Consider the following 141,787-nt stretch of genomic DNA (forward strand, 5'->3'; position numbering starts at 1 on the left):
ACCCTAACCCTAACCCTAACCCTAACCCTAACCCTAACCCTAACCCTAACCCTAACCCTAACCCTAACCCTAACCCTAACCCTAACCCTAACCCTAACCCTAACCCTAACCCTAACCCTAACCCTAACCCTAACCCTAACCCTAACCCTAACCCTAACCCTAACCCTAACCCTAACCCTAACCCTAACCCTAACCCTAACCCTAACCCTAACCCTAACCCTAACCCTAACCCTAACCCTAACCCTAACCCTAACCCTAACCCTAACCCTAACCCTAACCCTAACCCTAACCCTAACCCTAACCCTAACCCTAACCCTAACCCTAACCCTAACCCTAACCCTAACCCTAACCCTAACCCTAACCCTAACCCTAACCCTAACCCTTTTCTTTTCCTTCTGATGAACATGGTGCCAGAATACAGAAAATTAAGAACCAGACAAACAATAATACAAACGCTGACCACAGCCATGGTGAGGAAAAACAATGATCATTTGAAGCATCATATAAAATAAATAAATGATTATTACAGCCAAACCCAGAGATTACCGACTTTGCGTTGAGTCATTTGAACTGGGCCTAACTCAACGTCCAGGGTCGGCCCACCAAACTTGGGAATTACGATGCATTTACGTTCAGTGTCTGTAGCACGAGAAGGAATCTTGCTGTTGATGGAGTGTTTGATCGGCTTGGAAAAGGTACACAGAGATTTACCCAAGATGGGTAACCAAGAAGGATTAATTAGAGTGATTCCTTTGATCCAGATTCGCATTTCGGTCCGATGAAGTTCTTGAAAGACGATAAACTCAGGTTCTGGATGGACGCTAGAATCAAACAGAACTGAACTTGGGTGGATGAAGACGTCTTCTTCGATTCCAATGGCCCAATAGGCAACCAGATTTTTATTGTGACTGTTTACATTCGGCTTTCCGGAGCTGGACTGACGAGATTTCACTTTGCTGGCTTTGATCGCGATTTGATCGATGAACGCTGATGTGATTGATTGTCTTAAAACTTTCAATTGGGTTTCGGATGGTGGCATCAATTTAGGTGAGAATTCGACTTTCAGCCCAGTTTCTATTGTCGCAGCTTGAATGATCCTAGTGATCTGAGCTCTCAGTTTATGTATCTCTTCCATAGCTTTAGGGCGGACAAAGTTTTCGTGGCAGAACTTTGAAGGGTTATTACCCTGGCCAAATTAGTAAGCTCCAACGACCGCTAGAATTTTAAACAGATCGCTAACACCACTACCCAAGCTCGCAAACTGTTGCTGGGCTTTGAAGAACTGCCGCCTTTTTTGCCTGCGAATCTCTCGGTCCTTGCAATCGGCGTTCTTGAGTAGTTTGGTTTCATTGATGGCTTGCTCATCAAGGCAATTGGTTGGATTATCTTCATCGATTGCGCTTTCGTGGATGAATGGGTCGCCAACCGATAGGATTGACACCATTGCAATCACATAAGCCAGACAGTCATACTGGAAGCCGGAAACCAGCATCCTAGCAAATCGGGGGCTCAGAGGGTATTTCGCCATCGCTCGCCCCAGATCCGTAATTGTTCCCTCACCTCTGGGATCTCTGGGATCACCTTTGATGGGTGAGGCAAGATTTCTCAGAAGGGCTCGGAGGAAGATCCAATACCGGAAACACCCTCAATTCACCAGTTTTCAGAGGCGACCTCAGTTTCCCATTTTTGGGGGGAGGGGATGGATTTTTGCGAGGAAATTAAGGTATGTAGTGAGATGTGATTATCTCCCTAATTACAAGGTTAGTTAACCAAATGTATATATTTTGATCTGATGACTCCATTGGGTCCCAGGACTCAATCACAGCTGTCACAGGTGTGAACAGTGAAACAAACGTGTATTTTTCCATCTGATAACATCACTGGGTCCCGGGACTCAATCACAACTGTGAACACTACAAATAGCCACTTGGTTAACCAAACGTGTATATTTCAATTCATCAGTGTCTAACGCCTCTGGATCTTCCTCCCATTCTTGACCCTCGTCAACGTTGGCAGCCTAACTCGTGTTTGTCTCTACGCAGATGGATCATTTCTGCTTCCCCAGAAGAAAAGCCGTCCACTTGGGTAACCGACTCATGTGGATTATCTCCACGAACAGTGCTATCAAGATCTCCTGCTGATGGGAATGGAAGACATGAATCGGTTACCCAAGTGGACAGCTTTTCTTCTGGGTAAGCAGAAACGATCCATCTGGGTAGAGACAAACAAGTGGATTATCTCGACAAACAGTGCTATCAAGATCTCCTGCTGATGGGAATGCCTGTGCACAGGGAAGTGTGAAAGACTTGGACTGAAGGGCCGCCTTTCGAGCCTTCCTCTCCTCGACCGTTTTCTTTCCGAACTTTTGTTCCAACTTTCGACACAGTTTTGTGATTTTGAGCTGACCAGTTAAGAAGATTAGAATGCCGCCAGGCGGCAGGCGAGTGTGAATCTTGGCTGTTTTGGTAAATGCTTCCGTGACGTAGTCTATCGGGGTTCTTCGCATGAAATGAACGGCAACTGGGAACTGAAGTGCCACGATTTCCATCACGGGAGGTGGCTTGGGAAAAAGGCTTTTATTCAAGGTAAAGTCTGAAACCCTCAGGGTAGCTGACATGATGATCAATCGCAAAGGTCGACAGCAGATGCTGGTTTTTGTATTCGGGTTGGAGGTCTTCTCAGCCGAGTGGTGATCAGAGGTCTTGCTGGATATATTTTCCATCCATGTCTTAAGTCTTAATCGCACAATACGACTCAGTACATACACCGATCAACGTAGAATGGCACCATCTGTCATGAACTTGATTTTAGTGGTCAAGCTGGTTGTGGTATCGTAACGAGTTTGATGGGAAACAACACCCTTGCCCGCAAGTCCCATTTCCTTCTCCACTCGACAAGCCACACTGACAGCAGCTACTCTGCGAGGTTGAGTGACTCCAATCGGACCCGGATTGTCACCATCACTCTAGTCAGTAGTGTTGTCATTTTGTTTTTTCTATGTACATTTTCTTAACTTCTTTTTTTCAATCTAATGTGTTGGGTCTCGGGACCCAACGTCTGCATTGGGTCTCGGGACTCAATGTGTACATAGTCAGTAGTTCAGTCATTACGTTTTTTCTAAGTACATTTTCTTAACTTCTTTTTTTCAATCTAATGTGTTGGGTCTTGGGACCCAATGTCTGCATTGGGTCTCGGGAATCAATGTATAGTCAGTCAGTAAAAGTCAGTATGTAGTTCAGTCAATAAATACATTTTTTCTATGTACATTTTCTCAACTTCTGTATTTCAATCTTATGTGTTGGGTCTTGGGACCCAATGTCTGCATTGGGTCTCGGGACTCAATGTATACATAGTCAGTAGTTCAGTCATTCCGTTTTTTCTATGTACATTTTCTTAACTTCTTTTTTTCAATCTAATGTGTTGGGTCTCGTGACCCAATGTATATATAGTCAGTCAGTAAAAGTCAATAGTTAAGTCATTACGTTTTTATATAAGTTTTCTTACCTTTTTTTTCCATGTAATGTATTGGGTCTCGGGACCCAATGTCTCTGCGGTCTCGGGACCCAATGTCTCTGCATTGGGTCTTGGGACCCAATGTCCCTGCATTGGGTCTCGGGACCCAATGTCTCTGCATTGGGTCTCGGGACCCAATGTCTCTGCATTGGGTCTCGGGACCCAATGTCTTTGCATTGGGTCTTGGGACCCAATGTCTCTGCATTGGGTCTCGGGACCCAATGTCTTTGCATTGGGTCTCGGGACCCAATAGCGTTCCCAATTCGATTTCACCAGAAACTTCTTATTGTCCCACCAGGAGAGTCGCGCAGGCTGCGCTACCATCGGCCGGTCAAGACCGGCCATACCATGGATACCCACGTCCGACCGGACATTGGAGTCAATCACAATCCTCACTTTGATGACCAGTCAATACTGGTCATTGGCTAGAGTACACTTTCCAGGATGACCGGTCAACGTGAATACTATTTACAGAAATACACTCTCCGTTCAAAATGGAGAACACCCTACATCCGACTAGGGTCATTGGGTAGAGGATATTCTCCAAAGAATGACCGGGATTGGAGAACATCCTCCATCCGATGACCAGTCATCAATTGGAGAACACCCTCCGATCAACGATGTCCATCGGTCATCAATTGGAGGACACCCTCCGATCAACAATGATCGTCCGTCCGTCATGGACAGTCATGGATTGGAGAACCCCCTTGAATCGATGACTGGTCATCAATCCAACAACACTCTTCATCCAATGGCCGATCATCAGAAGGAGAACACTCTCCATCCTATGGCCGGTCATTGATTGGAGGGCAATCGAAAACCGGTCATCGATTGGAGAATGGCCTCCATTGGAGGACAAATCAGTTCATACTCCATCCGATCATGTTTTTTGGATGGAGTGCGGTTACTCCACTTGATGAGTTTGGATGGAGGAGTTCAACATTCCATTCCATGACCAATAATGATCAAGCAGTCATTGGGTGATTCGAGAAGACACTCCGATTGATGACAGGTGTTCTTGACCGGTCATCAATGAGGAGAGTGTAATCGATGATGATCGGAGTGAAGAGCAAATTCCAATTGATGACCTGTCATCAAACCGGGGGCAAAGAGTGGAGGGTGGATCAGAAATGAGGTATGTACAGTACTGCTGATCTCCGATTGATCCATGTCCGGTGACCGGTCAAGGCCGGCCATCGGAAGGGGTGCAATCAGAAGCGGGGAGTCATATGTATCTAAATTTTATGGTGGTCGATTGATGACCAGAAAGATTTATGGAGGATGGTTGTGGTTTCTGGAGGTGATTTTAGTTTGCAGGTGAAGATGGTGAGGTGATTAGGCAGGTAAAAAGCGAGGGCTTGGGTGTTTTTCTTTTGAGTCCTAGGCAGATGAGATCCTCAATCTAGTGTACTAGTTCAGTCATTACATTTTTTGTATGTACATTTTCTTAACTTCTTTTTTCCCATGTGATGTGTTCAGACATTGGTGGCATGCGGTATAGGTGTGCGCGGGGTGCGAGCTGGTGCAAGCTGTGGTCCAAGAGGCAAGTATCGGGTTGGAGCAGACTCGCCACAAGCGGAGGAGTTGAGGCGATCAGGAGGTGTTTGGCGAGTCGGATAGCAAGTCCGTTGGACCCTGAAAACTCGCCCGACTCACTAAATTGGGGTAGCAAGTCCGTTGGAGATGCTCTTAACAATGAGAAGTGAGTCACCTAGATAATATCCCTGGACTTAATGTATGCCGGATCAAGCAAGACCCAGCGGGTATACATAATGTCCATGGATTAATTGCTTGAATTAATCAGCATTTGAGGTTGGGCACTATAGTCCTTGCATCCTACTGGCTTTTAAAGTCTCTTTAGCCTAACTGTTAGATTGCTGCTCATTGGATCTGTCTACGCGCGGGCGAGCGGTGGGTTCAAATCCCCGTCTGCTCCAAGTGATTCTTGTAGTCCATTCGCCCCTCCTCCCAACAAGCCTGCCAGCATAATGTCCAGGGACATAATATTCTGGCACCCTTGCCTGTACAACTTGTCAAATTCAAAATTTTCTACCTACTATTTGTATATCTGACCAAAAGTGAAGGTGTGGGACTCATATGTAACCCTAACCCTTGGCCCACACTTGTCTAGGAGTGTGCCAAAGCACACTCCGTTCTAGGAGTGTGCCCACACTCCGTCCTAGGAGTGTGCCAAAGCACACTCCCTTCTTGGAGTGTGCCAAAGCATACTCCCTCCTAGGAGTGTGCCAAAGCATACTCCCTCCTAGGAGTGTGCCAAAGCACACTCCTACAAACAGAGTTGCAGTGCCCTCCCTGCAATCAAAATACATTATTACAGTGCAATTTATAGTCAAGTGCTATGGCCTCCTGAATATGTTTGATTTAGGGGATGTTTTGAGAATAAACTGCATCACAAATTAACTGTCTAGAACAAGTACAGATTGGACCTGGAGGAATGAAGGATGCATTGGCTAATCTAAAACTTACATATCTGATGAATTGAACAATTAAGTTTAAAGAGAATGATTTGAGATTTAAAGGGCTAATAAAAATGCCCCTAACACCAGCAAGGATGAGGCAATCTAACTGGATAAATTGGACTCAACTCAGGGGAATATCAATATTCTCAGTATTTTTTGTCAATATCTGTACTGCATTAATCATGTGAATAATTTTTTCTCTTAAATGTTGGGATTCTCTCATTAGTTGATGAGGTGAAAGATTGGATAACAAGATTTGACCACTTTGTTGCTTGGTCTGGAGTTGGTTTGACTAGCATACGGATTATCTCAATAAACCAAACTTGTGCCAGAACCTTTGGTTTCTTGGCTGTGAGAAGTGAGCTCAAAATCTTTGGATGAATTAGATCATTTAGATCTACATAAAATAAATTTCAATCTGAATATGAATATAAGATCAAATTTTTAATCAGTACTTACAAAACTCAATATTAAATATATTAAATAGGTACCTTTATCAAGGACTTCAGTACTCCAGGTCTGTATTCCTTTTCTTTTGTCAAAGCAAACACCATCCAGAGAGGCTTGAAGTTCAGGAACTTCAGGAGATTCTTCGAGATATTGTATAATCTCATTAAGACCAATCACTGCATCCATTAGCTCTTCCTTAGTAAAAGTATGAGTTTTTTCATGCTGCTGCATGATTTCACAAAGAATTTCTGGAGCATCCAACAACAGAATCCCATGTTCAACCTCCATGAGTGAATAAAGTTTAAGTTGGTCTTCTTGGCCTGGAGTTTTCAAATGGAAAGCTAACTTCTTTATTTTCTGGCAAACTGGAGTTGATCTCAGTCTATTCAGATCATATCCACCACCACTGAAATGAATGGTAGCACATAGTAGTTAGTAATTTATAATAGAAGAATCAGGAAAAAGAGAGAAAGCTTACCATTGCATTAGTTGTACCAACAGTGTAAGTGATACAACGCATGTATTGTTTATTGGCTGCATTGGGTGTTTATTGCATTGTATCACTCGGTCGATGTGATGCGGATTTATAGATAGGCTTGCATCACTGAATCCGTTGCAATACAGGTTCTCCAAAATGTATGTATTGTGCAAGACAATAAAATGTGATGAAATTCTGATAATTATTTACCTGCATCGGATGTATCGGAAGGGCGGATGCAATACAGAGCAATGCAAGTAGTATTGCATTGTAATAGCTGATATACAATGCAATACAACTTGCATTGCTTGGTATTGCATTGTATATCAGCTGATACAATGTGATATGTATGCCCTAACCTATCTATACCCGCAAATTAAGTACCAGCCGGAACCCTAACCCCGTTATGAACCATCATCAAAAACAAATCATGCGCAGCCAACCTTGCTAGTCTTTTCCTCACGCATTTAAATCATATTATTTGTGAGGAAGAGACTAGTAAGCAAATCAACAAACTCACAATCCTCATCCTCAAGACACCAAAGATATTCAAACTAACTCAAACCCTTCCTCATCCCATTCCAACACTCTTTTCCTTTTTCCCTTTTCCATCATCCAGACATTAAACTCTCTTGCGCGCGTCCCTCAATCATCACCAAAATAAAAAACCAAATTAAATCAAAACAATCCCTGCGTCGTCGCAGGTATGCGTCCATTACTTTATCATCAATGTACATATCCATGATCTAATCCTCTCATCTTTCCGTTGTTTTCTTTACATTTTTTTTCTTATTCAGGTGTGTAGTGCTGGAGTCTTAAGTTTCTGTGTCAAAGTTGTCATTTATTCAGATTCATATTTCATCATCTCAGGTTTGCTTTTTCTATTATTTATCACAATCATCATTGTCTTTCATGTTTTTCTTATTTGCCTTCACAATAAAAATCACGCGTTTACATCATATCATTTTTGAGGAAGAGACTAACATTAAACTCTCTTGCGCGCGTCCCTCAATTGTCACCAAAATAAAAAACCAAATCAAATCAAAACAATCCCTGTGTTGTCACAGGTGTGTAGTGCTGGAGTCTTAAGTTGCCGTGTCAAAGTTGACATTTATTCAGATTCATATTTCATAATCTCAGGTGTGTAGTGCTGGAGTCTTAAGTTGCCGTGTCAAAGTCTTCATTTATTCAGATTCATATTTCATCATATCAGGCAACACTGGGTCGCTACGCTATTTCAGTGCTACGCGTTAGCGTAGCGGCAAAAAGCGCCCATCTATTTTGCATAGCGTTAGCGCGCTGTTAGCGCCGCTACGTCGCTGCGCTAATTTTCAGCGGCGCTAACAGCACGCCAATTCTTTGTTAGCGTTAGCGAGCCGCCATAGTTGCTACGCTACGCTGCGCTGCGCTACAGCGCTTTTAGCGGAAAAAAAGCCCTTTTTTCCCAGCGTAGCGCGCGCTCTTTTGCGCCCTGCATGTGTAGCGTTAGCGCAATTGCGCGCATCTGCGCTAACGCTACGCTATCAGCTAAAATAGCTGCGCACCGCGGGCGCGTAGCGTTAGCGCATATGCGTGCAATTGCGCTAACGCTACGCTAAAAAATAGCGCATTTGCGCTGCGCTACGCTACGCTAACCGCTATGGTTAGCGTAGCGACCCAGTGTTGTATCAGGTCATCATTGCAGTTTGTGTTCTTCCAAAATTTACAATAGTTTATTATATTAAGACTTGTAGCTCTTGATGTCTAGATCATGTGTAGATCTAGCAAAATTGATTTACTTTTTGAGACATGTAGCTTCTCAAGTGTTGAGACGCGTAGTTCTTTTCTAAAGTTTTATTGTAGCTGTCACAAGTGTGACAGTTTATTCTAGTTTAAGTAGTACTCTGATGTCATGGTAATAAATCCATTGAGTCAGAGCATTATTTCTTGTTGACCACCTCAAGATTCATCAAGATAATCAAGTCCCAAGAGCCCCTTTTTCAAAATTTCTTCTCCATCCTCTTCTCAATCCAACAACGGGTCTTTAAATCTAACAAAAAGGACACCACCCTCTCAATGACTGCAACAGACCTGTCACCAAGACGGCATCAAGAGGCATGTGCCCTCTCAATGGCCATCTATTGCGGTCATTGTGAAGAGTTAATCCTCTCAATGACCAATCTCTTCCGGTCATCGAGAGGATGGATTCCTTTTGATGCCTTCTCCAGTCATCGAGAGGGTGAGAGCATCACCACCTCAATGACCAGTCTGCACCGGTCATTGAGAGGATTGATTCCTCTTGGTGGCCGGTGTGGAACCTCTCAACTGGGTGAGATGAGCTTGGAGGAGATAAGTATGTTGGGATACTTGGGTGTTGGTAAGACTGCCCTCCTGGAATAACTCTGGGAGAAAGGGTTCACTAAGAATAAAATAATTTTTTGGCTGACTTCTATTCTAGTGAGAACTATTACTGGAGTCTTACTAGGACAAACCTGCAAGAGAGGGGAGTAAGGGTTTTGAGAAGGGAGAATGGTTGAGGATTCAAGGAAGTATCAGGTTCTCTGTCAATTATTCACTAAGGTAATCTGTTCTGGTTTCAATGATGGTTATCTGTCTCTGATGATATTTCTCAAGGATAAAGGTGATGAATGCTAGTATGTATCATTTACTATTCTAATGCAAGCATGAGAAGAAAGGAATTAACAACAACTGATTAGTGTAATCTTTATAAATGATCTAGTACATTGGGGTAAATAATAATCAAGGGAAATAGTGGGGCAAATGCTTTCCCTGTACAACTGGTTGGGGTTTGTGTCTGGGGTTATTCTGTACTGGGGAAAGGACATTCAGTTGGGGTATTTCCACTACTACAACTGGCTGGGGTTTCACTAGAATATTCTTCAGGCTAAACTATGTACTCTTCAGTTGGGGTGACTAGACTGGATGATGTGATAGTACTAATTATGCCAGATGCTGATGGGGTTATTTATCTAGAGTGATTTTAGCCTTCTTGATTATGTATTTATCTGTACTATGTATAAAGATGCTCTTACATAATAAATAAGAGGGAATATCTTGTTTAAATGATTGGTCTGTGACTGTTTTTGTGATATGTAGCCATGTAACAGATAATAAGGAAAAGAGCAAAATGAGAGAAATAGTATAGCTAGGCATATGTAATAAAGATGGGACCCTGGATAACTTGACCTGTATATTCTGATTATGCTATAATAATGAGGGATTTTCTACTTATATGGGCTTGAAATACTATGTATGGGTTTGAGTGATCTCACCACACTGGTCAGTTCCCGTGATCAAGAGGGTGGTGTCCTCTCAATGCCTGGTCTTTAGTGGTCATCAAGATACATCCTCTTGATGACCGCTACAGATCAGTCATTGAGAGGACACCACCCTCTTGTCACTTGATGACCGCTACAGACCAGTCATCAAGAGGAAATCACCCTCTCAATGACCAGAACTGAACGGTCACCAAGAGAGTACATGCCTCTTGATGCCTTCTTGGTGACCGGTCTGTTCCGCTCATTGAGAGGGTGGTTTTCTCTTGATGAACTGTCTATACCGGTCATTGAGAGGATTGAAACCTATCAATACCCTCTGGATGACCAGTATTTCCATTCATCAAGAGGTGGTGTCCTCTGGATGGCTGGTGTTTCTCAGCCCGGCCACCTGTGGGCACCTCCCGTGTGCAGCAATTTTATTGAGGGGAGCCGGTGGCGCGCACAGAGGGGGGCCTGACGTCAAGTGACATCAAGCCAACCAAAATTCCCATGTGCAACAAGTTTCCCCCCGTGCGCAAAGTGAATCCGTTATTTTATATATTATGACAACACCGCAAGAGCTATGCTTTGCTACAAAAAGCGGCGCTTTTGTGTAGCGAAGCGGGGGTACCGCTTTTTCAAATGACAATTAGCAATAGCGCGAGCGGAAAGCCGCTACTTAAAGCGGTAGCGAAGCGCCAGTACCACTACTTTAAATATGATTAGCGCGTAGCACAGCAAAAAATTTTCCGCTTTTGCTAACACTGCAAGAAAAACTCTAGAAACTGCTTGCAGTTGAGATGCAAGAGCTCAAGGCAAGCCGTGCCTCATGCAAGAATCAAGCACTGGGTGATCCCATGCACATTGTCTAATTTATGCAAGAGTGAGTCTAAGGTACAAAAAACTAAGTACAACAGCTGATACCTGTGCAAATCCCCCTTTCATGTGCACATACCCCTTTCATGTGCATATATCCCTTTTGTATGCATTCACCCCTTTCATAATGTGTACATAGCCCTTTATGTGCACATACGCCTTTCATGTGTGTATATCCCTTTCATGTGCATGTATCCCATTCACAATGTGTACATACCCCTTTCATCATGTGTTAATGACCCTTTCATGTTTACATGTCCCCTTTGAGTTTTTTAGGTCCCTTTTAGTACCCCTTTTATCATTCAGGTTTACATACCCCTTTGATGTTTACATATCCCTTTCATGTGCAAATACCCCTTACTGCACATACCCCTTTCATGCATAATTACCCCTTTCATGCATACATACCCCTTTCATCATGTGTACATATCCCTTTTATGTGTTAATACACCTCCTCACATTCCCCTTTCATGTGTACATATTTCTTTCATCTGTACATATCCCTTTCATGTGTACATACACTTTTTATGTTATTCTGGCTGGATTAAATGGTGCATGGAGTGTTTAATAAAAGAAAATGAAAGGGTGCTCAGGGGATGCTCATTTGCCTCAGCCAACTGCATGAGCACTCCAGCATGTTCAAAATTAAGATGCTGAACAAGGTACAAACTCAAGGTGCACCAGCACAGAATTTGGGTGCTTGACTCCAGCTTGAGCTGAAGCTTGATTGAAGCTTGCTGCATCTCAACTGCAAGCAGTTTCTAGAGTTTTTCTTGCATTGTAAAGTTGAGCGTAGCGGCAAAATTGGCGCTTTTTGGCGCTATTAGCGCCTTGTAGCGCCAAAAGCGTAGCGAATCGGGCAGCTTTTCTTGAAAAAGCGTAGCGTGCCAGTCCGCCTTTCTGTGGAAACTGCCTTAGATGAAAATTTATCATCAATCCTCCATCAATTATGATGCTGGGGATTGATATTGGAATGTTGCTACAGTAGCGCAGCAAAATTGTTCAAGTAGTGTTTTTTCCCCTACTGTAGCAATAAGCGTAGCGGAATTACGCTATTCACCGCTGAAAATAGCTCACTATTTTTGCGGATCTTTTCTGCTTGAAAAAAAAAGCAAAAAGCGTAGCGCCCAGTCTGCTACTAAAAGCGCAGCAAAGTGGGACCCAAATTGCTACGCTTTTGCTACGCTTACCGCTTTGTGTGTAGCGTAGCTCTTGCGGTGTTGATTATGATGAAACTAGGCTGAGGGCAGCAGGCACGGAGTTGGATGGTGTTCAAGGATTGTGGAAGGATGCGAGAGGAATCCTTCCACGTCTGCTGCCTTGGATGGTCTACATACAATTACCTGTGACATGAGAGTGAAATGTGAAAAAATAGATGACATGTGAGAAGCAGAGAAAGGAAAACAAAACCTGAGTTCCTAACTCAAAATATTATACATATGTGTTAATATGTATTTTATTATTTATATATTAGGGGGGTTCACAATTGAATTTTACTAAACTTTGGAGCCAAATTTAAGGCCTTGATGAAAAAAATTGTAAAATTTTGGGAAATGGCACAGCAGCAGGTGATACTGATCAATCAGTGCAATTTATCAAATTTTTAAAAAAATGTTCATAAACACCTTAACATGTGTCCCAAAGTTTTGTAAATTTCAATTGTGTATCCCCCTATTATGTTACGCTGGCTTGCGCTGCGTAGCTAGCTGACAATTACCCTTAAATTTTTGTAGGTAAAACCATGAACCCAAGTTGAGTGATTCCTTGGATGCCTATTAATACCGTGTTTTCATCTGGATGTGCCTTCATTGAGCAAGCCTCTCAGTCATTGTATACTGATAGAGTGTAACCTTTCACAGGTCTTACCATGTGATCCTTGGCCCATTTTTGCCACCTTACAGTGTACACTATCAAACAGCTAGTACACGGTGCAGTAGACAAAAAAAGAAAAAACCACATAGGTATATTTACTTCTGGAAGGCCTCAAAGTACAACCAAACAGACCTTATAATCAGATTTTAAGGCCAAATTTACCCCCCTTCATCACCAGAAGCACAACTGGAGCCCCACTACACTTGAAGTTAGCCCCTTTGGACAACCTGTATGTCAGAGTCCTCAAGAGGACTCTTCACTGAGAAGACAAGGGGCAGGCAAGGTTTCTAGAATCCACTAATCATGTGTTTATTGCTAGCTCAGGAGAGAGGAATCAGCTCTCTCTGTACATGTTGAGCTATGTTGTATCTCACTTTTCTTTTGTTTTTCTATGCTTTACACATGTCACTTCTGTTTCATCTCACCTGTCACATGTATGTAGATTACCTGGGACCAGAGGCTGTGGAAGGACTCTCTTCATCCTTCCACAACCGCTCACACTCGCCTCGCATCGTGCTCCGCTGGTCTCAGGTATGGTTTTTTCTCTGCTTCTCTCTTTTCTCTTTTTCCTTTTCTTTTTCTCTGTTGTTTTCTCTCTCTATGATCTGAAATAAATCCTTCCACAACCGCTCACACTCGCCTTGCATTGTGCTCCGCTGGTCTCAGACTGGTTCATCTCATCAGGTTATGAGCCCGCGCTAGGCTCCAGCTCCGCGATCGACCAAGCACGTTAAATATTGGTCTCAATTGAGTGACATTTCTAACAAGTGGACTACTAAAAAGGATCAAAACAATCTTGTTGCCTCGGTCTTCGATATGTCCGACAACAAACAACTCTCAACCTTGGGCAAAGCCCCCGCATCCTCAGTCGGTGCAACGGTGAACATCAATCCTGACTCTTGGGCTGCTCTGTCTCAGAAATCAGCCACTGCTCGTCTTCCCATTCTCACGGAACCCGGCCCGGATTCAAACTTCCCGGACTGGGATCTTGTGATGACTTCCTACTTTGATGCCGTCAACATGGACTATGTCATTGAAAAACCAATGCCCGCGCAACCACCAGCCTCATGGGTCGCAGACAACAAGACTATCTGTGATATTCTTACACAAACTATCATAGCAAAACTGGGTCGCTACGCTATTTCAGCGCTACGCGTTAGCGTAGCGGCAAAAAGCGCCCATCTATTTTGCATAGCGTGAGCGCGCTGTTAGCGCCGCTACGCTGCGCTAATTTTCAGCGGCGCTAACAGCACGCCAATTCTTTGTTAGCGTTAGCGCGCCGCTACAGTCGCTACGCTACGCTGCGCTGCGCTACAGCGCTTTTAGCGGAAAAAAAGCCCTTTTTTTCCCGCTAAAGGCGCTGTAGCGCAGCGTAGCGCAGCGTAGCGCGCGCTCTTTTGCGCCCTGCATGCGTAGCGTTAGCGCAATTGCGCGCATCTGCGCTAATGCTACGCTATCAGTTAAAATAGCTGCGCACCGCGTGCGCGTAGCGTTAGCGCATATGCGTGCAATTGCGCTAACGCTACGCTAAAAAATAGCGCACTCGCGCTGCGCTACGCTACGCTAACCGCTATGGTTAGCGTAGCGACCCAGTGTTGATCATAGGCTCGAACTTGCTAATTGTCCGACCCTACAAGAAGAACGCCTATGGCATGTGGCAGGCGCTCGTTTGATCTCATCTAGACTCCTCCACAGGTGGCAGAGTCTTTTGGCTTTGCAAACTCCTTCTCACAAAAATGGAAGGCGATGACCTTCTATCGCACCTCAACATCATGGCAAAGGCTTACGATCGTCTCAATGCTCTCATCACTCCGGATAAGCCTCTCACTCCGTCCGATGTGCACACCGCGGCGCTCCTCAGTTTGATTCCGGACGACTGGATGGCGTGCGTCTCCCATCTGATGAATCAAGACGGGGTGAAGTCCGAGTCAATCGTCCTGGCTCTGAAAACATACAAGACGACAGTCCCAAACCAAGGGTGTTCCCTCAGCCTCTTCGGCAAAAGCCGGACCTTGTCCCAACAAACAACCCCGCGACCGCTCAAGAAAGCCCCTTCATTGCAACTTCTGCAACGCGGATGGCCACGACCTCAATTGTTGCCACAACACCCGTAAGATTCTGGCCAAGCATAAGGCTAACCAAAAGCCTTGCGCCTCCCAACAGGATGATGGCGTGAAGAAAGGTTCCCAAAGTCAACCAGCAGCACGTGCCGGCCGAACTTCCGCAGCCACCCTCAGCCAATCCTCTCACGCATATAAGGAAGATGACAAATTGGATTACTCTGGCTCTCAGATTGACGTTGTTGCCGGGAATGCGGTAGCCACTCTATTGGCCTCTTTGGGTGCTTTCACTGCCGGCGATGCCAACTTAGACTCAGGCTGTTCGATGTCAATGACACCGGATCTCAACACAGTTGAAAATCCCAAGCCAGATCACACCCCTGTTTGCCTTGCCAATCACTCCGTGGTCAAAGCCACCCACAAAGGCGTTGCCAGACTTACGATCAATGGCGGAGTCAAGGTAAAAACTCTAGTGGTCCCCTCGCTTCACAAACCACTCCTATCTATTGCCAACATGTGCAACGCGGGCGTGACCGCGGTGTTCACTAAGCAATGGTGGGCTGATACACTAACTGTATTGTTAGTGTAGTGTATTGTTATTTTTTTCCACTGTACTACACAAATAATACTGTTATCCTTGATTTTCTGTCACTAACAATACATCTTTTTGATGTTATTTGTTTTAGCTGTTATTGTATTGTTAGTGTAGCTAAAATATGTCAGGTTAACAATAACCAAATCCTATTTTTATGATTGTTATCTGTTGTTATTCCTGATAACAAATGCAATAACTGTGAGTTTATCTCTGCAATGAATGATAAAATTACTTTCAGTGTATTGATATTTCTGGTAGTAGCTTTGGTTTTGAGTTGCAAAAAAAATAAATCTAGGACATAATGTTTTGAGAATCATTTCCTAGAGGCTAAAAACCATGAAATAACAGATACTGTAGTGCAGAATATTGTTATGCTAACTCTGATACATTAACTTTCAATGAGATTTTGGTTATCCAAAAGAAATACACTACCTGTTAGTGTATTTTGAGTGTATCCTGGATAACAATACCCAAGATCTTCAATGAAAAACTTTGGATACACTAACTGTTAGTGTATTGGGCTATAACTGGGGATAAAAATACCCCATTTGTCTTGCCAAATAACCACGGATACACTAATGGATATTGGCCCGTAGCGTAGCGTAGCGTAGTGGCCCATTGTTGCACTAAGTCATCCTGCAATCTCTACCGCTCCGACTCAACTCAAATCACCAGGATCCTTTCAGGCCGCGGGTACAGACGTGGGAATCTGTACTATTTGTCGGCCGAGCCTGTGAGCTCCAATTCCACTATCACTCACCCCTCTTATCCTGTTGACAACTCTCTCCTGGCGTACCATTATCGTTTCTCACACGTCGGCTTGAAACCTCTGAAAGCTCTTCTGAAGATCAACAATATTTGTCCGTCAATAATGAACGAAATCAATGTCCAGCAGTGTCCGGTCTGTGTTCAATCCAAGATGCCCCGCAAGGCGTTCAAATCTTGTTCTCCACACCCACCTGTGGCACTATAATTCTTCGGCTTTTAGCCAAAGAAAATGTGCATTTTTCTTTGGCTAAAAGCCGAAGGAGCGCTGGAGCTGGCCGGGCTGGCAGAGCTGAGTTCATAGGAACCTAGCCACAAAACCTGGGCAGCGCAACCAATGGTTGTTAGCCTAGTGGTTTGCAGCGCAGCTGCAAACCTCCTTACAGCAAGGTTGCCGGTTCAATTCCCACTGCCCCCATGCCCCATTTGGGGGTTAGGGGGCAGGTTAGGGGGCGGGTTTTTGGGGGTCGGGTTTTAGGGGTTAGGGGTTAGGGCAGTTTTTTTAAAAAAAAACGTGGCAAGGTGTATAGTACATTGTATTGGTATGTATCAGATACGTATTGGTATGTACCGGATACGTATCGGTATGTATCGGATACGTATCGATATGTATTTTTAGTACACTGTACAGGTATGTATTGTATATGTATTGGATACGTACTGGTATGTATTGGATACGTATCGCTATGTATTTGTATTGGATACAGTAATGTATCCAATACATACCAATACCAGCTCATCCAGCACCAGCCAGCGCGCCAGCTCCAGCGCTAGCCAGCGCCAGCCAGAGCGCCAGCTCCAGTGGAGCTGGCCCGGCCAGCTCTGCTGTCCTTCGGCTTTTAGCCGAAGAAAAATGCATTATTTTCTTCGGCTAATAGCCGAAGAAAAAAAGGGACAAAACTCTCCACACCGGTCCTCCACCCCCGGCGAGCTAATCCACTCGGACGTTGGGTTGTACGAAGTTGTGTCCCGGGAGGGCTACAAGTATTTCATTACCTTTATCAATGATTGTTCCAAGTTTCTTCAAGTTTTCCCGTTCTTGTGTTTTAAAATGTTTTTTGCCTTCTTTGAGAGATCCGGTGCCTACAAAATAATGGCGCTCCGCAGTGATAATGGGGGGGAGTACATCTTGAATCAGTTCTCCTCATATTTATCCTCCGCAGGTATCAAACACGATCCCGGTCCTCCTCATTTGCCGGAACTGAACAGAGTTGCCGAAAGAGCGAACAGGACGATCAGCAACCTGGTGAGATGCTCACTGCTTCAGGCAAATCTCCCCAAGTCTTTCTGGGCCAACGCCTTAAGACACTCAATGTTTCCCCACAACTCAATTCCATGCCATACTCCCCGTGGCTTTGTATCTCCATGCTCAATAGTCAACGATCACAAGGTAGACTTGAAAAGAATCCATCCTTTCAGATGCCTCGTGTGGTACAAAGTTCCGGAGGCCAACCGCAAGAAACTCGATGTCAAAGGGAGGTCCTCAATTCTGCTTTCCTGCCTATCTGATGGGAACAGGTACCGGCTCTGGGACCTGGAAGGCGGCACGGTAATTAAATCTCAGGATGTCATCTTTGTAAATTCTCGCTTCCCCTACGGTGCAAAACTGAGCACCCCATCCTCTCTGGTCACAGTGGAGATGTCCTGGCCCCATCTCGAATGGGCCTCTCCGCCCGACTTCTCCAAAAAACCAGTATCTCCCACTCTGGAAGCTCCCCTATCCCCCCCTCTTCCTCCCCTACCTAGCCTGGGAAGCACGACGGATCAACACCCACGACACAGTTGTCCATCCACGCCAGACCTTCCCCCTCTAAATATATCGCTTCAACCTCGTTTTGACCGCCGTCTAACGGCCTCTATTCACGCGCCAGGTAACGCTCCCCGTTCCCCGGTAGTCATCTCATCCAATTCAGATTCCTCTTGCCATTCCCCAGAATCCTCACCAACACCTGTATCGCCTATTGATCCCGACCAGAGCAATCTGTCAATTATTTCGCTTCCCCCGCTATGCTCCGGTCTTCCCTCCCTTCCCCAGTCTTCTTCTCCTCACTCGTCCTCTCCTCCCCGCAGTCCAGAGCCGCAACCCCAAAGTCAGACCAGCCTGCCCCCGCCTGCGGTTCCACCACCTGCCCCCTCTCCTCCTCGTTGCCGCTCAGCGAGGGAACAAAAAGCCCCGGACCGTTACGGCCATTGGTCCAAGGCTGTGGCTACCAATCCGGATATCAAAACGCCTAAGACATGGCGTCAGCTCCTGAAGTCTCCGAACAAAGCTTGTTGGCTGAAAGCGGCAGACGAGGAATTTGCCTTGCTACTAGGGATGAATACCTGGAAACTTGTGCCTCGTCCGGAAAAGAGGAGGATCATAAAATCAAAATGGGTTTTTAAAGTAAAGTGTTGTCCCAACAAAACCATCCAGAAGCTGAAGGCCCGTCTTGTGGCCATGGGCTACTCCCAGGTACAGGGCCTCAACTACAACAAGGTCTTTTCCCCCACTCTACGGCTGATCTTTTCTCTCCTTGCCAGTCGAGGGTGGAAAGGTCGGCAAGTCGATTTCAAAACCGCATTCCTCAACGGTCACCTTGACAAGCCAATCTATATGGAACAGCTGCCGGGATTCAAAGATCCTCAGCATCCTGACTGGGTGTGTGAAGTAAACAGGTTGCTCTACGGCCTGAAACAATTGCTGCGCCAATGGAATCTGGAACTCCACAAAGCCCTCCTCGATCTCGGGCTCAAGAACTCAAGCTACGATCCAACACTGTACTTCAAACTCAACAAAGGAAAACTTCTTGGTGCTCTGACCACGCACGTTGATGATCTCGCCATTGTGGGTGAACCCTCTTTTGTTGATTCAATTATTTCATCTGTAGGCAAGCGATTCAAAATCTGGGCAGATGAAGAACTAAATCACTTCCTTTCTCTTAAGATCACCAGGGACATACCGGGACGGTACGTCTTCCTGAATCAAGGCCACTACATCTCGGAGATCTGCAACCGATTCCTTGCCTCCCAACACGTTCCAGTCGCCACTCCCACCGATGTCCACTTCAAGTCACTAAACCACCGCAGCCCAGAAGATCCTGAGTCTCCAGGGCCGTATCCGCAACTGATAGGCGCTCTGCTATGGGTGTCTCAATGCACGAGACCAGACATCTTGTTTGCTGTCAACAGACTATCCCAGTTTCTTCGTGACCCCTCCGCAGCTCACTGGTTTGCAGCGGTACGGATCCTGAACTATCTAGTGTCAACGAGAGACTTGAAGTTACGTCTTGGTGGCGACTCAACATGCTCGGGGTACTCTGACTTGGACTGGGCAGAAGATAGGGATGACCGCCGGTCCACTTTGGCGTACACCTATCGCATCGGCAATGGTGCGATATTGTGGAAATCAAGGAAACAAGCCACTGTGTCACTCTTGAGCACAGAGGCGGAATACAAGGCGCTTTCCGGTTCGTGCAAGGAGGCGCTTTGGATTCAACATCTACTTTACGTCCTGACACCCCAATCCCAATTCACGTCAACAAAGAAGGGGCTGAGGCCCTTGCCAAAAACCCTGAACATCATGCCCAAACCAAGCATATACACGCCCGTTACCACTTCATAAGGGAGTGTGTGCGCGATGATGAAGTTTCTCTCCTCCATGTCTTGACAAGGGACATGTTAGCGGATATGCTAACTAAACCTCTTCCCCGCGTGGCGCTTGTTGAGGGGAACTTGGGTGACATGAAGACTAAGTGAGAGATGACAAGATGTCAAGGACATAGTCCAGGAGCATTGAGTCAATGTATAATAATCATTCAGTGAAGTGAAAGAGAAAACAACTGAGACAGGGACTGGACTACATAAGATGGTACATGATATGGGCCAGCTTGTGGGTGTATGGAGTAGAAGCATACAACTCTATAAGAATATGATACACTATCTTAACAGCGCTCGAAAGGCATAGGAACCTCTTCGGTCTTGTTTTCTAGTCCTCTTCTCTAATCTCTTGTCTGAAATCCCTTCCCTTCCTTCTTTCCTTATTTCTCTCTTCACTTTTCTTTCTTCCTTAATTCTTGTTCTCATTTCTTTTCCATGTGTGCAGCAAGGGGGGGTGTTGAGCTATGTTGTATCTCACTCTTCTTTTGTTTTTCTATGCTTTACACATGTCACTTCTGTTTCATCTCACCTGTCACATTTATGTAGATTACCTGGGACCAGAGGCTGTGGAAGGACTCTCCTCATCCTTCCACAACCGCTCACACTTGCCTTTCATTGTGCTGCACTGGTCTCAGGTATGGTTTTTTCTCTGCTTCTCTCTTTTCTCTTTTTCCTTTTCTTTTTCTCTGTTGTTTTCTCTCTCTATGATCTGAAATAAATCCTTCCACAACCGCTCACACTCGCCTCGCATCGTTGTGGAACTTCTACGCAAGGCGTCATCTGAGCTTGGAAGGGAAATAGCAAAAACTAGGTAAGTTTAGGCTAAAGGTGCTTGAAGGGCTGCCTTCCTTTAATAAACTCTGGGAGAAATTTACACTAAGAATTTTAGTGTGGCTAAATCAGAAGAAATATTCTTAAGTATTTCTACTACAGACCCTAAGAACCAGGACTCTGTGCGTGGGATGAGAGGTGTTATAGTTTGACGTAAGTGACTTTTTAGAAGGGTCAATTTATACTTGTTATGCTATCAAGTTCTCAATTTATGATTTCAATTTATATTATAATTATTACTATTATGATCTTACTATTTAGATGGGTGATGGAAGCAGAAGTAATTTCTTAATATTACTATTTATGCTGGCATGGGGAAGAAATGGAACAAGAAGGGGCAGAAGAGGGCTCCTTATATAGTAAATAAACTAGTCTGAGAGTGGATTTTACAAGTGTGAAATAGTATACTACTTTGGGATGCTGTACAGTTGTAGTGTGAAATAATAATTTATATTGGGATGCTGTACATGATATTTGTGAAATAGTATACTACTTTGAGTTGTGATCACTTGGCTTGTTCCTCTTTGGGGTGAAAACATGATCTAAGATTAGATTTTCTAACATGTGATAATGGAATCTTTCAGAAGTGTTCCCTTCAGTCCTAGAGTAGATTTGTACTATGTAATGTGTGTGATTTGTATGTGAAACTAGTATTCTACCATGTACTTGAATATGTAATTAAATAGTCTAGTACTGGTTTTCTAGGTGATAATTTAACTAACAATTCTATGTGATCTGTAGATTGTATTTTACTTTGTACTAGAAAGGTTTTGTTTATACTTTATATTATACTATTATATTAATTTTTCCCTATTTTTGATGTGTTTGTAAGTGGATTAGTCTTACCACATTGTGCTCCGCTGGTCTCAGCCTGGTTCATCTCATCAGTACATACAATGGATGGGATGAATAGGAAAAGTGAAATAAGGCTTACCTGGCTCAGGAGAGAGGAATCAGCTCTCTCTGCTGAGCTAGATGGGAAGCGGGGAATTTGGAGCTAAATAGTTGTCCATGTGGCTGATTTAATCAGGTTGTGACTAGTTTGTGAAGCCCAGTGTCTGGGGCTGTTATGAGCTGCAGCGCGGGCTCTGCAGCGCAGACTCACATGTACATAGACTACATGTACATGTCACGGACCATACTCAAGGTTTGAGAGGTTGGAGTAGGGATGGCACTTCGCACCCGGGTACCAAGATGGGTGCGGGTACCCGGACAGAATTTCAGTAAAATCAGTCACCCACACCCGCACCCGCGCAGCAGGTACCCGGGTGCAAGTGGCAGGTACCCGGGTGCAAGTGGTGGGTACCCGGGTGCAAGTGGCCAGTACTGGGGTGCAATTGGTAGAGATGGTTGATTTGAATCCGGATACCCACTCATGTTTGGGTATCTGAGGAGGTTTTTTCCCAATTCCTGGCATCCGCATCCGCTGGCGGATGCCTCCGTGTGTGAGTGGATACCCGCCACTCAAGAGGCAACCCTAGGGGTGGCGCCTGTCCTGTCCGTTTGCATGGGACGCCGTGTTTTGTCCTGTCTGTTTGCACGCTGTGGTGAGATCAATTAACCAGCAAGAAAATACAAAAGACGTAGATTTTAATATTAAAGTACAGTATAAACTACATACAAAACATATACAGTACAAATAACCTCCATATTAAATTTCACATGTCTTTCACAATTATTTTCACACCCAGAAAACTGGTAACATTTCTTTACATAAGTACCAGGCATGTAACACATCTCATAGTAGCATCCAAGAATCACCTCTAAGAAACAGCTCATAGATGTATTTTCCATATAAGAGTAGATATACAGTAGATACACAGTAGATCTTGGAATATTTTCCACTCTCAGAGTAAAATCACATCTGATACACTCTTCTGTGAAAAGAAATTCCTACTTAGATAGTAAAATACCAAGCTCTTTTGTATTTCACACAGCTGTACACATCACATAGTAGAAGAATTTTTCAGCTACATATTTCTAGTCTCAGACAAGTTTATTTACTATAAAAGGAGGTCTCTTCTGCCCTTTCCTGTTTTCTTTTCCTCATGTTTGCACTTGATAGTAATATTGTAGATTACTAGCACTCATCACTTGATATAAATAGTTGAATTATAATATTTTGAAATATTGATTGAATTATATAACTTGCCCCTTTGACACAGATAAATTTCATACATATAACAATTCTCTTTACAACACTTACATATAACAATTCTCTTCACAACACTTACATATAACAATCCTCTTTACATCACTTACATATAACATTACTCTTTACATCACCTACATATAACATTCCTCCTCTTCATCCCTTACATATAACAATCCTCTTTACATCACTTACATATAAAATTCCTCATTACATCCCTTACATATAACATTCCTCATCTCTTGCGCACTGAACACAGGTAATTAGGGTTCAGAGTCAGATAGAATTAAGAATAGTTCTAAAGATTGCGCCACACTATAAATTCTTAGTGTACATTCTCCCAGAAGCTTATTCAAGGAAGGCAGCCCTTCAAGCACCCATGTAGCCTGTCATTATCCGTGACTCCTAGATTTCCCTTCCAAGCTCAGATCACGCCCTGCGTAGAAGTTCCACAACACAAACAGACAGGACGCTGTGTTTTGTCCTGTCTGTTTGCATGCAAACGGACAGGACACCGTGTTTTGTCCTGTCTGTTTGCACGCAAGTGGACAGGACGCCGTGTTTTTTCCTTTCTGTTTGCACGCAAACGGACAGGACACCTTGTTTTTTCCTGTCTGTTTGCGTGCAAACAGACAGGATGCCGTGTTTTGTCCTGTCTGTAATTTGCGTGCAAACGGACAGGACACCGTGTTTTGTCCTGTCCGTTCACATACAAACGGACAGGACCCCGTGTTTTGTCCTGTCTGTTTGCATGCAAACAGACAGGACGCTGTGTTTTGTCCTGTCCGTTTGCACGCAAGCGGACAGGACACCATGTTTTGTCCTGTCCGTTTGCACGCAAACGGACAGGACACCGTGTTTTGTCGTGTCCGTAATTTGCGTGCAAACAGACAGGACGCCGTGTTTTGTCCTGTCCGTAATTTGCGTGCAAACGGACAGGACACCATGTTTTGTCCTGTCCGTTTGCGTGCAAACGCGGACAAGACAGCCCCAAGAAGTTATGAGCCCGCCTCCCGCGAGCTCACAAGAACAGTCACAGAGAAATCACGGATCCACCTCCAGCAGAATTCTTAGACCTCGACCGGCTGTGCCCTCCTAGCTCAGTAGGGATGTACTGACTACTCCCTCTGAACTAGGTGAGCACTCTCCTTCTTCTCTTGTTGTCCTTCACATTATCATCAATTGTATATAGTAGGGATGTACTGACTACTCCCTCTGAGCTAGAAATTCAAGCAACTGTGGTTCTAGAACTCCCTCCAAGGCAGAGCCTTGTCCCGTACCACTGCCCCGTCCGTCTGTCCCGTTTTCCCAGCCAGTGAAGAGCCCTCTATCTTGGGCTCTTACAAAAGTACCAAACAGACAGGACAAAACATCAGCGTCCTGTCCGTTTGCGTGCAAACGGACAGGACGGAGACCAGGACAAAAAATCAGCTCCACGCAAATGGACAGGACAAAAAATTGGTGTCCTGTCCATTTGCGTGCAGGACAAAACATTGGTGTCCTGTCCGTTTGCGTGTGAACGGACAGGACGCCAATGTTTTGTGCTGTCTGTCAAGTTTTCATTCAAAGAAAAAGGTGCGACAAAGAGAGGGACAATCACAGGGGAGCTTGGATTGGACCAAGGAGCTTTAAAATGTGGGTCAAGGGTTGAAATGCTCTGACTTGATACTGAATTTCAAATCAAGAGAGCGGAAACAAGTAGTCACAACTAGAGAGCCCCCTTGCAAGATCCAAAGGGGGCCTAAGTGACAAAAACAAACAAAATAAGCATCTCAAAGAGATGGAAACACAGTAACATATGTAGAACAGTTCTAAACATATGGAAGGACAAGACATTACATAACTGTAATGGAATACATCAAATATTATTGATGGAATGAGGAGAGACATCACACAATGTGATGGAAATAATGAGAAAAAGAAGGGGGGTTTAACATCACTAAAAGTGATGGAAAAAGAGAAGAGATTGTGAGCGGAGAAGATGAGCCAGAATTCTGACACTGTCCATTTGAGATCAATGGGGGTGACAATATTGATGAGGAGCTCAATGGGGCGGTGGATTTGCAAGCTCACGGATCCATATGCATGTGTAACCCTTCACATGCATATTGCTTGGTCAGATAGGCGGGTACACGCATGGGTACCCGGGTATTGAATTTTTGGCTAGCCTTGACACCCGCACCCGCACCCGGTATCCGCTGGCAGGTACCCGCGCCAGCCACGGGTACCCGCCGACGGATACCGGGTACCCGCAGCCATCCCTAGGTTGGAGAACCAAGCCTCTTCCTCATCCTGCAATTGACCATCTTGGATCCAGAACCCCCAGAACCCCAGACTCCATCTTCCTCTCCCCAGAACAGACCATAACAGGGGCTTCACACTGTAGGACCCAGTCAACCCCCTGTCACATGCCTCAAGTCATTCTGCTACTTTGCCACTATGAGCAAAAAATATTGCACTACATGCTGCATTATTTTGCCACTGACAGCAGAAAATAGTGCCACTTTTGCTGAGCTAAAACATAGCAAAAGCCAAAAAAAACTGTGGTGCCACGCGCAGCTCTCATTTACAGTAGCGGTGCTGGTGCTTTGCTGCCACTATCAATCAATTTTTTCCAATATTTCTAACGCTAATCCCTGTGAGGAGTAGCAGGGTCCGGCTTTGCTACGGAAAAGCACTGCTTTTTGTAGCAAAGCGTAGCTCTTGCGTGCAGGTAGCTTCACAAACGTCATCATTTTTGTCAGAGGTTTCACCATTGCAATACCAATTAAGGATCTGTTGAGCCTCTTCAGCCAGAGCATTTTCTTCCTTTTAACATTTTTCTAAGAGAGGAGTCTTGAATAGACCAAGATTATCCTTGTTGTTGCTTTCAATCAGTACAATAAGGTTGGGTTGTCTTTGTCAGCAATGTCGAGGATAACGGGTGGTTTTCAATGCTGCAAGAAGGTTTTCAGCAGCTTTTTCCATTGGCTTGAGGAGGATTTTCTCCGAAGTAAGCCCTCTGCTCGTCGTCTTTTGATCCGAGCTCTTCATGTTGTTGATCATAGGCGCCATCTTGGAGGCTAATTGAGGTCGGACTTCAACACTGGTCACCCCCCAGCCCCCGGGGCATCGGGGGTGTCTTCGTGAATTTCTCGAGCGCACACCCCGGCCAGGGGGCTCACACCAAAGTGCACTGTTGTTGTACATATCTGGCAAAGGGCTCAAGTGTCGCCGGCGGAGACTTTTAGTCCAAAACCACCACCAAAACCTACGATCGATCAGTCAGTTTAGTATTGATATTTTAAATATTTATGTACTGCTACTGGCCTGGCTGACTGTTTCTCTCCGTCCAGTGTGGAACGAGGCCGAACAGGTTATACTCCCTTCAGCCCGCCGATGATAATGATAGCCTTGATACTAACCCCAGTGCTCTGACCCCAGCACCACCACCACCTGCCCCTCGAGAACTATCCACTCGAGTCGCAACAGCCGCCCAGCAAAAAACCAAACACAAACACAACCTCAGCAACACCCTCCCCATCACTGCCCATCCTCACACCCACACTCGAACTGCCCCCAGCTGCAAGCGAGCCGCCGAAAGACCAGTCATCACTGCTGCAGATCAACCCCATCCATCACCACCACCACCATCAGCAGCAGCTCGGGCTGCAACTGAAACCCAACGAACCCAACAAGAACGAATCAGCACAGCCAAACAGCAACAAGCACCCAACAACCCCCGACCTACCCGTTCCCTCGAGTAGTGATAACAACTTCTTTGCCCGGACCCCCAAACCATCTGAAGCTAACGACAAGAGCATCTCATTGGCGCAAGCAGTCGCCCAATTCACTCAGACCAATGATAAGCCGAACCACTCACCCGCCAAGAGCTCTCCCAGCTCATCAACCCACTCTCAATCTGCACTTCATCCCCTACTCAAACAACAACAACAGCAGCAGCAGCAGCAGCAGCAACAACAACAACAACCGGCACAGCAACCAGCACAGCAACAGCCGCAGCACGCTCAGGTACCCTTTGCCACCAGTGCCTCCAAGATCGAGCAGAACACTACTGGTCTAGCATCTGAATCTCCCTCTGCACCAAACACTAGCTTTGAGGGGGTCAAGTTCAAGACGCGTTCGGTTGGTACCCTCTGATCCCTTCCTTAAACCGAACCATTCCGCTGACCCTTCTTCGCCACGGACGACGCTTTGACCCCAGGGCGGGCGACCTAAGGATCCAGTATGGGTTTACTTCCACACCAATGGGAACGGCACTGACGAACGGGCCACCTGCAAGTACTGTGGCTGGCACGTCGAGCGTCCCAAAGCGTTTCGGATGCGCGATCATATCGCCCAATGTGCCCAAGTCGATCCCGCGCGTCGAGCGGAGATGAGCCAGCTGATCGCCTTTAAGGAGGCCGCGGCGGCCGCCAAACAGGAGGAGAAAGCTCACCTTGCCACCGGCTCTTCTGCCAACGCAGACATCTTGAACTCGGCTTCTAAGAAACGTAAAATGGAGACGCCCGTTCACACGTGAGCTTGATCCTTCTCCCTTTTATCCTCTCACGGCCAACTTACCCTGTTCTCATCTGTTTCCTGATTAGGAAACCGGCTCTCTCCTTCGGGAAATCTCCGATCACCTCACATGGTATGTGTTCTCGCCACCCACCTGCCTATCTCATCCAAGATAATAAGAACTGATTGATCGAATTTGTATGTTGACCTAGTTCTGGATGCCACGTCTGGGAAGCCCGGTGACGACATGGGCATCCGGCTCGACCGATTGACAGCAAACGGGTTTGTGTTGATTGCGAACGGTACAACGGATCCCGATGGACGCTGCAATACGCTATTACCGGCCAACAGTCGGCCGGAGATCGGAATCTATAAGGTGACATTCTTCAGCAACGAGTGTATGTCCCCACATCCTTCCAGCTCATCTGACTTCCAGAGCTCTCATATCATTATGCTAATCTTGGCAACGGGCTGTTCATAGTTTATCAGAAGAGAGGCATCGTCTCTTTCTATCCGTTTGTCGAAATCACTTTCGAAATCAAAGACCCGACTGAACATTACCACATCCCTCTCTTACTCAGTCCCTATGCATTCTCGACTTACAGAGGATCTTGAATTTGAAACATTACCCACCTTCGAAAAGAACCATTTAATGCAAAGCTCGCAACTAGCTCATTGTTTTCTTTCTAAATAAAATGTTGATGCTAATTCTCTGGGTATCTTCATGTTCTCTTCCCGATTTGATTTTGCCTTTCTGTGATCTGTAGTGACAAATGATTAATCAATCAATTTATTTTTGACTGTTTCTCTTTTTGGATGTACCTTTTGCTTATATCAAAGTAAATACAAATTATTTAGTGTTTCCCGAATAGCTTGTGCACATTTTTGAAACACTGGGTACATAAATATTCTTTGCCCATTATCCTCCGTAGTGGTTGATGTGCTAAGATAGCATGTTTAGCTTTTCGTTTTTATTTGTGGCTGTTGCTGCAGCCATTGACGCATCTATTACACGACTTACTTAGCAGCACTAAAGGTGTAGCGTAGCACTACCCGCTACAACTCTGGGCGGTCAGCGGTAGCGGCAGCGGTCTGGCGCTAGGTATAGCAGGGAGGGTGCTTCGGCGCCCTCCTGACACACAAGTCCCATAGCAAGTGCCTAGGTGAAACGGACAAGGAATCATAGTTTTGAATATCCCTCCCACCAGAGCCCAAACTCTTGGCTCACCAAAAAGAGGCCCTGCAGCCAAGAGCTGCCAGAGACTTGTTTTGCAAGATCGCGCACCCGCGACAGCAAGGGTCCTTGTTGACAGTTTTGCGATGTCGTAGCGCTATTTTGCAGAATTAGTGCATTTCTTGCCCTGAGCCAATGTAAAAATACCCCTGGAAGAAAAGTGGTATGAATGTTGTAGCTGTAGCAGTTACGGGGAACTGCGACGGCCGAGAGAGCATAGTGGTGATTGGAATACTGCAATACACATACAAGCTAATAATAAAAAATAACAAAAAAATAATAATGACTTTCTGACAAGTGAAAGTGATCCCACACTCAGGGAAAAACCAAGTTGGAAACGATTGATCTTGATCCGACGACGCAGAGTTAGTGAGAGCTCAATCGACCTTTCGCGTCGAATTAGGACGAGCCGTGTTGGAGAAGGGACTGTCTTCAGTGCGGGCAGGGAAGTTGGAGCTGAGGTCGTTGCGTTGGCCGTTTTCGCTAACAATCCCAGCCATCTCGGCCAAACGATAGATGGCGTTGAGTAGGGGGGACGGAAGTCCCGGTGCAACGTCGTCATTGACCTCGACTCGTAATGAAGGGAATCCAGTCGAAGGGATGTTGGAGTTGCGATAGAAGGTGGGAGTTGTTGGAAGTAATACCGGGGTTGGGGTAGACATAAAGTCTGAGGTGCTAGTCGAAGAGAGCAGCGCTGTGTCTTCGTCAATCTCTTCCCAGTCTTCATCTTCGGGACCGCTATCGGTGCGCTGCGACTTTCGTGGGGGTCCTAGTGAAGAGCCGGTCAAGAACATTGAGCAAAAGGCTTTTGACGGAAGGAGATGTGGTTAAGGATTGCTTACTTCTTCCGGAAGCTAAACAGTGCAGCGGTCGGGGTTCGTAGACAGGCAGTTGAGAGTCGGCTGGCCCTTGATTAAGCATACACGATTTGCATTGCATGCAATCTTTCTGATGCTGGGCGCGTAGCGAGCGAGAAGGAAACTTGGATGAGTGCGTGGTAGTTTTTTCAAGCAGGTGACTAGGGAGCAGAAGTACATCGGCCAATCGTCCCTCGGCTCTTCTGACCTTCAGAAGTCTGCGCTTCCACAGCGTACCGGTGGATCCACGAGACTTGATGGGCGATGAGGCGGTAGACCAGGTAGATGGTAGTTGCGATTCGTTGTCGGACGACTTGGCTCGCCAGTGTCGGATGGCAGCACGAGCGGCGTAGAAGAAGACAAAAGCGATTCCACCATAAAGCCAAAATATACCGAATTTGCCGAGCCAAAGGACTGGCCCGGCACCGTCGGTGTGCCAGCTAGAGCCATAGTAATGTGTGAAGTAGGGGCCGGGGCTTGGTTGAGGAGCAGCCAGGTTTTTGCCGTACAGTTTCGGGGGAAGTATGCGAACTGGACCAAACGCAGGCATTCCAGGAGTGAGGCCAAATGATGGTGACCGCCTAAACAGGTTCAACAGAGCTGACAGAGCCATTGGACCAGTAGAGAACATAACAGTGGCATCTGAACAAAAAAAAAAAAGACGGAACAAGGTTAGATTTCAACCCCTGATTTCACCGAAGTGATGAGTGAGTTGAATGACTTACAGTTCAACCGATAATCGTGATCAAATTGCCCGAGACGATGGATGATAAAGTCCATGAATGGGTGACCTTTAGCACTGAACATCAAGTCGTTCGATATACCGACGGGGACTGTCTGGGGTAAGATGAGGTCGAAGCGTAGAAGGCTGTCCATGGGACGGATGCAGCCAATGTCGAGATCCATGTAAACACCTCCGTCTGGGTTGATTATAGATCAGTAACAGAGTGCGACCGGCGGTGTGATTGGTTGGATAAAAACTTACAGTGATGTAGAATGAAGTATCGTACCGCATCGGCACGTTGGATAGGATAGCGGTACCCATCGTAAATGGGCAGGAACCAGGGATATTCTCGCTCGATGAGTTCGCGCCCTGATTTGTCGGTCCACAACATGTACTCCCAGGATTCGTGGGCAGACACGCAGCTCTCGCGGACGGGGATCCAGCGGTCTGGGATTTGGTCGGTCTTCCAGGTCTGATGGATAATCTTGGGTACTCGGGACGGCCTCAGAGGTTCGACTTCGAGTTCGGAGGGCAGGATGACATCGGAAGGGTAGATTCCCATGTAGAAATTTACAGTTGAAAGGACAACGACCTGTAGGTGGGTGAGTGAGCAGGTCAGTAACTCGATGATAGTAGTTGAATGGGGTGGGGAAAGAGCGGTGAGGATACTAACGGTGCCTATGATGACAAGAACGAGGAGAACAAGCAGATAGTCAACCCAGGATCGCTGCTTGGGAGAGGGAGTGGCTGGAATGGGGCTTCGGGGTTGTGGTTGAGGTGATGAACGAGCCAAGAAGGAGTAGGCGGATGGTTTGCGAGCTGAGGCGGGCTTCTCGGAGAGGAGTTGATTGCATGTTGGGGCTAGACGATCGGGTAAGGCCGAGGGAGGTGGACGGTCCATTGGAAAGTACGGGGGCTTGGCAGAGCAGGTGTTGGAGGATGCAAGGTGGAGGGTGGGTGAACGACGGCGGATTGAAGGACGAAAGAGGGTAAGAAGATAGGATGGGGGAGGAAGGGGTGAAGCAGCAGTAGGCGAGGTTGGAGAGGAATACTGGGGGGGTGATGACGAAGGCGAAGGATGATGGTGATTGTTGGTCAGATTTGAATGAGGGACTGCAGAAGAAAGAAGAGGATCGAAGGGCGGAAGGAGAGAAGAATGAGAGTTAGTGGAAGATGGGTTCGGTTGAGTGGAGGTGGTGATAGGCTGGAGTGAGGCAAATGGGGGGGCTAGCGGAGAGGGGGGAGGGCTGGGAGCAGTTCCAGACTGGGGAGTCTGAGCCGAGAAGAGGTCCGAGTGGTGGTGGTGGTGTCCAGTCCGAGACGAGAGGATGTCGGGACGGGCCGCTTGGGGAGGAGGCTCGGACTGAGAGTGGTTCTGGTGGTGGACGGTTAGAGAATCATCTGGTTCGATCTGGGGCTCGGCAGGTTCTGGCGCGAGAGGCTGTTTTTGAGATGATTGAGGAGGAGGCTCAGGAGGGGGGGCGTGAGGCTGGTGATGATAACGGGCTGCTGGGGAGTGCTGGTCGGTGGATGGGTGCTGGGGATGATGAGGGGGAGGATGATTGGCGGTGGTGCTGTTGCTAGCGGGCATCTGCGGCTGGCGTGGAGGGCGGGGGCTGGCCAGTTTTGAGGGTGCCGAGGGTTTACCTGGTGGACAGCGTAAGGCCGGATGAGGATGGCTCGGATGGTTTTTGTTCGGAAGCTGGCCAGAGCGAGCGAGGCGAGGGCCGAGTCGGCTGTGGGAGTGTGGCTGGAGCTGTGGGGCGGGCGGGGTGGAGGGATATTGGTTATTGGTTATATTGGGGGCTGGCTGGCCGGTGCAAGCCACTGACTACCCTACCTCTGGCACCAACAACGGAGCTTTCTGCGAGGGGCTCGCTGGGACAGATGGGATATGGGGTGGGAGATGGCTGGGAAGGGAACGGATCTGAAACAGACGACTAGACTTGGCTCGCTCAAACACCTCGACGCTCCTGGCCGAGCAGGGGGAGGCCGGGCCATCTGCAATCCACTCCAAGTTTTGCTCTTAAAGGGATCCCCCACGGCCGGCTGGGGGGAATACAACCAATCTCAAAGGGTTCTCGGCACGGCAATACATTAACACGTACTTGCCCTCGGGCGCTGGATCTGGCAATCGAGCTGTACGCCACGCCCCAAGATCTTGCTGGCCATCGAGTCGCAAGACACCGTGCAAACGCATTCGTCATCCGAGCCATCCAACAAAATCCGCAAATAGAAAAACTGCCTTCAGAAGACGCACACCAGTCATCGCCACTCATCGCCCGGGATGAGCTCTGCTCATCCACGTCTCGCGGCACCCCCGACTCCATCCAGACTGCAGCGAACTTAGAAAATCGGCAGCTCATCGACAGCTTTCAGCCCTTCCGCTTGGCATCTTGGCATCACAGTCCACAGCATCAACCAAGTCTGGACCATCCGATATGTATCCATCTTGTAAATAAATCCATATCACCTACATACCTGCGAATCCATAAACACCTACACCGGCTAAGCGCATAAATACATAAAAATCAATGTACATATGCACATACATACATAATTCTTCCGAGCGGCCTCAAGCAGCCGATGACGAACGGAAGGATAGGCCATGGCTGCAAACAAACTTTCTTGAGTGGTACAGTCAAACCTGTGAAACCGCATAATTGTATAAGGGCTTAACCTCCCAAACCACATACTGATTTGGGTCCACCAAAATCTAATTTTGGCCTTTAGCTAACCCTTGTAACCACATAATCTGCCAAACCACATAGCAAATTCTGTCCACCAAGGGGTATGCGGTTTCAAGGGTTTGACTGTATTTGAAACCACTCAAGAAAGTTTTCAATATAATTCAGGGCCCAATTATAAACACTTATTGGAATTTTATTGAAAAAAAATCCAAATTCATTCAATTTTTTTTTTGTCTTATTTTTTTTTATGTACAGATTCCAAAATAGCCCAAATGACCTCGAGGAGGTCATTTGGGGTCAAAAAATTTCAAATTTTTGTTATCAAAACAACTTACAGGCATACAGTACATGTATGCAAGACTGTACCGCACTAATCCAACGGTAGAACTTTAGTTGTACCATTGGTCAGCAATACACAGCCGCAGGCAGTTGAGATTTGGCAACAGCCCCGCCGCCGGATGCATTTCCAACCAGGATCCATCCCGCCATACCTACCCAATCCAATCTCAGGGATCCCAAAAATAACACAACAGCGATGAACGCTTCAAACGGCCCACCCTTTGGCCACCAACCAGCTTCCCCAGGGTTACTACCCGCCGACAAACCTTGGGGGTCTCAATCAACTCATACCCAGCCTCGCGACCAACTTGGCCGCGAGTCTCCCTAACCCGCAGGCCCCACTTCCTGCCCTAGCAACACCAGCAACTGTGCCAGCTGCGCTCGGCGCCGGTGAGGAACTCTGGCCGGTGCTAGGCCGGCAGCAGTTTGGGGAGGGGAATGGAAAAAGAAATGAGTAGCTTTGCGTATGCCCTCCGGGATGATTGGCCGAAAAGGAGCGCTGAGAGTCGTGTAAGCGTGGGGGGGGGTTGATTTTACGACGGCTGGAGATGCGCGTCGGCGGGTTTTGTTTTGAGGGGAAGCCGGGGATACTGCCGGCGGGGTTGTGATCTAAACCAGAGAAGTGGAGGAGATCGGCGTTGAGGGAATAAGCTCAGAAGACGTGTGAAAATGCGGGCAAAAAGGCGCCAAGACAATAACTTAAACTTTGATGGAGGGCTGAAAATTACGGTTCAGAGTAGGTCCATGCCGCTCCAAAGCCGGAGTTCGAACTGAACTCAAACCCTGGAGCTTGTGACATCTAACAGACAGCTCATCACAACCTAGCGCGCACGCGCGCGCTACAACAAACAAAACAGCAGACACAAAACAAAACAAAAGGAAACAAGACAAAAACCAACCCTCCTCATCCAAACCCTATCCAACGCGCGCAGAATGAAAGAGGAAAATAACAAAACATGATGAAAGTGAAATAGACAGGGAACAAAGACATAAAAACAGAAACAAAAAGAAAGAAGGAAAAGAAAACCTGAAATGTCTTGAGGATGCGCGCCATGCCGCGCCATTGAATCTTGAGGAAGCCTTGAGGGCCGGAAAATTGAAGTCTTGATGTCTTGAATCCTGACGTCCTCTGGCGCGCGCCATGCGCGGCAAAAAGCTTGATCCTACGCGTGTACCAGATTGTCCACCACACCGGACCCAAGAAGGCAGGCGCGTGAAGGCGGTCCGGCCTGCGCGTACATAGATTTGTTCTGGGATTTGCTGGAGTCGCTGCCATTGCCACATGGCAGGTATCCGGTCGTCATTCCAAGGCTCCTAGCGATTGGGCCTCTTGAAGGCGGTCCGGCCAGCGTGTACGTAGATTTCTTCTGGGATTTGCTGGAGTCTCTGCCATTGCCACATGGCATACATATGAATAGGAGTGGCGTAGAGGGGAGGAGGGATCATTTGCAGCAATTTGGTCGGGTGAGGCCGTGCGGTTGTGGTTATGGCACTGGTTTGGCGGGGGGGGGCGGAACAGGCGGTGTCAGCCAGGAATTTGGAATCCTTGCTGTGTGGCCGCAGGTTTATAATTGTACATAATTATTGAGGCTTTATTGAAACATTTTTGGGCCTGTATTTGCCACAAAAAGTTAAGAGTTTTTTTTTTGAATCAAGTTTGGAATAATTTACAATAAAACTTTGATAACTGTTTATAATTGGGCCCTCAGACTGGACGTCGGGTCCCGTTCGCGGCGGAAACTGAGTTGAGATGTTTTCCAAGACTTCTATCAAATAGTTCACATTTGCTAAACATTTGGTTTCTATTCCTCAAAAAGTTTCCCACAACTTTTTTGTTGAGGAAAAAGGTTTTTGCAAACCACAAAAACTTTTTTGACTCAATTGAAAAAGTTTTCCAGAACAACAGAAGTTCTAGAAAACTTTTCTGACTCAATTGGAAATTTTTCAGGCTCAATTGAAAAGTTGGTTCAGAATTGCGGAAGTTTCAGGAAACTTTTTGTAAACCAGCAAACTGAACTGCAAAAGTTTTCCAAAACCATTTGGAAACCACCTTAAATGTTCACTGTATGTATCACAAAACATTTCATACCCGATGAAATCGTTCACCTGCGGATTGTTTGGGGGCAGGGATTGGGGGTAACCATTGGATCACTTCAAGGATAATTAAATTTCCCAAAAAAAATACTCAAAGTTTGAGGTTGGGAAAATCATTGAAAAAAAATCACTCCGTACTGAAAAAAAATGCAAACTGAGCGTGCTCAGCCAAAAAAATAAAAATGTGTCAGACTGAGTAAAAAATAATGGGGCACATTTTTGGGATGATTTGTTGGACGGGCCTGCACAAGGCCCGCATGGGCCACTAACAGGCCCGTTGGGCCCATTGAAAAAGTAGTATTTGTTTGGAATTCCCATGCTCTGCTAAAATGTGAAATGGGTCAAACTGAATAAAAAACATGGGGGTACATTTTTGGGGAGATTTTTTGGACAGGCCTGAATGAGGCCCACATGGCCCCCACAAAGCCCACTGGGCCCATTGAAAGAGTAGCCTTGGTTAAGAAAGCATATGCTCAGCTAAGAAATAAAATGTGTCAGACTGAGTAAAAACCCTAGGGGCACATTGTTGGGGAGGCTTTTTGGACGGGCCTGCATCAGGCCCGTACGGGCCAACAGGGTTCCAAGGAAAAGGAAAGGGCCTGGACATACATTCTGTGAGTGCACAAATTTCATACAGATGTCAGAAGCCCTTCAATATCTTCTGTTGATTAGTGGTCAATTGGTGCTGTTCTGAAACATCATATGGGCATTCTTAACCAAGACTACTTCTGGGTTGGCCGAACTAGCTTTGGGTGGGCCCTGACGGGCCTGATGCAGGTCTGTCAATAAGCCCTCCCCAAAAGTGTGGCCCCATGTTTTTTACTCAGGTTGACACATTTTTGCTTCTTAGCTGAGCATAGGCATTCTTGACCAAGGCTACTCTTTCAATGGGCCCAGTGGGCTTTGTGAGGGCCATGTGGGCCTCATTCAGGCCCGTCCAAAAAAATTCCCCAAAAATGTACCCCCATTTTTTTTATTCAGTTTGACCCATTTCACATTTTAGCAGAGCATTGGAATTCCAAACAAATACTACTTTTTCAATGGGCCCAACGGGCCTGTTAGGGGCCCATGCGGGCCTTGTGCAGGCCCGTCCAAAAAATCATTCCAAAAATGTGCCCCATTGTTTTTTACTCAGTCTGACACATTTTTATTTTTTTTGGCTGAGCACGCTCAGTTTGCATTTTTTTTCAGTACGGAGTGATTTTTTTTCAATGATTTTCCCAACCTCAAACTTTGAGTATTTTTTTTGGGAAATTTAATTATCCTTGAAGTGGATTGCCATGGTATTCAAACATGCATAACACTAAAACCTAACTATAACAACAACATAACTAGAATGATATCCTAAGGGAGGGAGGGAGGATAACAGCACCAAGGGAGTGGTTTGAGGAAATTGGACGGAGGGGGCGAGGGAGCAGGATATCAGCTTCCAATCAAGAAATACTTGCTTACCCGGCCTACCACCCCGTGCCATTATCCAGCAGCCAACTTGATCCAGTTCTTGCCGATCAGCGCCACCTGGGATAGTGCAGCCCCTGCCACCGCCGAGACCAAGGTCAACAACCCTTGCAAAGCGTTCAACCGGCTCATCAAGCACTGACTGACCAGCAAATTCAAGTCTGATCTTAACAACTACGAGTACACCGGCTCCCCCCATCAATCACTCCTCCCAAATTGACCAGGGTCCTAAGATCAAGAAGAAGGATGAACAAGCTGCACTCTTGAGGATCTGAGTCTTAGTTAGAGCGCTGCTTACTTGGAAGCAACTGCCACAGTTGTTGGCTTGGTTCAAGCGGCCTGGAAGTAATTAATAGTTTGTTGGAATTGTTGGTAGGCAATAGCCCGAGTGAGCTGCCCGCTGGAAAGTTGGGATTGGAAGCCACCTATCAACCAGCTGGAGCTGACCAACAAGGAGCTTGAGCTTTGCTGGCTTGATTAGAAGCTGCTGCCGCCGGACCCAAACCCGCTCAAGCCACCAGCGCTATATAAGCTGTTGGCATTGGCGCTGCTTGAGCTGCCACCACCTTGGAAGTTACCAAGACCGAGACCACCGCCAAAACTGGGATCAACAGCAGCTGCGTAAGTGAGACCGCCACCCAGACCGTGACTGTAGCGGAGGAAACAAGTGTTATTCAAGGGCGAGCACACTGGCAGTGGTCTTCAAGTACTCACTCGGCAGGGGTGGCAATGACAGCTGCAAGGAACAGGAGAAAGAAGAACCAATTTCCTCTAACATTTGTTCCCAACCAAAACTCTCTCGGGACATCGGCGCCATCAGAGCTAGAGTGTTCTCTACCACACCAAAACAGAGCCAGAATCTTGGGTAGAAGAGAAGAGATGTTGAATGGACTGAACTTTGTCCAGATGTCGGGAGAGTTCGGAGTTGCAGATCTGGAATTTAGATGTCCGAACATCCTCAGCCTCAAAGAGAACTTCAGGCAAGCTGAGGTTCTTCAATTGTGCCTGATTAGCGCTCGCAACTTCATGCTTTCTTGAATACCTGCCAAAAAAAAAGGGGAGAGGAATCACATGGGGGGCTCAAGTTCACAGGGCAGAAGTGCTTGACTTGGGATGAAGGGGGAAGCGGCCGGTGTGGATGGTTGACTCGGTGCAAAGGGAGGAACGGCGGGTGGAGCAATGTGTCAAGGGGGGAAGAGGGCACTTGAATTTTCCAGACTCCGGTTGGCATTGGGCTCATGGGAATCCAGCACATCCAGGCTTTTCCCAGAAGAAAGGTTTTGACACAGGGTAGAAACTTTTCTTGAGGAAGAGAAAGATTCTGAAACCACCCAATGTGGTTTCAGAAACTTTCTTGTTCTCAAGAAAGGTTTCCCCAACTTCTTGGGGTGGCCAAACCAATATGAAACTTTTTGTGCAATAAAGTTCTGCAAGAGGTTCTGCAGAAACCACATTGAAATGTTTTGGCACCAAAAGTTCTGCCCAGAAGTTTCTGGAACCTAAAAACTTTCAGGAAATGTTTCAGGGAGGGCAGAAACTTTCTCAAAACCATCTGGAAACTCAAAACTTCTTTGACAACCATTTGAAAACTATGAAACTTCTCCGGAACTGCATTGGAACCGTGAAACTTTTCAGAAAAACTTTTCTAGAAACCAAACTCAAACTCAAAAACCTTTCAAATACCACTTTGAAACCCAAAACTTTTCACATTGATCACAAGAAACTTTTCTTGCAGCCGTGGTGTAGGCCAGAAATGACGTACATGTGGATTGACAGTGATCAGTTATGGATGGACAAGGACAAAACTTGCAGATCCATTCAACATTCAAATCTTCAAATACATACCCAACAAACATCACAAGACTCATAACTTGAAGCAAACCAAAACAAGGCACACATCTCACATGACCCCAACATCAAAAAATAAATATCTATGTATTGTACATGTTTTGAAGAATCCTTGGGCGTATTTGCAGGATTTTCCTGTATTTTCCCCCAAGGTTTGAGGCTGTTCAGGTCTCTTTTCATTCTGATTTTTACCCCTTAAAGGCCATGATGGCATCATCAATGATCATCTGGGCCCCAGCAGCAATGATTCCCGTGCACCCGGGCCACAGCATAGCAGCGTCTATCTCCCCACCCACCACCATCATATGTCGTGATTCGGGATCAAGCTGTTTTGCAGGGAAAACCCACCACCGGGATATCTCTTGGATAGCAAGCTCTTGTTCATTTGTCAAATTGGCCCAGAACCAGCTCAACTCAAAGTGAGTTGAGATTTCTATCCTTTCTGATGGATGCTATTTTTTCTTTCTTTTTTTTCTGCATGTAGGCGCAGGTCATCCACTGCAAGATAACGTTCAAGCTTTTCTTTTGTGTAGAGGCTGTAAAATGAAGATTTATCTGGTGAGAGTCAAACTCACAACCTCAGCTATGCTGAGACACATACTAGAGTGCTGCCTTTACCAACTAGGCTACAGATGCTTGTGGCTGCCAGCTGGGTGGTTGGTTGGTAGTGCTCATGGATCAATCCAACAGCCTGCCATACTGTGGTGATACATCATGGTAGCAGACTAACAAAAACTCAACATTTTGTAAGCCAGGTAGCAAAGAGGCCTACAACATGATTCAACTTGGCAACAAGTGTTTCGAGGTCTTGATTGCAGCGGGCTCAATGAGCCATCAAGAGTTCTGGAAAATTGTTGCAGCTGAATGCAACAAGATCTACGAGGGCAACATGGCAGATTCTTTAAGCCTAATCTTGCTGCTCATGTTTGTTGGAACTGTATTATCATAAGATGATTTTAGTTCCACGACTCCCGCAGCACTGATTTGGACTGCGGAAATGGTTTGCGTTTGCTTACCATTATTTGCAGCTGAGGTTCTCAGCACCTTTCTCAATTTATGAGACTGGCACCACTCCTCTGAGCTGGAATTCTCACAGTTCAGAGTCTGTTCTGCAGATTTTTTGTATTTGGGGGTGGTCTTCAGACCCATCAATATGTTCCAGTCAATGTCTGATTCAGAAAATCCCAAGGCGACCGGGTTAAGAATGAGCTCTCCGGCACCCAGGTGCAAGAGGTACCTGGGTACCGCACCACGTTTTTCAGAAAAATGGGCACCCGGCCCCGCCTGGCAGGTGCCAGAGGTGTACCAGCAGTACTTTGCCTATTTTTTGCGTGTCAGATCAATCCCTAAATGGACAGGCCGGCCGCGCCTTGTTGTCCTGTCCGTTTGGGTGCAAACAGACAGGACAACAATGGCAGACAAGGCTGAAGCTGGCTGGTGCGGGAGTCCGGGATTTGGCCAGAGCCCCTATGGGGTGTGGGGCAGGAGCCCCGGCCCAACCCCTGCCTGTCCACTCCCACACTGCCAGCATATTTGGCTGGGATGAAGTCATCCCAGTTTAACTTGGATGCCCTCAACCAATTTAAAATGGGTTGCTCTTGACCAATGAAATATAAATCCAAGGGGGGTACCTTGGATTTATATTTTATCAGTTGAGATCAACCAAGTTTAAATTGGTTGATTTAATCCCAGTTTAACTGGGATAACCTTAACCCAGCTAATTATGCTGGCAGTGGGCCATGTGGAGGTGGGGCGGTACTTGGGAGGGTACCCGGGTGCCGCACCGCTTTTTTCCAAAAAACAGGCACCCAGCACCGCATCCGGCACCCTCCGGCGTGTGCAAGCCAGGTGCGGGGGGTACCCCCCAACTGGTGCCAGGTACCTGCCCCGGGTGCGCCGGCAGATTCTCTAATTAGGCTCAAGGAAAATCCTGGCCCACAATCTCTTATTGAGATAATCTCAGTCAGCGCCAAAGGTAAGCAACTGTAGAGGCCTGATAAGATGATTAGATAGTCACTAACGTGCTATCCGCTTCTTTTAGACAAACCGTCAAGAGCAATCAGACCGATCCAACCAATACCACTCAAAGATTTGGAGAAACTATAGGTAAGAGATTTGAGTTCACATTGACGCAAAGCAAACACAAAAGAAAATTACTGAAGCTGCGATGCTCTGTAAACAGACAACATAGCATCACTACTGAGTCGCTTTGCCAAAGCGTTGTGAGGGAATCCTTAGATCAAAGGACCACACCAAGTAAGGAGCCAATGTCCTCTGAGGAAAGAGATCAGAGGGAACTTAAACTTATTGAATAATAATGTTCTCTTGATCAAGACCAAGTCAATCACAGAACTTGACTTCTTTCTTTCTTAATCACTTCCCTTGACTCTCAGCAGAGAGAGGCCGTACTCCTGCTCTTAGGTAATTCATTCTCCGCTTAAAAGAAGATTTATTTATCCTTTATTCTATCAAGACATCAAGAGTTGTAATTACAAGCAGAAAGTCTAACAATGAAATTATCTTAGTTCTTTGGAGTTTTTTTTGAACGACAACAAAAAATTCATCAGATGGATGAGCTGTGTTGTGGACCTTGGGATGGACCACACCTCCGCGGCTTTGGAGATCTTGATGCAGAATCCAGCCACAAAGCAAAAAAATGGAAAGTTGCTGCTGCTTTCCAAAACCACATGCTAACACAGCGAACTGCAATCCAGGCAAGCAGATCAAGCTCACAAGGATCAAATGACGTCCCTCCGGTCCAAGATCTTTTCCCTGGCGATTTTCAAGCCTGAAATGTGGTAATGAACCAAATCTACGCTAACCACCCGCCCAATAAAAAGTACAAGGATCAAATGCCGGTCTACATCAATCCAAAGGATCCTACTCATTACATTCCATTGAACGGCGGGGTGGTCTCCAATTGGTCTCAAGCCATACACCACCCAAAAAAAGAAGGCAATGAGTGCACATTGTCATGCTGAAATATATATATAACAACATTTGTAAACAGAGCAAATCCTTCTGAAACTTTTGTTGTATATTTTTCTTATATATTCTCAACTTTGAACCTAAAAAGATCATATATGCTTTTTTATACCTTCTACCTTGAAGGATCCCAAAGGTGTGCAGTTTCTAATAAGATATGTGATTATTTATGGACTTAAATTAAAAACTCACTTGAATTAGGATTCTGGCTCCCAGGAGGTTGCTTACACCACCTTGGCCAATCTAAAATTTTGAATGTGGGTCTTGCAGCTTCTTGTGTCTCAGAAATGCAATCCCCCTCTTGGAAGGGAAGTTGGAATAGAGTTCTAACTCTCTTTTTCTCTTTTCTTTTTTCTTTTGGGTCATGCTAAATGCACACCAAAGTTTTCCTACGTGCGCGCCAAAAAGCCGTACACAGGTGTGTATGCCATTGGGTTTTGGCGTGCAGGGAAAAGTATGCCAAGACACCCCGGCAAGCTGGTAAAATTCCAGCTTGCCAAGAGAAATTTATATCTCTATGTGAGATGAATTTGTACCAGCTCTCTGGGAGGAATACATACCTCCCGGCGAGGTGAATTTGTAAACCAGCTCACCAAGGGTATTCTTCCCGGCGAGCTGGCCAAAGCCCAGCTCGCCAAGAGCAATGTATTCTTCTTGGTAAGATGGTACAAATCCATCTTGCCGAGCGTTTTGTATTCCTCTCGGCGAGCCAGTCAAATTCCATCTCTCCAAGAGGTATGTATTCCTCTTGGCGAGCTGGTCGAAGTCCATCTTGCCGAGAGGTATGTATTCCTCTCGGCGAGCTGGGGTTTGGGGAATTGGTGTCCCCAGTCCCGTACGCGAATTATGCAGGCGTACGGGACTGAGGACCGGGTTTCTTGGCGTATGTGTCCCTGCCCGCCAAACATGATGGCGTACACACTTGTCTACGCTCTTTATGGCGTGCGCGTAGTAAAAACTTGAATGTGAGTGCAACATCCGATGAACAGAGGTTGTACTTCCAACCAATGGGTGTACAACCTCCATTTGATGGGGGTACAACCTCTATCTGGAGTTTGCACTTCATCAGCAAGGCCAAATCAAGGCTGAGTGAATTTGGACAATCATCCAAAGTCGCTTTTAGCATAGAGGTGCACCTAGGCTAGAACTCGCGGGGTACCCGGCCGTTTTAGGGTTGTCCCGTGACCCGAACCCAGCGGGAATGGACATGATACAGCAATGTCAGAAAAGCTTGCAGCCAGCTTTTGGACCGCTGATTTCAGCCTCAAAGCCTGTATGGCTCCTGTACATCAGGAATGCCATCAGAAGAAAAAACCCAGTTTCTTTGTTTTCCACTTTGGGGCCTTGAGGGCCCCACCATTGGATTCCTGGAGTGATTTTACTTCAATCCGGCCCTTCGCCGCCCCTGGCTCCTTTGCCCCTTTCCTGGCCCGGCACCCATGTCAAGCGAAACCAGCTGCCCAAACGGGTTTTGTCTGCCTGTACAGTGAAGCTGTACAGGCCTGTGGCTGAAATGCAGAAGTCATTTCAGCCACAAAATTTGGCAAGCTTTTCTGACATTGCTGTATACCTGTGAAGCCCTGGTACATGTTCCAGGGTTACAGTGCGCCCGGAAGTGTACCCAAGGCGTCCGGTGTGGTGATTTATATAGGCAAGCGTGGTAGAATGTCCACGCGGGGATAGCGCGGGCGGGAATGCACAAAGCGGCCCAGGCCGAGTGCATTCCGGTGACATAAGCACTGAGGATGAGGTCAGGAAAGCACGCTAAGAAAGCTTATGGAAATTCACGCTTGGACTGGAATGCACGGATTGCGGATTGCGGATTGCGGATTGCGGATCACGGATTTTGGATCAGGTATTCGGATTGGAGCGGAAAAGACAGGGCTGGACTGCGGCGGGGCTACAAACGTGGACTGGTAGCAGCGGCGCGTCAGCGGGTGAGCCATGACAGCCAAAGCGGGTTCCACCAGCGGGTGGAACCGGGGTGGAGGCGGCGGCAAGAGACCAACTGACGGGGGCTAGACAGAGGACGGTGGGAGGTCAAGCGTCGGAGAGGAGCGGAGTCTGGGAAAGTGACAAGCGGTATAGCGGGCGGAGCTGGAGGACTAGTGCGGGAAAGTGTCAGACGTGCGGGATTGGGTGGGAGCGGCAATGTGCGCAGAGAGAAGGAGGGGGGAAGGGGCTGGAGGATTTTCTCTTTCTTTGGGGAATGGAATTTATCCTATTATTGGGACGGAATTACTCATCATTTTACTTACAACTACGGACGTACTAGAGTTATTAGGAGATTATCTGGGATCTTATCTTTACTTTGAGAGTTACTTCCAGATTTTGTGCTTACGAATTGCGGAGCTTTATTCACTTGCGGATTATTACGCTATAGGTCAGGCTCAGTAGAGGAGCGCTGAAGGCTAGTGGAAAGTAGCAGTGTGGAGCTGAGTTACCGACAATCACACAGCCCGGACACTAATATTCTTGAAGGAGGCGGTCAGCGGACATTTCCACCGACTAACCAGCTTTCATTCTCACACCGGCACCCCATAACCTCCTGGACTCTCCTGGACTAGAGATGGCAAAGGGGTACTTGTTGCCGGGTACCCGGTACCCGTTGGCTGGTACCCGTTTGGCCCTACAGGTACCCGCCGGCGGGTGCCGGGTGAGGGTGCGGGTGTCCAGAATTCTGGTTGGAAGGACGGCAGGTACCTGGACGGGTACCCGCCGGTCAGCCGGTCATCAAAGAGGATACCTCTCAATGAGCGGCTGAACCAGTCATCGAAGCGGATAAAAGCTCTTGATGACCGTTCAGCCGGTCATCGAAGAGCCTACAACCTCTTGATGACTGGCTGACCGGTCATCGAAAGGGATACAACCTCTCGATGGCCGGCTGACTGGTCATTGAAAGGGATACAACCTCTTGATGGCCGGCTGACCGGTCATCGAAGAGGACAAAAGCTCTTGATGACCGTTCAGCCAATCATTGAAGAGCCTACAACCCCTCGATGACCGGTTGGCCGGTCATTGAGGAGGCTACACTCTCGATGACTGATTGGCTGGTCATTGAGGAGGCTACACTCTTGATGACCGGCTGACCGGTCATTGAAGAGGCTACACTCTGGATGACCGGCTGACCGGTCATCAAAAGGGATACAACGCCTCAATGACCGGCTGACGGGTCATCAAAAGGGATACAACCCCTCAATGACCGGCTGACCGGTCATCGAAAGGGATACAACCTCTCAAGGACCGGCTGACCGGTCATCGAAAGGGATACAACCTCTCGATGACTGGCTGACCGGTCATCGAAAAGGATAAAGGCTCTCAATGACCGATCAGCCAGCCATTGAGGAGGATAAAACCTCTCAATGACCGGTCAGCCGGTCATCGAAGGCGCTACAACCTCTCGATGACCGGTCAGCCGGCCATCAAAGGTGATACCCGGGTACCTGTGCCTGGCACCCGGGTACCTCCCCCTCTGCACCCGGGTACCTCCCATGGCGGGTGCCGGGTGCGGGTGCGGGTGTGAGGAATTTGTGAAAAAACAGGGAGGTACCCGCACCCGCCACAGGTACCCGGGTGCCATATGCCATCTCTATCCTGGACCGGACAGGGTAATACCTGCTGGGATCAGGTAGGGGCTACAGCGCTGCAACCTCCACCCAAAGGATCTTACTTGGATGATTTTCCAAAGTCACCTGGCCTGTTTCAGCCATTTTTTACACAAAAGCATTTATTTAATTTCAAAGAGGAAATGAATTTATGATAGAAAAACAACAACTAAGCAGTAAAACTGATTTGAAAAATCACATTATCAAAATTTTTATTTTCAATACAAGGACAATTAAAGAGTATTATATATATATATATATATATGAAGTATGTTATCAAATCTTTTATGGTACCTCCATTTGGATAAAATACAACAACTAAATGGGGATTTCAGAATGATAAACCCTGAAGATAGGTTCCTACATATGGGGCTAATGCACTTTCCAAGGATTTTAAACCAATGACAGGGTACTCCAGGGCATGAGTTTTAAACCACACCAAAAAATATTTTCATCATAATAATCAGTTAAAACTTCTTCTTGATTTTTTTATTACATGGTTTCAACTTCTGTGACAACTGAATTAAGCTCTTGTAAGAGGGTTAAAATTCTGTAAAAAACTTCTGGAACAACAAGGTTAATAATCTGTAATAACTAGGTTAGCCATGTGAAATGCCTTGGTATTAACAATGTATTGAACATGGCAATGTGTGCACATTGCCTTCCTTTTGGGGGTGGTGATAGTGAGTGGATTTAAATGATTTCATTTATTGATGCTTAGCTGATGATTGCATTGCTTCTAGATCACAAAAACCAAGGGGGTCAGCTTTTGCGCACCTCCGGCCGACATCAAGTTTCAGAAATTGTCATCAGCCAAAAAACAAAAGCTCAACACCGTCAATTTTGATGATGTCCATCACCATTGCAGCCCATCTGCTGATTCTGCTGCTTCCATCATTGAACCCAACAAGCAGCTACTTCACGAGTATGTTGAATTTGTCAAGATACGTCCAAATAAGCAAGAACAGGTCCTTGCAGTGCTCAATGAGAAGGATATCACCCATCCAAACATGTTTCTCTTAAAAAAAAACACGGCTGAAAAGATGTCTCAATGGGGTTTGAGTAATGGCATCATTGCTCAGCTTTGGGACAACGTCTTAAAATTCAAACACCATCTAGCTTCTCAATAGTTGGTCCTCAGGATGCCAAGTTTCTTTAACTTTTCCTCTGTAGCATAATGATTATCCCCCTTTTTTTCCTGACTCTCCAAGTCTAAGCACTTTATCCCAGCCTTGCTTTAAGCTTATCCAATACCTAGTCCTATAGTCTTGATTCTGATTCCATGTTGATTTGCAGCAGTTAATTCTTATGTTCTGCTTGACATAGCCCTTGGCCTTACACTGCAAGAAAAACTCTAGAAATTGCTTGCAGTTGAGATGCAGGAGCTCAGAGCAAACTGTGCCTCATGCAAGAATCAAGCACTGGTTGTTGCATAATTTATGAAAGAGTGATCTAAGGTACAAAAAACTGAGTACAGGCTCCAAAATACTGAGTTGATAACTGTGCAAATTCACCTTTCATGTGAAAATTCCCCTTTCAAAATTTGTACATAGTCTTTTCATCATGTGTTCATGACCCTTTCATGTTTACATGTCCCCTTTGAGTTTTTGACATCCCTTTCAATACTCCTTTCATCATTCAGGTTTATATACCCCTTTCATCATGTGTACATATCCCTTTTATGTGTTAATACACCTTCTCACATTCACCTTTCATCCTGCATATTCTTTTCATATGTACATATCCCTTTCTTGTGTACATACCCTTTTTATGTTATTCTGGCTGGATTCAATGGCACATGGAGTGTTGACTAAAATCAATTAAAAGGGTGCTCATTTGCCTCAGCCTACTGCATGAGCACTACAAACTGTTCAGCATTGATATGCTGAACAAGGTACAGTTGCAGTAGTCATCTGTTGGTACCAACCCACGGGCAAAAGTTGACATCCAGACGCGGGGCAAGCCTTAGAGTGTAAAATAGGCCCAAAACTCACATTGACCACATTTTTGGGGTCTTTGAAGGTTGTAGATTCTAAATCTATATGGGCTTGCTGATTGCTCCAGCCAAAAAAAAGTTTCATTTTTTTTGATCTCTGCAATTGGGACCTGGGCATATATACATACTATAAGGCCATATACCGCAGTTCTGAGAAAGCTCCTCTGGACCTGCAATTTTGCCCCGCAAACTCAACTTCAGCCACCTTTATTGCCTCCTGTATGGCCGTTGCCATACAGGAACATTCATTTGGTGCAAAAGCTATCTTTGTGATAGCTAGCTTTGAGCTTTTGAGAGTGGCGCCGTTGGACTCCTTGTCAAATTTTGAGTCCAGCGGTGTAAAGCTCAAAAGTGTTCCTGAGAACCTTTTGCTGAGTGCGTAAAGGGATGAATGAGGTTACCTCTGCCTTTCCTGGGTCACTCAACACTAAAACAAGCCCCCCAATCTACAATTGGAAGGTTTATGTAGTGATAGTGGAGGTGTATCAAAAGATAGCCTACTTTGAGCAGGTGTCTTAAGGGTATGGTGATGTAGCTGATGTGTAAGTGTTGTAATGAGGTTGTAATTTGTATGTAAGGGTGTAAAACCACAATATAGAGTGGGCTAATACTGAATATAGAGTGGACTAATACTGTAGAGTGAGCAAGTATTGTACTGTTATGGGGTAAGCTGAGTGCAAGTAGTTTGCTGAGAGAAATTACAACTGGGGGGGAGGAGAGCCTCCTTAAACAGAAAAGAGTGAGACATTTAAGCTCCAAGGGAAAAAGACAATGAGGGGTTTTAGCTGCCCTGAAAGCTACAATGAGGTATTTTGGCTGGTGGTTGACAGGTCACATGAGGTCATGATGTCATATGAGGGAATTTAGCTAGTGAGAAATAGGAGGTGAGATGTTTTAGTTAGCTGGCCTGGCCTGTCAAATGGTGTCATCTGCAAGCTGCATGAGGGGTTTTTGCTATCTTGACACCTGCATGATGTCATCTGTCAACTGTCAGACTGCAGCCCCTATTACACTAGTCTGCATGCACCTGCATAAGACTGCATTAGACTGCATAAGCCTGCATCAAGTGTGCATAACACTGCATGACACTGCACGACATGTGCATAGCACAATGTAATGAGTGCAGCTGATGAGGTAAAGTGTATGTAAAGGTTTAGACAAGCTGTCAGGGTGGTCCATGTAATGGATTACATGTCCTGGGTAAGTGTGGTTCATTTAACGGATTACATGACCTGAGTATGGTGTTTGTATGTGTGAAACTGACTGATGGTGTCTTGAAAGGGTTGTATCTTCTGATCCAGAGGGGTGTAAAGTGTGTTTTCCATGGTTTCCTGTGTAGTTTTGGCCGTAGAATCCAGTGGTGTTGCCATATTGGTTGATTTGAGAGTGTACATAGGAGAAAAAAAAAAGGAAATTTTGAAATGGACTAGATGGGTAACCATAAAGCATACCACAGCGGTCCTCTGCTCCCCTGTGCCGGTCAGCATGACTGGGCACTAGGCTGCCCAGTCAGGTCCCGCAGCCCTGTATAACCCGGGCAGTCCAGAATACAGGGGGGATGTGGCTGAAGTTGAAGTCGAGCTCAGGGGGCAGAATTCCCGGTACGGAAACGCAAGCTTTCTCAGAACTGCTTTATATGGACTTGAATTTATTTTATGGGCTTATGGAGCTTTCTAAATCCATAATCTCACATTTAATTCACACATCCGTGGACATAACATAGCTTCAAGCCTCAAAGCTGCTTAATGGGTCTTGATAAAAATGAAAAGATAAGATAGTTTTTGCCCCAAAAAAATAAACCTGCAGGCAATGAGGTTGAGCTGATCTTGACTTTCTCACATTTTTCTCACCCATGACGGACATCCAGCTGACCCCAACCACCAGTCTCCCCGCGGGGCCCCTATGTTTGTTTGAAAAATTGCAGGCCCCCCAATTGGGACCAGCCAAAAGTTTGACCCAACGGATGACTACTGCAACTGTACACACTCAAGGTGCACCAGCACGGAATTTGGGTGCTTGACTCCAGCTTGAGCTGAGGCTTGATTCAAGATTGCTGCATCTCAACTGAAAGCAGTTTCTAGAGTTCTTCTTGCCGTGCTTGTTTCTGTATCCAATCCTCTAGGTACATTTCATCATTCTCCTTTTATCTTTCTCTTTCTATCTTCCCATCCTGAAATGCCAACCTCTAGTTTTGACTCTTAATCTATCAAGTGTCTTAGCTCTTATTTAGGGAGCTCTTGAGTCTTATATGTGGGCTTTAGGGTGCACATGACTGCTTCTAGCATGCTGCTATTACTTTTATTGTAATTTTTTTATTTATACACATACTTCATGCACTGCAAAAAACCTTTGGCAGATTTTGTGTGAAATTTCCTGATTTTTTAAAGCCTTATTCTCACTCAAAGTGGTCAAAATGTTCCAAAGGAGATTAATATATGTATATCAAATGTCAATAAATTGTTTGAATTTTTGGGGATGGGGGAACATGAATTCCAGGTCCCAAATGAATGTACTGGTTTTGTTTCTAATTAATGGGTTTTTGCAACATACAAGGAAGCTTCAAAAAATTCACAAATGACAGTAAAAGGCCTTTCTAGGGGGGTTCACAATACAATAAAAATAAAACTTTAGAGTCAATTTTAAGGCCTTTACAGACAATTTTTTAAAAAATGAAGAACACCCTCTGATTGCCAGGGGACACCTAATCCTGTAAATCCTGCCATATTTTTAAAAAGTTGTTGATAAAGGCCTTAAAATTGACTCTAAAGTTTTATTTTTATCCTATTGTGAACCCCCCTATTGATTCCTAGAAAATAAATCTTGAAAAATTTTCTTACTTCACCTGTAGTGCACAAAGTTTTAGGAACTGCGTGCACTAAAAAGTGCGCAAAGATTATTGTGAGCCTGTGTCTTTTATGTGACAACAGGACACAAAGAAAAGGAGGGGGAATAGTTTGGATTTCTTGGGATAAAGAAATACAAACAGAAAGAGAGGAAGAGAAGATCAGGCCTAGACTTTAAGTCTTTATTAATTGATCTGGGCTATTCTCAACCTGGAAAAGTTGGATGCCAGCTGTGCAAGGCCAAGAAAGAGTGCAACAGCCTCCACTCACAACAAGGAAACGTTGGTGGGATTCAGAAGTAGGGTTACTACTCTGCTCTGGTTTTGTAGGTCTTAACCAGAGATAACCTTTTGATCTTTTAAGATTGAAAAAGTTGAAGAAAAGAAGAAACAATCAAGAGCAACAGAGTTTCACTCTGGATAAGCAAGGTTCAGTGAAAAGAGTCTACTTACTGTCAATATCCTAGGCGCCTGTGACGGTAGGTATACTGGGAGCGTGGTGGTCTCTTTGGTGGTGATTCTGGGTTATCTGAGGTGTGTTTCTGGTGTGCTGAAGTCTGTGAATCCTCCTCAGGCAGGGGGGATCCTGACTTCGAAAATTTTCACAGTTTGCTTATGTAATTACATATGTACATGTGGTTTGGTGCGCCTGGTAGCGCTGACACGTCACAACTGCGCATGCGCGCCACAACTCAGTAACTCAGGGAAGGAGTAGAGTTACAAAGAATTGGTGAGTTGTAACTAGGGTTAAAATTGCATGAGGAAACAGAATGTGAAGTCAAAACATGAATATCTATTAAGATGAAAAAGATATTAAGTAATTCATATGTAAAAAGTAGAAAAGGCAGACTTTAGGTCAGCTGTGATGACTCTAAGGCTGACAATTATTTTGCAGTGCATGAAATACATCCGTTTATTTATTAGGTTTGTCAAGATGGCTTGTGATTAGTTGCCAGCTTACAATTGATATGGGTTCAGCAAAGCTCCCAGACAATAAAATCAACATGGATCTCAGAGGTTATATATATAAGTTGTGCACTTGCAGCTACATGTTATTTTCTAAAATTCTAACATTCCCAGTAAAAAATGGAGGACTTGATATGTTGGGTCTGCTGCACTCTGCAACCCCCAGAGCCATATATATTCTATCTAAAACAAGACTTCCATGTGCTGACAAGCTACAAGTCCCATGTAAATCTGGTTCTTGGAGGGCTTCAGAGCCAATGTGAAGTCCACAAGCTACGTCCTTTGACAAAATATCAATACTCATTTATATGTATTCAAATAGATTTCAACCATCATCAAAACATCTGACATCATCCCAAAAGACATGTGCACTTTTTTATATTAATGAAAATGTTTCTTGCAGAAGAAATTCCGCCATGGTAAGATCAAATCCGGGCAAGTGGGCACATCATCTATAATCTCCATAACATGATGTGTTTTTTTTTTGAAAAAAAATCCAGGGAGCTGGCTGTGGTAATGTGTTTCATTGATCTGTCTATAACAGGCCAATGCAGCTCAGCTTTCACTTTGGCAACCTGCCAAGGCCATCAGCCTTAATGATATCTATCCTGTCAATAGTTTTCCCCATGGCGCAAAAATGGACAGGGGACTTGGGCGACTTCGTTAAGTAGTCAACAGACGCAATATACTATTTATCGGCATCTCAAAAGAACTTCACTAAAGAATATTTTGCTTTTTTGGAGATTTACAGATGCCGGGAGTCTAGTACCCCATCTACTGTTGGAAAGCAACTCGGGCTTTAATACTCCCAAGACCATGAGATGAGGATTTCGACAGCCTTCTCAAAAAACAAACCGGCTAAAAAACAAAAACGTGTTGCAGTGGCATACTCCTCCCGGAGCATTGATCCCAACCCGCGACTCGAGCTTAACTAAAGCCTCTCCGAGGAGGCGCCGGGGAGGGTGCTCGCACCCCGCGAGCACGGCAGGGACTTGTGTACAGTTCGCCCGCGACTTGACCCCTAGTTGATGATTCGCAGAACGCTTGATCTGAGCCAGACCAGCCGTCCACTGCTGTAGGCTGGTCGGTTCAACCATCGGTGTTCCCCCAAATCATGCTGGCTCCTTCATATAAAGAAGCCTATTGGTGTTGTTTACAACCCCTTCCTTTGATTTGAGGATACAATCAACTCGCAGTTCAACCTTTCTCAAACCACACTCTCAATTGACCATTAAAGTTACCAGTTGACGCGCATTCCCATCGTACCGAGGTGCAAGAAGGGGATCTTAAAACACATCATTCGCCGTTTTTTGTTTTGTTTTGTTTTTGAAATCGTAGTATACAGTATATAGTTTTTACCCCGACCAAGTTACCATGTCAAGGCCAAGTCTTTTGGCTGGAAGGGCATCCTCGCGGACCCCTACAGTTATCTCGGTATCCAGAGGATGGACAGCCGCCGAATTTCAGCTCGTAGGTGTCGTATTCGGAATCACTCTTGGGTTTGGTTACTTTGTCGTATGCCACGCAGCGAGCCAAGCACGAAAGGTGAACACGGTTACAGTGTTAATTTGGTTGGGTGTGCGTCGCAAAACACTGTCTACTATCATTTTATCTGAAAGTCGCATATATTCTAATCTCATGTGGCTTTGCCTCACTCAACGCTCTCGCAGATTTCCGCAAATTTAACTTCCGCCTGCATTACGTTCCTCTTTGCGAGTGGAGTAATTGATGCATCGATTCCATATTATCTATGCGTAATACATCTTTGTGCGTGGTCAATGAATTCTGTCTCAGGTCTACAAAGTGTTCATGATGATCTAACTTTTCTTTCTTCTTTTTTTAGGGGCCATCCAGGTTTGTTTTTATGTGTCTTCTGAGTCTAGTAACCAATGTAAATTTAAATGGATCAAAGAACGATGCTGACTGTTTGGCGATGATATGACAAATCAGCTGAATTGCGTGTTCCAAATCATGGCAAGTTTTGATTTTGGAAAAAGAAGGAGACGCGAATCCGTGAAATCCTCATATTAAACTAATTATTTTCCCTCTGTTACTTAGGTGAGCCGGATAATACTGATATGGTCGAGCCCTTTCCATTGTAAATGTTTGCGATGGGGAATCTGGATTTGGGCGTTCCTCCTGACCGGTGCCGCGGTGGGTACACTGTGCTTGCAATGTGAATCATACTGGTTCTCCAGGCTTATAATCCAGCCTTGATCTTTAGTTTTCTACCTGGATTCCGGCTCGTCTTCAGGTATCTGAACAGATCATAAAGTTGAACGCGATCTGTTATCCGATTGTGTGAGTTGTTGAAGCTCGCTTGTTGTTCCATGGACAGTGAAATGTTTCCTCGACACTGAATCCCCGCTCTTGTGATACCAACAGGAGAGTTGTTTGTTTGTTGACAAATGCTTGTCTCAATATCACATTTATATATTCAGTCAAAAATTCCTTAGTCGCTAATGGGTTAACGAAATAGTTTAGTCATTGGCTCAATACACTTGGGTCTCGTTCTTGAGTTTGGCTGACATTTGCACTCCCTTCAGCAACAGATTATTGAGGTTTAACGCAAAGATCATGGCATTGTCGTTATTCCTGGTATGCACCAATCTTAAGCTCCATCTTTGGAATTCAAATGCTGATCATTTTCGATGGACCCCCCCCCCCCCAACAGGATTTAGTCCCAATATTGCTCTTGTGAGTATATATCGAAACTCGCCGAATATATGAAAAACCGCTAACCCCATTTTCACTATGACCCCCCGAAATAACTGTAGGATTTTTCACAGCAGGTCAGTAAAATTTCAAATGATATCATCCTGAATGGACTGCAGACGCACTTATAGCTAGTATTTTCCTCCAATTTTTCAGTCTTCTATATATATCATTTTTCCCCCTGTCGACAATGATCAAGCTGCAAATAGTGGGTGATTTTTTTTTTCCTATTCAGCGCCTGGCCAACCCCTGTATTCAAGCTGATTTGATTCACTCTTATCACGCATAGGAACTTGTGACCAATGACTTGATTGTAGAAGTCATCAAGTCCGAAAATCAGTTGAGAATAATCAGAGAAAGTCATGCGAGATTGATTCCAGGATATCATACACTTGACGGAATAGAAAGTACGATCAGTACCCCCCGTAGTAAGCTACTTGAATCTATAATGATCAGTAAATTTGACTTAATATTAACGTCTATTATTATTAAAGCATGCATGTTCGGTGACGAGGAAGGAATGAAAAGTTCTAAGCACAAACGGCTTACCGTCCCCAACCATCCGGATATGTGGAAGCTCCCATCAATCAGCCCAAACCTAGCCTCACCGCCCTCACTTAAGATTGGCGAGAGTGCGCCGGCCGGACTGTCGATTCAGCTGGATGATATGTTTGATTCTTCGACTTATTTTGGGATGTTTATGCCATATGCATCTCCGATTGACTCGGAATCGGAAGATTGGGTGCACAGTCGAATGTCTTCTGGATACTCTTGTGAAACTGATCTAACTGTAGACTCACATATAGCATTAAGGCTTCTAAAATAGGAGGACATCTCGACAAAAATATAGTTATAGTGATTCTTGATTAAATGTGTTTTTTTATATGTAACAATACTGTAGCTAATTCATTTGAGTGGGAATCCCAGCCATCCTGTGAGTTATATGTACACCGCAAGCACCTGCTGGCAAGAGCCATGGGCGAAGTGCATGGGAGGGTAATGTTTATCAGCTCTGTTTTGAGGCTTGGGGAGGTCTGGCGGTGGACGAACCATTTTACGTTGACTGTCCGTCGCCCAGAGTGTATGTATGCGTCGATGCGGGGTAAAGTTGAGTACATAATGCATGTATGTGTTGGCCGAGTCCGTTGGATGTCTATGTACAGCCAGGGTTGCTTCAGCTGTTGGCTGTTTCCTTCTTTTCTCCGGAGCCACCTTCTCCCTGGGCAGATGTGTTTGTGGCGGATGTTGTCTTAGAAAGAACCCAACTGCTCCAGCCATCCCATCATGACCAGCCCCACCACCTCGACTATCTACGTCAAACACACCTCTCGCATCCATGCCTCCCGTCCGGCGAGCTTTGGTCCGCACTTCTCCAACCCAGACGGCCAGCCCATGAACTTGATCCCAATCGAATCCTATCTCCACCACCCATCATCCCCCTCCATATCACCGGCCACAGAAGCAGTACCATCAACTCTAGTCGAACCCGATCCTTTCAAGAACCGCAAAGGATGTCCTCCATCAGCATCTCTCGCCCCGCTTTCTGATCAACCACCCCTCGACCGACCATCTGCTACTCACCCTCAAGACTGGATCGCACTCATCGAGCGTGGTACGTGCGCATTCGTCGACAAGGTCCGATATGCTCAAACACTAGGCGCTTCAGCCGTCATCGTCGGAGACTGGCAACAATCAACATCCGCATCATTCTCTCCTCACCATCCCTTCTCGCTATCCCCAATATTCTCCCAACCCTCAAAGACTAGCGACAACTTTGGTTTCAACTCTGGTCTACTCACCATGTATGCACCCGGTGATACCAGCGATGTCACCATCCCAAGCGTCTTCGTGGCAAGAGACAGCTATCTGAGTCTCAGGCAGGACTGGAAGGAATTCTCTGCCATTTCCGATCAACCCTTCCCCCATCCACCTCCAGCCGATCTGGATCACCTTCATTCACTGGAAGTCATCATGAGCAAGGACGAATTATGGACTTGGTCTGTCTAGAGTTTTTTCCCACTCTTCTACCTCTACCTTCTGACATTTGCTTCCATCTTTTCTCACCTCATTCAACATAAACCATCAACGATCGAAACCACTCACCAAAAAAATACCAACAGGCCTTTTTTCGATTTGGTTATCATTCTCCTGTTCTTACCTTCGATTCTGACCATAGTCACCCTACTTCTACATCGTATCAGTACATTCCGCAAAAGACGGGCGGATAGGGCGCCTAGGGAGCTTGTCAACCGACTCCCCTCCGTCATCTGGGCCAAAGATATGGAGAAAGGTATCCCACTCCTCAATGACTCACATCTCAGCCCGCCTCAAGACTCGCCAGCATCCCTACCAGTCGGACGGATATCAGCACTTTCCGAATGGCTACAAAACATTCAACCAAGATTCCATCCTATCATCTTCTCCAACCCGCGTTCGGAGCAAACCCCCTTACTCACCTCCGCCAATCCTCATCGGGTCGTCGAGCCCGTGTTGAGGAAACAGCGGCAAAAGGTTTATTTCTCTCAGCGGGAATGTGCTCTGTGCTTGTCAGACTTCGAAGTAGGCGATTTGATTAGGATCTTACCATGCGGACATTGCTTTCACCAGTCACAATTAGAAGAGCAATGTATGGGTATCGATTGTTGGCTATTGAAATCTAAAAGATTTGTGAGTCCATTATGTCACAGTTCATCTTGGCAAAAGTGTCTCGCAAGTTATTATGGGGTGATTCATTTGTTTAATACTTGAATCGTCGATTTACAGTGCCCAATATGTCGAATGTCAATCGTTGAGGAACCTGAAGGTCCAGCTGAGACCAGCACCGTTGACCCAATAATCAATCCAACTAGCCCGGTAGAACGAAACCTCACAGGGTTACCATCTGAACCGATCCCGCTTCCCTCCAATCATTGCAACCGACCAGTCCATAACCAGTATTCAACAGGAACCAACAATGGACCAATACCTTCTTCCTCAAGTGTCACCCTAGATCATGCTTGTTCTCGCACTCGCATTTGAACTATCTCCCCCCCCCCCCCCCCTCAAAAAAAACCATACTCACAATTGGCTGGCTGGCTGGGTTGAACGTCCACATCGTTAATCAGCTCTCAAGTCTTCGTCAGATCCTGAAATCCCAACTCGCAAAGATCTTCAAAATGCATGCTTAACATTTTTTTCTTAGGTGTATATACCTTTGCTTTTCCATGTATTGATAGTCAACAGTTGTTCTTTCCTCTAATGCTACAAGGATGATTGATAGGGGTATACCTTAACCTTTCCATATGTACTAATAGTCAAGAGTTGCTGTTTTTTGTCTAATTATCGCCCAGGGGAAGGATGCTCTCCAGTTGCTCTATGTGTTTGTCTCAATATCTCGACCAAGCATCCTGTCCCGTCTGATAATCCTACTCTCTGGTGAACCTTTGTTTCAATTGGTCCCTTCCGGTTTCATTGTGTGTGTCGATCTCATTTCTTGTACGATGCAATTTGTTGTAAATTTGTAAACTTTCTGCTTCTTTTCTCGGTTTTAACCAGTTATGTATTCCCTGTTTCCTCACCGTTGCATAATTGTCGTCCACTCTGCTTATCTTTGCTCATGATCTAAGTAATTAGATCCTTTCTACGCTCCATGTCTTGAATACACTCGGAGTGGGATGATCAATATTTAGTTCACATGTTACTTCGATTACTGACATCTCCGTACCTTTGAAGCTCTGAGCCCTCCTTTGCCTCCTGTTCGGATTCAGTTTCTGCCTTGATCCCTGTGGCTGAGCTTGAGTTACCAAGCAAAAATCAGCCGCAGTTACAAAACGCTGGTGGAGGGACACCCCCCGGAGAACGTTTGGGATCGCCGAGGAGCAATCAGCCTTGGAGAATGGCCCAGTTGTCCGGGGAAGACAAGGTCTTGCCAAGCCCACCGGCAAGCCAAAACGTTCACCGGAAAATCCTTTCCCTTGGGCTCAGCTACCGATGAACTTGAATTCATCGGTGCACATCCACCCGAAAACACTTTCTACCGGTGTGCGCCCGCCTGATGAAGTTCATTTACTAGGTGTGCCCACCCTATGGGGTTTTTACTCGATTGGCGACCAACCGATCAAATGAATGCTCGGCCGAGACTGCGCCCGATCATGCATGTGATCGGCACTTACCAGGCGAGAAAGCTCGCCTCATTCCCCTCCAATGACACAGTTTTACCTCTCGAGTTCACCATTGCAGGCGGTTTGACTCGCAGGGAATGCCTCGTAGGGGTCAAAATCAAGTTAAGTCGGTTGGGGTCATCCCAGCTAAGCTGAGACGCACCCAACCAAGCAAATTATTCTGGCAGTGATAATAAATTGGCTCCTTGGTGAATTGTAGAGAGTATTTTGATCCGGATATATTGAAGCTCTGCGCTTATTTTTGATCATGCTAATCGAATTGGCTACAAACAAGGGTTGAAGGGAACGACAAAAGGCTGTAGGTGGTTACCAAAAAATGACGCGGTGATGGCGGTTGTTGAGCACGTTGGATGCCCCAAATAGATAAGTAAGGATAAGTAACAAGGATGGAGCCTGGGACGGAAGAGCCTGGGATGGAAGAGCCTGGGGCGGAAGAGCCTGGGACCAAAGAACCTGGGACCGAAGAACCTGGGAAGGAAGCGCTTTGGACGAAAGAATGTATGTAATATGATGAGTACAACGGCAGATTGTATTGTGGTGCAGCTTGTTGGAATTGACGTGATAACCGTAGAAAAATCAATCATCGTGAGGATTGATGTGCGCCCAATCCACCGGACCCTGTCTTGGAGCGTCGGCTTGGTCTGTCCGCTCGAGCTTGCGATACATGTCGTTGACCCTCGATTGAAATCTTTCTTCGGCCTGTTCCTGTAGCTCGGGGTGTTCTTCAAACAATTGTTGAAGATCATCCCTTGCCTTCACAACTCGAGACCGATCCTGTTTGGGAAGTTGTCCAGTTTGCTCGAGCCAAATCTCACGCAACTCCAACGAAACCTTCTTCGCCATTTCCGGATGGGCTTCTGCGTACTTTTCTACGACGTCGCTGATCGCTTGCGTGGCTTCCATCTTGACTCTCGTCTCATATTCAGCACCAGCACAATTGTAGTCTTGCCAATCCAGAGGGCACCCCCAATTAAACATTGTGTTGAACGAGATCGGTCCGATGATGGGAATCACGACGAAACGAGGGACAAATACACCTCGTTTGGCCAATATCGGTCGTTCTCCTTGAGAAGCCTCGGGGACGTTTAGGCATCCAGTGTTCGCGGGCAGATGGAAGGCTGTCACGATGATTACCGTGAACCACAATGCAAAACTATTGGAGCTAGAGAACTTCATGTCGAACTAAAGACGGCGAGTACTTGAGGTCGAGTATAAAATCGGTATCCCAATCCTTGTCCGGCGATACGGATTCAATTCTGATCAATGAGCTACGGTTTGAGGTGGCTGCGCGTCAAATCAAAGCTAGAATTGTGTGAGGGACGAGGATGGGAATGACCTACCGTGACTGTGAATATGAGATATCTGAACAATCTGAAGGAGGGATGGGGGGGATTGAGGGGTAGAATGCTCAGGATGGGGCGCCGGCCCACTTGAGACCTGGTTGACTTCCTGAACACCTCCATCGGTGTGGGTTCGAAGCTGAAAGAAACATACATCACATCAAACGACTCCGCGTGAAGACTGTAAGATGCCGATTGGCAACTCCGTAGTTTCGGGCTCACGTCCTGTTTCAGCAGAAGCGCGGGGGCCCTTCTTCTTCGGCCCTTGTTGATTTGCTTGGGCAATGATGAGATGACACTGTGCACTGCTTGGCCACCCACAACCCCGTACCACCCCCTCACTTCGCCGGAAGACCTTGTGGGCGATGCTGGCTGAACTACATAAATAGTTGCTTGGCAATGCAGATACATACATACAAGGCCACCCTTGTCTGCAATGCGTCTTCCAGCTGTTCCAGCTTCCAGCATGTAGAAGGTTTCCATAGCTGTATTGCGGAGAAGTGGATCCGGAAAAGGGTCCGCCGGGCGCCCGCAGAAGTTTCAGGGTTGCAATTCCCAAGTCCAGAGACAACGGTCATATAGGTGATTATCCTTCTAAGTGCTGATGGGTCATGTAGCAAAATCAGGCAAAATCTCACTTCGAGCAATGCTCTTGGAGAGGGATACTTATTTCATTTGATTTGTTTATGAATAGACGCGTTGCATTGCTCGATGTCTGATGTATGGGGGAAATCTTTAAATCTTAATGTATCTACATAGACAATTAAAATTATACAAAGGATATAGATTCTGTCAGGTCCATTGTTTTTATTTTTAGGATTGTATGTTACATAGATATAATGATGGTGCTACAAGTATGTTGTTTTTAACGATTGAAATAATTAGGAAATAATGTGAATCGCATAGGATGCTAGGAAAGAAAGAACGACGCATGACAGATAGTTGAGTCGGTTAGTTGAACTGCTGCTATAGGGAGAGTTGTATCTTTGACCACCTGGCCGGAGGATTCTACGAACATAAATACCAAAAATCAGAATCCAAATTTGAGAAATGACATATTTCCGTGACTCACATTGGCAAAGTTGATTGGGGCTGGCAATCTGAACTTCCACAAATCCAGCCTCGTGATAAAGATTTTGACTGTGGTCCGAGGGGGCCACCTTCATAAAAACACATTGGACCAATGCAAGTTTGATGCTGTTGGATTGAAGGGGTTAATATGATTGTTGTGGGCGCAAAATGGTCATTGAACAGATGAGAAATGGTCTTACTGGATTGGAAAGTTCAAGTTTTTGGTCTCCCCAAAAGCCTAAGAACTTTAACCACCCCAGCTTTTGAGGATCTTGCTGCTGAATTGGGGTGTCGGCCGTGTATGAGAATCCGTTCTCGTTGGAGAAGAAGAAAGACTTGTAGTTCATCTTAGGATCCCAAAGGTGCCCCTTATCGGTGACATCGTAAATGGCCACCGGCAGACCGGTATAGTTTTGTTGACCTGGTTGAGGGTACATCTGGCAACGAGGGAAACCAAATCAGATGTTGGATTGGGGACGGCGCGACTAGTTGGACACTTACTCCGTGAGTTCCATTAGCCGCGTATACCACCGGTCGCCCATTGACGCGCTCTAGTATATCGTATTTGAACGCCGAATTCCCTAGCATAACTTGGCCACCATGCGCCTCGGGTGAAACGTACATCGGTTTACCATTCTTAAACCTGATCATAGTGTTTTCCTGATATCGTATGAAGTCGTTGAGCTTATCTTCCTTGTCCTTAGTGGAGTAGTATCACTAGGAAAAAACACTAACCCAATCAGCAACATGATCCCCGAAGCGGTTATTATAAAAGTAGTTCCCACGATTATACGAATAAAAGCTGTCATGATTACGGGCTTATTAGTGTCCACAGTCTGGAAATCTAGTGTTTATCTGACCTGCTTACAATAAATAAAATACGTCGACCCAGCCGGCTCCAACTGCACAAATCAGATTGACGCATGCGAAAAAAAAAAAAAACAATTTCAATTAACGCTCATTGTTATTCATCGTAGAGTGAACACGTTGCTTGCTGTTATGAAAAAAGAAAGAAGAGAGGAATAGTAACCTTGTTGAGTTTTATCGACAGCAATGATAATGGCAGAAGCAGCTGATCTACCAGTCTTATCCGGTGGACCAACACCTCGAAGCCTTAATTAACCAAGACGCGCGAACAAGTCATTGAAAGGGGGTGAGCTTTGGAAGGGATAGTTTGATGAAAGGCTCAAAAATGTACCATGAAGCACTATCTAGGTCGAATATTGGTTGTTTGGAGCTTAGATAAGTGATTTCTTGTTGGCTCGGGTCAATTTTTTCAATGTTGGTTGATCCCAAAAAATCTTGTGTAGTTTGGCCTGTTTCGAGGTAGCTTCCAACAGTCGTAAAATTGATCTGAGGCTGAACGTTGTCGAAGTGCTGATCCAAGTCTGACGGCCAAAAGACCTCATCGGAATGCAGATAGACCAGTGGAGCGAAATCCAAGGCGTATTGTGGAAGAGTTTGGTTGGAGGTGAAATAGGGCAGCTGGTCAGGTATTGTTGTTGTTGAGACTTGGAAGCTCGTGACTAGGGAAGTTAGGATTAAGATAATGTTTCTGGCAAGGAGTGATGGTTTATTATGAGCATTGAGTACCATGTTAGATGTATTGATGCCGCTCAACGAGACAGGAATTCGAAAGAATGAGCTCTGAGTATCTGATAAGTTTTGTGGGTTAGCAGATCTGTCAGCGGAGATTTGAACGGACGGGTCGTGGTGAATCTTTAACCGGAAGGATAGCTGATATTTCTACTTCGACTAGCATTTATTGGCATAATAATCTCGAGCAGTGAGCATCCAGTTCACCAGTTAAGTTAGACCAATCCAATCCTATCCAATGCGCAATGTAGGCTGGAATGGAGACTATGAGCCTCAGATGAGTTAAGTTAGCCGATCGGTTGATGGAAGGCTGAAATCCATCAGAAGCTGGGCGGCATCAGACCCAAAAGGCAAAGCTTGAAAACTTCAGCTTCCTGCTTGGTATGATGGGTCTTTCTTTTTTTCCTGAAATGTGCATAGACCGCTTTGTTGGTTCTATCTGAGATAGGCCGATGCGCTGGGTGTGTCTGATGGCGATGTATGATTCCCACAACAGGGGGAAAGGGGTACATAGATAATACGGCGGGCGAAGATTTTAAGACACAAATTGTTGATGAACAGTTGTTGAGTGTCCTCGGGCATTGTGAATTGGTCTCCCCAAGGAAGATCGGCAATAGCCTTTTTTCATCCTGCTTGCAAGCAAACATCTTGCTCGCACTTGGCTCGTGTAAAGTTGCCAGGTTAGAAGCACTCGGGTTTTGAGTTTCTGAAGCCTCAATTCTTGCTTGTGATATCGGCTACAGCCGGCTGAAGGACTCTGTGCCCCTATAACCTCCGCCAATTGACCTGGAATCTGGATGATGATGCTCAGTTCGATTGAACTGGGAACTGTCGAGAGACAGCTGAACAACCGATGATACGCGAATAGTCGCCGTTCAAGCCGGGAGGCTGAAAAAAAAATGCAACTGCACCCGAAGGGGAACAAGAGTGCATCCGTCAAGGAGCGTAGAAAACAAGCACAGGCTCCTTGGAAGCTAGAGCTCGAGCTTATCGATCACTGACAAAAAAAGCTTCTTTGCACAGCCCGAACCCCACGTGCAACTTTTACATCGAACACATCAGTGATCCCTCCACCTATCGCGCAAGGTATTTTGCTTCTTGCAATTCTCAGAACAGCTCAGACTCAAACCCTCCTCAAATGCCGCAAGGCAGCACGCACAAGATGTTGCCACAGTTTCTGCTATGAGTCTACTACAGTGCATGATCTCGGGAGTAGGCACATACATTGTCTACTGTCCTGCGAACTTGTCAGACCTTGTACTTGATCTCGCGAGGTCATTTTCGAGTTCAAGGCTCAGTTGCGACTGCAAGAGCGTGCAGAGTCCACATAGTGCGCAGCGGCTCTTAATGCTTGAATGTATTGAAAAACAATCAGTGCAAGGGAATGGAGTCAAAAAAGATGTTGACAATAACTTTGAACTGAGAGTGTCTGTGATCAACGAAAGGGAGTACAATAATTTTCTCTATAGGACAGTCTGAGAAAAGAGTATAGGATATCTTCCAAAGATTACTACTTTTGAGTGGGAACTAGGGCTACAAAAGAATGAGACGTGGGTACATAGCGAATTACTAATACGAGATATTGGAACGAATACGAGCGACTAAAACGAGAGGAGATGAAGTTGAAAAAGTGTGAGTCTTCGAAACACAAAAACTTGAATGTATTGGAGGATACCGCGCGAAGTTGTCTTCACACAGATTGTACTCTGGCATGTGGACTCAGCGGCCGTTTAAGATGTTAGAAAAAGGTTTCCGGAGAGGAAATAACTGGAATAGGCAAGTGGAATATGATGAGCATCAGGTTGCAAGTAAACCAGGCAAGCAAACGGGAAATCAACTTACCCAACTACGATGTTGAACGAGTCGACCCGCATCTAATTGACTCGGACATTCTCGGCTTCATGGAAGTGGGCATGATTAGGGAAGAAGGAAGGATCGAAGGATCTACGCTTGATTCCTAACTTCGGAGGCCGAGCCGTGCCGTTAGAACTGATGGAACGAAACGGACCCGGGGCCATTTGAGGTAAAAGCAGCTCAGACGGGAATCGAGAAGGTTTGGAGGAAGTCTTGGTGTCGTCGTTGACAGTTACTCTCTTGATGCCATCATTGACAGGTGCTCGGGGCTTGTTGAGGTGAGATTCATCGGAAGTGTGGCGGACTCGACTGGTTGCGCGAGGTATCATCAGAGTGTCAGAGGACAGGGTAATCCGGTTGGTTTGACTGATGGATAAGTTTCCCAACTGTTGTTCCCACGCGCTCCAAGCTTCATCTCGCATTCGAGAGGCCATCTTCCAGCCGTTTTCCGCAGGTGTGCGGAGACTATCACTTGTGCCGGAGACTCGACTCATGCGCATTAAAGTGGAGGAACCAACCCCACTATTCCGCATATCAGGTCGTCTTCCGAGAGGCGAGGAGATTCCCATGTTGCCGGCTGCCGGTCGATCAAAGTAGCCGCCGCCGCTAGCAGTGCTGGAAGCGGGTGTGAAGGGGGTAAAGGGCGAGAAGGTGGAGACTGGGGCAGGCATTGTGAGCTGACTGCAGCGTCAATGGTGCAATCAGAAGGAACCGCAAAACATTCAGTCATGGTCGAACTCTCAGCCTACCCAAGGAGACCGATTGCCCGGAAGTATTCTGGCTTACCAAGTTTCTATGATCCTGTAAACTGTTTGATGATCGCGGGTAGATAACTAAAGGGTAGATCTGTGGAGGTGATGATTTGTGTCGGATATCTTGTTCTGAAAGAAAGTGGAAAGTGGCACGCTTTGTTTTGAATAAAGGATGTCGGCTTTCGCAAGACTTCCGGCGGTGGTCTGCGTATTCTGCTGGAGGCCTCGGGGTCTTTCTTTTTTTCCTACGAGGTGAGTGTGTGGCGGAGGGATGATATCTGCGTGATTCTTAACAAGGGTTTTTTAATGATAGTGAGATGCTGAAAATGTTTTGGTAGTGTCGGTGCGAAGGATTAGAATACTGAAAGGTGCAGAGAGGGAAGCCGAAGTCAGGCAAACGGCGACGCCCAGGGATTCTCGGGTCCTTATAAGCTCATTCTGGGCGTGTTTCCCTCAGCCTCGGGCGGACTTCCTGCACATGGGCCAATCGGACTTTCCTGCCTCACTCGGTGGCCCAAGCTGAGGCCAGTGGAGTCTCACCGTGCGCAATGCTCGGGAAAAAAATATTACATATTAAATTCATGGCCTACAAAAAGCCCCCGGGCCGAAAGGAAGTGTAAAGTGTAAACTCTGACGGAACTCGACCGCGGTCATGGCGCCTAAATGATGCAATCGTGCATGCGAAGGACGGGAGGAGACGGAAGGATGAAGATAATAGTAAATCTTCGCTCGAGTGAGAAAAGGGTCATGAACATTTCAATTCAACCTCATTCACAAGAGTTCATTTTAGCCGGCCCCTCCCGTCTTTGAGTTCGGGCGGCTTGTTTTTTCACGTCGATGTGCAAAGCTGTGCGAAAGTATTGCCACTCGGATGATAACTTCAACTAATAGATTCAGACGTGCGGTGCAGCTTTTCATCACTCAAATCATAAAGATGAAACCAGCCCTTCCAAAAGCAGATGGTATGAGGGTCTAATCAAATATTACCAATTCATGGTTCCGTCGCGGTATTTTGGTCATGGCGACCATCAACGACAATGAGTAGAAAGTTTAACTAGTGGATAACAGGTTTGAAGCCAAGCAACTAGATAAGTGTACACAGATGGGCGTAGAAAATATAGATATATATGTAGATATATATATATGAAGGTATCATCTCTGATTGAATGGCTTGTCTTTAGTTCACCAAATGAAGTCGAGTCGGTTGGGCGTTACTGGCAAGAGTGTTTCAACGAGTTTTGATGATTCCTGCTTCAACCAGTTTCATGATTTTCTGTCGTATCATTGGGTTTGCCATGTGTGACTGTAGAGCTTGCGGGTCTTGCTGGCCTTGAGATAATATTTGTTGCATGACAGGCTGAAGAGGAAGAAGAAAAACAACAACACTCCTCAATCACGGCAAGGTTTAGTCAATTAATGTGTGTGCGAAGCAACTTACGTCTGACATGATTTGTTGGATTTCGGGGTCCCTCATGGCCTTCTCTAACCGTTGCTCATCTGTTTCATTAGCTCGTTCCCCATATTCAGCCATCACGCACTTCTGCAGATTCGTTGCGATCTCTTTGGAATGCTTCTTTTCTGGATCGTGTTCCTCAGCTTTACGGAGCGTGTCGATGGCTTTTTTGTAATCCTTCATCGCAAATAGCGTCAAAGATTTTCGGATATAGGCCTTCGTGTAATCGGGATCAGCTTCGATTGCCGCATCGGTATCTTTCAAAGCTTCAGGTAGAGCCAAAAGCTTTGAGTATGATGCTGCTCGGTTTGTATAAGCCCGGGGATCGGAGGGATTGCGTTTAATGGATTCGGTGTAGTGCTTGACTGCACCGGCAAAATCCCCAGTCTGGTGGCAGTAAACGTTCAAGCGGAACAATCAAGCTCAGAGAATGATACCCATGGTAATTGAATTTCAATCTTCAAGAAACGCACCTTGAAGCAGGTGTTACCTTCTTCCCGAGCTTTGTCGGAAAGCTCTGGGTTGATATATGCTTTCCGCTCCTCTTCAGCCTTGGTTTTTTCGGCCTGGATGATAGTATAAATTAGGGATAACTTGGAAAGGCGGAGTTTGGATTCATGAGGGAACACGGAATCTACTGACCTCCTTAAGTTTGGCAAGGGTGTCAGGGGTTCGATGTTCCGTGAGGGATCTTTCGAGGTTTTTGATTGCCAGGTTGTATTCACCTTTCTTGAGATGCGCTGAGCCCATTCGAGCGAAAGATCTGGTTAGAAAGATTAAAATGGAAAAGTGAGTCGCCAATCTCATGGAGTAAATGAGTAAGTGAAAGGCATGATCGAGCTGGACGAACTTTGCAATCACTTTGTAATCCACCCGTTTTTCACGGCCCTCCTCAACGGCGCGCTCGCAGGTTTTGATACATTGGTCAAATTCTCCTTGTTCGAGGTAGACAGCCGCAAGGTTGTTGAGATAGACTGGGTCAGGATTGAGCGAGAAGGCCTTCTCGTATGCAGCAATGGCCCCCGTAAAGTCACGGGATTTATAGAGAGTGTTTCCTGACAACAATATGGGCGACATTGTCTGTAAGCTTTGGTAGGTCTGGCAATACTTTCGTCAAGAATCGGCTCACCTTCATTTTTATGGTTTTCAGCTTGAGCTCTAACCTCTGGATCGACATCCTGAAGAGAAGACATTTCTTCGATTGGCCAAGCGGGAATATTCAACTGGGGAATCGGTAGATGAAGGGTGTTGGATGGTTTATTGGAGTGGTTGACTTTTTTTTTTCGGCACAGTTGTTCAGACGGTCTTTGGATCAGATAAGCAGGATCTGAAGAGATTCTTTCTGGAGTTTTCCAGAGAAATCACACCCAAGACTGGGGCTGTCCCGAGCCTGTCACAGAGGTGTCGAACACCATGAAGGTTCTCGAGCTGTGGAGACCACTACCACTGGCTTCGAGTTGAGAACAAAATAACCAGGAGAGATATTATGCACAACATACATACATCACATAATTGATGGTAACGTGCCATATTCGTTTGTCAGGGTTTCGCTCGAGTTTACCGCCAAGTTCTTGTGTATATTTTTTCAGTGTCCAACTGCTGCTAATTACATTTGCTAGAAACATGTGATCAAAAACCTGCAGATTACAGACCTCTTTAAAAATCAAATTTATGCTCTGTCAAGTTCCTGACATCTATGTATTTCTTGTTTTGCTTGATTACTCGAACAGCACGTGACAACCCATCATCCCGGGCAAATTGGAGAATACAGAAATAAATATGTACATCCTATCAGTATCAGTATTACATGGTTCTCATTGATTTATGCACAACTTTCATCCATCACACGCGGTTTTATGATAGAAAGGGAAGGAAAGAATGAAACAGGTCAACAGTGTAGAGGAAGAAAAAAAATCAAACGATGGGACAGGAGGAAGATTGCAAGGGAACTACCTCAATGATTAAATGACAAAACTATCTATTGAGACTTGTTTGAGCAAGTTCTTGACCCCAATTACCAACATAAGCACTTAAAAATACAGGCCGTCACAGTGACCACGTCAGAAGACATACATATCACAAAAAGAGAGCGAGAAACTAAAATTCAGCAAAGAGATCACGAGGGGAAAAATCGGAATGTCATCTAGTTGCTAGCGCCACTGCCACCGCCTTGAACGGCACGATCAACAGGAGTCCATATCAATTCAATTGCTTCTCTGCCCTGGGAAGAAGCGCCCATCCCACCAACAGCGCTGCCACCAGCAGAAGGTACGACAGCATCTTGACTACTATCGTTTTGATGGTGTTGAAGATGTCCGACTTCTTGAGGTCCAGCACTGACGACTCCAAGGCTGAGAGTATTATCGATGGACTTGGGCTTGAACTCTAAGTTCGATAGTAAAACAGACCAGATCTCACTGAAGCCTGAGCATACTTTTCCACCATCGCTCAACATCTTCAAGACAGTCTTCATCGATCTTCCGTCTCGAACTTCGTTCCAATGCGTCAACATGTAGTTGACTTCGATCTTTCTTATTTCTTCATATGCTGATGTGAAACTGGAGAATACTTCCATCGGTATGCTGTGGCCAAATAAGATAATAGAGAAAAATGTCAATGAAAAATCATCACTTGAACAATGTGAACAGTTTGCTTACTTTTGGACCGTCAAGGATCGCGTGATGTGCTCAAAGGCTCTCGACTTGAGCTCCGTCAGATTCAGCTTATCCGCCAATCTGTAGGGCGGTATAATGGTAGATGTAATTGTTGTCAGCGTACAGAGAATTTACCAGAGCGTAGCACACGACATGGGAACGGATCAGATGTAGGTGGGGGAAACGACCACTTACCGATATATGGCTTTCGCACTGCATACCAGACTGGGATCCACTGCAGATCCACTCGGGGCCGTTTGGCCCCCACTCCCGATAAAGGCCGCCTTGGCTATCACTGCATTTCCATAGGCTTTTCGAGAGGGGTAACAGAATGGGACCCCTGCTTCCAAAGCCTCATCTTTCAAGCAATGATATGTCGAGGACAATGGGGCAAAAGATATTGAACTACTCCATCGGAAAAGGAAAACAAATCCAATGTTAACCAACACGGATCATTTTACCAGACGTGGGAAGTGATCGACGCACTCTGTGTACAAGAAATATAGCAACGCCTTGAAAGTTGTGTAGGCTGCGTCTGTGACTTCAATCTCCGTCATTTTCCGTGATGATCTCAAATTTGTCGGCTTTCTTACTGGTTTAGATTGTGAGGCTAATGCGGCTGAAAGAGAGGTCCGAGTAGGAGACAGATCGGTGGAACAGTTTAGGTTACCGAATTTCGATGCAGCTCGATTATCTTGACTAGGGTGATTCGACTGATGTGCGATTTTCAAGCCTGAAGAAGCTGAAGAAACAGGTGCCGCATTGAGACTGGCTAGGTGGGAGGACTGTGGATCGAGAGTAATCAAATGTGAAGGCAGCGATTCAGGTACGATATCGGAGCTGCTATCGGCAATTGGACCAAATTTGACTGATTGGCCGGTTTCTTCAGCCATCCCATCACTCGTCAGGATATTCAAAGATCTGTCAGCACTCCCATCCGATTGTAATGTCTTACTGTCGTTCGTTGCGCCAAATGAATCGACATTCTCTTGAAATCTAATCAACGCGTGGTCTCCTGAATCCCTCTTAGCTAGCTCGGCGCCTGTCTCGTAGGACTCAAACTCTTGTTCTTGAAGCATCGGTTCATCTACCATTTCCTCCTCTTCGAAGTCTTCATTCTTGGCATTCTCATCGTCATCGCAATCGTCGGAATCTTCCTCCATCAAGTCATCGTCGTCATCATCTTCACAGGCTTCTCCCGGGGCAAATCGGTCCGAGCTGTTCAGGTCCCTCAGTTGATTGGGATCATCGCAAGAATCGCTGCTGAGGGTGATAGTAGACTCGGCAAAACCAGAGCCGAACATCGTACTAAAGTATTCACTACGTCGAATGAGGATCTTTTTGCTGGCATACAGCCTGCGAACAACAAGATTGGAGCCGCCTTTTTGTTCCGAAGTTCCCTCGCGATGACGGCGGCGACGGATTATCTTGAAGCATATATCAGAATACAATGGGTCGTTGAAAAGGGAGGAATACGCTTCGAGGAGATCCAATGGCATGAGCTTCTTGATCGTCTGAGTGGTTGGTTGAGGGGCTGGTGGGGTTGGACTGAAGTGACAACAGTTGAAAATCCGAGGAAAATGGGAAATGAGATGAAAGTCAGTAAACTGTCATCTCGCATACTGGAAAGGAGGTAGGATGGTGTATGATTGGATGAAACGAATACTCACGAGTAAACAATAGTACAGCAGATCAGAAACGCATCATTGTACTTTGCCTATGGGTGAAAAAGCGTGTGGAGAGTCGAAGTAAGTACGGCTGAATGATTGCACCAAAATGACTCCTATCCCGCCAAGTAGAAGGCCTGTTTTCACGGGTGGGACATCTGATTAAAAGCAAAAACTCAACAGAAGGATTGGAGTAATAAGCATCGTTTCTTCTCCAATATTGAGCCCATCCCCAGTTGCGAGCTTCATGACTGAATGCATGGTCATTGGCCTCCATGGTTTTGTAGGTCGTTCGACGATCCAAACTTTTGATCTTTATTTTGTCGTGTCCAAACATGCTGATTTTTGTTAGAGATGTAATGAAGTAATCGATGCTTTTAAGAATAAAATAAAGACATACCTCAAAGGTGAACTTGAAGAGTCCTTCTCTCTGCCATGGTACCTGATTGGGATCAAGTGGTTTGAGATGCGTAGAATTTGCTAGATGAGTGAAGGATGCGTAGTTGTAAAAGATGGTATATCAGAGAGTCGTTTCAGACATGGATGATCAAGGTGAGTAACTTACGGCTGAGGTTTGAGCTGGAAGCGGATGATGGTAAGAGCGAGTGTTTTGTCAACTGATATACAGCGGCTTTCTCGAATTCTTCGGGCGTTGGTTGGCAAGATAGGTAAAGGGAGCAATACTGGTCGTGGCCGGAATTTCTGGATAGAGCGATCAGATTATGTTATTATGCAGATCTTTTCGCTCTCGTTCGTTCCTTCGTTCGTTTTTTTTTTCTTGGCAAAAGAATCAAAAGTGAAACTTACGGGTAGAAAAACACCTGCCATTTCCCTTGACCGAAGAACGCAGATTTAACACACTTCGACTTCGTGTCACCTTTAGAAGAATCGAAGATGTGTTTCAAGTTCGAAAGTTTCCATTCAAGTGAAACCTATCGAAACAAGATAGGTAAGACAACGATGCGGGTTTGTGGTTGATGCATATGTAGAACCACAACAAAATAGAAACTCACGCTTTTGATTTCTAGGAACTCTTGTTTGTCGTTCATGTTGGGAGAACCGCTTGCTGGTTTGTTCATGACGACTGGTAAAATTTGTATTTATGAGGTTCGTGGTCGAAATGGTGGTTGTGGATAAGGGATGGGGCAGCAGATGACATGTACACATAAGGAACGGGCAATTGTGGTTCCTTCTGTCGCCACGGGCACGGGGGCTGGTACGGGGTCTACGTCCGGGAGCAGCAAGCTGTCCCCCGAAAGACCGTCAGGATTTCTTTCTTCGGGCGGTGTCTTTCGCCAGGGCGACTCGCATGCTTGCAACCGGTTACCGATATCAGTAATAATACCACATGCTGGTGGCTGACAACCGAGCCATCTCTTTCAGAGGTGGAATGCATATGGGTTCTGGCCTTCATGAAGGATCGCGGGGTAGGTTGCACAAAGAAAGAATTGCGAAAATAAACTAAAAGCACCCAATAACTTGAGAATAGGCAAAATATTGAGCTCCAAAAATTGACTTTGAAGAAACTTGTACAAGACGTGACGGCTTGTGGCATCAAAAAGCGCCGATAACTTACTCTTTAATTTACAGGTGAAGCAATCTTCATTGACCAATAATTCAACAACTGGATAAAGACCTCCGAAAAAATCGAATGGAACTTAGAAATATACAACGTAATACAAAAATTAGGGGTCGAAAGGGAAAAGAGGCATTTTTCAGCCAAGTCAAGACATACAGACCAATTGAGAATCGAAGAAACCCCCGGAGACCTTTTTGGAGGGGAGAGGTGAACTAGTTTAAAGATAGGGCAGCCCAATCAGGCAAGATAGCAGAAGCTATTTTGAGGCCGATCAGTTTTCGTTGGTATTCGATCTGTTCCTCGTTGTCCTCGTCCTCATCTAGTTCGTCCAAGTTGATGATTCCATGGACGGATGGGGAGAGATGGTGAAGGTCTAGCTCCTGAGTGACGAGGCTGGACTCGACGACCGAGTCCCAGCGTTCGCGGATGACCTCCTGACCACCGATCTTCATCGAGCCTGCCAGCGAACCTCCGATCCAGGCTAGTAGGTTCATCTGAAACTGGGGCGGTCGGCTCCGACGGATATTCGTTGTCGACGTCGCCGATGACCGGACTACTGGGGCTGATGATGATGATGATGCTTCAAAATGATTGAGAATCTCTAGATCGTGACTTAAAGAATGAAGCGGACTGAATTTCCGTCGACTCGCAAGCCATCTCCCCACTTCCTGTTGCTTCCTCGCCTTCTTAGGGAGCATCTGATCCGTTGACGGGGGCGGCACATGAAATTCCTCCAAGGTATGGATCAGCTCTGATTTTAATCGGCCTAGGAACCCAGGCAACATAGCCCCTCCTCCCGAAACGATGAGGTTCCTGACGATCGGCCGTCGCAGATCGATTGGGAGCTTCAATAAACATTCCAGGATGATTTCAGGTATGCTCAGACTTTCGTCCTCTTCTTCTTCTATCTGGCCAATACTACTGAGAGTCGGATTGAAGAGGATCTCACTGGCTCGTTCTCGCATCCAGCCTGGGACTCGAATCACGCCAATACAGGGCGGTCGCGGGTTGGATTGCGATGGTTGAGGGGCAGGTAGCTTGTATACAACATCTTGAGTGTCAGGAGAGGTTGATCGCCTATAAATCCTTTCGAGGGTATCTAGAAGTTGATGGTTGTTGGATTCAGAGTAATCTTCTTCTAAGCCTTGATTATCTTGTCCCTCCTCCTGCTCTGCTTGTTCGGTCAAAGGCTGGATCGGTTCTGATTGGTTATCAAGCTGAAGTTTATCTTGACTGACGAACAAAAGACGCGTCTTGATGTCTTCGACCACCGCAGGCGTCAGGAGTCCAGGCGGAATGTGAGTTGGTTTCGTAATTCGGGGGTTGCTTGTCGAGAGTGATGATTGACCGAACTTGGGAATGATGAGATACTGAGCAAACCGGGACAGGAGTACGCTCAGACGTGCACTTAATCTTGATCCAGCACGCGTGGTAGATTTGATCATAGGAAATAAAGGCCTAGACATATATACCTGAGGGTTTTAGTTTTAGTTCAGCTTCGAGTTGGCAGTTTTTTTTTTTTCGAAAGAGGAGAGTAGAAGGACAGAGACACGACGTACGGGAATGACCGAAGTTTCTAGGTTTCCTACATCGACGACCAGCCCGGTTAAGATCCCGCAAGCCATGAGGGTCAAGACAGGAGAAGGCGTGAAAGCGATGCTCGGGACGTGAAGTTGATCGAATAGGGCGATAGCGATTTCGGAGCGCAGGCTGGTTGGGATCAGAGGGTTTTCGATCAGGATCACCTTCCTCTGTTTTGGATCGATCATCAGATGGTTAAAGAAGATCCTGGTCAGGCCAATCGAGATTGCGTCGGAGACCAAGGAAATAGTCGAGTTGGAGGAGATGTTCCAGATCGAATCGATGTTCCCGAGGATCGGTTTACAGAGCTCGTGGACGGATATGACGACTCTCGGATTAGTTTCGGACGAGAAGCCAGCCTTCCAAACCTTGGATCCGAGGTCAAGGATGACCCTATCGTCGGTCCCATAGAGTGAATGTCTCGAGCGAAGATTGGTCGTATACGCTGGGGATGGACCGGTGCGCAGGTTGGAGGGATGGTTGATGGTCCGGCTGAGGTTTGAGGCGGTCGTTGGGGGGTTGGTGAGCTGGTTGAGCCGAGGTGTTCGAGGGGAACGCTGGAAGGCTCTCGAGGGAGAATCGGAAGCCATCTTAACAATCTGAATCTTTCCAAGTGGCCCTGGCCTCGGCGACTCTCCTCCTTGGGCGGAAAAATATCTGCATCCATAGGCTATAGCTGGATGACATAAGCCAAGCGCAACACCATCCCATCCAAAAATGTGCCACGAGTGGTAGCCAAAAGTCTTGGAGTAGTTGAACAAGCACGATAGCCAAGTCACAAACACGATAGCCAAGCCAAAACATAGATATGCATCTTGCCGCCAATTTGCTGGGAAATGTATACATAGCTGACTTCCAGCTGCACTGTGACTGGCCACAAGCAAATTACGCACTCAGACGCTCCGCCTCAAGGGCAATCTGACAACTCAAGTCTCAGGTGGTTCAAGTGAAGCAAGGGGCTGGCTAGCCTCACACCGAGCAGGTTCAAGTTGACTAAAATTTGGAGACTAAACGTGTAGCTGGCTTGTAGCCGCAGGGCAAAAAGGAAGCAGAATCGTGCAGGAGGGCATATATGTAGAAGGAGGGTCGTAAGTTACAGGATCATGACACAGGGCTCACAACAACAGTCAACAAATTATCCCTCAAAACCGATGGCATGAATTGTCACTATTCTTCATCCTTTGCCTTGATCTGAAAGCTACCTCTGACTCTGAGAAGCCGCCCCATCAATGTTCTCTGAGTGATGCCAACCCCCTATACCCTACTGTGTACAGAGCAGTGGTTAAAAAAATATTTACTAAAAGCTTTTCCTTTCCAGCCAAGTTTCCCAAGCTTTCTTACATGCGTCTCAGACATACAAAGTACAATTTGCTATTTACATACCGATTCAGGTTGGATGTCGAGTTCGCGATCATGAAGCACATCAAATCCTTTTAAGAAAAGTCGAGTGGGAAAGATGGATAACAAGAGATAGGAAAGTGAACTGTTTTAATACACATAGATACAACTGTCCAAGTTAATCACACGTTGACGTCAAGATGCAAGAAGAACAAGAAGAAGAAAAAATCATCTCAACCCCACGTTTGTTTTTTGTCCTAATCGTCCGGATCAAGCAGTGCTTTTGCGTCAAATTCAAATACGAAAAAACCGTTCGCTTGACGATACTTTCATCCCGAACGTGGCATACTTTCTTCACTTGATATTGGCGAAGAGTTGCGTTGATGGCGTCGAGGAGAGATTACAGCCCCGCTGAGTAGATCAACCGCCGGACCACCAACAAAGCCGTAATCAAACTTGGATCCCGGCGAACCTGCACTGGGAAAATTCTCTGCTACCGATGGCGAATGAATATTCTGTTGAATAGGTGAATTGTGGAACCCATTTGAATAAGGGTAGCACCTCATCGGAGGGCATTGATCGAAGACCGTCGGCTTGATTGCAGTCTGGTTCGACTGCCACGACGCCCACTGACTCGCGTGAGCGTCGAGAACTCCTTTGGCGTCATAGGGTGTGCTCGGGCTCGAATGAACGGGGGAACGAAATGGATTGATTTCATTTGGGAGATGCGTTGGTTCAAACTTCGTATAGCGTGGCCAAGCGTTCGAGCGGTGCTTGTCCACGGGCTCCCACAAGTTGTAAAGGCCCCCGGGTACAGTTGGACTTTGGGTAAACGAAGGACTTGGTTGAATAGGCCGTTTTGCTAATGTCACGACAATCTCGAGTTCTTTGAGCAAGTTGACTTTAGGACCGGGACGTCGTCCGGGGCTAAGTTCGCCCTCCTTCGGCCTAGTGGCGGGATCCATCATGCCGTTGATGTCTATGTCAACCTTCCTAGAAGATAATAATTTCGACTATTTTTCAGCACAGCCCAAAAACTACCTCCGGGAAGGACCAAGCAGGCAAAATGAACGAACGGATTTGGTGCGGTTGCCTTGGCCAATCGGATTTTCAGTGGCGCTTCTACGTCAAGCCAAATTTTTCTGTCGAGGTGTTGGACCAACGCAACAGCCTCATGCTTATAAAGCACACTAGAAGCGAGACCAAGATGAAGATCAGATACCCTTCACCAGACCCCTATATGGAGCAACCACGAAGACGAAACTAGTATCGTACTCACTTTACGAAACCCACTCCCCGACTGAAACCGCCGCCGACATTCGATGTAATCTTGTCCCTTATCACGTGAACCTTTCATATGTTATATTTGGCGTTTTAAGACAGAGGGATATAATGAAGATTAAGAACGCTGGACTGGGAAATTCCATTGCGGCTAACAGGAAAATCTGAAACCTACCGTCAGAATAGGGATACCGTCAAATATCTGAGCCAAATCGTATTCGTTCCAGCTCTTTGGGAAGTTTGCCAGGAAAATGTTGGTCGGCGACGGTGGATGGACGGGTGGTAATCTCAAGTAGGCTATGGCAGAGGAAGAACTCTATATTTAATAACGTGGCGCAAGCAATCGTGGTTAGCTGAGCTGGGCGACCAAGTTTCCTCACAAGTTTTCCCTAGACAAAGACTCTTCTTGAGAAAACAAAAGAGGGTATGGCTGTATCGGGATAGAACTGATACATTTGGTGACGATATGGCAGTCACCACCGCAATAGCCAGGCATCTATGAATATGTTATAATTAGATGAACGGCGAAGACTTCGGCTCTACAACAACACGGCCGATCATGAAGACGGAAGTTAACCCGCGGGCAAGCAATCCACACTTGTACAGTACTTGTTCTGTTCAAGTTGGAATTCGTGCAAATCTTACATTTGAAAATCATGAGCTTTCACGCCCCATCTGCAGCCACGCTTCCGGAGTCATTCAAGCAAAATATAAATTGAATGGTTATTGTGAAGAGATCCTGAAGACTTACGTGTTCGTCAAAATCGGAAATCTCAGGGGAAGACTGGTCCCCTAAATGAAACTGAAAGCCATCCAATCGAGGCTGGTCGTTTGCCGAAGAGAGCCAAGGGTTTTGCTCCATCATAAGATCAACTCAAATAAGGGAATATGAACTAAGAGTGTGGGGTGTTTGCAGATTACAATGCGGAAAAAGGTTTAAATTCTTGGGATCAGAGTCGAATGACACATCCAGAGGTGTTCGGAAGCTGGCGTAACAGGGTTAAGTGAAGACTCGTCCGACTTTCTGGAAAGATACTGAGAAGAAATCGTGATCTAGGGAAACAGCACTGACAGGATGCAATGTATTGTACCTTCATCGAGTTCTCTTGCCCCACGATCCCGGAAGCTGGGGCTGACGCGCGAAGTGTACACCATACTCGCTCTGCGTGGTCAACTCTGGGAGGTCACCGTCTTGATGGGCGAAAAACTTGCCGCGGAAGGATGGGGAATCGGGTTTGGTGGAAAAAAAGGGACTTGGAAGACAGGCTTTCGAAAATGCCACAACGCAATGGATTTTCCACCAGTCACAGCTTCTTCTTTGTTGAGCTTAAAAAAAGGGGAATTTCCGCCTTCCTTCCACCGGGGTTTGTTCTGCTGCTTGGAAATGTGTCAAAAGGGTTGGCTGTAGAGACCTTATCACCTGCAACCACCACCTCGTTTCCGAGGCTGTTGTTTGGAACGGAAGCTTGAATGACCATCTCCGTTTGTATCTGATTGTGTACATAATAACGGTCAACCCACTCCAGACTGCGATTGTTTGTACAACAGGCACGGTCCGGTGGTGTCAACGTAGCGCTATCTAATGCCCTAGAGGTATTTCTCAAGAGAGATAAACCTAGATAAACTACAAAGAAACCGGTTGGTTCGTGAATGGGGAGGAGGCAAGAGGGTATACTAGCTCAGGAGTCCAACACACCCGATCATGACGGAATAAACCCGGTCTGGGTCCCTTGCACACTACGTACCGGTATACCCTTTTATGGCAACGGCAAGGAGCTTAGACAACTCTGCCCGGTGTGTACCGTCCCGGATGCCCCTCGACTCTACGCACCATCATCACTTCCGCCCCGGTGGTATTCTCAATCCAAGAACTAGGCGTTTGTTTTCCGAAGTTTTGGATCGGATGCCAATATGCTCTGTTTGGAAATGTCGTGCTCCATCTCGTGGTTATGTAACCCGAATTTTCTTTTTGGACTGACAGTAAAATTATCGTTACGCCTTCACCTGCTTGAGGTAGTTTTTGCAAAACTTTCCTTAGCCAACTGACGCCAGAGAAGGCGCTATAAATTTAAATATGTATTTCGCAATTCGACAGACAGAAGCATGACCAAACTCCCCTGATAACTAACCCAAACATGAATAGCCTATGAGTGCGATAGGCTCATAGCCTTCTTTTATCCTGGCGAAGAAGGCAGTAGATTCTTCGAGGGGTGACACTTGACCTAAGCCAAGCAGAGAGCAAAAAAATGCTACTTCCGCTTGATAGCTTGGCAAATTTTGGAATGCTGACTGACCACTTGCTGCTGAAGTTCATTGTAGGCTAGTCTGCTTGTCCAGATTCTTTTGCACATTGTGACTCAGAATGCCATCTTCAGTTTATCACCTACAAATACATTGAAATCTCCGATATCATTACGTTCGGATGAAAAATCGCAAACTGGCCGGTAGTTAGATGTACTCTAAGCTGAGCTTATCTTTTGCGGCATTTTCGGAGCTTTTGCAACAAATTTTTATTTCGTTCTTTGCCCGTGGGATCTAGATGCCTCTCCTAACGTGTATTCTTGACGCAGTAGGAGAAATCAGGAAAGCATTTCTCAACAAATACGTGTTGGACGCTCATAAGGACGCCGAGTCGGTAGATTACTCGTATTTTATAGTACGTAAAGACTTGCAAAAAAGACCTCTAGCTTGTAGGTTCCATCTCGTTGATCAACCTTCTCTTGAATTCGTGGTATGCAATCCCCAAATGAAATAGACCAAATGGTCTATTTATGCATGTATGAATCTTGTTGTAAAGGAATGCCAGTGAGTGTCAGTGTCACCACTCTTAAGCGTTAGCTCCACTGAGATTACTAGTACGTTACCTCCCCTTTCTTTCACCGCCCACTAAATCTGTGGATGCGACTTCGTTGACTGACCAATGCAGCCGAAGTTTCGAGTGACCTTGCTGGATCACGAGAAGGGTGCGATAATCGCAGGAAGCTTCCTGAACGATCACAACTGATGGGCACCTTTGCGGGGCTTCTGTTCTAGTCGAGTTGGAACAAGCAGATCCCTATCCTAGATTCTTGCATATACCTTTGCGTGTCTGCTATGTAACCAATGTCTACCAACATACGCCTCGTCAGGGTTGTTTTGTGGGAAACTATCGTTTCGATAGTACCAGCTGTCCTGGTGCTGGGGAAGTAAATTGTTTGAATAAGGCGCGGACTTGTTAGACGATAAACAACGCTCTTTACAATTCTGGCAATGAAAGCGAAGAACTCAAGGGGAAGGTATTTGTGTAGCTTCTTGGAAGCAAGAGAGGCAGTGCATGTCTACAATATTGAGGCAAGATCTCAATGAAGAGAGGAAAGGGAAATCCCACCTTCAGTCGACCGACTGGGGTCAAGGTTGCACACCCCCCTTGCGGCTGGTGGGCCTCCCTGACAGCCGAGGCCGATGTTCCATGAACTGCGCCCACTTCGCGCTTCCCTCCCGGAAATCAACAAACCATCACGCTAGCACTGGCAGTAAGTCACCCATTCGTGTAACTTGGCCTATGGTATTGCACACTATGAACATAAATCAAGCTGACCAGAGGACAAACTAAAAAACCAAACACTACTACGCTACCGCTGGTGATATGAGGAAAGAAAGAGAGAGAACCAAAGCAAAAAGAAAAAAGAGAAAAAGGGAAAACATTAGGGAAAGGTGGGGGTTCAGGCGGGTTCGGGAGTTGGGAAACGCCGGTTGTCGAGGAGAAATCTAGCCACAGGTTCTTCAGCCCTCCTGTGAAAGGGGCAACTTGGATCAAGAAAGCTGTAAGAGATCGCAGAAAGACGATCCAATCTACTTAGTTTTTACCTTGCCCTGCTTTTTCGACGAAGGAAGCCAGTTGACCGGGTTTTTGTTGTAGCATGGCCAAGGTGGGACAACCACCTGAGATAGAGAGCGAGGTGAGGTAAATCAGTTGAAGAATTAATGAAGGCTTTGGAGGCTTTCGTCGCACTTGCTAAGTCGGATGGGCGGAATAACTTACCATGAGAGCAGTTAAGAAGCCAGCTCCATAGATCCCGAAAGTCAAAAGCATGGATTGTAAGACATATCCTGCGACCAGTGCGACAACCTGCAAATCAAGGAGACAATAGTCAGAAAAAGTGGGATTGACATAGGTGAGTAAGAGCTGAAGTGGGCGATGCTCAACAGTTGTGAGTGAAAGGATCAAGTTGTTCAACTGATCAGCCTTCTTTTGGCCTTCAAAGTCGATCTTTCCTTCAAAGGTGGCTTTGAGTTGGTCGACGTAGCCATCGAGGACTTTTGAGAGAGCATCCATTTTTTGGGCCGAGTTGATAAAATCGAGTGGTATTATTTGCTGAACTTGAGATGGGATTTCGGTTGTTGTACTGGATGGAGTCCTGTAGCACCACGACTGGTAGACCAACCGTCACTCTTACTGATGGCCTGTTACTCGTTTCATGCGTGCTGACCACGTGTTTCAGACCGTGACATCTCATGTAAATACATACATACATATTTGCATATGAACCCCCCCCCCCCCCCCCCCTATAAGGAGCACAAGGTGGCTATGTGATAATAGTCCAGTGTGTAAGCTCTCCACACTCCCGGGTCCGGTCTCCAATCTCGATAATAATTGCAAGTATGTACTAACTAACCTATGTGATAATAGTCCAGTGTGTAAGCTCTCCACACTCCCGGGTCCGGTCTCCAATCTCGATGAGGAGAGAGAAGGGAGCCGGGCCGGGTGGATAGATATAGACTAGATACAAGGTTAGGTTTTGGTGTAAGCGGTATCACAAGGTTAGGTTTGATTGATGACTAAGTACATAGTATGGCTATGTAGTATGCAATCTTGCTCTGACATGTAACACCCTCTCCCACGATTGCATACTTCACCCGGTCATATTGAGTTTGCGAGTCGCGTCGATCATCTTCTTAGGTCCCATTGCTTTTGTAAATATGTCGGCCAATTGATCAACTGTACTCGTCCAGGATAGGTGAATCTGTTCTTCACGGATCAGGTCATTAACAAAGTAAAACGCCCTTTTCAAATACTTTGTCTTCTTCTTTGAGGCGTTGTCTGTCGCAATGAGGATTGCGGCCTGATTATCAACATGTATTGACTTTGGCGTGTCGTAATCAAGATCTTCAAAGATGTTGATGATGTGTGAAAGTATTTGGGAACCTTCAGACAATGCGACATATTCAGCCGCACAAGTAGACAGCGCAACAACCGTTTGTCGTTTGGATCCCCAAGCTACAGCATCACCGCAGTGAGTGATGACGTAGCCAGTCGTCGACCGCTCATGCTCCCCCCCCCAATTCGCATCAGTCCACAGCCGAGTTCCTTCACCATCCGCCTTGTACACTAGCTTCTGATCAACAGTCTTCTTCAAATATCCAATCACGCCGTCCAACGCCGACCAATGTTTATCCGAGGGATTCGAGCAAAAACGCGCCAACAAGTTTACCGGAAACGATAAATCGGGCCGCGTTCCACCCGACAGGTACATGAGTGATCCAATGATGGAGCGATATTCTGTCGAGTCGATTGGGTCCGCCGACGAGATTTCCAAGTCTGCATCAGTGAGTGGTGAGTCCTTCGTGAATGCCTGTCGTTTGTACTTGCTTATGATCTGGTTTGCCAACGTTTTCTGACTGAGTTCAAACGTCTTCCCATTCTTCTTGATATCAATACCAACCAATCTTTCCACGTTCGACGACCATTTAATCTCCAGATCTTTTGTCATTCCAACACGCAACTGTTCCAACAGCAATGGGTCGGATGCCAACGCGAAACCATCGTCAACGTGAAGCCAAATGACGACAAAACCACCATTTTTCTTGAAGAGGTAAAGTGATGGCTTGATCTTGCTCGCCAGAAAACCCAAGCTCTCAACAGTTTTCTTGAAAAACTTCCACCAACAACGCGCGGCCTGTTTCGTGCCGTACATTGCTTTCTTCAGAAGCATGACTTTTCCTTTCAATTCCGGGCAGATTTCGACAGGTGGTTGTACATACACCTCTTCTTCAATCGGACTATATAGGTAAGCAGAACTGACATCAAAGGTGGCAGTCGGGAAGTTGTGGCGCAGCGCGATTGAGATCAGGATCCGCAAAGTGTTAAGCGAAGCCGTAGGTGCGTATGTCTCATTACAGTCTTCTCCCATTCGCTGATTAAATCCTTTTGCAACATATCTCACCCAAAACTTATCAATAGACCCATCTGCCTTGCGTTTTATGGAGAATACCCACCGCGCTCCCAATACCTTGATGCCTTTGTGCGCGTCGACCGACTCCCAAACACCCAATTCACCAAACTTTCCCATTTCGTACTTTGCCGCCAACCGCCAGTCTTCAGCGTCCCTTCCTGACAAAGCCAATTTGATGGTTTTCGGCAGTTCATGCTCTGGGCTGACATGTAAGTGCAACAACTGATGTTGCTCTTCAGCAGCAAATTCCTCAGTTTTCTCCTCGCCAAGTTGGAGGATAATCTGATTTAAAATGAACTCGAGATCTGACTTTTTTGTCTCCTTCTTTATTGGTAAGGCCTGGAAATCGGGAAACTTCACAGAAGCCGAATGGACCATCCTCTTCTCACGCGGAAGCCAAAACAACCACCCAACACCAGCATCTGGATACCCAAGCAATAACCCTTCTTGAGCCCGTTCATCTAACTTCTTGCGACGCTCCTTCGGGATGTGGACTATCGCCTTTGCCCCAAACGGATAGATCGAATTCGGATCAGGATCCGTGCCGTAGAACAACTGGATAGGACACTTATCACCAGTTCTTGAATTAGGTATGCGATTGTGCATATATGCCGCCGTCGAGTAGGCATAGCTCCAAAATTTTCGAGGTAAGTCACTTTCATGTAACATAGTCCGGGCCATGTCGCCCAACGTTCTGTTAAGCCTTTCAGCTTCTCCATTCTGTTGTGGACTGTACGGCGTAACAGGTGCAAGTGTCACCCCCACTTCTTCAAGCATCGGTTTAAGGGATTCAACATACTCGGGAGCGTTATCGCATCGAAAGTAAGATGGGTAACGGCCGAACTTGTTCTTCAAATGATGCATCCAGCTCATTATCTTCGACGGCACATCTGACTTTGCAATCATCGACGTGCAGTACGTGTAGGTACTAGCGTGGTCATGAAGTGTAACAATGTAGCGTCGACCACTAATGTCATAGTCAAAAGGGCCAGCCACATCGGAAACCATAAAGTCTAGAGGCTTGTCTCGAGGGATCTGGGTGCCGAGAACCATAGCTTTCCTGTCAATACTCTTTGACTTTGCGCAACGATCACAAAAGAAAGACGACCACTTAAGTTTCAACTCTGGAAAATTGATCCTGAGATACGTTTTCACAATCTCTTCAGAGGCATGTCCTAGGCGCACGTGCCACACATACGGGTCAAAAGATGAAACTTGGCTGATTTTCTTGACTGTTTCATTGGTAGAAGTATTCAGGGTCCAACAATAATTATGAAACAACATTGAGTAACGATTTAAGCAAGGATCTATCAGAGTAGCTTCAGTCCCATCATAAACCAGCTTCCACCCATCTGAAAGCAAGCGTCCTGTTGACAAGATAACTCCATCAACCCCAGGAACATGATACACATTAGGAATCGTGATTGTCCCCGTGGGTGTCGGAATCCGAACCGTCCCGATCCTATCAACCGTCACATGACATTCAGAGACGGCCAGATAGAAGGTGTGAGGTTTTGTCAGTTTTGATCCGGGGACGAACAGCGTCGAGTCGCCACTCACATGGGCTGATGCGCCGGAATCAAGTAAGACACCTTCACTGACGTTCGGGAACTCGACTTTTCGCACATGATGTTCTGACTTGCGGGGCGGGACGTAGGTCGAAGACTTCGATCTGTAGTCTGCCAGAGGCTGCTCCTGTTGGCCTGTAGCAACCGCGCGCCAGTAGTCAAGGCAGTCGGCATACCAGTGGCCATTCTTCAAGCAATACGCACAAGTGGTCCCGTATTTAGAGGTGAGTTCTGGTGATTGTCCTTTTCCCCGGAAGTGGTTAGCACGATCAACCGAAAAACGCGGATGATTCGCTTTAGGGAGATCAGCTGCTTCTTGGCGTCGGTGCGGGTTCACATATTTACCCGAGCCTCTGTTGTTGAATGCTTGGATGCGGTCTAGGTCCATTGCATTCGCATCAACATTGGCGGCCTTAGGACGATGTTTGCTGGTGGCGTACTGGATAACGGTAACAACCTCCTTGAGTGATGGGCACTTCTTGGCGTCAAGAGTTTGGGTGAAGCTGAACTCGAAGGTGAGAGTGTTGGTGCCGGCTGGAGGCTTGAAAGTACTTTGGAGGAAAATACCAAGTAATTCATCCGCTGACATCTTCAATTGTTTGACGTCAGCACCAATTTGCGACCACTTTGACAAGGTCACATCACTCGATGGGTTCGGATCAGTCATCAGGTCGTAAACTTGATCCAGTAAGTTGATCTTGTGGCGTCGATCCGAATGTTGGCATTGAGCAACAATGAACTCGTACAAGGCCCAAGTTGTCTTGTGAGTCGTGGAACTGACAATAGAGAGTAGATCCGTCTCAAGAGTGTTCCTGATGAGACTGTCGACAGTGGTGGCTTCCTCAATTTCAAGGCTATCGAAAACGTTGAGGTCGTCAACAAAAGAAACTACCCGGCTGAAAGCGTGCATCAAGGTACGGTCCAGTGCCTTCTTCCAGGGTTGGAAGCGAACGCCGTCAGAGTCAAGGGTCGGATGCGACGGGTTGAGCTCTTTGTGCATGGCAACAGGGGTCTTCAAGAACTTCGAATAGATGATATCCTGTCTTGTTTGCGCATTAGGGCGGATGGTGCCACGAGCAGTCAGCATACCCGCAATTTGGGCGTTGAGGTTGTTGATTTGCTCTTGCAGGACAGCTAAAGCATTTTGATTACCAGCGTTGGGTTGTTGCTGGTTGGCAGCGGGGTTTGGTTGTGCCATCTCGAGAGGGTGTCGTCCGGACAGCAGTAAGATTTCTTCTCTTTATTTTTAAAATTCTCTTATATATATTTATCTTTTGAAGTAATTTTTCTCTTCTGCTGTCGCGGTATCGTCACCAGCGAACTTAGCGCTCACTCGGAGAATTCGGGATAACGGTCGTGTGAAGCGGACGAGCCGGCTTTTAACCTATAAGGAGCACAAGGTGGCTATGTGATAATAGTCCAGTGTGTAAGCTCTCCACACTCCCGGGTCCGGTCTCCAATCTCGATAATAATTGCAAGTATGTACTAACTAACCTATGTGATAATAGTCCAGTGTGTAAGCTCTCCACACTCCCGGGTCCGGTCTCCAATCTCGATGAGGAGAGAGAAGGGAGCCGGGCCGGGTGGATAGATATAGACTAGATACAAGGTTAGGTTTTGGTGTAAGCGGTATCACAAGGTTAGGTTTGATTGATGACTAAGTACATAGTATGGCTATGTAGTATGCAATCTTGCTCTGACATGTAACACCCCCCCCCCCCGCGGGCGCCATGGCTTTCACAAACCCTTTCACAAGAGTCAACACATAGCCCTGATTGCCGCCTTCCCTAGCTCAACAGATCAGAACCAACTGACTTATATTCTCTCCTGAGCCAGCTTTGCAATACAATCCCCGCATTATGGTATCAGAAATCTCTGAGACATTCAGTCTCTGTGTGCCAGCGCCTCTTGCCCAGTGATGAGCTTTGGCTCTTACAATGATGCTATACCTTAATCTGCTGCACACCATACTGAGCTCCTCCTGAGCATCTCCATACCAGCTGGAGGTGGTTCAACATATCCAAGGCAGCTTTGCACTGCAAGTTTTAGGACTGTAAAATGAAGATGTTTCTGGTGAGAGTTTACCTCACAACCTCAGCTATGTTGAGACACATACTAGAGTGCTGCCTTCACCAACTAGCACAGCCTGCAAACGGGTGACAAAATTTGAATTTTGTTGCACTGATGAAATACAAATGTTGCCCCAAGTTCCCATCCCCTCATAGTCATCAGCTGGCTGGCATTTTGTCACCTGCCATTGTACACTCAATGGCAGGTGCAAATGCAACTCTGGATGGCCGTTACTAACTGGCCAAACATAGCAAGGTATGTAGACACTCTCTATGGCTTGTAAGGGTACTGGCCATTGAGAGCAAAAAGGTGAACAATCATTGAGAGCAAAGCACATTACGGGTCATGGAGAGCAAAATACTACATTCTCAACGGCCAGTCAGTAATTGAGAGCAACATACTACACTCTCAATGGCTGCTACTGACTGGCCATCAAGAGGACATGCACACACTCTTGATGGCCAGTGCTGGTCATCAAGGGCAAAGCTTCCCTTTCAATGAAGGGTACTGAATGTTGGAATTACAGTGTTCCCGGTCTCTCTGTCCTCATCTTTCCCTTCCCTGTCACTCCCTCACTCCCTCCAGATGCATATTCAATGTTCACCTTCTGTCCCACAATCCGGCCCCAATATTGTAATAGCTTAAAGACCCCCAGCTTAGACAAGAAATACAACCACATCTGCTTTCTGCGTGCATCTACCTGAGGTCTCTACAGCAACCTCCTGTAGCGTGAGTGCTTTTCTGCCACGCTTAGCAACACAAAAAAAAGAGATAACAGAAACATTGTTATTGTTAGCTGCTTTTGGCTACACTACGCTACACTAACAAATAACATTAGTGTATTGGCCCACCGTTGCTACTGAGGCTTGTGCAGCTGCCAGAAGGGTGTTTGGTTGGTAGTTCTCATGGTTCAGTCCAACAGTCCAACCCAACAACCCCTCTTGTCAACACCGCAAGCACTGCGCTACGCTACGAAAAGCGGCAAAATAGCGCAGCACAGCAGCTACCCGCTATTTCCAGGGCAAAATTGGGGGACCACTATTTTCAGCGGTAGCGCAGCAAAAATACCGCTACACCAAATAAGACCTCTGCACAGCGCAGCAATTTTTTCCCGCTTTTGGTACAAATTAGCGCAGCGAAAGCGGTGTAGCGGCTGGAGCCGCTTTTTAACGCTTTGAGCGGCTTTTCGCTGAAATAGCGCGAATAGCGCACTGCGCCGCTACGCTTTTGGCCGCTGAAGTCGCTTTTTGCTATATTTTAAGCAAATTTCCACTGAGAATAGTGCTCATAGTGCACTGTGCCGCAGCGCTATTGGGCGCTAAGACACTCTTTGCTGTGGATGAGTTCCAGCACACCTGCACCTTGGTGTGCTGGAGAGTGAGATCAGTGATTTCCGCTTTTCAGCGCCCAGGGCAGCATTTTTTCCGCTTTTTCAGCGCTCAGCGCGTTTAGCCACCATAAATCACTATTTCAGCGGTTTTCTTGCAATTTGGCGCTCAGCCAACGGTGCAACAAATACAATACATGTGTGGCATGTATTGTATTTTTTTGTATAGCATATACATTGTATTTGTATTGTATTTTTTATTCAATACAATACAATGTATTTTTTGCATAATGTATTGCCCTCCCCAAATGTAATATGTTGTGGATTGGCACGTTCAATACATTTTTTTTGAGTTGTATTGTATTGTATTGGGTGTCCAATGCAATACAAATAGGGTCTTGGAAAAACAACTCCCAACTTTTGGGAAAACAACTTCCATACATCCGCGCGACTATTTTTCGACCAGCGCTTGACGTTGACCTAGACCATTTTTTTGGGTACGGCTTTTTTGGGAGTTGTTGACCCAAAATAATTTTATTTTGGGAGTCATCCCCACTAATTTTTATTAATATTTTTGCTTATTCATGAACAACCATAACTTCTTTCTCCCATCTACCACATGCTTAAAAATTTGAGAGCACAGAGAAATATACATAAAAAGACAATACTAAAAGTTTTAGCAGTATTGTCCCATCAGAAAATGAGATATAAGGGATGTGCACCAAAATTAGTAGGAAAATAACTGCTGACTGTGTAACTTTTGCGTTACACACCCAAAATTTCCACAAATTTCAGGGATATCTTAAGACTGCATAAACTCTGTGATATAAAATTTTTGGAATTATTGTTCCATCAGAAAATGTCACATAAGGGGCGTGCCAAATGCTTAGTAGGAAATGACTGCTAACTGTGTAACTTTTGTGTTACCCACCCAAACAGTCTAAAATTTTCAGGGATATTTCAAGACTGTAGCTTCTCTGCGCTATAAGGTTTGTGGCATTAGTGTGCCATCAGAACATGAGATATGAGGGGTGCAGCTCCACAATAGACATGCTCCCTACCAGCGCACAATTTGTACCTCATGTTTGATGACACAAACTCTCAGAGCTGCCAGAAATAATAAGGACAAGAAAATAAAAACAGTGTTTATTCAAAAAATACTAGAGAGGAATAATCACAATATTTATTCAAAAAAGACTAGAACAACCACCAATACATGAAAACTACAAATGGAAATACTAGTAAAATTTACCACTCTTAGCAGGAAAGAGGAGCTTTCTTCCACCTGTTTGAGCAAAACAATCAGAGTATCTTGCCTCCCAACTTTGTGCCTCTGGGTTGGCATTTAGCTTCCAGCTCTTTTGTAGGGAAGGGGCAGGGAAGACGTCAGGGGAGGATAGTTCTAGGGCCACAAAGTGATCAAGTCGCCGGATGAAAGCCAAGAAGATCGGGGGGTTTTTGTTAGGAGGGCAGAAGGAGGGAAGGAAAGTTTGAGACCACTCTTCAGTGAGATAAAAAACTGGCTGTTGAAAAGTGTTGGCCAGTGCTTTTCCGGAAGAGGGCATCACCATTCAATGAGCCATACCGCAACCTTTGGTACCGGAAAAGTTTATTCTGGCCAGATTTGACTTGATGTTGTGGAAATGTCCCAACTTCATGTACCACTCGCCTTGTTTGCTGATTTCGTCGGCTAGAGCTTCTCAGACTGCACCCCAAGCACCCTGACCATTCCCCAAGCACCATGCCACCACACGAAATCCACAATGGCCATCTGACTTGACATCAAGGATCCGCTTAACCAAGGTTCTGATGATGAATGGGAGTTGATTGAGCCAATTTTGGTCGGTCAACTGGTTCTTTGGATGGTGGTGGGGGGACTGGAGCTGTTGGTGGGGGGGGGGACTTGCGTGGCTTGCGGAGGAGGTACCCGGCTCAATTTTGGCGGAGGGGCGGGGGCAGACGAGGTTGATTGAGCAGGAGGGGAAGTGGAAGGTGGAGCTGGCTTCTTAGCGGTGGCGCGGGTTGGAAGTTGCGGCCGAGGCGCGGTGTGGTGTGCCAAATCTGTTTCAAGTATCAAATCAAATTACATAAAGTGATGGTTGAATACATGAGAAGGAGATATATTCTTAGATTTATTATTGCATAATTAGATTCTGCAAGTCATTTAACCCCTAGTCACTCACTTGAACCACTAGGATAGCTCCACTCAGTCAAAAGTTATTTTGGTTAAATGATTTTCATCCAACATAAGTACATAGTATAGTAGTACATTGGTAGTACATAATATGGTATTAGAGCCAACCACAACTGGGTCATATTTTTTGTGCATATTCAATTAGAGTTAGGGCTAGAACCACAAGTTGGCCATATTTGTATGCATATTCAATTAGACTTAGGGCTAGAACCACAAGTTGGCCGCCTTGTAGATAGACTATATAAGGAGCCCTTCCTCCCCCCTCATTTGAATTCAGCATGTGAATAGCAGCCACCAACCAACCAGTCACTCATTCATTTAACAGTGTGATCTCAAACATCCACTCACCCAACACCTGTGATCATAATCAGGTTCTTAAATAGCTTGTGTCATTGCACATCATCTGCATTGTTTGACTTAAGTCTGATAGAGACTACTACACATAGTGATCTCTATCAAGGTTTTGCCACAACAATAAATAAATTTTGTTGTCAGAATCCTTGTGTAGTACAATAGAGGGGCAGGTCCTTCAAACCACCCGTAACATAAATATTGCTTAACTGCAAATATCATATTTGTTATCTCCCCCTCACAGAACTGCCACCCGTCCCAAAGGAGTTCTCACAGCGGGGGCAGACGAGGTTGATTGCACAGGAGGGGAAGGGGAAGGCGGAGCTCGCATCTTCCCAGCGGTGCGGGACGGATGTTGCAGCGGAGGGGCGGCGGCAGACAAGGCTGATTTCACAGGAGGGGAAGGGGAAGGTGGATCTGGCTTCTTAGGCGCGACGCGGACCAGTTTGAAGCGCTTTGTCGGGACTTGGGCTTTCGGCGGCGGCGGAGGAGGAGGAAGCGCAGGTGAGGAGGGTGATGGTGATGGAGACGCCGACAGAGAATGAGACAGAGTGACATTCTTGGAGCTCTTTGACTTTTGGGCCGGGAGTTTCCTCTTCTTGGGCGCTGGTTCCTTCTTCTTTCTTCCTTTTTTGTTGCTCCTTCTCTTCTTTCTTCATTTGTTTCATTTCTTCCTTCTCCGCTTTTCTGGTTTCCGCTAGCTTCGACTTCATCATCACTCCTTCTTCATTATTCCTTTTATTTTCAACGTGTTTGAAGGCAGAGGGGTCCCTTTTTGTAGATTTTGGTTTGTTTGGCGCACCTTTTGGACGTCCACGGGTGGCCTGAGCTTGTGTTGGTTCCTGGATCGTCACGACGGTTCCAGAGCCTTCCAATAGGCTGTTGATAGCCTGTAACTTGGCCGCCATCTGCGCGGGATTCATCTACAGGAGCCTTTTGCGGATCCGGTTGACTTGCTCTATTTGGGTGAGATCAGTGTTGGTGTCAAGTGCATGAAGATCCTGGGGGGAATGAAAAGAATCCAGTTAGTGAGGGAATGGTGCAGGGGAGGTTAAAAATTGGAGGGAGGGGTGGCAGAGGGGCGGTGGCAATGGCCGGACGAATGGGAGTTGGTGGGAGTTGTTCTTCCAATCAAGGCTCCGCGGCTGGGTGATTTGGGAGTTGTTATCCTAATTGGCATGCCACACAGACAGAAAATGGGAGTTGTTCCTGTCCCTGGGGCGCGCGGGGGTAAACGGGAGTCGTTCGAGAAAAATGGGAGTCGTCCACGGAAAAACAGGAGTTGTCATAGCAAAAACAGGAGTCGTCCACAAAAACCAGCCATCCAAGGCCCCCCCACATGACAAAAAGATAAAAAAAACACCAGATCTTACCTTCATCTGGATATGAAAATCCTTGGGGAGTATCTTCTCGCCATCCATTGCGCACTGCCGGAGTGTATGCTTACAAGGAATTCCCATCCGGTTTTCGTAACACCCGTTGCACCTGTGCCAATTCTCCAGGTTAACACTTGCTTTCAGATGATTCTGCGCCTTCTGGAGAGCAAAGTGGGTGATCCAGCTGTGACAGAGAAAGAAAATCTTCCCTATTGATTGAAGGCTTCTAATGTTCTCCTTGTGATGCACCGCGGAGACTTTGTGGGATTGAGCTTCAAGCGCATTTGTGATTAAATTGATGACGGCGGCAAAAGAATTGTTGGGGCCCAGGAGATAAGATTTAATGAAAGCATGTGATGATTCAATTCGAGACATTGTCCAATGGTTGAAATGAGGTATATCCTTTGTCCAAGCGTTAGCATACTTTTCACACACTGGAAGCCATTTCTCAATCATATAATCTCCAAAACCTTTGCCGTATTTTGCGCAAAACCAACTGAAGCTTGAACGGAAATCGCCTGGACTAGTCATCTTGATTAAGTTGCTCCAGTGTTGAAGCAATTTGAACTCCTTTGCCTTGTTCTTGATGTGTTTCACGCCATTGGAGACCAAGTTCTTCTGTATGTGCCAAGTGCAAAGCATGTGGGTCCAATCCAGAAAATTGGACTGGAGAGAGGAGATGAGAGCTTCTTCTTGGTTGGTCAGAACAACAGCAGGAAGGGGAATCTTGTTGGAGGTGAAAACTGTCAGGAGGGATTTGAGGGCCCAGTCGTAATAATCTTGTGTCTCTTTGGCAAGGAAGCAGAATGCCAAACTGAAAGACTTGTTGGCTCCAGTGACATCAGTGATGTGGAGGAGAGGCATCCAATACTTATTCGTCTTGTACGTACAGTCAAGGAAAAGGATTGCATGGTACTGATGGAGAAGCTTAACAGAGAGGGAATGACAGAAAAAAAGACCTTTGAGCTCGCCAGATTTGTCAACCTTTGTCATTGTTGTGAAATTGGTTCCAGCCAGAATTTCATTCAGGTGAATGATGGGACTGATTCCTTGCAACATCTCTTGCGCAGCCCGCTTTTGTGCCAAGTAAATTGTATCAATTGTGGCCAAGATTGTCTCGTCAGGGTGCAGCTTCTTGAGGCATTCAAGTATTTGTGCCGGTTGCAATCCGGCCTTGCCAAGTCTTTTCATTTCTTTGTAGAGAGTGTTGCTGAGCTTACGGTGAACAGTGTGGGCAACGGCGGCGGTGGGGCGGTGATTATGAGTCAAGTTGGAGACTGTGAATTTCCAGTGGCCCTTCTTCTTCTGGTTGTATACAGCCGCGGTGAATGGACAGCCAATCAATCAAGATGATATATTTTCACAAGTATCACCTTAACGTTTGTTTTTCGCAGGATCACCTCCTCTGTATCATTTCAATGTGGATGTAATGTCAGTATGGTGGATTCCAATAGTAACAGAAGAATGAAAAAGAAGTGGGAAATAACAGACCTGACACATTTAAAATGGACACTCTTTCCAGGAACAGAGTGTTTGACCAATATCCCATAGCCATGCGCGCAAGCAAATTCTTGGATGGCTTCCTTAACCAATTCAATGTTGTCGTAAATTCCAGCCGGCGGTGCAGGAATGTTGTCGTAGATCGTCCTTTCTCCTTCTTCATTTACTGAGTCATCAACATCCGGTTGATTATCATTCTCAAGTTCCATTTCTTTGAGCTCCTTCTCAGTTCTCTCTTCAGCAATTTTCTCAAGAATTTTTTCGATTTCTTCTGGGTTTTTTTCAGTTGGAACAGTTTCAGAGTTTGGATCATTGTTAGTATTATCTTCATCTAATTCTAACATTACTATACAATCTTCAATGGTTTTCTCTTCTCTAGCTAGCTCTACATATTCCTCAAGCGTCTTCTTCTCGTCTGGACTATCTAAGCTATAATCTTCAAGTTCTTCCTCATTTTCTTCATGGATTTGGTTTTCTAGTTTTTTTTGGTGATTTCTTGAGTAATTTGAAGGAGGAGGGGGTCTAGGGTGACGTCTTGAAGGGCTTCAGTGGTCTGAATGCAGGCTTCAACGGCGGCAATGGCCTGGGAGTTGGCGGTGAAATGGGAGTTGGCGGCTGCGGGAGGTTGGGAGTTGGCCGCTGCGGGAGGTTGGGGGTTGGCGGCTGCAGGAGGTTGGGAGTCGATGTGGAACTACTCAAAGGGGAGAATAGAGCTTGGAAGGGAAATGGATAGCAACAGTGGTACTAATGTAAGCTATGCAAGGGTGCTGATGAGGCTGCCTTCCTGACTAATGCTGAGGGGATGAGAGTAACACTAAGAAAAAGAAGAAAAAGTGTGGCTGATTTCTAATTGATCTTAGGAACTAGTACTATGAGCTGACTACTGACTACTGAGGGTGTGAGGGTTGGAGCAGTGATGGGAGAGGGGAATGCAATGGCAAAGGTTCAATAGCAATGGGTTCAGGAGCAACTGCACTGATATCAATGGGTGATGAGTAATTTCTACTATAATTTCTGTATCTAGAATTCTGCATAAAGATCTCCCATAAGGTACAAGTGAGGGGGGAAAGAACAGTTCTTATATGAAGGAAGGATGAGCACAGAAAATGAGGAGTTCTGGCTATGGGAATGAAGGTTGTACAAATGGGGAAGAGTGATATGAAAATAGTAACAGCTTGTAATGATGAGCACTACTGAAAAGGGTAAGCACAGATCAAATGATGTAATGTGTACAATAGGCATAGTACATAATGAGCAATGTATGTAAAGAGTTTAGTATGTGAGTAAATACCTGTGAAAAGAATGTTATGTAATCATTCAACTAAGTTACTAATGAAATGAGTATTGTAACTAATGAAGACTGTAAGGTTTCTGTAAGTCTTATATCCTCTATAACTATTGAACCATTGAAGATAAAGGGGTACTATGTATGAGTGACTATAGGTGAAATGAGGCGTAGAATCTGAATATGCAATAATAATGAGGTTTTTGTGAGGGTGTGTGGGGTAATAGGCAGTGTAATGATGAATATATGTAAAAGAAGATAACAAAATACTACTTCTGGTTTGGAATGGAGCACCACATAAACAGGTTCACGGGAGTCGGCAGCGTAGGCAGGGGCTAGACCTTGAACACCGCTGGCTAGGACGGCTCCTTGGGGGTCTAGAATGGCCGGTCCTGGGGAGTCGGTGGCTGTGTGGGACCCAATGCCTGCGAGGGACTCTGGGGCTACCTCCTGGGCCGCAATTGCAAGGGAGTCGGTGTCGATGCCAGACCCGTTTGCGGGGCCTTTGGCGGCGGCTTGATCAGCAGCTGGATCAAGGGCAGCAACAAGGGTGTTGGGGGCTCAGTGCCTCCATTTTGGATGGGAGGGGGCTTACCTGGCCCTGCGGCTGGGGTTTCCTTGGCATGCTCGCCAGCCACTGGGGGCTTGGTGTGCTTGCCAGGCACTGGGGCCTTGGCGTACTCGATGGCGGCGACAGGGGGCTCGTTGTGCTCGACGGCGGCGATAGGGGGCTCGGCGTGCTCGATGGCGGCGACAGGGGCCAGGGAGTCCTGGTCCTGGAAGGCGGTGGGGGCGGCTGGGTTAATCATTTTGTTTGATCAATTGGGCGGTTGGGGTGGACGGGTGGACGGTGATCGGGCGGTTGGTGTGGCGGTTGTGGTGTGTGTGTGTGTGTGATGGGTGGAGGGTTCAAAGGGGAGTTGTCACGACTCCCTGGGGGTCTCCGTGGCCCCCGCGGCTGACTCCCAAATTAACGCAGGGGGCACTTGTTTTGGGCGAACAACTCCCAAACCCTCCGAGAAAAAAATATTAAAAATATTAATAAAGATTTGTAGGGACAACTCCCAAAATAAAATTATTTTGGGTCAACAACTCCCAAAAAAGCCGTACCCAAAAAAAGGGTCTAGGTCGACAGCTCCCACTGCGTGTAGCGCAGCGCTTGAGTTGTTGCCCTTGTGTAAAACCCCCACAAAGTGTGCACCGCGGTTTTTACCAGCCTCTCACAAGGACTATCTTTGACTTCATATAGTCCCATTTTCCCCTCCTCTTCCTAGCTCAGTAGAGACCGCAAGACTTCTGACTGTCTCTCCTGAGATAGGTGAGCTCTTTCTTCCTTTCTTCTCCTTCTCTTTTCTTTCATATCGGAATGTATATAGTAGAGACCCTGACCCTCCTGAATGTCTATCCTGAGCTAGGATATTGAAATACAATCCCCAATTTTGGTATCAGACTCCTCAAGACCCTTGTCTCCTCTCTGCCACCGCCAGCGCCCTAGCCCAGTGAAGAGATTTGTCGCCCATACCTTGCTTGATGGGAAGTGGGGATTGAACCCAAGGGAGAGTGGGAATGAGACCCAGGAAATATCATGAGTGTAGGTCTTGAACCTGTGATCTAGATGTAGGCATTTAGGGTTTTTTGTGCTCTTGCAAGTAAGCATTCACAACTTCATCAAGTCTCTATTTTAAGCTAGTAGCACTCAGGTAGCTCTGGGCCCATAACCTGTAGAGACTGTAAAATGAAGATGTTTCTGGTGAAATTCAAACTAGAGAATCTGCTGTTGGACCCGGGGACCCCACCGCTGTTTTTTTTAAATAATATGCACCGTACCCGTACCCGGCACCTGCTGGTGGGTGCTGCGGGTGTACCGGCGGTACTTGGTGATTTTTTTCATAACATATTGATCCTGTTGCATAATTTCAGCCTTAGAGATACAACAAGTATCCTAAAGTCTGCAAAAACTAGCAAACCACTTACAAATCCTGAAATATTATTGAATATTCAGAATCCTCGTGTTAGATTAAGGGGGGTAACCCACTCGAAGTAACCCCTCATTCCTACTCCTTCTCACATTTTTTCATATATGTACATATAGCCATAAAGCGCTCCAAAGAGCAGGAAAACTACATAAAAAATATTTACATAAATTAAAATACATAAAATTATATTAATTAGTAAAATTCCTTTCCCCCGTGAAACAGGATCCACGGGTGAGAGTAACACTTAGTACAAATTGATATTACACTTCATATTAAGCTATTTCACATGACAATTGGTTATACAAATGTCACGTGTGGGAGTAAGGGAAGTTGTGTTATATTGTACAAATAAAATACCCATAACCAAGGCAGATTACATGTCTACCCTTGACATTTACCCATAGCCAAAACCAATTGGAACATTTCAGCGCCTTCAAAGACCTCTCCAGTATTTAAGGAGGTAATTGAGCCACTGGAATTGTCCCCCCAGACATTTCACCACCCAGTAACCTGTAAGTTAACTTGTGAAAATTCTCCTCTGGCTTATTAAAGCCACCACTTCCCTTATTTCTGCCCTCCTGGCACGAAATCCACTAGATCTTAACTCTAAGTTGCCAATATCCCTTATAAGCATTTATTACAGTTATATCTTTATAAATAGTTGCTGTAAGACCTCCGCCTCTGACGCGCAGCCAATCAGTTTAAGCGCTTACCAGCTATTTCTACGTCAAAAACCTTATATATCCCTGTTCTTAATAAGTAAACCTTATTAATTACAAATATCTTCCTCTTACATAAGAGTGTTTAAACCCTTGTAGTGGCTACATACCATGTAACAAGTTTGGCACATTATTGCCAGTGTTTTATTTCAGTACAGTTATAGTACTAGGGCAAAAACCCTTATTTCTGACGGGTTTTTTACCCTAAGTTTCATAAATACAACTGACACATAATAACTAAGGCCCCGTTTGGAGCCAATATAATCTGGGCAATATATGAGTTTTTTTGCCTGACATCCTATGTGACATCTGATCAGGTCCGCCAAAACTTGATCAGAGGTCACAAAATTCCAGATTATATAGTGCAATTACATTGGCTCCAAATGGGGCCTAAGTAATATATATTTATTTTGACTAATTTTACTAAATTAACCAGTTAAACAAGTTTTTACTAATCAGGATGACTTGGCATCGCTGTCTAGAGCAATGAATTGCCTTTTAGACTTAACCTGGGCCTTCTTTTTGTCTTTGAGAGCCTGTTTCCATTTGTTCAAGGCACCTTCTTTGATCTTATTGTTCCTTTGTGGCATTGTGGTTGAACTTGGATGGTGTTGGATACCCAGCTGGGATATCAAGCCAGGCTTTGGCCAGTGGTGTTGTTAAAGTGAGTTTGGGGTGCTATGTTTGATTTAGCAACTTGGTTTAGCACCTGCGGTGGAGAAGCTCTCACTAGGCCACGTTTGGCAGGGGTATTGCAAGATTCTTGTGACACCTGATGAATTTTTGGTGGATTTAAATCAGGTGTCACACAAGAAAAATTTACATTAGGGGGGTTCACAATAGAATTTTAAGAAAACTTTAAAGCCCATTTTATAAAGGCCTTTGTGAACAACTTTTCAAAAAATGCAAAAAAAATTCTGATTGCCAAGGAGCACCCAAATTGGAGGACTTCCCGTTTTCTAAAAGGCTTGATTTCAAGGAGGCCTCTAAACCTTGTTTTCTGGTGAAAACTCAATATCAATCAATTTTCACCAGCCAGTAAAGTTTAGCCTGTCCCTCTAGATGAAGCATTTGACTCTGAGCCAACGGGAAGTCCTACCTTGGATAGCTTAACAAATTTGTAAAATTTGTTCCCGGCCTTAAAATGGGCTCCAAAGTTTTTTGTTTGTTTGTGAAGGCTTAATTGACTTTAAAGTGTTTTTTTATCCTATTGTCAGCCTCTCCTATACCGGCTGGCACTGACTGGATACAACTCATGTTTGGACAATTTTCAAAATCAAATTGATCTGCTTGACAAAACTTGTACCAGATGCACCAAGTCCTCTTATATCAATACACCGGGACACTCTGAAGATGAGCAAAATATCAGGAGAGGGTTTGGTTGACACGTGGTCCTCCTTATGTCAACTAGTGTGGCACAGGTGGAGAAAAAGAAATGGAACTGCAGGGATTTGTCCAAGAGGCAGGAGGCAAAACGACAATGCCCTCTGATGTAATGTTGAGTAAGAACACTTATCTTTCCAGCAGGAATGGGTCATAGTGGTGAAAAGCAAAAAAAAGGGTGGGATTGCCACTGTTTGTCCAAATGGAATATGGTTCAAAAAAGGTTTATATGTGGCCTCAAAAGGAAAAACAAATCCAAAGATTCCGTAGAGTCAGCTCAAGTAGGATTGAGCGCCGTTTTTTTTGAGTTGTGCCAATTGCTGGATGTATGTCTAACATCTTTTACGTGGAAGTCATTTGATGATTTGATTGCAGATTTGGTCAAAGGATGATGTCATGAGAACATAGACTGGGAGGCCAAGCCCCTCCGAGCTTAACTAAGCCTCTCCTTCGGAGACGCGCCCCTCCTGAGTCTAGGGGCCCCGGCTGTTCAACCGGATCCCAGAAATCCCGAGCGGACAACAAGAGAACCTGCTCAACTGCTTCAAGCCATCCCGGCACCAACGGATGTGGCACACCAAATAACCTGGCTATCATCAACATTCAGCATCAGCGAACCACAACATGAGCTCGAATCCTCAATCACCCGACCTGGCACTGATACTATGGCTCAAATCACTCGATCTGCCTTACTTTCAAACCGATTCTTCATCCGAGCAGCCGAGATCATTCGATCGATTGAGTCAGATCAGCGATGGTGAAATACTGTGGCAACTACTCTCCAGTCTGTCAGTTTATACTAATCCTGCTGATGAATTCCAACCGATCTTTGCTGGGGTCACTTGTGATTCGATTGGGAAATTGCTAACGCTCCATTTGATATCGTTAACATACTTAGTGATTCGGCTTTCTTTCGAGCTCCCAGACCGTCGTCTATCAGTGAAGCCCTGTCGGAAGCCTGGGTGCTCCGATTCACCTCATTCAAAAAGATGTATAAACTAATCGTCCGTTATTTCGAGTACGTAGTCACACTACCATGCTCTCACCAATAGCTTAAGTGAATAATCAGACATCAGCAATACTTATATTCGATTTTGATTTTAATGCTCCAGAGAGGAAGTCAGAAAATCAACCAGAAACGTCAAAAATCCAAACCTACAGAAAGTTGCAAGGGATGGAGATGTAACCGAGAGTATCTCATTGTGTATGATCATTCTAACGTTAGCAATTTTTGTGCCGTACCTCCAAAAACCCGCCCAGGAAGGCATTCAACAACTGACTTTATTGCGCTGTTCGGATAGGCTGGCGACATTGGTCCAGCCAGACGCGCACGTTCCCAAAATACAGGCATTACCCACTTGGGCACAAACAGCGCTGATGGTTGGCATTGAAGCCGTCAGCAGTCAACTCATCACCCTCGAAATGAACAGAAGTCCTCATAGAGATGTCGGTCTATCGGGTGAAGGCGAAGATGTGCGCTCACTCGAAGATACACTAACTAGACCTAGGTCCTCCAACTCTAACTAGTACGCTCTTGGGTTTTCTTATTTTTTCTTTCGGTAATAATGGCCTAGTCGCCCGATATTCACAAGCCAATATTGCGTAGTATTCCATTGACTGCCTAAATCGTGTTGTTTTTTCAAGCCGAGAAGAAGACTCGACCCTGTTAGAACGCCTTCGTGCCCTCGAGGTAGAACACAGAGACCTTCAATCTGAAATGAGACTGCTACACCAAACCAACCAGGACACCAATCACAAGCTGTTCATGACTGAACAGGATTTGAAAGCCTCACAGGAAGAATTACGGAACCTTGAACTCGAACGGACCTCCAACCACCGTCGCCGCGAACATGATTTCGAGCCGGCCTCAGATGATGATGGTTCCAACTCGGATCATCCCCACCGAAACTCACACAATCGACAGGAATATCTTCTTCGGGGCGAACTCGAACAATCAAAAGCCGAGCTTACCAATCTAGGTGTCAAGCTGGATCTCGCCGAAGAGACCAATGAGAAAAACGCCCGGACGATGGAGGACATGCGGAAGAGGTTGGATGAGCTTGGGGACGTGGAAGAGGTTAACCGTGGATTGAGAGATCAGCTTGATGAGGTTCGACATGAGATGGAACGTGCCCGGAAGCTGGAAAACGTGATTGAGAAATACAAAAAAAAACTGGACGAGTCTGCGGATCTTCGCAGGCAGATGAAGGTTTGTCACTTGGTCTTTGATAAACATGAATGATCATAAAATAATTATCTAATGTGATCTCGACCGACCACAGACCTTGGAAGAACAAAACTCAGATTTACTCGATCGGCATACGGCATTAGAAGATGAATATCACAAAGTAGTGGCTTTTAAACCGCTGATGGAGCAATACAAATCCAAGATTGCCACGTTAGAATCCGAACTTTCTTCTCAAAAACGGGAAAACGACCGATTACAGTATGAATTAGACGCTACTACGCTCAAGTTACAAAAGGCCGAAGAAGAACGCGATCGAGAAGGTGAAGAACTTGCATTATATGAAGAGAGGGTGAAGGAGCTTGAAGAGGTGACCCCGATCACACATACGCGACGACGAAAGAAAACCACAGAAACTGAGGAGGGTGAAGAGGGTGATACATCGACGACCGCCTTCGACGCAAGTTTCGATCGACACGTTGATGAGGAAACTGGGATCATCGAAGGAATCGGCGGTGAGCTGAATGATGCGATCGAAGGGCGAACGATGACCAGTCTCAAACTTGAACTCAGGAAACTACAACGCGAAATCAAAATCCTCAGGAGCGCTCAAGATGAAGATGACGATGGCGGAAATGGAACCGGAAAGAAATCTAGGTACCTCGTTCTTGAAAATCTATTAGAAGACGCCAACCGGATGAAGCGCAAGTACGAGGACGATTATTTAAAGCAATACAGAGAAACACTCGTCCTGACAAATCAACTAGAAGAGATCCGAAGTGGCAAATCAATGAATGGTGAAGGAGCAGAGGCGTCGATAGCACTGAGACAGAGGCTTAATGAGACAACGGAGGAACTGGAGAAGCTGAAAGCTGAACACATTGAGCTAACGGTCTCGTACGAGCAAGTCAATCACGAGCTTACTCTGACCAAGTCAGACCTCAATCTAATCGGGAAAGATCAGCTGGAAATGCTCAGTTCACTGAGGGATTCAGTTTCGACGGAGAAGATCGCCTTGATGGATGAACTCGATCGACTCAAGAAAGAACAAGGAAATCTCCGGGACCAACTGGCGATGAAAACCGAACAGATCCAATCCCTCTTACTTGAGAAAATCAACCTCCAATCGGATTCGATCGACCAACGCGAGAGGCTGCTAGTCCGTGAACGAGAGCTCAGTGGCGGACAAGTGAAAAGTCCGAAGACGAACGAGCTCTCCGAGGAGGCTAGGACAAAGTTGGGCGTAACTGAACAACTTTACAAAGAGAAGGACGACGAATGCCGGATGCTTAAAGCTAAATTAGACAAGGCGAAATTATTCATCATGAGTCAGGATAAACTATACAAAGAATCCCCGGTTGACATTTCCTCTCTGGTAACGTATTTTGTCTTCATTTCGTCATCTTGCAGACTTGCTTGAATATTGATGGTATTTCCTCGATTTCTACGTTTAAATCACCAGACTAGCAATTATGACGAAACCGTGCAGACGTATCAAGCTGAACTAAGTTCCTCTAAAGATCTTATTGACAGGCTGAGGGTTTGCCCACGTTCTCCTTGTGATTTATGAAAATCGTTCAGGAGTTGATCGTCATTTGTGTTGGCAAAAACAACAGAATCAATATCATGAGATGGAGACACGGTACGCAAAAGAATTGCGGTTGATGGTCTCGGCATGGCACAACTTAGGTCAGCAGAAGATGCGTGAGACGATAGCGTTAAATCGCAACGAGCACTCAAATCCAAGCGGGCTGGGTCGACAGACGTCGTCCGGGGTTGGCTACCGGGTCGGGTCGGGTAACCAGCACCTGGGCAAGAACGGCGCAGGCTCGGGGCCGCGTGGATCGTCCAGCCACTCGAATAACCTGGGCTTCGGCGGCCAGCTTAGACCTCAAAGTTGGGTCAAACAACAGCGCGATCGGATGATCAATCAATATGCTCTTGTGAGTTTACGAAGCCATCATTTTACTACCTAAGGTTTTTTTCCTCTGCCTTCACATATCGCTACAGCTCAGTTGTCTTCAGCGAAACAATTGCTAGTGTCGTTTTTTCCAATACGCTGCTGTTGTTTTTGAATTATGTCGTTTTGTCGTTTTATAGGGATAGCCCTCATCCGTTTCGGGAGCAATATTTGTTCCCTTTTGTTTGATTGTCCATATTCCAATTTTGTAACCCAGAACGGAAAAGATCACTCCCTTGTTTCTTATTCTCCCTCCTTTATTTTGTTCCCTTGCTAGCATCTTTTTTCTGGCCGATTCATTTTGGTTATTATTGAAAGTGGAATTAACCAGTCATTAACTCTCTTCTTTTTGTTGTTACACTCTTCGTCTTGGTCATCGGTCGGCGGTTGGGTCTTCCGAATCAACGCAATAACCTACCAAAAAAAATCTAGTTACATCATTAGGTTCTGATTAAAAAAGTCAATCATCAACCGATACTCCATTCCCTCCTCTTTTCTCCTTTTCTGTCCCCATTCCATTGGCTGTCTTTTTACCCAGTTTTGCCCCTTTAATTTGTTTTTGTTTGCTTTTTTTTGCATATCTAAATGGCGATTGTTGTATACTCTCTCCGTGGTCTCCCCTTTTTTTTCTCGTATCCACATACCTACATAAATTTGAAGACCACCACTGTAATAACTTATTATCGTTACATGTTCCTTCGCGTTCACTATGGCTTGGTCTCCTTTGTAGATCATGTATTTCAACATTTGGCATGCTGGCCTAATTATCTAGCTACAAGTTCATCTTTTCACGCTGCTCCTTGTCTGCTTCCGTGAATGGCCTTGATCACGCCCTGTGCGTGGGGTGAGCTGTTGAGCCAAGCAACAACTCGAGTGGGTTGCTCCGCCAGGTTGTACTATTTGGCCAATGTTGCACAATCTGCCCCAATAAAGCGTTAATGGAGGACTTCCCTTCGATTTACACGGCCGTGTAAAGTCAGATTTGGCACTTGTAAAGCCAGATTTTTACACCCTGGTTTTACACGCACTTTTCAGCGGCTAGATCAAACCAGAACATCCCTCTCGATGGCCGGTACAGACCGGTCATCGAGAGTACACAACCCTCCCGATAGCTGGTCTGTACCGGCCATCCAGAGTACACAACCCTCTCGATGCCCGGTACAGACCGATCGTCGAGGGGACTCAACCCTCTCGATGCCCGGTACAGACCGGCCATCGAGAGTACGCAACCTTGATGCCCGGTCTGTACCGGTCATCGAGAGGATTCAACCCTCTCGATACCCGGTCTATACCGGCCATCGAGAGTACGCAACCTTGATGCCCGGTATAGACCGGCCATCGAGATAACGCAACCCCCTAGATGCCCGGTCGAGACCGGCCATCGAGAGTACACAACCCTCTCGATGGCCGGTATAGACCGGTCATCGCGAGGACATAGCCCACTCGATGACCGGCCTGTACCTCGAGAGGACACATCCCTCTCGATGGCCGGTACAGACCGGCCATCGAGAGAGAGGGCACCACCCTCTGGTAGATCTGTGCCGGTCATCGAGAGGACACAAACTTCTCGATGGCCGGCACAGACCGGTCATCGAGGGGGTACATCTGTACCGGCCATCGAGAGGCTTGAGTCCTCTCGATGAGCGGCGTTGTGTCCTCTTGATGTCCTACCCACCGGTCATCAAGAGGCATGTGTCCTCTCGATGACTGGTAGAGGGGACACATCTGTACCGGGCATCGAGAGGACACTGTACCCTCTCAATGACCGGTCCGTACCGGGCATCGAGAGGGGTCTGTACTCTCGATGACCGGTCTGTACCGGCCATCGAGAGGGATGTGTCCTCTCGAGGTACAGGCCGGTCATCGAGTGATCGATGACCGGTCTATACCGGCCATCGAGAGGTTGTGTACTGTCGATGACCGGTCTCGACCGGGCATCTAGAGGGTTGCGTACTCTCGATGGCCGGTCTATACCGGGCATCGAGAGGGTTGAATCCTCTTGATGGCCGGTCTATACCGGGTATCTAGAGGGCTGTAAATCTGGCAGGTATTCTGGCATCTCAAGCCTGCGGAAAAGCTTCTAAAGCTAAAAATTACAAGGTGAGTCAGATCTGGCTTTACAAGTGCCAGATCTGACTTTACACGGCCGTGTAAATCGAAGGGAAGTCCTCCAATGGACTGTTGGTGCTGCTATGTATTTATGCTGCTTTTAGCCCAAAACACCACTGGAAAGTGATGTAGCACAGCCTAGCAACCCTTGCTGCGCTGCCCAATTATTATAATTACTTCTTGGGAGTGGAAGTCTATCACCCTCCCTCTTCTTTTGCTCTCTCCTCTCCCCGCTCTTCCCCCTACTAATGATCCACACTTAATCCTTTGAATCCAGACAGCTCGGTAGCCACCGCCACACCCTGCTGAGCTCAGCTGGTGAGTGTCCGCTACTTCTCGGGAGTGGAAGTCTATACCTTCCCGTATTTCTTTTTCTCTCTCCTCCCCCCGTTCGCCCTACTAACATGACACCTTTAATCCTTTGAATACAGACAGATCGGTCGCCACCGCCACGCTCTGCTGAACTCACCTGGTGCGTCTCCACTCCCAAGCCGTCCTAGTTTTCGGGACTATAGAGGGGCTGGGGGTGAAGCTATTGAATAGTTAAAAAAGCTTCCAGCCAAATGGTACTTTCTGCTCCCCTATGAAATTGGGGGATAATATGCAAGCCACAGGGAGCAGGGGGGACTTGTGTTGAGTTAGAGTGGCTCAGCTATGTCAACATTTGTGTTAGTGTAGACCGGCTCTGCTGCAAACACTATGTCTTAACTACAGCTTTCTGTACCTTTATCATCTTTTCTACAGTTCTTTCTACTCATAATTCCTCTAACATCATCAATTTGTTTGTAAAAAAAAGAAAAAAGAATGCTCAAGTGCAACAAAGGAGAATCTGTCAGCCACTGAGACAATTGTCCATGTGTCTACAATGATAATTACATGTCATGTGTTGGAGGCCGGGGTAGAGCCAATGTGGTAAACTTAGCAAATCCCAAGTTTATTCATCTTTATGCATGTACTTCCCATTGTACATACATACTCTACTGCAGCTGCGCCCATTTGTACCTAGTCTAGTTCAAGTCATCCGGTACCGGTTCCACTCTTTCCTCACCAAGTTTGGACCAATACCAGGGCGCACTTGAGCTAATCACCTTGACGCACATCTTATTATCAGAGTGCATTCTCTGAGGAGTCTTACATCATGTAACCCACACTGCCAGCAAACGGCTGACGTAAACCAGATTTTGTTGCGCTGACAAAATCCAAAGTCAAATTCAAACTCGCACCCCGGGTGTGTTGTCACCTGTTGTGGATTTCGTCACCTGCCATTCTCAGTGGCAGGTGCAAGAGAGCACGACTCCCTTGATGGCCGGTGCTAACCAGTCATTGAGGGGACATACACACCTAGCTCCCTTGATGGCCCGTCTGTACCTGCCATCAAGAGGAACACCCTACACCCTCTTGATGGCTGGTCAGTACCAGCCAGCAAGAGTAAAGCACCATTTATACTCTTGATGGCCGCTACTGACCGGCCATCAAGAGGTGATACACATACCCCTTGATGGCCTGTCAGTACACCGGCCATTGAGACAAAAACACTAAACTCTTGATGGCCCGTACTGGCCGGTCATCAAGAGCAAAACTCTCTGGGTGATGTGTATACACATCACCCTTGATGACCAGTCAGTACCAGCCATTGAGTAGTTCTTAGTGTTAAGATTACAGTTTTGTCTCTTCCATCTTTCTTTCTCTTTGTCGTGTGTGCTACATACATTTTCCCTACGTTTCACTCAGATGTCACAGCTTGGAGCTAGTTTACCTGAGGCAGCAGGTGTGGAAGGACTCTTTCCTCATCCTTCCACATCATCCTCACTCACCATTGCCTCGTGCCTGCTGTCTCTAGACCCAGTCTTGCTTGTCACTTAGGTGTAAGCCATCTTTGGAATGATTTCATGAAGCAAGCTGAAAAATACTGCATTCAATGTCATTTTATCTCAGCATATTGTTAATTGCCATGTGATCTAGGAAGAATTCCCCGTTCCAAACAATAGTAAATTCATGCAGTTGATTCTTAAAAAATGAATTTCCAACCTAGGTCCTCATCCCCAAAATCAAGATAGCAGTTTTTTAGTGAAGCTAAATTGAAGCAAAATTGGCATGATCTTTATTCAGTGTGAATTTTTAGACATTTGTTTGCGAGAAAAGTTATCGGTAAATGATTCTTTGGAAGAGGGTTTGAACTCAAAGCTTGCAAGCATCGACTCGGGTTAAAACTAAGGCCATCAAAGTCGCAAATTCAATCTTTTATGAAGACAATTGAAGTAAAATCAGAAAGTATTTCAATTAAACTTGCATGATATGACTGGTTCATCTGAGATGAATACGTACCTGGGGTGCGGTTGAGGTACAAGACAGGGTGAAGGTTTTTGCCCCTTCGGGCCCAGGCTCAAACCAGCTTTCCCAACGGAGTTGATCTGTTTTTTTTAGACGCCATAAATTTTAGTCCAGCTGATCTACATATTCCTATTGACGTGCGTAATTAAAATACTTACCTTCCAGCACGCCTACATAAAGTTCATCCCCACCTTTCCGAGACTCATAAATATGTCCTACAATGAAGTGAAACGTCCAATCACCGTGTAATTAGAGTAGCATAACCAATTCAAAATTGGATTTTCAAACAGAACTTATTTACCTCCTTTGTTTAAAAAGTTTCTCTCATAGCGGTAGGTGATTTCCTCCCCCTCCGGTGTGATATAGCGAAAACTCCAGCGATCAGTCTTTACGCCACGAGGATCAATTTCGAACCTGTGGTGTGATGGGGAACCTTCGGACTCCACGTAGTGCGTCTTGCTAAAGCAGGTATCGTCTTGCTATAAAGAAAAATAAATGTCTTAAACTTTGAGATGGCTAAGTCTGAGTTTTGGTTTCCAACTGAAGGGGAGAATAATTACCGAGTTGAGGGTCAGCAAAGGCTGCTTATGTGGGTCTTTCAACTCCACCGTTGAAATTCCGTGGCGAACATCGTGGACAGATTTATTAAATATGTAGGCAACAGAACCATTTGGGTAATAGACCACCAATCCACCTTTTGAATAGTCCAGCTTATCTTTCATGATGTAAACATTGGAGAAGGGAGGGTGACCATGGTCATGATCTCGACGGGCAAGCCTGGAAGAAGAGTTTGATGAGATGTGACTCGAAAAAGCAATGCCTAGAATAAAGTTTAAAACTATAGTTAAGCCTGAAATATGCATATTGAAAGGGTATTTGGGGGAGAAGAGGGGGCGGCCGCTGCCCATTTCGAGCCTCATATATAAATGACTGCAAGTGCTGACCTACCCTTATCCTTTCCTTTCCGACTCGCGTCATATTGCTCAAACCTTACTTGTCTTAACTCACCAGACAGAAGCCCGAACGGTGCATCTACTTGGTTAATCCCCCAGTGCGGTGTTGTACATTTCTAGCTACAAGTTTCACTGGCATGACAAATGCTTTTTGCCTTGTTGAAGCACTGCAAGTCACTGACAGAGGCAGTCTGTGATACATGTTTGAGTGGACAAGACATATTTATCTGTTTGAACTTTGCACTGTGCCACTGTGGATCATGGTTTCCTTCAAACAACAATGAAACAGATACAGTTATGGTTTTGAAAGTTGATTTATGCATGCAGCAAGAATCCAATTGTTTCTGCGGGAAACCTAACTTTAAGTTTTTTCTCTTCAATGTTTAAAACAGATTCCATTCATTCAGCCAGATCATCAGCACCATAATACAAATATATCACTTTTGAAGTGTAACATTGCTATTACGGTGCTGAATATGGCCTAATATATTCAATTTGATGACAAAGGCCCTGTTTAGAGCCAATATAATTGCACAATATAATCTAGAATTTTGTGAAATCTGATCAAGGTTTGGAGGACCTGATCAGATGTCACATAGGATGTCACGCAAAAAAAAAACACATATCGCCTGGATTATATTGGCTCCAAACGGGGCCAAAATTGAAGAAATGAATGGCTTTCCTTTCCAAAAAAAATGGAATCTGGGCTTGAGGTGGTTTGTTTGTTATTGAATTAACTAGAGGCCAAGGCGGCTTCGCCGCTGCAAATTGGAGGTTAAATGTGCAATAATAGGAAGAAGCAAAATAAAGTGAACCAAATCCATGAGCACAGTTCCAAGTGGTTATATGCCCCTCACATCCACTTTTGTGAGTTTTGACCAGGATAGTGAGACAATATCATCATAGTGTCTGGTATAAGTTTGATGCAAGGGTAACATTTGGGTTCGGTGGAACTGGGTGGTGTGTTGTTGGCAAGGACACAGTGGCCATGGTGCCAAATGCCGCTAGAGTCACAACTCATTGCTTATGGATGGGCTGAGCTTGAATATTTAAGGAGGGAGGGGGTTGGTGTCTATTTTCCCACCAGGGGATCTGGTTTCTTCTGCCCCTCTCCCTGGAAGCCCCCTACTTGCTTGATTAGGCCCCTCCTTGACAGCTCTTTCACAGAGTTTTTCACAACCGGCCCTTTTTTGCTTTTTGCTCTGGCACAGCTGGAAGGTCATCCATAGGGCCTTTGGGTCTTTGGGGATATTTTAAACTGCTGTGTGTATTGTCTAAATTGTGTGCTCTTCTGTTGTGTTCTTTTTAAATTAGAAATACACCAAAACTTAGATCTACGTTTCCACGTTTGTGTGGATTTAAGAAACTTGGATCAGTGATTATATCACCTAGGCCTAAGAGCATCTCCACCGCGGGCCCTAAATCGGGGGACTAAACCAAATTTAGCTACCCAAACCCGGTTTAGTCCCTCCACCGGAGGCCCTAAACGGGTTTCCAAACTGAGAAAAACCCTCCCGGGCCCTATACCAGTCCCAGCTTTGAGACCGTATAGCTCCTCAGATAGTCCCCCTGTACCACATATCACACATAAAAACTTCTTGTGATACTCCACTGCCTTCAATACACAACCCCCGATATCCCCACCCCACACCTCCACGTATATCACCAATCCAGCTCACCTGTCCACTCGCCTGCAATGCCAAGAAGAAAAAAACAACCCAGCAACATCACCCCCGGCAATGAAGATGATGAGGAAGTCCAAACTGATAACAATATTGCTTCCAACAACAACGGTATGTTTTTTCTTTTCTTTTCTGCTTGTTCAAAATTGTTTGTCAAAAAAACTAAACAAGTACTGGGACTTTTTGCTACCTACACTCAGAGGATATCGATCCAAATCTCACCCCCAACAAGAGCCAAGCCGCGCAGGGAGAGGAAAAGAAGAAAGGTCCTAGCTATACCGAACCCGAGGACTACGAGCTATGTCAAGCCTGGGTTCAGGTATCCGAAGATCCCTCTGTTGGAACCGATCAAGACGGAACCACTTTCTGGGAACGAGTTTCGATTGTGTATCACAAAGCAATACCAAATCCGATCCGACCGGTGTGGAACTACTCAAGGGGGAGAATAGAGCTTGGAAGGGAAATGGATAGCAACACTAGTACTAATGTAAGCTATGCAAGGGTGCTGATGAGGCTGCCTTCCTGACTAATGCTGAGGGGATGAGAGTAACACTAAGAAAAAGAAGAAAAGGTGTGGCTGATTTCTACTTGATCTTAGGAGCTAGTACTATGAGCTGACTACTGACTACTGAGGGTAAGAGAGTTGGAGGAGTGATGAGAGTGGGGAATGCAATGGCAAGGTTTAATGGCAAGGGGTTGATGAGAATGGGCACTTATAATTTCTGTATCTAAAATTATCTATAAATTCTGCATCTAGTTCTCTGCATAGGGTACAAGTGAGGGGGGGAAGACAGTTCTTATAGTAAGGAGGGATGAGCACAGACAGTGGAGGCATTCTGGCTATGGGAATAAAGGAATGTACAAATGGGGAAGAGTGATGTGAAAATAGTAACAGTATGTAATGATGAGCAATGCTGAAAGGGGAATGCTGGTTATGGGAATAAAAGAATGTACTAATGGGGAAGAGTGATGAAAACATAGTAACAACTTGTGATGATGAGCACTACTGAAAGAGGTAAGCACAGATCCAATGATGTAAGGTGTACAATAGGCATAGTACATGATGAGCAATGTATGTAAAGGGTTTAGTATGTGAGAATAACTATGTAAAAGGAATGTACTGTAATGATTCAAGTAGGTTACTAATGAAATGAGTATTGTAACTAATGAAGACTGTAGGGTTTCTGTAAGTCTTATATCCTCTATAACTATTGAACCATTGAATATAAGGGGGTACTATGTATGAGTGACTATAGGTAAAATTTGGCGTAGAATCTGAATATGCAATAATAATGAAGTATTTGTGAAGGGTTATGGGGGGAAATGGGAAATGTAATGATGAATGTATGTAAAGAAAAGCAATAAAATACTACTTATGGTTTGGAATGGAGCACCACACCGGTCGCCAGCTTGAAAAAGCAATGGAGTAACAACGTTCAGCCATCGATCAACAAATTCCATGGTTGTGTTCACCAGGTTGAACAGTTCAACCAGAGTGGTGCGTCTGTTGAGGACCAGCTAAACCGAGCTCTCCGACTTTACACCGAGGACCAGCTTACACACTTCAAACACTTACGCTGCTACAATCTACTTGTCAAAAGCCCGAAGTGGAATAATTACTGTCGCGATAACGAAAAGAAGGCCAAGATTTCTAAGAGAAAGAGAGCTGCAAGTCCAACTAGTGAACATCCTCCGTCAAATGTACCTGAATCTACTCCCGCACCATCCGATGCAGTCTCCGAGTTTGATGGTACTGGTACTGATGCCTCGATACTTGAGCGACCAGTCGGAAAAAAAAAAGCAAAGTTACTCAACCAAATCGCCGCAAAAGACCAAGAATGGAAAGCCGATGTCGCATGCGCTCAAACTAAAATTGCTTCTGAATCCGAGCGATTCAATGACATCATCAGCAACGATTCACTTTCTCTCAAACGCATCGCACAAAACGGAGAGACTGCTGCCGAGCTTACCATCATGAATAAAAATCTTGACGACCTCGACAGCGAGCAACAAGAATATTACAAGCTCAAGAGAAAAGAGATTCTCCAATCGCTCCGGAACAAAACAAGCTCAAGACAAACTTAGATCTTGTTTCTCCCTGTTTCACTTCTCTATCTACCTTTTTAGTTTGATGTGATTGAAATAGATCTCAGGTTGTTCTCAATTGCTCACTCAATTTTAAATCACACAATCTGTGGTTGTTTTGATTGCGAAGTTTTTAGGAAAGAGAAAATAAGATAAAGTAAAAGCAAAAATAAGAGAAATTAAAAGCGAAAAGAGAAAGTAAAAGCAAAAATAAGAGAAAGTAAAAGCAAAAATAAGAGAAAGTAAAAGCAAAAATAAGAGAAAGTAAAAGCTATAAATTTTGAATAAGAGTCAAGGTTCTTCTTTGTCAAGTCGACCTTTGATCTCCCATTGATGTTTTACAAGATCACTGCGGAGCTGAAAATGAGTGCTAGAGTTTTTCATTGAATGATAGTTGTCAATGAAATCAGAAAAAGAAATAGATGAGCCATCTCTTGAGATTTCCACCTCGGTGATGATGGCACCAGCAGGGTTCTTGTTGAAGGCATAGCTCAAATATGTATCTCGTTCATCCTCCACAATCATGTTGTGGAGGATGATGCATGCCTTCATGATGTTTGTGAGGTTGTGATGCTTCCAGCCTCGGGCTGGTCGTGAAACAACCGCAAATCGACTTTGAAGTGCCCCAAAAGCACGCTCGACATCCTTGCGTCGGGCTTCTTGCAGCTTTGCGAAGTATTTCTGATCGGCTCCCCGGGGCTGCGAGAAGGTCTTCACAAACGTCGCCCAGTCTGGATAGATTCCATCGGCTAGATAGTACCCTTGCAGGTAGGCGTGTCCGTTGATTGTGTATTCACATCGCGGCGCCTGACCGTTTAAAAGATTTGTGAATAAAGGTGAAGTGTCGAGTACATTTATGTCATTGTGTGAGCCTGGCAAGCCAAAGTAGGCATGCCAGATCCACATATCTTGTGATGCGACTGCCTCAAGAATGACTGTTGGTCGCTGAAAATGATAGTACAAGGTCAGCATGGTACATCTACCCCACCTTTGCTGTGGGGCCCTTTGAAGCTGATAAGCCTTCATGGCACTATATTTCCACTGGAAAGATTTGCCATGATACTAGGGCAATTCAATTGCATGTGTAGTATAGACCATGAATGCAAATCCTACATTCAAAGGGACCCAATCCATCAAAGCAGTCGGTGAGGGACCATAAGGAAAAAGAAAGTTAATACCTTTTCTTTTCCTTGAAATGCTCCCGCCCAGCCGGATGGGCAGTTCTTCCACTCCCAGTGCATACAATCGAGCGATCCAAGCATGCCTGAGAAGCCTCGGTTGGCACCTTCGGAAAGGAGTCGCTCCAAGTCGGCAGTTGTTGGGTGTCGAAGATATTCCGCCGAGTAGATAGCAACGATATCGTTGCAAAATCTGTCCATACACTCTTGAGACGTGGACTCCGAAAGCTGTAAGTATTCATCGTTGCAGTCGGCAGCGGCTCCGTATGCAAGCATTCGCAAAGCTGCCGTTATCTTGACAAGGGGCCTGACTCCAGGTTTTCCCAACGCGTCGGCCCTGAGCTTAAAGTAGGGATTGAAGTTTTCAACAGCGTCGGCGATCTTCAAGAAGAGGGACTTTCCCATACAAAAACGTCGTTGGAATACTACTTCGTCGTAGAAAGGTCGCGGGCAAAAGTAATGACCAAAGAGTCTCTGGTAGGCTCCTTCAAAGTCGCGGGGACGGTTGGGCAGTTTACCTGGTTTTGATCCACCATGCGAAGGGAAAATGTCGTCCTCATCTTCATTGTCATCGAGCAGCATCGGAATGACTTGAAGAGCTGCATTTACAGTGGTTCTGAACCTTGCCACAAGTTACCTTTGTCGGATTAATATCTGCAATACAGCGGGGTCAAGTACGCCTGGGCCGTTCTCCTCGTTCTCCATGCTGATTTTGTGTTTCCGTTCGCTTGCTATACGTTCGGTTTGTTGAGTAGGGGGAATTGGGGGCACCTGTGGCACTATAATTCTTCGGCTTTTAGCCGAAGAAAATGTGCATTTTTCTTTGGCTAAAAGCCGAAGGAGCGCTGGAGCTGGCCGGGCTGGCAGAGCTGAGTTCATAGGAACCTAGCCACAAAACCTGGGCATCGCAACCAATGGTTGTTAGCCTAGTGGTTTGCAGCGCAGCTGCAAACCTCCTTACAGCAAGGTTGCCGGTTCAATTCCCACTGCCCCCATGCCCCATTTGGGGGTTAGGGGGCAGGTTAGGGGGCAGGTTAGGGGGCAGGTTAGGGGGCAGGTTAGGGGGCAGGTTAGGGGGCGGGTTTTTGGGGGTCGGGTTTTAGGGGTTAGGGGTTAGGGCAGTTTTTTTTAAAAAAAACGTGGCAAGGTGTATAGTACATTGTATTTGTATGTATCGGATACGTATCGGTATGTACCGGATACGTATCGGTATGTATCGGATACGTATCGATATGTATTTTCAGTACACTGTACAGGTATGTATTTGATACGTATCGGTATGTATCGGACACATATTGGTATGTATCGGATACGTATCGCTATGTATTTGTATTGGATACAGTAATGTATCCAATACATACCAATACCAGCTCATCCAGCGCCAGCCAGCGCGCCAGCTCCAGTGGAGCTGGCCCGGCCAGCTCTGCTGTCCTTTGGCTTTTAGCCAAAGAAAAAAAGGGACAAAACTCATTGGGGGTACAGCCTTTCACGAGACCCAGGTCCTAATTTTAGGACCTTGCGGTGTGAAAACGATTTTGGGCGGGGGACTATAACTGCGCCGCAGTCGCGCGAGTTGGGGATTTAGTCCCTCAGACAGTCCCGCGCGGTGGAGATGCTCTGAAGTCATGTCTAGTGGTATATTGCAAGTGTAAATAATGTAGATTCTTGTGACACCTGACATGAAGGTTTTTGTGGAATTGATCAGTCAAGCATAAGTTACATTATCATGCTTGCAATATACCACTTAAAAATGTGGCCCAAGTATTTGTAACTATACTGGGGGTCTGTATTATTTGATGTTAGTGCTGGGAGAGATAAGGATGGACCAAGGATGTGTGCCTGAGTCTCTATAGTGACAGCAGGACACAAGAAAGAAGAGGGGAATATTTGGATTTCTTTGGATAAAGAAAATACAAATATAAGAGAGAGAGAGAAAGAGAGAAAGAGACTGAGCAGATTCAAGAGATTTTCAAGGTTATTCTGGTGGGAATGAACGTCCACTGGCAATGCTACCTCTTTAGAAGAGTGCTGCCAAGCTGTGCTAGAGAGTGCAACAGCCTCCTCTCACCAAAGAAACGTGGAGGGCTTCTGGATCAGACAAGTATAATCCAGCCACAATGTTTTAGCTTCCTTCTGGATAGTCAAGGTTCTTTAAAGGGAAACCTATGTGGTTTGTTTCTTACAAAAACCACAGAAAAAGAATGATGTAAAGCAGGTGCAGACCTGTGATCAAGGATAAGGCAAAGGCCAGCAAAGAAGAGCAGATCAAGCAGACACAGAGTTGTACCTCTGAGATAAACAAGGCTCAGTGAAAGAGGTTACTTACTGTCAATATCCTAGGCACCTGTGACGGTAGGTATACTGGGAGCGTGGTAATCTCTTTGGTGGTGATCCTAGGGTTATCTGGGGTGTGGTTCTGGTGTGCTGAAGTCTATGTATCCTCCAGCTGCATGGGGGATCCTGACTTCGAAAATTTTCAAAGTTGGATGACATAATCACACATGTACATGTGGTTGGAGCGCTCAGGCGCAACCACACGGTGCCACTGCGCATGCGTGTCACAAACCACAAACTCTATGAAGGAGTAGAGATATTGGGAAGTGACAAGTGAACACTAGGGTCAAAATTGAATGAGAAATCAGAATCTGAAGTAAAAACAACCTTAAGTCTTAATGTTAAAAAGATATAAACACATTTAGGTATAAAATGGAGATAAAAGGCAGTTTTAGGTCAACTGTGTTGACTCTAAGGCTGAAAAAGGATCTCTCAGTAAATACTAGTACAAGCAACAATAGGAATTTATATACATTATGAGATCCAGAGGGATTTTCATAATTTAATGACCCACCACTACCACCTAATGTGTTATTGTTATCTGGTAACAACCACATCCAGACTTCCAGATAACAGAATTAAGGGGTCTCTCATCCTAGTTGCAGCTGAATTAACACAGATAACATGTTATCCCCATTATCCAGTATAAAATGCCCCCAAAAAGGCAAACCCCTTAGTTATCCGAACTTTATCCACAGGTAAGCTGTGTGGATAATGTAAAAAGAATTGAATAAATCCTAAAAAAAGAAATGTAATGGAAACCCTGATAACATTGTTGCAACAATTACAGCATGAATTTTGTTATTTTCTTTTACACTAATATTATGGGTAGTGTAAAATTCCATTGTTGGTAAAAGCAGGAGGAAACAGAAGAAGAGAATAATAAATTTCTTACCCACTAGTGCTAGTGGCAATAATTTTGGGCCAAGGATCTCTACTGGACTAGGAAGGTGGGACAGGAACTTGACTCTACTTTTGCTAAAGTAGGCCTAAATTCATGCTTATTTAATATCATGTCTTGTCTTGTAAAACCCCAGAACAAAGGGAGGCTTCATATTTTTCCCACCCCTAATTCTCTAACCAATTCACAAACCCACAGGGATATTGTTTCACATGCCACAGACCTCCCAAGAGAAGGGGGAATTTTTTTATAACAATTTGGTGAGATTAGTTGAAAAAAACTACATTGCTGGCAATGGGTTTGGAAGGAAAACTTTTAAAAAATTCACCAGGGAAAATAAAGGAAAAAACCTGCCCTATGGGAGCCACAGGTTTCACTAACCATTTCACAGGAACCAACTCAGATCACAGTTATAGTCCCCAAATTACTAGCTCAGTTTTCAGCCTCCGTGATGCCAAGGACTAGTCCTTCTAGCTACACGTGGTGCAAAACTAGTATAAAAGAGTATAAAGCTCTGGGACAAAAGTCCAATGGATAATTCCAATGATATATTGGTAATTATGGTGTGAAAATATGGGCAAAAATAGAGTGATTATATTAATAAAATTAATATAATTAAATTTAAGAGGGGCCTGATAAGTCAGGGGTGTTTAATCCCTCAAAGGCATTGTGCAAAAGCAGAGGATTTAGGTACCTGAAACACACTGGGGCCTGTGAAAAGGGGTGGTTTAAATCCCAGCAAAGAATGGCGGAGAATATCAAGAGAAGGGGCTTAAACTTACTAGTAAAAAGCCCTTAGGGTCTTGAGGTTCTTCAGGATAGAAACTGGGCAGTTGGAAGCGCTTGAAGAAGGTGATTCTGAAGGCTGGATGGACACTGGGCAGTTTCTGGCGAAAAAATGAGGCTAAAAATAACTACTAAGGGTCTTACCAGGCTGGAAACAGGCTATCAAGCACATGTTGAAGGCGGGTAAAATATAACAGTGTAAATAAGCATGTGGAATCCCCTTTTGGGCAGGAAAAGGGACCTTTTTATAGCCTAGGAAGGCCTCAAGGGGCGCCCAGGGGACATGGGGACACTTGTGGGCGTCTTCTGAGGCAAATTAGCTGCGCAGGAGGGCGCTGATCATGGTCGTGGAACCCTGGGGCTTGGATACAAGGGTTGCCAAGTACCAATTACAGAGGTTCTGCGTGATTTTATACCATCTTGACCACGTCATAGGGGCTGGTTGGGGGGCTGAGTGACACTTATTTCCGTGGAAATGTGCCACAGAATGTACTAGAACTGGATTCTGTGGAGTTGTACATGTGTAAGCAGTGCTTTATACATGCTCTAGAGGTGCTCATTGAATGATGCAGTTCATTTGACCCCTTCTACATATTTATTACATGTGTAGGTCACATGTGCTGAGGCGTAGGAGGAAGCTAGGGCACCTTCTATGCTCTCCTGCACACGCTACAAGGGGTATTCTGGTCTGGTAAGACGTGTAAGGTGTCCATAAATTAAATGTGTGTGGTATGTGTAACACATGTAATATTCCTATTGGGGTGTATTCTGGGCCATTCTTGGGCTGGTAACGCAGGCACTTTGGTTGCGGGCTGGTTTATGCATTATGCATATGTGTACAGCACGTGTGGGGGCTTGAGCTCCAGGCAACAGGGCTCTACTTTTGTCAGGTGCGCCTGGCTACAGAGCATGCAGGCTTGGATGCGCCGCACAACAATATTACTATCTTCTAAACTATACACAACACCTCAGTTTTGTCACTGAAACTGGGGTAAAAGAATATGTGCTTATGTATGTAAGCATACAGGTGCATTCACACGGGAGGTGGTGCACCTTAGAGCTGGTTGCTTTGAAACCGGGTACCTGTTTGTATCCGGGTACCCGCAGCATTTTTTGCCCAATATGAGACACCCGCACCCGCACCCGCACCCGCACCCGCGGAGCGGGTATTGGCGTTACCCGTTGCGGGTATTTGCGGGTACCCGCCACTTAAAATGAACTAAGGCGGGCAGATTCTGATTGCTGACTATCTTAATCTATATGTACAACATTTTTTGAGCCTTCTGCCCTGGTCTTTACACCTGTTTTGCCCTTGTTTTTATGTTTGGTCATGTACTCGTGGAGGGCCAGGGATGCGATCTTGTTGTTCTTTGAATAGAACAACAAGGTCATCCCTCTACTTACTGACTTTGCACTGAGGCTGTGTCTCCTGGTGGACACATACTCTTGGCCGAAGTTGAAGGTACGCTCTACATCTACAGTTGTTGCTGTATAGAAACCAGGAGTAATCAGCATGGATAACTCTTCCAAAACTTACATGTAAGATAATGTGAAACTCACCCGGGCAGCTTAATATATCAAGGGCCATCTGTAAAAGACCGTGGTGGGTATTTCCCAAACGTTTCTGCTCAACCCACCACTTCAGACCATTGATTGGTGCACCATCTTCCAGAGCCAGCCCGCCTGAGAGCCATATGTCCACGGGGTCGGATAAACCGTCAACGGATCTTGCGACAGCGGCAGCGCTTAGCCCTGCCAGGACACCAGTTTGAGGCTGGAGAGTGATTCAGTGCAGATTAACTTTTATTAGATTAGAAGAAGAAATAATGTTACCTTTGCTGGTACCTTTTGCGGTGGTATGACATTTGGATCTGATTTCCTAGGCTTATACCATTTATCAAACATTTCGCGAGTTAGAGCAAGTGCCTCATCAATCCATGACCGAGGCCATTTTGCGAGCTTGAAGTATTCATCTTTGAAAGATGGGTGCAGAACTTCTAGTCAAAGTTTTAGCAAAGTTAGTATGAAACAGAAAAGTTACAATACATGTGGCTCAATGAAAAGACTAACCCATTGCGATCCGGTAAATGGGTGAACAGTCTGTGAGCGAATAATACTTATTTGTGAGACAAATCCCGGCACGAAATGCATTTCGTAATGCTGGAGGATAAATGTCATTGTTGTTTGCGATTACGGTAGAAAGGCTGGCAGTGATTTGATCAATGAGGACAACAACTTCGGCCACTCGAGCTGAGGCACCAGTAGATATTTGAAGTGTGAACTCGTAAAAGGGTTCCAGAATCTGAACAAGATGATGTGCCAAGTCCAAGTCCTCTTGGCGTATATGGTTGCTCCGCGGGGTGCCAAACTGCTTATCCCGCTGCCATATGACACTGCCATGAAAACCAAGTTGGAATCGTTCACCTTGGTCCTCCAGAGTGAGAATGATGACAAAAGAAACACTTACATTGCATCCTTGCACCTAAAAATGCTCATGAGCTGCTTGTATGTTGAGTTCCAATGCGTTGGTACGTCCCTCTCAATGTTGTGAGGCTGCTCGCACTTTTTTTCTTTACATACTTGGATGAACTTAACTTTTGAGTTGGGGGACTTCTTCAATTTGGTTGCAATTCTACGAAACTGAACAAAAGAAATTCATTTGTTATAAGCAATCATCAAGGCGTCATTTAAAAGAATCGTGAGCTGACCGACGGCACAATTCAGAAGTATACAAATCTCCGTCCGACTCTTCTTCCAGGTCTTTGATTTCAGCCAGAGTGAGCTCATCCTCAGGCTGAAGGGTGGCATCGTCCCCCTCATCCGGGGCCGCATCTACCTGATCGTATTCCTCATCATCATCCGGGGATTGGAAGCTGAAGATAATGCAATGCAAAAATAATGAAAATGAGCTGATTTCACATCTGAGCAATATCTATATCTTGTACTTGAACGACTCACCTTTCAATAAGATTTTGGGGTTCTTCTTCGTCACTGGATTCTTCATCTTCAAGCTCTTCAGCCCCCACGGTGCCTTTCTTTTGACGTCCAAAGGGTCGAAGGATGGCCTTGACAATCAGGTTGAGGATGTGCGCAAAGCACCGTATCCACTGCGGCTCACCTTGGAACCGCTTCCACCCGAGGAATCCCAGCTCGGAAATCATTTTTGCGTTGTTTGAAGCATTATCAGAAACAATCCCATGGATCTGACAGAGTAAGAAACTGTTTTAGCAATACATAATTAGACAAATCTGATTTTTTTGGAAATTTGTTCTTACCCAAACTTCTCAACCATACACTGGACCATGCTAGCTAGGTATTCGCCTGTGTGCCTTTCGCTCAGCTGCACAAATTCCAGAGGTGTTGCTTCTGATTTAAAATTACCCGCGCCGTCGTCAACAAGTTGGTATATCACTGCACCGAAGATATCAAATCCGTTTGGTGATTGCCATGCATCAACACCTAAATAGATTGCGCCTGCGTGCAGCTAGAAAGTGGGTTTTTGAGCTGTAGTCAGTACTTGATTAACTGATAAAACGACATAAAAGAAAACCAAAAATTAGGCCGACCTTTAATTCATCACTTAATTTCTCTTGAATGGACAGATATAGCATGTGAATCGCATCGGAGACCATCTTTTGACTAGGGAGATTCTTGGAAATAGATGGATGCAGAATTCGCTTGAGGCTGGCGGCTTGCAAAGCGGAAAAAGGTTTTGCTTCCTCAGCACACCAAACCGCGCATCTTTGCAAAACCTAGAAAGAAAAATGCCTTTAGACTGGAAACAGGAGCCAGATTACAAAAACAAGAGTATTCACCTCTCGCGGGTTGATTTCACAGGTTCCAGAAACACCGAGAGAAGCAAGAGTCTTGTTTCCTGCAGGTTTAGTTTGCTTCCTCAAACATTAAAGATGACCATCGGCACCCGGGTACCGCTAGAGTACCCAGGTACCCCCTGTTTTTTGCTCCAAAATAGACACCCGGCACCGCACCCGGCACCCCTTGGCGGGTGCAGGCGGGTGTGAGCGGTACTTTTTACAGGTACCCGAGGTACCTGCAGTGCGTACCACCACCAGAAGTGAAAGTATAACATTATATTTGATTTCTCAGGGGCTATTTGATTATGTTACCACTAATCATCTAACTCTATTACCTTTCGTTTACCCTCTGCCTTTGATTTTGCCTTCTTCGCACTCTGAATTCCGTCCTTCCACTTCGCAAGAACACCTTCCTTGATCATCCCATTCTTCGAATAGAACGCGACGGCCATACCCCTACTTAATGACTGTGGTGAGAGCCGGTGCCGCTTGGATGACACATAATCACGTCCAAAGCTAAATGCCCTCTCGACATCAACAGATGTGACTGTGAATTGGATAGAGAAAGCAAGGTAAGTTTGTGAAATATACAAGGCCAGGGGCCTGGTTTATGATTTACCCACCTGGACAACTCAACACATCCAATGCCATTTGAAGCAGGCCTCCGTGGGTGTTCCCAAGATGCTTCTGCTGCAACCACCACTTGAGGGGATTTACTGGTTCATTGTTGTTGTCCAGGATGAGCGCCCCCGCTAGCCAGATGTCTAAAGCGTCAGATAAGCAGTTGCCTCCTCGGGCTGCGGCTGCATCTCCCAGGCCGGCAAGCATTCCAGTCTTTGCCTGTAATAAAAGTAGACAGAAATCAAAACACAAATAAAACATGATTTGATCCATAACGTTTTGTTGCTTACCTTGGGGACAACCGTTGCTCCTGAGGCGGAGGGGGCAACTGGTTCAGGCTTGTAAAATGATATCCACATGTCCCGGGCAAGTCGTATAGCTTCGGATATCCATTCTGGTTCCCATTTCGCCAGCTTGAAGTATTCGTCACGGAGGGATGGGTGAAGCACTGCAGCAGACAAGCCAGTAAGGGAAAAAAGTGATTGAGACGGAGAACAAGAATAAAACTTACAAATTGCAATCCTATAAAGCGGAGAGGAATCAGTCAAACTATAGTATTTGTTTGTTATTTTCATACCAACCCGACATGCATTTCTCAAGGCCGGCGGATATTTATTTGCGCTGATTGCCGTTGATAAATGATCAGTTATTTGATCGATGAACATAACAATGTTGGCCAAGCGAGCCAAGCCAGCAACCGATATTTGGACGGTTATATCGTGAAAAATTGTCAGTACCTCTGCCAAGTCACTTGCTAAGTTAAAGTCCGAATGGTCGAGGTAGTACTTCCTGTCGACCCCATGCCGTTTGTGACGCTGCCATTCAAGACTGGTTTTGAAACCATGAGTCAGTTTGATGCACATTAGAGAGCATCCGAAGTTTGAATTAACTTACATGGCCGCCTTGCACCTGACTATGCCCATCAGTTGGACAAGGGTAGAGTTCCATCTGGTTCTTACATCACGTTCAATTGTATGAGGTTTTGCACACCCTTTTTCCCGACAAATTTGAACGAACTCGGTTTTTGAGTTGGGGGAGTACCTCAACTTCTTGGCAATCACACGAAACTAAATCAAACAGGACAGTTGTCAATGTGATATATCAACAAAGTATGATAACCACATTCTTACTTTTGCCAAGGTCTGTCGGCAACCATTCGTCGTATAAGTATCAGATTCGTCTTCATCAGTAGCGTTCTCAATATTGTCTAGACTGAGTGATTCAGTTTCATCCCGATTGTTTTGGAGTCTTAAATCTGCATTGCTTTCAGTATCTTGATCTTCTGAGGATGAGTCATCTCCCTCTTCATGTAACCTACATTGGGAAAAAATGAAAACAGAAGTGAGAGTCATCAAGTGATTCGATGGGAAGGAAATAAAGTTTAACTCACAGGTATATCTATCTCTCAGTATCTTGATCATCAGCATCTGATCCACTTGCATCATCCGAATCAATCGTTGAGGTAGTTTTTGCACTTTTTTTTGTCTGAGATCCGAATGGTCGAAGAATACCTTGGACGATCAAGTTGAGCACATGGGCAAAACATCTTATCCACTGTGGCTCCCCTTTGAAATGCTCCCACTTCTGCTTCTTCAGTTTGTTTACCAAGGATTTGTTGTTGGATGCATTGTCACTGACAATCCCGTATATCTAAAAGTTTGTATGTATTTCTGGTCAGCCTTGGAACAAATATGATTTACCGATCCAACCAAATAAATATACCTTATCTTCGATGCCAAACTTCTCCACAACCAAGGTAACCGCCCGGGCCAGGTGTTCGCCTGTGTGGCTTTGAGCGAGACGAATGAAGTCAAGAGGCACAGCCTCGAGCTTTGTATCCCCAGCGTTGCCGTCAACTAAGCGATAGAGAACAATTCCCAAAACGTCAAATCCGTTTGGTGACTGCCAGGCATCAACACCGAGGTACATTGCTCCTTTGTGTGCCTAGAATTCCGGATATGAAATCAGTATTCTCCTACTCTTGGATCAGTTGATTAAAATTAGAACTCGCCTTCAGACCAGAAATATACTTGTTTTGGACTGCTGAGTATAACATGTGAATGTCCCTTGAGACTGTCTGTCTCCCCGGCAAGGATTTGATGACCGTCGGATGAAGTATTGCCCGATGGCTTGCCTCTACTAGAGCAGAAAAAGGCCTTGCTGCCTCGGCACACCAGATCGCGCAGAGTTGATTAACCTATTAGAAAGTGAAAATAACAAACTTGAGCTGATATGAGCTACCTATCAATAGTTTGGCCGGTTGCTTACCTCTCGGACGTTGATGTCTCCAGTCCCCTTGATGCCAAATTTAACAAGAGGATTATTTGATTTTGATTCATTTAGTTTCCGAGTGCAAATTGCAGCATGTTTGTTGAGGTTGCTGCATGAGGAGTCTGAGGTCGGACGGTTGATCCTAGTGCCACAGCTGAGATTTGATGTCAGCTAGGATATCAGAAAGTTGCTGTAATCGGAATCAATCTCACATTTTACATGGATAGGTTATCATGCGCTTTCCGTTCTTGTCTAGTTGTTCGGAGAGCTCAGGTGGCATGTACGACTTATAGATGGTGCTATTGGAATTATAGGCGACTTTCTGGGCTCTTCCTGGATCCAAGAGTGACTTTTTAGTATTCATTTGAGGTGTTGCTGTGGATAAACAAAACACTCACGTAACTCCTGTGCGTCGCTCACTTCATTAGCCTCCGAAGGGGACTTGGGGTTGCTCGGAGTTTTGAGGTTTTTTTCCTTGTCAACAACAGGTTTGCTTTCTTGAGGTTGGCTGGTAGAGGCTTGGCTGACATTTGGAGATGCATGGGATTGCTTGTGTCGCTTGCGTGTTGATGCCATTCTGGGCAGGCCGCCAATGGGAAGGTGTTGAAGCCGATGGGGAACTGAATCCTGCACAACCACATCCCGGCCTGAGGCCAGCCCCCACTAAGATCCCCAAACCACCCGCAACCCCGGGGCGGGGATATAGGGGGGATGAGGCGGTACTTGAGGGGGGTACCCGGGTACCTCCTGGTTTTATGTCCCAGAACGGGTATCCGGCACCGCACCCGGCACCCCTGGGCGGGTGCGGGGCGGGTGCGGGCGGTACCCTCCCACGGGTGCCGGGTACCAATGGTCATCTTTATCAAACATCAACCGGCATGTGTGAGGAGGTTACTGCACGATGAGTCATATGCCGGTCGATTGATTGCTTTACCACATCTAGCAAGTATAAATTTAAGCTAGCTATGGTCAGTTTTTGTCACCCTACAAGACAAAAGGAAAATAAAGCTCACGTCTTACATGGCCACGCAATCATACGACGGTTATACTTATCTAATTGATCGGAAATCTTGGGCATGTTGTACGAAGAGTAGGCTGAACTGATCTTATTCTGTGCAAGTTTCCTTGCATGTTCTAAGAGCACCAAGTTATAAAATGAGTGTTTTTTAAACCAAAAAAATTAAAAAAACAAAAATAAGCTTTTATCAATCATCTTACCAAGACGCAGCTCATCGGTAGATTGGCTCCCCGCGGGTGTGTTACTTGGGTCAGTTGTCTCGCCATCTTTGGCTTCGTCGTTGGATGGGGATTTGTCTTCTTGTGCCGACTGCTGTCGGGCCCGCTTAAGTGATCGAGACATTGGTTGTTGGCTGAAGTCAATGAGTGCACGTATATATTGGATCCCATCTGATATGTACGAGCCCGGACTGCGTTGGAGGACGGGTGGTCCGCAGCCTGCACAGCTCAGCTATATCCATGAGCGGGTGTGGGAAAAAATACCCGGATACCCGCTTGGTTTTTGGCAGAATCTCACACATCCGCACCCGCACCCGCACCCGCTGGCGGGTATCCGCTCGCAGGCAGCGGGTACCCGCCAACGGATACAGTGTACCCGTAACGGGTTCATTTTGACCAGCTCTAGTGCACCTGTTAAACTTTGAAGTCAATTTACACAAGGAAGGAATAACAATTAAGGGTACCTTGAAGTGAGGTACCCTAGGTCAAATTAGGCTTAGATTCAGAATGTGGAATAATATTACAGGTTTTGTATGTCTAATTATAAGCAATAGCAGTACTAGTGTATCTTTCTTACGTAATAATATTTCATGTTTGCTTTTGACATTATGTCACGGTGGCTCTGACATAGTAGCCAGCTGACATCAGTAGAGAACCAAACTGATTGAATCCTCTCTGAGCTACAGTTTACATTGAGAAACAATGAATGTAGCTCCTTTTATTCTCCTGTTGTGCTTCCAATTAACCAAAATTGCCACTTTTTCCTCTGCAGGGAGATGATGGTTAGTGGCAACGGTGGGCAGCCAAACTAGTTTCAGTTGGTAGTTTGGCATAGATTAGTGGAGCTACACTACTACTGACAGGGTTTTCTGTTAGTGGTCAGTGATTTCCTGTTGCCACTATTGGGATCCACGGGAAAAAGAAGTAACTCTACCAGCGCTATCAGCACTATCAATTCTATTTAGTCGCTAAAATAGCAGATAGCGCTGTTAGCGCCCTTTAGCATAGCTTCGCAGAACGTAGTGCACTATAAATCAACAGCATTGTTCCAGGAACTAGGCAACACAAAAATAGCAAACATCACATCCTCCCATTAGTTTAGCGTAGCTGCCCAGTGTTGGTAGCGGGCTGAAATTAGTGAAAATCTATTTTTCCGGTTGATTCCAAACTAGAAATTTGGTCCCAGGACAACCCTGTGATCTTTGAGAGGAATCCATATTGGATTATAATCACCTTTGGTGGTTACTAGTCTACTAATATTATTGGGAGTAATTTTGCCAAGCCTCAAATTTAATTACAATCAAAGTGTAGAATTGGAGGTAAATTTTCTGTCTGGCTAGCCCAGTTGGTAGAGCATTAAACTTTCAATCTGATTAATGTAAGAGAGAAGGAGACTCTTGATGTGATAGTTCATCCATATTCACCTCTTGGATCCTCTGGTATTCCAGATTTGGGGTTTGTAAACCCACAGAAGTAGAAATTTTATGGTGCTATTTGACAGATGTAAAAGGAATTTTATGTCTTCCCTGCTTGGAAGCTGTATCATAAATGATAAATCTGATGATTCATCACATATATTGGGGCATCCAAATGGGGCCTGAAAATTTGCCTGAATAATATGCTTCACAAAATAATTATCATCTGAAAAAAGAAACAGGAAAAAAGGAAATAGGAAACAGGAAAAAAGAAACAGAAGCACAGAAAGAGCTGTTGGATTTTGCTTATAAAATGATCATAATAATAACCTGGTAAATTTGCCTCTTGGTCTCAACAGAGGGAGAGAGCATGGCATCACGGTATCAGAGGGATTAAATCTTGCTCAGGTTGAGACTTGAGGCACTGCTTTCTCAATTTGTTCAACTTTCTGACTAATATCTTTTATTTCATTTTCAAAATCCTTCTGTTCCCCTTGGCTAGTGACATGTTTTTGAAAAAAATCAGAGAGGCTGTGATGGAAATGATGTTTGAAATGAGATTTGAAGTGTATTTTCATCTCTTGAGCTTTCCAATAGGGAAGTGTCAGGGGTCCTAACTTTGCGCGTAATCCGTGAGGATTTAGGTTCTGGGAAATAGCATCAATCCTTTCAATTGTACCAACAGGAAATTGTAAATTTTCAAACATGGGGTCTACCTTTGCCTTGACTTCTGGGCTGTATAACAGCAAGTAATCAACCCTGAGATAGAAAATCCTTTCAATCAATGAGGTCATCTTAGTTGCATTTGTTTCATGATGTCTCCCAAACTTCAGATGAAAAAATCCTCTAAATTGTTGTGAGATTTTCCCTACAATTTTGAAAAAGGTCAGTTTTTTTGTGGAATGGTAGGAGGAAGGGCAATATTGAATGCTTATTCACACCTTGATGTTTCTTTTGGCTTACATTGCCTAACAGATCTAAGAAGTGATCTCGAATGGTTCCTGGTTTCCCTGGTTTGCTTTCGCGGATTTCCGTTAAACGTTCAAAAGCAGGTGCACTATAAGAGCGCGCTAGGGGTGGAGAAAATCTGTGACTGCTTTCAGAAATTTCTGGAGATGCTGGGTTACTAAATGACTTTAGGTGACCATAGGATTTCATAGGCCTTGTTTTATTTTCATTGCTGCTTGGGGATACGTCAGCCAAACTTGCTTGGTTGGACAATAAACTTTGGAGTTCTGATTTCGATAGGGGGTTTTGTGCATTTCTTTTTGCGTAGAAGATCTCAACTGCTGAGTTAATTTCTACTGGGGAATCCGTCTCTGCCTGGCTTCCTGGAGACATTAAAGCAGCTTCTGGGTTGCTAGGTGGCACGTGCAAGTTTGTAGACACTTCATGATTGCCTGTGCTGCCAGATGACTGCTTCAAAAAGAGAAAGTTAGGATGGTGTCAAGTTTGCTAGCCAATTATATGTTGTCATGGAACCTCCTTACACTGGGAGCTTGAGGGTCTATTATTGATTCCTCTTGTAGAGGAACGTCTTCATGGATTGTGGGCAAGGGCGAGTAGCCTGGTGATCGGGCGGGACGCGCTTGCAGTGTGGATAGCAATGAAAAACAAATGAACAAGCCGCAACCAATCAAAAGCATTTTGAAAAAAGGGAGTTGATCACTGGTCACTAATTGAAAACTCGATTGCTACCCAACGCATACTGGCATGTCTCTTTAGACTCGTTCGCAAGCGTATTTTTGCGCTTGCTTGTTGTGCCGATTTGGAAATGGCTGGGTGGATGGCTACATTATTCGCGGTTTCAAAAGAAGTCTGGCCGGCAGGTGAACCAGTATTCTTACAACCTCAGCTGCTCCGATCTGTTCACGTACATAAATAAGTCAAGCATACTATTTGTCGAACTTGACACAAAGTACCGCCTCCTCACGGGGGTAAGTAGCCGCCACGGTGTCGTGATTGTCGAGAGCACAAAGCCTGCGGGGCGTCTCTACCGGCCGGATTGTTAGGCTAGCTGTATATCGTCTGAGTTGGGAGCTCAATGATGTTGTAGGTCCCCCTGAAGGACGCACTTGCATTCTTGTATGTAGGTTATCAAGGCTCGGGGGCACGTGATGGCCAAGAGGTTTCAGGCGCATACTTTCTTTCCCCGGTTAATAAGTTAGTCCGGCCGCGAAAAATATTTTAGATGAGTGCAAGGGTGTCAATCCTTAGCCTTGACTCGGTAGGTAAAACCGATACTAAAACACTGAAATGGTGATACATAATCATATTCGATGAACAGGTCGACTAATTCTAGATGATACGTTGTCCTCATTTGCTGAGGCCAAATGAACACCTCAAAGTATGATCCTGGACTTAGATTTCACCATATTGGGAATCCATCAGAAACAGATATCTTCGAACAGATTTGCTGTATCCATCATCTTACCGAAAAGTGAGGTAGATGTATTACAAATAATACGACGAAGAGTAAATAGGATAGCGGGAGAAAAGGTCATTGAGGGAGGGGTCAAGAAGCCATATAATCCACAAAAAGCAACGCAAAGCTCGAACCCAATAAGAAGCCGAGTAGCCACATCCGACTCTTTTTATTATATTCGCTTGCACTTACGAGTTGCTGGTTGCCTTGTTTGATTTTACCAGTGGAGTCATCTCATAGTTGATAGATCATTTCGTTCTGTTGAGTGAGATGACAGACCAATTCGGTCTGCAAGTTGGAGATCTCCAATCAAGATGATTCGGTTTGTTTGATCGACTTTAAGGTGTTTTCGGTCACCTTCAAGGCCTCAGACGATTCCTTTTCAAGTTGCTCGATCTGTGCACTCGTTAATACGTTCTCAATTGCTGTTTCATCTATCAATTCTTGGTCGAGTAGCTGATCAAACTTCGGCAGATAGATAGCTGGTACCGCGCCCTTCTCGTCTGCCTGGTCTGAATGAGATGAACCTACAAATGATTAAGAGATAAAGAAAAGACTAAAAAAAGCCTGATTTTGCGTGCTGAGCATGAGCTTCTTGATTTTTGTCATACCTGGCGCATTCATCATTCCTGCCAAGCCGCTTTTCATCACCTTTTCCATTTTCTTCTTGGCTCGAGCTTCTTGTTGGTCTTTGATCATTGAATTACCAAGATCGGTCGATCGTTTGTTGAAAAACCATGGGATTGATGCTTGATAACAATTGAATTGTTCCTTGTCTATCGATTGTGAGCTGTGAGAAATCCCCAAAAAGCGACTCAAAGCATTGGACTGTTCGTTGTCTGGTTGAGCTTTTCGAGCTATTTGAAGGCGGTTTGTCAGCTTAAGAAATTCATAAAATAAAGTTTGGAAAATGAGTAAGGGAACGATTGAGCGAATTAGATTTTTCGACAGCTTCGATCGCCTTGGACGGATTTCTTCAGTCCGGCAGCGACCAAGGTATCGATCTGGTCTTTCTCATTTTCGCTAAACCACCTGACGTTCGACAATCCTGGTAAGGCTTTCGAAAGATTGACTGTTCGTTCGTTCAATTTTTTTGATTGGAACTGTTCACTGATGCCCGATGGACTCGCATCTAGATACGCGCGTCTTATGCTGCTCAAAAAATCAATTAAATTTTGGCCTAGTTTACCAATCCGCGCGAGCGAAACAGAAATAAATCAGGTCAGTATCGCGTTGATTTGGAAGATAAGGAAGGATGTCGATGTCTGATGAGCTAGAGGACTTACTCACAGCCAGCTGGGCTTCTTTGCTCCAGGTATCGGAGTTTGTATTGAGTGGGCGGGTTGTTCGCTCGGGGATGGTACACCCGGGGAGTCCGTCCACGGGAAAATCACGCGGTTTCCACGAGGACTCCACGTGGTGGCCGCGCGCGAGGTCGGACCAGCGGCTGTTGGTCCACACGTTCATGTTGTGTTACCGGGAGCGTAGCGGGAGGTGGGTGGAGTCCATGGAACCGCCCAGCCCCTCCCTGTACGCGCCAAGCCCAAGCACGCATGTGGATTTGGCTGCTGTACGCGCCCAAGGCCCCTGGCGCCGGAGATAGCGGCGTACAGGGACTGGGGAGGTCGTTGGCTACCTCGCAGAGAACTCAGGGTCTGAAGCTCCCTCAGAGACCTTCCCTCCCTCCGCCAACTCCCTTGTGCCGACTTCCCTCGCTCACTTCCTGTCTCTACCTCAGCTCCCCTGGGTTTCGCCACCCCCCCCCGGTTCAGAATTTTCACAAATCTCCTTTGAAAACCTTATAGTTATCATCTACAACTCTACCCCCTCATCATTTCACCGAACCTAATCACCGAGACACCATCATCCCATAACAACCTTTCAACCTTATCTCTACCAACCTTATCTTCCTCGCAAACCCAAACTCCCCGTCGCAAATGTCCGGATTAAACATCCAAGATACGACAAACACCGTTAAAGCCGCCGCCCAACAAACTGCCCCCGAGGCAGGTGAGGAAAGCCAAATGGGCCAACAACCCCCCCACCCAACCCAAGAGCCAGACGCAGATGACAGCCAATAGGCGACATCGTCACAGGCCCCAGGTCCAGTCCCCAAATCAAAAGCCACGAAAGCGCCGAAGGCCAGTAAGCCAACGACCCGTGCTGCGGCGAAGATCATCGCGACGACTCCGAGAGCAGATACCGCTGATGAAGAACCCCAAAGGGAACTGATCAGAGACCCGGAGATAGCAGAGATCCCAGCTCCCGCAGGCGGTAAGCCAGGAAAGAGAACTAAAATTAGGCAGCCGAGAGCGGAACTGACCCCAGTCCTTCACGTCACCCGCAGAGACAGGGGCAACCGAGAGGAACCCAGCAAACAGGGACGGCGTGCAATCCGCGGCAGAAGCGAATCGTGAGGCCCGGACAATCTTGCTGAGCAAAATGGTCAAGGCCGAAAAAGAAGGAGAGATACATGAAGATGTACGAAGCGATCCTAGCGGATCAGAAGCCGAGTAACCAGAAAACAGGGCTGATCCACACCGATCCCATCGACCTCACCCCCCCATCCATCCCCCAAAAGAGACCGGCCCCTAGTGGGGAGACGACACAAGTGCGGACCGTGAAGTTCATCGCAGGTCGCTCCAATTCCCATGACAACGGCGGCTTCCCCCCCTATTTTCACAAACTTCTCCTCGAATGTAAGGGCCCCCTTCCCCTGACAATCTTCAACCAAGAGTGGCAGGAGAAAGCTCTAGCCAAACACTCGAAAAACCGGCCCAAAGTCGAAGAGACAGCCTCCGAAAAAGGACTCCGATACCACGGATTCCCAGTACCTGACGAGTTTTCTCAGAATTTCTCTGACTGGACCCTCAACCACCGGTGTTTCCATCTGACTATGCGCAACAGGTATCACTACCCGGTTCTCGCGGAATGGATCCTTGCCCACAAGGAGCACTGCGACAGGCTCCACCGGAAGAGAGGCTTCATGGTGGCACTCCGGTACGATATTTGGATCAGAAACAATGCCTTCGCTTTCCGGGTCGAAGAAGACGGGGTGGAGTCCTTCTCCGACATCTCCCAATTCAAACAAGAGACCGCAGACGAGGCGATCTCCACCTGCCGTGACTTCAACGAGATCGATCTCGCGGACAACCCATACGCAATAGGCAAAGGCAAAGTCGGGGGTGACCCGATGAAAGGAATCCGGCCCCCAAAGGCCAACCGATCCAATCCCCCAGCCCAACCAAACCCGCCAAAAACCAAACCGCACCAGAAAGGGACCCAAGAAGACCACCCTCCCTCGGCCACAGCACCGGGCCACGCGTCCCTCCCCTCAAAACCCGAACAAGGGCGAGGCCCTCCAGGGAGTGGCTATAAAGGGAACCACTTCAACCCTAACCACACCGGAGGAAGCGTGCGCAACCGCAACCGCGACCAGTAGGTACCGTCTCTTCTTCACTCCCATTCCCATCGCCTCCCTTTCCTCTAACATTCGTGTGTAACCATCCAGAACCGCCCCATTCTAGAGACATCGACCCCATCGAATCCTTCCTCTTAATTTCTTCTTCCTTCTCACTATCCTTTTTCCACTACCCCAACCAATAACACCCCCCCCTCATCGGCCTGCAATCGCCTCCCTCCCCATCCTACAACTTGTAATAGGTCGTATGAAAAGAGAGCGTAATATAAGAACCCACTCCTGACACCCATGAATCTTGTGCACCTCATTAGGGACAAGGCGCCGGAAGACGCGAGCCATTGCGCACCAGTAGAGACACCGGTGCCCGACGAGAGCAGCCCAAATCCACTGAGATGGCCGGTGCACGTAACCTGTGAGATGAACATAGAGGAATGGGAAGCGGCCCTGCGCCAAGCCGGCTTAGCAGAGGAGTATAGCAACGTTATACGCGGCTTCAGATATGGGTTCCACCAGGGGATCCCGGAACACAACCTCGGTCCCGGAGTCCCATACTTCACGCCCCCAAACCACCAAGGAGCGTTACTAGCGAGAGAGAAGATTGAAGCTACAATAGCAAAGGAGATCGCCGCCGGAAGGATGTTCGGACCCTTCACGCACGAACAGCTAATGGAAAGATACGACTTCTTCCGGACAAACCCCCTGGGAGCGGCGGCGAATGGTGACGGCTCGGTACGACCGATAAACGACCTCTCCTTCCCCCGGAATAACCCAGAAATTCCCTCAGTCAACTCATTTGTAGACAAACTTGACTACATAACGACGTGGGACGACTTTGAGTCAACATCGCGATTCTTCCGTAACCAAACCCAACCGCTACTCCTAGCAATTTTCGACTGGGAAAAGGCCTACCGCCAAATCCCTACATCAAAAGATCAATGGCGCTACCTAATGGTACAGGACTTCAACGGCGGGATCCTGATCGACACTCGGATCGCCTTCGGCGGAGTAGCAGGCTGCGGGTCGTTCGGCCGACCGGCAGACGCCTGGAAGGATCTCATGAAGAAAGAGTTTGACCTCGTCAAAATTTTTCGCTGGGTCGACGACAACCTGTTTGTCAAGACGCTCCACTCCAAAGTGGAGATGGACCACATCGTGGCAAGATCCAAACAGCTAGGTGTCAAAACAAACGCAACAAAATACTCGCCGTTTAAAGAAGAGCAGAAGTACATAGGTTTCGTCTGGAACGCCACCAAGAAAACCGTACGACTCCCGGACGACAAGAAGTACCAGAGGGTACAGCAAGTGAAAGCCTTCCTTGTACCGGGAGCGGAATTCACCTTTGCTCAAGTAGAACAGCTGGCGGGACGACTGAACCACGTCTCGTACATTCTCCCCCAACTACGATGCTATCTTAACAGCCTGTACAGGTGGATGAACGGCTGGATACACAGAAGAACCGACCGCACACTCCCGAAGGACGCGCGGGTCGACCTCGAATATTGGTTATCAATGCTCCTTCAGTACAAGGAGACAAGGATGATCCAGAACCCGGACCCCATCGAAATCGGGTGGGTGGGGGATGCCTCTACCAGCTTTGGAATAGGTGTCCTCATAGGCAAGAGGTGGGCCCAATTTCAGCTGGCTCAAGGCTGGGACCAAGGTCCAGAACCGAAAAGGGACATTGCTTGGCTAGAGACGGTCGCTATACGACTCGGACTCCTCATCCTTAAAGAAATGGGAATCCGACCCGGGAAAACACTCATCGTTTGGACCGACAATAGCACAACAGAAACGGTGATCCAGAAGAGGAAATCCAAACACCCCGCCGTCAATGAGGAATGGAAGATCATCCAGAAATCGTTGATAGACATGGAAATCAACATCGTCTCGCGACGCGTCACATCAAAAGAAAACGCGGCGGACGCCCTGTCACGGGGCGATAGATCCAAACACGACAAAATGTTTCAGGTGGCAGTAGTGGTCCCGTGGGACCTGGAATACCGCCTGTTTCAAGTGTAACCTCCGTGCTTCCCCTATCATGTTGTTTCACTCTCTCCGATAATTTCCTTGGCCTGTCCTCCTCCCCCTATCCGTGATTATAAAAGTGTGTTAAAGCCTGCAATGAAATCCCAGAGCCATCACACCACTCCTCAATCAGAGAACTCCCAGCAACTGTCCCAACTCCAAACATGTCCTCAGCAGACCACCTAGCGGCCCTTACGACCCTCGCTAGAAGAGGGTCACCCGCCCGGGAGCTGTCCACCCAAGACAAACACTTTCTCTTGGGTTACCGGTGGAACACCTTGACCTGCTACAACTCCGCAGTCAAAAAATATTTCAAATTTGCAGAAAGCACGAATCGGAACCCCTTCCTCCTCCCACTCACCGCGAGAGATATTTATGACTTCTGTTACTGGGCGGGCCGTACGTACGAGAGTCAAGCCCCCCACAAGGTGTCTTCAGTGACGCTCGCCAAGTACCTTGCCGGCATCCAGATGTGGCATACTATGCACGACGCGCCATACCCACACGAAACAAAGAACAAAATCGGCACGCTCCTGAAATCCTCTGCGTATATAGACGCCAAACAATCTTCGAGACCGAAGAAGGGCGCCGTGATGATCAGACACCTGGTCATGCTGATGACGGCGTGGATCAAAGGAACCGAATTCCAGAAGGCACTGCTCGACCTAGTCATCGTGGCTTTCTGGGGACTGGCTAGGCTTGGGGAACTCACCTACAACGACAAGAGCGGCCCTCTCCGCGAATCAGCCTCGGTACTAGTCGAGGACGTCAACTTTCAGACAGTCAACCTCAAGAGGAAGGCCACTATAGCTGTCAGAGGTGCCAAGACGGCCGGCCCGGGAGAAGTTCAAGAGATCCATCTATCCGCAAGAAAGATGATGGTATGCCCCATCCTGGCCCTTGATAGAAGAGTCAGAAACGCCGCAGGGCATGACACTTCTCTGTTCGGATACTGGGAAGCTGGCACCCGGATGCACCTCACCAAACCCGCCGCGTGTCGTGCCTTGTCTCAATTCTGGAATGAGAACGGGTGCTCCGGGATCTCAGGCCACTCTTTCAGAGTCGGAGGAACCTCCTTTCTCCGAGCGGCTGGAGTCCACGAAGACGGCATCCGTTGGCTAGGGCGTTGGACCTCGGATTGTTACAAACTATACATCAGAGAATACTCCGACGCAGAGACTGCCGACACCAACGATGTCCTGCGCGAACTTCAGAAGTGTTGGGTCAATTGAGCATCCTCCTATCATGCAATCCTATTGTCCTACCTTCCCCCCCCCCCCTTTTTTTCCTTCCAGGGGCGGGACAGGAGCAGAATCCACGTAGGCGCCCGGCTCCGAGCCCTCCCGGGCCGGAGAGATGGGTCTAGCGCCTTCGCCCTCACACCCTCCGGGGGCTTTCTGCTCCGGGAGGATCCGGTCCACTGCCTTCCCCTCCCACTGGGACTTCTCTCCGTCAAGTACCCCCTCCCGGGGCACTTTGTACAGTGAGAAGCGTTCCGGGGACGCAGCTCTAGGACCGGGGACAATTCCTCCCCCCGTCCCACACACGAGAGTCTTGGGAAGTCACTCCCTGACTTCCAGGGCTCTCACAATGTGAGCAGTCAGCTATGCTGGCGGCCTAGATCATGAGAGAGCACAGAGTGGTTCACGACCGCGTCCTCCGAGCGTGGTGGCGCGGCTGTGCCCGCGGGGAGCGCTCAAGAAGAGCTGCGCGTTCCCCCGCCCTGATCTCCCCAACCCAAACCAGACCTCCCCACGGCGTCCAGGTGAGAATGGACGGGGACTCCACCAACTGGGCACGGCGAGGAATCCACGTGGGCTTTTGGCTCTCCGTGGATTCCCCGTGGATTTCTCGTGGCACCGACGGGATGGTCGGGTCCACGCCGGCCCCACCACACCCCCAACGGCGATTCCACCGAGGAAAACCCGTGATCACGACGGGTTGGTCGAGCCCACGAGGCAGCGACACCTTGAGCGGTGGTCTCCACGTGGCTCGCCGGTCCGTCGCATTCACCTTTGGGGGGTGCGGTGGCTCAGTTAGCCTTGCGCGGAGCGGATCAAATCCGCGGGTTATATCTTCAGCAGAATGTGGTACCGCCTGGGTACCACGCACTGCATTGCATGGGGGATATGGAGGAGAACTGGACGAGGAAAGATAATAAAACAAACAACATAAAAAGGAAAAAAAATGAAAACATGAAAACATGAAAACAAGATAATTAGAAGCCGTCTGCGGCACCATCTTCGTCTTCATCACCCGGGGCCTCCTGGGCTCTGTCACGCAGCATCGCCTGCACTTCTTCGTCAGAGGGGAGGGCAACTGAGATGCTGGCAATCTCACGCGCCGTCTTTGCGCCATCAAAAATGTGTCGGTCGTACTCCAAGATGAGACGGCCATACCTAATAGGTAATCACACATCAGAAGATGTTCGTCATCAGAACATGTTCGTCCAATATACTGAGGACGAACATGTACTTACGCCACTTTGTAGTTCTGGATCCTTCCCGGTACCTATCAGCCGCAAAGCTCTGGAGAGAGAAAACCTGGGAGGTAATGTGTGACTAACCTTTAGTGCCTTTGATGATCACGTAGGCCAGCCGGTCTCCCAGCGCGGGCGCACTGCCGGCATCCCGCTTCTTCATCCGCTTGGCCAGCTTGACGTGGGCCTGTTTAGCGGCGTAGTCCGCCTTGGCCAAGGCCTTCGTGATCACGAGTTGGGAGAGGTCGATGCGGTTCTGGAGGAGGTCGGAGATGACCTGCTTGGTGTACGCCTCCGCGCCCTTCACGTCCCGCTCGATCAGCATTTTTTTCAAGCAGGTCTCGATCACCGTCTGGACCAGCGGAAAATTGTCCCGTCGGACCGTCTGCATCCCATCTCTCCGTCAACACCAATCTCCTAGACCCTATCATCAGCCATCAGCGCACCCGCTCACCTCGATCCCCTTGGCATCCATCTTGTCGTGCTTCTCCAACTTCGTCCAATGCAAACCCGCATACCGTTTCTTACTGATCAGGAGGTAAGGGAAATACACCTTCTCGAACTCCAACTTGATCGGCTTCTGGAACTTCGCGCTCACAAAATCCGCCGCCTCGGCGCCTATCTCATCCATCCCAGTCAGCACAAAGAAAAGACCCCAGAAATTTGAATAAGAGGATTGAATGCCTAATTTCATCGATGTGGCCAGGTCAGGACAGCCAAATTTGACCATCACGGAGTCCGTATCTCCGTAGATAACTTGGGCATCATCGTCGTAGCCATTAGCTTTAGTATACTTCAGCTCGACCTCCTAAGAAACAAAAGTGTCTTGACGAAGTGATCTGAGGATCGAACCGACCGAAAAAACTCTCAGTCTTGGCTGACAGGGAGAGCCGATGTGGACAGTCTGGTTGCTGCTTACCGCCATTGGGGGTGATGATGCAGTCCTCATCCTGTTTCAGCTCCAACAGTTTGGCGGTTTTAGCGTCCGTTAGGGTAGTGTAGCAGAGGTTGTGAGCCATCATGATGGACGGATAGAGGGAGGCGATAGGCACGTCGTAGAAGCCACGCACGGGCTCCATGACCGTTGCCCCGTCGTAGGGCTCGTCCGAGCCCTCGTGCTTCAGCGCTGTCAGGCTTATGCTACTTACGGAGGAGTCCGTAGTGCTATAGCCGTAGAATGTAGCAGAAAGAATATCAATCTTTAGTATATGACCTTCGATAAGCGGCTCGGAGTAACTCGACAAGACTGACGCAGCTTCCAGCAGTCCTAAGACCGGGGCAATCCAACTACGAGTTACGAAGAACTCGGTGGGTATAGGAAAGGATAACAAGAAGGATAACACACCTAGGTCACGTAGCAATCGGAACGGTCGTAAGAGTGCGTAAGGAATCGTAGGAGTGGGGCGTAAAGAATAAGGAAGATACTATCTGTCGAGTAGGTTATACTATCGTAGACCGGGGGCAGTGAGATTAAGGTATTTCCGACTGGGAGTCGATGAATGCTTAATATACTACCGTAAGGGTTTCGAGGGTATGACCGCGCAAGACTGGATAAAAATGTACTGAGGGGAAAGAGAGGAGCGATGCATCATCGCTTAGCTCTCTCTTTTATATCTATTGGTCAGCTGTTTGACTTGTGGTTGGTGGATACTTCCCTACCACCTTCTTTATCTTTATTCTGTTTACCTCCTTTCTACTCTATTCTGTTAGTCGTACCCTTTCATTCATAATGTATTCTTCTTCATGCAATTTGTGTCTTCCGCGGCCGCGCCCGCGCTACTCTGATTCATAATGCAATTCTTTCATGCATTATGCTATTATTGCGCCTGTACTCGCGCTGTTTCTCTATTTCTAATGCGTCTCTTTACTCTATTATATTATCTCTCCCCAACACTCGCCACTCCCAAAAAGGGTTCGTCTTCCTAGATGAATTCATTTCCTCTTGTCTACTCTGAACTGTCTGAGTAGTTTTTGTCCTTCAGGTATTTCCTTTTCACTCAACCATTCGTCTTCCTTACTCCCGCTATACCGCACTAGATATTGTATTAGATCTTGGTTGTTTGTTCTGATCTTTCGTTGTTGTATGATTTTCTTAATTTTCACGGGTGCTTCTGCCTCCGTGGGTAGTTCTTTAACTGCCTCTTTACCATTCTCCCGCAAAGGAAATTTGTCTTTGTCCGTCTGCTCATATCGCTTGATAAGGCTTACCGGGAACGTTGGGTGCTTCTTCTCTAGTACTCCTGATAAGTATACTTCGACTGCATTGTTACCGTGTAGCTTCTTGATTTTGAACGGACCAACGAAAGAGTCTCTCAGCTTCTTGGGTCCTCCTAGGTTAGTGAAGTTGTACGTCGAAACAAGAACTAAATCTCCTACTTGGAACTGATGTTCTTTATGTTTCTTATCCCATCTTTGTTTGTTATAATCTACCGCTTCTTTCACGCATTCTGCTGCAAACTTCCTTGCTTTGTCTATCATAGTGAAGAACTCTTCTGCATGCGGGTGAACATTCACCGACCTACTCATAATCATGTCTCTGGGAAACCACGGGATCCAGCCTCTCTCTAGCTCATACGGCGTCATGTTAGTTACGCTATGCTTGCTTGAGTTGTATGCGTACTCCAGCGCTGGGAGCAGTGACACCCAGTCATGTGTGAATCTATCCTTATTTTTAAACTCCATACCAAAAGCGCAGTACCTCCGGACCATATCTTCTAGCGTCTGTATCATCCTCTCCGCTAGCCCATCGGTCTGAGGATGATAAGCTGTAGAAAATTTCAACCCCGTTCCAATAATGTCATACAAGCTAGTCCAAAAGGCCAACGTAAATTTGGGGTCTCTATCTGTAATAATATATCTGGGGCACCCCACGTCCGCCACTATATAGTGCCAGAACAGCAGGGCTGTGTCCATCGCTGTATCTTCTTTATGGCAGGGTAGGAATCGTGCTCTCTTCGAAAACCTGTCTACTACGAATAGCACCGCGTTGTAGTTGTACGGCCCTCCTGCCGGAAGGCCCGTCACGAAATCCATGTTAATGGTGCTCCACCGCTCTGTGGGCTCTGGTATTTCCTGTAACAGCCCGAATCTTTTTCCAGTCGCCTTATTAGCTTTCTGACATCTCTCGCAAGTTTCGCAGTACTCCTTCGTATCTGCATAGTAATTCGGCCACCACGCGATTTTCCTAATTCTTTCCAACGTCCTGTCAAAAGAGAAATGGCCTGCTGTAATATTATCGTGGCACTCGTGTAAGAATAAATTAATATGTCTCCTCTCGTGGATTACCACTACGCTAGCGTACTTGGTCCGATGGAACAGAAGTCCGTCTAACAAACAGAACCAACCTTCCTCGAACGATTTCTTCCATGGCGATTCTAGTTTACTGCTGACCTCTGTCTGCTTAAATTTAGACTGTAACAACTGAACGAGCTTACTGGAGTTAGGATCCTGCTCATAACTCTCTTTCACGTCATCCCAAAAGGTCTCCTCCATTTTGGTTACGTGGATTCCTTGTACTAGGCATTCCGTTGTCAGGTCGGCTGCTGGGTTCTCCTCTGTATTGGGTTCTGCGAAGAATGCCATAATCTTAGCGGCTAACTCGCCGTCCCATGCTGGGTTCTCCGGCGTGTTCTCCAAACTCCACCGGCTGAGGCCGTCCACGTTTTTGTGGATGTTACCTGATCGGTGTATAATAGTCATACTACCTCTCCATTCCTGTATTGCTATCTGCCATCGCAGCATGTGCCTGTTAGGTGTACTCATGTTCAGTAAGGAGTTCAAGGCTTTACAGTCGGTGATCACTTCAAAATTACAACCATCGAGATAGTAATACAGCTTGTCTAGGGCCCATACTAAGCAGAGACACTCCAGTTGGCTCGCCCCATACCTCTTCTCACTATCTTTCAGGGTCCTCAAGATGTAGCATATCACTCCTTCTACTGGTTTGTCGTCTCTAATTTGAATCTGGTGGAGCGCAGCCCCCAAACCTTCCATGCATGCGTCCACGTATAGCTTGAATGGTAAACTTGGGTTTGGCATAAAAAGAATCGGCGCCGTAGTAAGCTTTTCTTTCATCTGATTAAATGCTGCCACTCGTTCTACTGTCATTTCGAATGTGACTTTAGGGCTACAAATCGCGTACAGTGGACCGCATATTTTGGCAAAATCTTTGATGTGCTGTTGGTAGTACCCGGCAAATCCTAAAAACGATTGCAGTTCCTTTACGTTCGCCGGCATATCTTTCAACAATACCGCCACCACTTTATTATGGTCTATCGCTATACTCAAACCCGATACGATGTGCCCCAAAGCTTTTAGTTCCTGGAACCCAAACTGACACTTGCTCATCGATATTTTCATGTTCATCTGGACTACTTTTTTCAGAACTATACTCACCTTCTCCAGATGATCATCCCATTCCGCCGAGAAGATGATAATATCGTCAATGTATATGATCAGCCAACCTTCTCTTAGTTCTTTGTTAAACTCATTGTCCATCATGCGCTGGAAATGAGAAGGCGCGTTTTTGATCCCGAATGGCATCCTCTGGTATTCATAGATCCCTAAATGTAAGATTATCATCATTAGGTGCTTACTTTCTGGATGGATTTTGTTCTGGTGGAAACCTTTCAGGACGTCCATACAGGTAATGTATCTGGCGTTCTGTAGCAGCGTCAGCGCCTCGCTGATCTTCGGCATAGGATACCAATCTGCGATAGTGTACGTGTTGAGCGCTCTAAAGTCGCCCACCATCCTGGTCTTGTCGTTATGTCTCGTGATCAAAACCGGGGTTGTAACTTCGACATTCTCGTTCGGTCCCACTTTCCGTAATACATTCATCTCAACTAATTCATTGACATGTTTCTCCAAATCTTCTTTGTTCCTGGGTGAAGCTGGGTACGCCGGTCTCCTCAGCAGTGGTGGGTACGGCCGTGACACGCTGAGGTTAATGGCCACTTCGTGACCTTTAATACTGCCAAACGGCTCATCCTTTGTCGCAAAAGCCGCCTTATGTACCCAAAGGGTATGGATTAGCTCTTATTTCTCCTTGTCTGAGAGCGCCATATTTATTCTGCTCTCTTTAATAGTTTCTTCAAATAGTTTATCTGGTCTGGTCAGGCTCAGTTCTAGCGCTTCTAGGTTTATTCTCCGCGTCACTCCTATCTCAAACCGGACGTCTCTCGCCCCTCCTATCGTAAAGTAGCGTCCGTCACTGTTAATAATATCTATCCCACAGTTTATAATGTAGTCGTTCCCCAATAATATTGTGTTGAAATTATAATCTTTCATTACTACTAGTTCTACATTGATTTCTACATTGCCCTTACCGTGCGGGAATATTACTAACAGCTGAACTATCCCTAGCGGGGAGAGTCTGCCGTTACAGCTGAAGAACTTATTATGTTTCACCAGTAGTAGTTCTGCTTCCCACTGGGGCCTGATCTTGCTCAGTAGTTTGGGCCCTATG

General features: G+C 46.2%; 20 protein-coding genes across 20 annotated transcripts; 4 read left to right on the forward strand and 16 right to left on the reverse strand.

Moving 5' to 3' along the window:
• Window positions 1-523: 523 nt before the first annotated feature.
• Window positions 524-1,135, reverse strand: PtA15_16A1 (uncharacterized protein; the record flags this gene model as incomplete). Its single annotated transcript, XM_053163867.1, has 1 exon — window positions 524-1,135. One exon carries the CDS (start codon window positions 1,133-1,135, stop codon window positions 524-526), a length of 612 nt encoding a protein of 203 aa, XP_053027651.1.
• A 60-nt stretch (window positions 1,136-1,195) lies between these two features.
• On the reverse strand, window positions 1,196-1,492 carry PtA15_16A2 (uncharacterized protein; the record flags this gene model as incomplete). Its single annotated transcript, XM_053163976.1, has 1 exon — window positions 1,196-1,492. One exon carries the CDS (start codon window positions 1,490-1,492, stop codon window positions 1,196-1,198), a length of 297 nt encoding a protein of 98 aa, XP_053027652.1.
• A 672-nt stretch (window positions 1,493-2,164) lies between these two features.
• Window positions 2,165-2,722, reverse strand: PtA15_16A3 (uncharacterized protein; the record flags this gene model as incomplete). The annotated part of the gene is made up of 1 exon (XM_053164086.1): window positions 2,165-2,722. One exon carries the CDS (start codon window positions 2,720-2,722, stop codon window positions 2,165-2,167), a length of 558 nt encoding a protein of 185 aa, XP_053027653.1.
• Window positions 2,723-26,346: 23,624 nt separating this feature from the next.
• Window positions 26,347-27,949, forward strand: PtA15_16A4 (uncharacterized protein; the record flags this gene model as incomplete). The annotated part of the gene is made up of 6 exons (XM_053164125.1): window positions 26,347-26,376; window positions 26,647-26,871; window positions 26,971-27,093; window positions 27,173-27,486; window positions 27,558-27,601; window positions 27,681-27,949. The coding sequence occupies 6 exons, from the start codon at window positions 26,347-26,349 to the stop codon at window positions 27,947-27,949; spliced, it is 1,005 nt and encodes a 334-aa protein (XP_053027654.1).
• Window positions 27,950-29,079: 1,130 nt separating this feature from the next.
• Window positions 29,080-32,455, reverse strand: PtA15_16A5 (uncharacterized protein; the record flags this gene model as incomplete). The annotated part of the gene is made up of 9 exons (XM_053164136.1): window positions 29,080-29,471; window positions 29,545-29,656; window positions 29,738-30,201; window positions 30,285-30,479; window positions 30,545-30,875; window positions 30,957-31,772; window positions 31,931-32,039; window positions 32,116-32,308; window positions 32,392-32,455. 9 exons carry the CDS (start codon window positions 32,453-32,455, stop codon window positions 29,080-29,082), a joined length of 2,676 nt encoding a protein of 891 aa, XP_053027655.1.
• A 4,886-nt stretch (window positions 32,456-37,341) lies between these two features.
• Window positions 37,342-37,820, reverse strand: PtA15_16A6 (uncharacterized protein; the record flags this gene model as incomplete). The annotated part of the gene is made up of 2 exons (XM_053164147.1): window positions 37,342-37,513; window positions 37,579-37,820. The coding sequence occupies 2 exons, from the start codon at window positions 37,818-37,820 to the stop codon at window positions 37,342-37,344; spliced, it is 414 nt and encodes a 137-aa protein (XP_053027656.1).
• A 13,676-nt stretch (window positions 37,821-51,496) lies between these two features.
• PtA15_16A7 (uncharacterized protein) lies at window positions 51,497-54,647 on the forward strand (the record flags this gene model as incomplete). Its single annotated transcript, XM_053164158.1, has 12 exons — window positions 51,497-51,525; window positions 51,607-51,619; window positions 52,445-52,651; window positions 52,777-52,911; window positions 53,165-53,260; window positions 53,331-53,407; window positions 53,492-53,584; window positions 53,653-53,704; window positions 53,781-53,803; window positions 53,978-54,029; window positions 54,111-54,249; window positions 54,316-54,647. The coding sequence occupies 12 exons, from the start codon at window positions 51,497-51,499 to the stop codon at window positions 54,645-54,647; spliced, it is 1,248 nt and encodes a 415-aa protein (XP_053027657.1).
• Window positions 54,648-55,105: 458 nt separating this feature from the next.
• Window positions 55,106-56,839, forward strand: PtA15_16A8 (uncharacterized protein; the record flags this gene model as incomplete). The annotated part of the gene is made up of 3 exons (XM_053164169.1): window positions 55,106-55,818; window positions 55,942-56,488; window positions 56,585-56,839. 3 exons carry the CDS (start codon window positions 55,106-55,108, stop codon window positions 56,837-56,839), a joined length of 1,515 nt encoding a protein of 504 aa, XP_053027658.1.
• A 1,718-nt stretch (window positions 56,840-58,557) lies between these two features.
• PtA15_16A9 (uncharacterized protein) lies at window positions 58,558-59,157 on the reverse strand (the record flags this gene model as incomplete). Its single annotated transcript, XM_053164180.1, has 1 exon — window positions 58,558-59,157. The coding sequence occupies one exon, from the start codon at window positions 59,155-59,157 to the stop codon at window positions 58,558-58,560; it is 600 nt and encodes a 199-aa protein (XP_053027659.1).
• Window positions 59,158-60,202: 1,045 nt separating this feature from the next.
• PtA15_16A10 (uncharacterized protein) lies at window positions 60,203-61,988 on the reverse strand (the record flags this gene model as incomplete). The annotated part of the gene is made up of 8 exons (XM_053163767.1): window positions 60,203-60,329; window positions 60,394-60,518; window positions 60,593-60,829; window positions 60,894-61,052; window positions 61,128-61,194; window positions 61,261-61,294; window positions 61,423-61,505; window positions 61,591-61,988. The coding sequence occupies 8 exons, from the start codon at window positions 61,986-61,988 to the stop codon at window positions 60,203-60,205; spliced, it is 1,230 nt and encodes a 409-aa protein (XP_053027660.1).
• Window positions 61,989-63,862: 1,874 nt separating this feature from the next.
• Window positions 63,863-65,623, reverse strand: PtA15_16A11 (uncharacterized protein; the record flags this gene model as incomplete). Its single annotated transcript, XM_053163778.1, has 3 exons — window positions 63,863-64,523; window positions 64,629-64,675; window positions 65,582-65,623. 3 exons carry the CDS (start codon window positions 65,621-65,623, stop codon window positions 63,863-63,865), a joined length of 750 nt encoding a protein of 249 aa, XP_053027661.1.
• Window positions 65,624-65,822: 199 nt separating this feature from the next.
• PtA15_16A12 (uncharacterized protein) lies at window positions 65,823-67,240 on the reverse strand (the record flags this gene model as incomplete). Its single annotated transcript, XM_053163789.1, has 6 exons — window positions 65,823-65,951; window positions 66,033-66,434; window positions 66,521-66,613; window positions 66,690-66,810; window positions 66,898-67,102; window positions 67,177-67,240. 6 exons carry the CDS (start codon window positions 67,238-67,240, stop codon window positions 65,823-65,825), a joined length of 1,014 nt encoding a protein of 337 aa, XP_053027662.1.
• A 950-nt stretch (window positions 67,241-68,190) lies between these two features.
• Window positions 68,191-69,795, reverse strand: PtA15_16A13 (uncharacterized protein; the record flags this gene model as incomplete). Its single annotated transcript, XM_053163800.1, has 4 exons — window positions 68,191-68,629; window positions 68,705-68,782; window positions 68,897-69,106; window positions 69,188-69,795. The coding sequence occupies 4 exons, from the start codon at window positions 69,793-69,795 to the stop codon at window positions 68,191-68,193; spliced, it is 1,335 nt and encodes a 444-aa protein (XP_053027663.1).
• Window positions 69,796-72,159: 2,364 nt separating this feature from the next.
• Window positions 72,160-74,118, reverse strand: PtA15_16A14 (uncharacterized protein; the record flags this gene model as incomplete). The annotated part of the gene is made up of 2 exons (XM_053163811.1): window positions 72,160-73,419; window positions 73,507-74,118. 2 exons carry the CDS (start codon window positions 74,116-74,118, stop codon window positions 72,160-72,162), a joined length of 1,872 nt encoding a protein of 623 aa, XP_053027664.1.
• Window positions 74,119-75,195: 1,077 nt separating this feature from the next.
• PtA15_16A15 (uncharacterized protein) lies at window positions 75,196-77,012 on the reverse strand (the record flags this gene model as incomplete). Its single annotated transcript, XM_053163822.1, has 5 exons — window positions 75,196-75,859; window positions 75,943-76,056; window positions 76,146-76,216; window positions 76,323-76,463; window positions 76,899-77,012. 5 exons carry the CDS (start codon window positions 77,010-77,012, stop codon window positions 75,196-75,198), a joined length of 1,104 nt encoding a protein of 367 aa, XP_053027665.1.
• Window positions 77,013-79,978: 2,966 nt separating this feature from the next.
• PtA15_16A16 (uncharacterized protein) lies at window positions 79,979-80,462 on the reverse strand (the record flags this gene model as incomplete). Its single annotated transcript, XM_053163833.1, has 3 exons — window positions 79,979-80,068; window positions 80,169-80,255; window positions 80,334-80,462. The coding sequence occupies 3 exons, from the start codon at window positions 80,460-80,462 to the stop codon at window positions 79,979-79,981; spliced, it is 306 nt and encodes a 101-aa protein (XP_053027666.1).
• An 18,270-nt stretch (window positions 80,463-98,732) lies between these two features.
• Window positions 98,733-102,269, forward strand: PtA15_16A17 (uncharacterized protein; the record flags this gene model as incomplete). Its single annotated transcript, XM_053163844.1, has 8 exons — window positions 98,733-98,896; window positions 99,007-99,126; window positions 99,221-99,328; window positions 99,410-99,634; window positions 99,753-100,317; window positions 100,391-101,668; window positions 101,756-101,833; window positions 101,910-102,269. The coding sequence occupies 8 exons, from the start codon at window positions 98,733-98,735 to the stop codon at window positions 102,267-102,269; spliced, it is 2,898 nt and encodes a 965-aa protein (XP_053027667.1).
• A 4,271-nt stretch (window positions 102,270-106,540) lies between these two features.
• On the reverse strand, window positions 106,541-107,671 carry PtA15_16A18 (uncharacterized protein; the record flags this gene model as incomplete). Its single annotated transcript, XM_053163855.1, has 6 exons — window positions 106,541-106,600; window positions 106,688-106,773; window positions 106,852-106,908; window positions 106,995-107,172; window positions 107,254-107,513; window positions 107,638-107,671. The coding sequence occupies 6 exons, from the start codon at window positions 107,669-107,671 to the stop codon at window positions 106,541-106,543; spliced, it is 675 nt and encodes a 224-aa protein (XP_053027668.1).
• A 21,033-nt stretch (window positions 107,672-128,704) lies between these two features.
• PtA15_16A19 (uncharacterized protein) lies at window positions 128,705-129,094 on the reverse strand (the record flags this gene model as incomplete). The annotated part of the gene is made up of 2 exons (XM_053163866.1): window positions 128,705-128,922; window positions 129,007-129,094. 2 exons carry the CDS (start codon window positions 129,092-129,094, stop codon window positions 128,705-128,707), a joined length of 306 nt encoding a protein of 101 aa, XP_053027669.1.
• A 6,965-nt stretch (window positions 129,095-136,059) lies between these two features.
• On the reverse strand, window positions 136,060-137,399 carry PtA15_16A20 (uncharacterized protein; the record flags this gene model as incomplete). The annotated part of the gene is made up of 5 exons (XM_053163878.1): window positions 136,060-136,240; window positions 136,311-136,341; window positions 136,408-136,705; window positions 136,775-137,103; window positions 137,177-137,399. 5 exons carry the CDS (start codon window positions 137,397-137,399, stop codon window positions 136,060-136,062), a joined length of 1,062 nt encoding a protein of 353 aa, XP_053027670.1.
• Between the last annotated feature and the right edge of the window lie 4,388 nt (window positions 137,400-141,787).

This window comes from Puccinia triticina, chromosome 16A (assembly GCF_026914185.1).
Source record: "Puccinia triticina chromosome 16A, complete sequence".
In the NCBI taxonomy this organism is placed as follows: Eukaryota; Fungi; Basidiomycota; class Pucciniomycetes; order Pucciniales; family Pucciniaceae; genus Puccinia; species Puccinia triticina.